This window comes from Mesoplodon densirostris, chromosome 19, assembly GCF_025265405.1.
Source record: "Mesoplodon densirostris isolate mMesDen1 chromosome 19, mMesDen1 primary haplotype, whole genome shotgun sequence".
In the NCBI taxonomy this organism is placed as follows: Eukaryota; Metazoa; Chordata; class Mammalia; order Artiodactyla; family Ziphiidae; genus Mesoplodon; species Mesoplodon densirostris.
In genome coordinates, this window is record NC_082679.1 from 32425121 (window position 1) to 32565993 (window position 140873).

At 52.1% G+C, this 140873-nt stretch overlaps 2 protein-coding genes across 4 annotated transcripts; one reads left to right on the forward strand and one right to left on the reverse strand.

The window, feature by feature from the left end:
- The first annotated feature begins 15249 nt into the window (after nucleotides 1–15249).
- Nucleotides 15250–101955, forward strand: NKD1 (NKD inhibitor of WNT signaling pathway 1). 2 transcript variants are annotated; one of them, XM_060084241.1, is made up of 10 exons: nucleotides 15250–15426; nucleotides 15549–15581; nucleotides 16263–16396; nucleotides 71987–72053; nucleotides 86905–87011; nucleotides 90695–90790; nucleotides 97166–97313; nucleotides 97827–97911; nucleotides 99244–99371; nucleotides 100410–101955. In XM_060084241.1, exons 1-10 carry the CDS (start codon nucleotides 15402–15404, stop codon nucleotides 101000–101002), a joined length of 1416 nt encoding a protein of 471 aa, XP_059940224.1. In that variant the 5' UTR covers nucleotides 15250–15401; the 3' UTR covers nucleotides 101003–101955. The 2 variants fall into 2 exon arrangements, with proteins under 2 accessions (XP_059940224.1, XP_059940225.1); XM_060084242.1 differs by lacking the exon at nucleotides 15549–15581.
- Nucleotides 101956–133788: 31833 nt separating this feature from the next.
- On the reverse strand, nucleotides 133789–137855 carry SNX20 (sorting nexin 20). Of its 2 annotated transcripts, XM_060085428.1 has the most exons (4): nucleotides 137726–137855; nucleotides 135949–136100; nucleotides 134387–134457; nucleotides 133789–133894 (listed from the first exon to the last, which is right to left on the reverse strand). In XM_060085428.1, exons 1-4 carry the CDS (start codon nucleotides 137853–137855, stop codon nucleotides 133789–133791), a joined length of 459 nt encoding a protein of 152 aa, XP_059941411.1. The 2 variants fall into 2 exon arrangements, with proteins under 2 accessions (XP_059941411.1, XP_059941410.1); XM_060085427.1 differs by having other exon boundaries at nucleotides 133789–134457.
- Between the last annotated feature and the right edge of the window lie 3018 nt (nucleotides 137856–140873).

Consider the following 140873-nt stretch of genomic DNA (forward strand, 5'->3'; position numbering starts at 1 on the left):
AGTGGTTGAGAGTCCGCCTGCCGATGCAGGGGACATGGGTTCGTGCCCCGGTCCGGGAAGATCCCACATGCCGTAGAGCGGCTGGGCCCGTGAGCCATGGCCACTGAGCCTGCGCGTCCAGAGCTTGTGCTCCGCAACGGGAGAGGCCACAGCAGTGAGAGGCCCGCATACTGCAAAAAAAAAAAAAAAAAAAAAAAAAAAAACACCTTATTTAGCCCATGGCCTAGAAGTTATATCTTTCAATATTTATTTGAGAAACATTCATATGGCACTTACTGTATGCTAGAAAAATTCAAGAGCTTTGCAAATGTGAATTCATATCTTATTTGCAGGGAGTGTGGAGGTTCAGGGGATGTTTGTGTGGATTTGGATGCCTAGAACCTGACCTTGTCCTCTTTAGGTGTCCCACCTGTTCTTTCTCTAGTAGCAGCTAGGGTGTGGCTGCACCAGTGGGGTGCTTCCCTCTCCAAAGAAGCAGGAGAGTCAAAGATTCCCCCTCTGCAAGCAGTGGCTTAAAGAACTAGTGCCCAGAGTCCAGGTAACCAGTGGTGCTCCCATTTTGACTATGCCTCTTCTGGCCTTGGCCCAAGCTGCCTGATTTTCTTGCTTTCTGCCCATTTTCTCAATCTGATTTTACAGGTACCTCTGAGTCCCTTTACTGTTAGGGTTCATCAGGGTTGGATTCCATTTTGGCACCCAGAGTCTTGACTGGTTCAGAAGAGGAAGCTGGGAGATGAGACCAGAGAGATAATTGGGAGTCAGACCAAGGAAGGTCTTGAATACCAGGCTAAACATTTGTGACTTCATCCTTCTGGCCAGTGGTTCTTAACTAGGGGTGTACTTCAGAATCACCTGATGTATTAGTTAGCTATTACTGCAATAATACTGTGTAACAAGTGACTCCTGAGGCATACAACAATAAAGATTTATTTTTCTCAGTACAGGTTGGCAAGTCAGCTGGGGTGACTCTGATGAACTTGACTAGAATTCGCTGAGCTTGAGTCCACACTGGGGGTTGGATTCAGGTCTGTTCCGTATGTCTCTCATTTGGGGACCCAGGCTGAAAGGGTAGCAGCTACCTGGGGCATACTCTTTCATGGGGAATGGCAGGAGTGCAAGAGGGAGGAGTGGAAGTATGCAGTGCCTCTCAAGGCCTTGTCTTGGAACTGGCAGAGTGTTGCTTCTGTCCATATTCAATTGGGCAAAATAAAAAACATGGTCAAGTCCACTGGTGTGGGAGCATTCCCTCTGCTCACTGGGACTCATGGTACAGGTAGGCAAGGAAGAATCATTGGCAAATAATTTAATCTACCACACCAGGGGTGTTTTTTCACCATCTGATACCCTGATTCCAAGCCTTTGAATGAAATATCTGTATTTTGATAAAGATGCCCTGGTAATTCTGACGTGCACTCCCAAGGGCTAAGTACTATTGTTATGGCCAGTGAGAAGCCGTTGAAGGCTTCTGAGCATAAGAATGACACCCTCAGTCCTGGGTCTGGAAAATAGCCTTGGGAAATAGATGGGTGTGGAGGCTGGGAGATCAGGTAGTTAACAAATAATTCCAACAGGAAAGATGAAAGCTTGATGCTGGTATTCAGGTACTTATTGCTGTGAAACAAACCACCAGAAAACTCAGCGACTTAAAACAACCATTTTATTACCTCTTGTGGTTTTGAGGGTTGAATGGGCTCAGTGGGGTAGCTCTTCTGCTCATGTGACGTCGACGGGCACTGCTGCCATCTGGGGACTCTTTCATGCTAGGCGTCCAAGGTGGCGCCCTCCCATGGCTGGCAGTTGTTGCTGGCTGTCCGCTCGAAGCTGAGCTGGTGCTGCTGACTTGCAGACATACGTGACCTCTCCATATGGCTTGGGCTTCCAGCATTGCAAATGGGTTCTGAGAGGGAATGTTCCAGAAGTGAGCATTCCAAGTGGGAGAAAACGAAAGCTGCCTGTCCTCTTAAAGTCTAGGCCCAGCACTTGCAAGGCTCACTTCTCCCACACTCCGTTGGTTCAAGAGTCACAGGGTCAGCCCAGACTCAAGGAGGAAAATAAACACCTCTGTTCCATAGGGAGAGTGACAAATCATGTGTGGCCATCTTTAGTCAGTCACACCCGGACAGTGGCAGTGTGGAGGGAGAGGATGCAGATCTAAGGGGGATTTCAAGAGAATGGACAGGAGCTAGCACATTGGTCATGGAAGGAAGACTTGGGATGCCCAGAAATCCTGGCAATGGGGATTTATTGGGGTGGCCACTTCAAACCCTAGGGCCAGTCTAGGGAACAATCGCTCTGTCATGTGTTAAGTGTGTCCCCTGGGAAGGAAAGGTGATTGGCACTTTTACCCAGGACAACTACAATCATTCCAGTGGCATCAGATAGATTAGCCGGGCTCCTCGTAGAGCAGTAAATGAAGAGGCCACAGGAGACGTAAGTTTGGATAGCAAAAACGTAGGAAAGGAAAAATACTGGATGCTCCTGGGAGAAGAGGGTTGCAGAAACCAGACTAAGATGTAGTGTGAGCAGGTCAGGAAGAGGGACAGAGACTGGCCTCTGATTATTCTGAAAAGTAAATTTCTTGCCTATATCATCAGAGACTGAATTATTTGCCCTCAAGGGTGGCACCTGGCTTCCTCCCAGTGGTGTCAGTTGACCCAGGTGATCAGTCTTGATGGCAACGTCCACTTCATCATTTTCCTCCATCTTTGGAGGCCCACGCTCATCTGGAGAGGGAGGGCTCATGGTTCTACTCCACAGGAGAGAATCCCAAAATCCTCTTTCTCAACATCGAGACCAGGTCTCAGAGGGCAGCCCTGGGTCATGTATGATACATATTTTTCTACCCTTTTTTCACTAAAGTATTTTTTTCCCCTCTGGTTCCCTCACCAAACCAGCTTTCCTTTAGACCTGAGGATTCTGGTCTCCAAGTCACCTGTTTCAAGGTCAAGGACAGCTGCTAACCTGCTCCTCAGTTTGCTCGGTCTCTCATTCCTGTGTCTCTACTGTCTTCCCTCTTGCTTTCCCAGGGGTCAATTTCAAGAGGTTGAGTCCACCCATTTAAAAACATTTCCAAAGATCAAGCTTGGCTCTGGATGCAGCTGGACTAGCCCAGACAGGCAGCCAACTAAGTTGGGGAAACGTGAGTGCCTGTGCATGGTCAATCTTTCTCTTCTTTCTGAAGAAAGAAAGGGATTAGATGTGAGGAAAACTATGGAGGCAGAAGTTCCTAGACTGAGTCCCTGGGCCACCACTTACAGATCATGTGACCTTGGGCAAGGTATTTCATAGATTTGAGACTCACCTTCCCCATCCATAAAGTGAGGATAATACCTCTTTGACAGGCCCTGAGTTCATGTATTGGAAGGGTGGAATTCTGAGGACATTCTGACTTCCTCAGGTAAGATAATGTCCCCTTTTCCCCCTTCCTTTAGGGGACTTGCTCCTTCTCATCCACTATTGTCACTGAGATGGGGCTGCCTATCAACTCCATCTGGTCAAGAAGTTGGCCATCGGACTCAGGTTTGACCCACCAAACTCCTCTAGTGATTGGTCCAGGAACATGTACATGACCCAAGCTAGACCAATCAGGGTCCTTCCCCAGGATTTTTCTCATCTGAGGGGGTGGAGAATAATTCTTTTTTTTACTCTCAACCCAAGGTTGTCAGGTTCTAACTTGAAGCTGCCCATGATCTGTCCTCCCAGAACCTGGGTTATGTGAACCCATAAAGTTCCTTTTTGCTTGGATTAGTTTTAGTGCGTTTCTGTCCCTGTCACTTACAACCAAAAAGTCCTAAAGAAAACATTATTTTTTGGTGTTCTTATAATAATAAGGATGAGCTCCCTTTTACCGCATGTCTGCTATTTACCAGGCTCTGTGCTAAGCCTTCCCATACCTTAGCTCATGATTCACCTCCATCGATGCAATTGTGTGCTCATCTCCCAAGGTTGGGTTTGTCTCAGCACTGCCTAGAGCACCCAGCATGGTGCCTGTCCTGCACTGGGTGTAGGGCAGCCTAATGACAGCCCCCTCAGTGGATCACCTTGAACTTAGCATCCAGTGTATGGTGGATGGGGTGGTCAGTGCAGACAGTCTGTCACCCCACGGGTTCCACAGGCTACATGGAGTTGGTCCTCTGGCCAGGGGTTGGTTTGGGCCTGATCTTCAGAGGGTAGCCACTTAAACGTGGGATGGATCCCCATTCTTGCTCATCCTGTGAGCCCCAGCCTCGGCACTTCCTTTCTGATTAGTGTGTTAACAGCTGGCCCCAGAATTCCATCTGGGGGCTGTGAGAGTTGGGGATGAGTAAGTGTGTTATTAAGTCACTTGGGTTGAAGGAACGAACTCCCCAGGGCTCCAGCTGGGGACTAAGACAGGAGAAGGACTGCTGGGTTATAGAGGAAGAGGTGACATCCAGGCTGGGCCGGAGTGGGGAGAGCAGTGAGTGGAGCAGCAGCGAGAGGACAGAGGCAGGAGGCCACCTGTGTGTCTGAGGATCTGGCCAGAGGCTGGAGCTCGAGGAGGCCTGGGCCGATGAGAGGGAGAGTGGGCATCCCAACACTTGCTTCTGACGTGCCGGCACATACTGCTAATTTTTAAGAACAGAAAAGCTGGCATTTTTCTTGGCATTTGAAATTGTTTGAAATCTGAATGATTTTCATCTGAAGTTAGAGATATTCAGAATATTACATGTGCATTAAAATGTTGACTTGTATAAAGGGGGCACTGGGTTTGAGAAGGACTACAGCTCTCCTCTGTTCAAATCTCTTTCAAGATATTTTATTGTGGGCTTCCCTGGTGATGCAGTGGTTGAGAGTCCGTCTGCCGATGCAGGGGACATGGGTTCGTGCCCCGGTCCTGGAAGATCCCACATGCCGCGGAGCTGCTGGGCCCGTGAGCCATGGCCGCTGAGCCTGTGCGTCCAGAGCCTGTGCTCCGCAATGGGAGAGGACACAACAGTGAGAGGCCCGCGTACCGCAAAAAAAAAAAAAGATATTTTATTGCTGTTTAACTCCCATTCTCCGGGATTTTAGTGAGGCTGAGGAGCTTTTTAAAGGTTTACTAGTCCTCTGCATGTTCCCTGAACCATTTGGGCCCCTGAGAGCATCTCCTACAAAGAGGGAGGTTAAGGGTTTAGGGGAGGAACAGGGAGCAGAGGGTGAGGGGTTTCTGGGCCCAATTTTCAGCCTTTCCCTCCTCTCTCCTTTTCTTTCTGAGGCCAGTGGCCTGACCTGCCAACCTTGGATAATGGGTTTTGACCAGCCCTCCTCCCCAGCGTCCTCCCTGGAGAAATCCAAGGCAATGGATGGAGGAGCCTCAGCCCTCGCCCCAGCCCCCCTGCTCAGGGGAAGAGCACCCCAGGACGGAGGGCAGCTGACACGGCGGGCCCACTCCCACTTCACCCTGTCTGGGGGCTCCGTCACATGACTCCTCTGTTGCAAACGTGAAAGGTCAGCTGTGCTGTGCAGCCCAGTGAATTCCTTGGAAAGAGTTGGTCTGATGCCTGATGGGAGCAGGAACCATGGGATGCTTTTATGCAGGAGGGGGGCATGGCCCCTCCGGAGCATGGTCCCGGTGGTGGAGGGTCACAGAGGTGATGATGATGACAACAGTTAGGCAACATTAATGATGGCTGATGCTTACCGAGAACCCACCCTGAGCCGGGTGCCGTCTGCCATTTTTAGATGGAGGAAGTAAGGGTAAGTAGCAGGTCACGGTTACCCACCTGGCAAGTGAAGAAGGCAGAGTTACCTTGTTTAGCCTAGAATCCCTCTCCAGTTGTTCCAGGGATGTTAGAATTACTTCCTAGCTATAACCTCCATTTACAGATGAGAAAACTGAGGGCAAATATTGGAGCCAGGAAGTGCTAATGTTCTGCTTTGCTTCTTTCAGGTACCCATGGAAGGTGGAAAGTCTGGGCAAAGGGGGACATTTTTTCTTCTCCAGGAGCAAGATTTGTGCTGGAAAGAGGTTCTCAGGGGAGGCCCCAGCCTCAGCATTCTTGAACTTTATATATACTTTGATGAACATTTAATTTGTTGTAATTTGTCTGTTCTACCACAGGGTTGGCATGTACAGTTGCACAGGTTACACACTGCACAACACCAAGAGTTATGTGGCATAAACCTGGGTCATCCATCTTGCAGGTCAGTGTATAGTAGTGGCCACAGGCAAGGGCTCAGCTGGCAGGCAGTGGGGAACCTAGTCTCTGTCACTTTGTTGAGAAGTTCTGTTATTCTTCTTGAGCTCATTTCCTCATCTATAAAGCAGGGATGGTAATCATAGGTCCCTCCTCCCCAGGGGGTTGTAAGGATTCTGTGAGGTAACAAAATGCATACAACCCTTCACACAGAGCCTAGCAATAGTGAGCCCTCAGCACAGCCTAGCTTGCCATACTTCTGTCTGCTTGCCTGGACTTATAGAGTCCTTTCTGATTCGTTCCTGTATCCCCTGCACCCAGCCCAGTCCTGGCATATTGGAGGGACTTGATACCCATTTGACGAGAGATTGGAGGGAAAATGCTGATGGCAGAGAGGGTGTTTGGGGGACACTGGGGCAGGAGGCACCACTCTGCCATCATCTCCCCTCTTTTCCCCTTTTGGAGAGAGCCTGGGCCTGGTCTGAATTATTGCCTTCCCCCCATCTTGCCCGTCTCCAATGTACATTTTCTCTGGATGAATTTACCTAAGCAGAAGGTGAAACTGGTGCCCAGGGGCTGGATCCTAGGAGGAACACATGTTTCATGTGTTCCTACACTATGACTTAAAAAATTTTAAGTTAGCTGCCAATATTTTAAAATTTGGAGATTTCACTTAGAAACCTGGATTTGCAGCAACTCCTGAAAAATCAAAAGATCCAGCAACTATGGGCCCTTGGGCTGGCGTTGAGCTGCAGCTGGCCCTTTAGACTAGGCAGATGCCACCAGCTCTACCTGTCCAAACCCCTCTTTTGTGTTTTCTGACCTTCCCCTGGTGTACCCGTGGCCGCTAGCTCTGTGGAGCTCCTGGGCAGTCCCGGTGACCTCTCAGGTCTGCGTTTGGCAAATCATGGCCATGCCAGGGCTTTTGTCCGCGTAACAAGTGTACCTCACCAGACAGACTCAGCAGAGGTTCTCTCCAGATGTGCCAGCCAGCGTGCTGATGCTCACGGCCAAGCCTCCACTGTAACCATCCTGCTGACTTTCTCTTCCTCTGCTCCCTGCACCCCCCCCCGCACCCCGCCCCGGCTCCATCCATCCAGCGAGGCTGCTGCATTGTTTTGGGACACAAACATACACACGTTATTAGAACCCCAGATCAAAGGCGGCGTCCCATGGCCTGCCTCTCAATGGTCCCTTTGTGCAGACGGAAGCCAGTGAGAAAGAATCAGAACCCAGGGAGAGAGGGAGGGGCCGAGGAGGGGGGCTCAGTACAAAGATACTTGTCACCCAGAGAGGTCCCCAGACAATGATGTTAAAAGAGACGCCAGGTGGAGGATGTACCCCCGCTCTCTGTTGCAAGATGCAAATGGAGAATTCTCCGTTCTGTGGAGAAGAAAACACTCATCCCAGTGGTTTCAGAGAGATGGGATGATGGTGGCGGGGTGTCTGAGCACCTCCGTCTGCCTTTCTGCCTTGGCTGGGGGTTGGTGTGATGCGGGTAAAAGCTGCTTGGAGCAATAGGAAGGCAGCGACCTTCTCTTGGGCACCGAGTCCGAAGAAACAAAAGTGACGTGGGAGGGGGTTTTGGAGAACTCCGGGAGATGCTGTGGGAGACAGCGTCACCCCTGGCCAGACGGGCCCATTTGCTCAGTCATTCTTGCCTACGGCGAACATTTCTAAAGCCCCAACTGTGGGCCAAGCCCGCGGTGGTGTGAGGCAGGCGCAGGCATGGCTAACTTGGGGAGGGCAGGGTTCTCTGCTCTCAGCGCCTCATCAGAGACAGCTGGCGTCCACCGGTCCCGAGCTGGACGCCCGGAGCGCTTCATGCACGTTGTCTCGTTTATCTTTAGGGCTGGTTTGAACAAAGAACTGCTTTGAGACTTGAGATGCTGAGCCAGGAATCCTGCCTGCTCTGGGGAGTGGGGGTGGGGGTAGGGTGGGGGGGATGGGTTAGGGCTTCAGGGGTGGGGTGAGCAGGTGTGAGAAGGATTTACTGAGCAGGGGGTTCTCTAGGAGGGCAGCCCGTGTACACTGGATGGGGGTCATGAGGTCGCGGAGTCACTGAGATTCCGAGGAGATGGGCAGATTCTTGCCAGTCCGTAAATTTGCTCTGTCCTTGGCCCTCTTCTGTTCTCTGTCTGCACTCATTCTCCTCACTGGATCTCATCCAATGTCAGGCTTTAAATTCCCTCTCGAGGTTTAGGACACCCAGGTGTAGCTCTCCGGCCTGCAGCTTCTGAACTCCAGGCGCATGGATCCAACTGCCTACTTGATCTGGCTGCTTGGATACCCAAAAGGCCTCTCAAAATGACGTGTTCCAACTGAGCCCTGAGCTTCCCTGCTCTGCAGACAGCTCCTCGCGCAGGCTTCATCATCTCAGTTAATGGCAGCTTCTTTCTCCCAGTGGCTCAGGCCAATGATTTTGGCAACTTCCTGAACTCTGCTCTTTCTCTCCCACCCCATGCCAGTGTATTAGCTACTTGTCGCCACTAACTTCCAAATGCATTCGGCCTCCGACCTCTCACCTCCTCCACTGCCATCACCCTGGTCTAAGCCACCATCATGTCTTGCCAAGGCTGCTGCCATCTCCTCTTGGCTGGTCTCTTGCCTCTACCTGGTCTCCTGCCACCAGCCCCGCATCCACACTCTGCTCTCAACCCAGCAGCCCCTTCACTCCCGGTCACAATCCTCTAATGGCGCCTATCTCCCTCCAGCAAAGCTGAAGCCCTTGCCAAGGCCCACAGGGTTCTTATGATCTACGCTTGTCACCTCCCAACCTCATCATCCCCTCCCCCCCACTTTCTCTGCTTCAGAGCCACTAGCCTCCTTGTTCCCAAAATATTCGTGGCATGTCCCCACCTCAGGACCTTTGCACTTGCTGCTCCCCCTGCCTGGACCTGCTTTCCCCTGGCGTCCTTATGGTTGCTTTCCTCATTTTCACATTTTTGCTCAGAGTCTACCCTCTGACCCCTCTACCTAAAATTGCAACCCCTCCCCTGGTGTTTCATTTGCCTCTTTCTTATGTGATGTTTCCCATAGACACACCGTATATTTCACTAACTTATTTTTGTCTGTTTTGTTAACATAACAGCCTAGTGTAAATTAGGCCCTCAACAAATCTTTGTTGAATGACTTAATTAATAAAAGAGAACACCTTTATTTCTCAGGTCCCTCCTCCCTGACGTCTGTCTCTCCTTCTCCTGCCCAGTACTGCTACTTACTCAATGAAGAAGCAAGTTCTATAACCCTAGTAGCTGCTGAGAAGCCTTCACTTTCTAGAGCCTCGAATGCAGTCTACAGACCAGGAGCTTCATTCTAATCTGGGAAGTTGTTAGAAATGCAGAATCTCAGGTCCCACCCCAGACTGCATTTTAACAGGATCCCAGGGGATTCATATGCATATTAAATTCCAGGAAACCTTCATCTTGGTTCTTTGACCCCAGCCTAAAACAGAGGGACCAGGGGTCTCTCAGGGACCCAAGATCAGAACAGAACATACAGGCAGAACTAACAAGGCTAGGAGCTGGGAACAGATAGTATCAGGGACCAAGACAGTCTGTGTGTCTGTCTGTCTGTCTGTGCATCTCTCTCCACCTGGTTTACTGTCTCTGCCTGTCTCTGACTGCTTCTACTCCTGCTTCTTTCTGTTTGTTCATCAGCCCACATGGACTCCCAAGCAGCTGCTCCAGCCTCTGGGATTATGGAGCCCTTCAGCTTCAGAGACCACCAGCAAACAGACCCCAGGCCCTAGGTCTTGCTCTTCAAATTCTGCAAAAAGATCCTGATTGGTCAGGCTCATGGGTCAGGCATCCAATCAGCTGTGGCCAGGGAATGAAGAGGTCATGTGGTACCAACATGGCAGCAGGGCCACCCTGAAGCTGTGCTCTGGGGGCTGGAAGGAGACGGTCGTGGTGGTGGGGACCGGGGTGGGGGAGGGGAGGCTAAGCTTGAAGGGAAAGCAGGTGAGGCAGGCAAACTGACCATGAGCTTTGTAACAGTGATGCTTCTCCTTCTTGCCTTGAGCTTTGGCCTTAAGAAGCCCCACATGGAGCCTCATGCATGGGAGGTGTCTGATTGCTCAGAGGCCTGGAGCTGGATGTACGCATTCTGAGACATGTTAAATGCACATCATAAACACGTGGGTGTACTCCTTCAGGGAGCCTCCCCGCACTGGCTTTGTCCCCAGTGAACTTTCCTTCCTGTCACCATCCTAGGCTAGGTCCCTGGATTTAGTACTTGGAATTTCAGATTAGAAGGCGTCTTAGAAGCCACCTAGTCCAGCATTTTCCAAAGTATGTTCCATGAACATTTGTTTTCACTTGCACCTCTTATAAAGGATTCCCCAGTCCAGTGAGTTTGAAAAACACTCCTTAGGATGCCCTCCTCTTGGAGAATCACAAAGCTTCGCTACTCACTGAAGATTCTGACAAGTCCTGCAGAAAAGGAACCTGTCTCCCTTTGCTAGGCCAGGGCTGCCCAAAGTTTCCTACGGAGCCCTTTCTTTCACACAATAAGAGCATCTCACAATTCTGGTGTTCACTGGAACCCGTTTCAGCAAATAGTGAATAGTGCTGGACGCTTCCTTCTATTTTGTGGATGTGCAGACTGTGTGCATCTGGGTGATTAGGCCCAGATGGTAACTGAAAAACAAAGCCTTAAAAAGATGGGAGTTTCTTTCTTCCTTTTGTGAAAGAAGTTGGGAAGTAGACAGAGTGGTGCTGTGACTGGAAGGGCTTCTCAGAGGAGCCTGGAGAGGAGCAGAGGGGCAGGGACTGGAGGAGAGCAGGGGCAGGATAAGGCCAGGCTCGCTGTCTCCCTCCTCAGAGGTCACCTGGGAAGCCTGCATTCTGAACTTGCTGAGACACCCTTGACCTGGGACGTGTCGGCGGCACAAAAATTCAATTCACTGAGGCTCAAGTAGTTGCCTCTGGGGAGTCTTTCCTCTAACACCTGAACAGAGTGGCTTGAGGACCCTACCCCTTGTCCTGGGGGAAGCCCAGCCTCCCCCCACCTCATCTCCAAGGACTGATGCTGGGGCTGGCGTTCCTCCCGGCTGCCTCTTGCTCCCATCTTTTCCTGCTGATGAACATGTCCGCTCGGAAGACTGTCTGTGACCCGTTGCCCTATGAAGGGTTTGTGCTGGGCTGTCTTTCTGGTTCCTTCCTTCTGTCCTCCGCCACTACCCCAAAGACGTGGTTAGGATTTTGCCAAGGTTTGGAGGGATGAAGGGCGATTACAGAACAAAGCAGAGCAAGTGACAACTGTCAACCACATTTTAGACTTCACTGTCCTGAAAATGAATGGGCTGCCCCTACCTCACTGGATTGCCCCTTCTTAGGCACTTAGATTCGTCACTCGCTTCTCATATTCTTTCCCTTGCTACTCTTTTCTTCCCTTTCCTGGTTGCCATCTTGAAAGTTCCTGTGACTTTTTCATGCAGGATAGTTTAACTCTCCTCTTCTCACCCAAACCCGGTTTGGCACTTAGCAATGCCAAAACTCACCAGGGACCTGTGGAATGAAGCAGCGCCCGGGACCTAGGGGGAACCGGCAAAACTGGGGCATTCATTATTTCTTCAGTATACCCCAGATCATATTCTTGGGAGCCCTCCCACCCTCTTACCGATCACAACGCGTCACTGGGTAGAGACGGGACTGGGCCAGTTCCTCTCGTTTCATATAGAGCACCTCCTATGGGCAATGCTGGGTACTGCATCTAGAGATGTGAGTCAGACAAGAGCCCACCTCAAGGAGCCCAAACTCTAGGAGGGAAATTTAGCTCCATCCTTAAAAATTAAGGAGCGCCAAGTGGAGAGAGAGAGGAGGGGACCTTGGCTCTTTCAGAGTGGTCAGAGTTCTTCAGATGGGAAGGTCAAGGAGGGCTTCCTCTAGGAAGTGGCATTTGAAGGGGGCCAGAGCAGATGGCTTATCTTGGGGACGAGCGTGGGGCAGCCAACCAGGGTGATTTTTTTTTTTTAAACCTCCCAACTCCACGTCTAACAGATTTCACCTAAACCAGCCTTGCTAAATCTCAAGCCCCATGAAACCCGTTTCTGTTATAATCTCTCTCTTATCTCTTCCTTGCCTTCCTTCCCCATTCTCCTCCCCTACAGGATGGGAAATCTTCAAAGAAAAAGATGTGTCACTGTAAGTATACAGCCCAAGAAGTGGGCCAGATAAATTATTAAAACACATAAAAAGACAGTGAGTTGTGCGGCAGGAAACCAGCAAAGGCCGAATAGCCACCCCAGGTGGACAGTGGGCTGGTGGCCCCTGGGGAGCCCCTCCTCAGAGGCCTGGACAGGCTGAGGTTTTACCACCAGGCCCACCTCTCCTGTGTCTCCCCCCAGGGCCAGGTTGGTGGGGGTGGGCGTGTCACTATTCCAATAGCAGTGAAGTCCCAGGCGCCTGCTGGGCTGGGAAGGGTCAGGCTGAAGGTGGAGGGGGGCCTTTGCGTCTGGGCTGGACATTTGGGATTTACTTCCCCCAAGACTTAAAATGGTAACTGCAGAGTTTTAGTTCTTGCTTTTATCTCTTTTTGAACTGTAAAAAGAAATTCCCAAGGGGAAGAGGGGTTACTTTTTTCTCATGCAAGAAGAAAGCCATGACCGGTTTAAGGAAGTAACCAACTTTCTGAGCACTGTGAGAAAGACCGCTCAGAGTTTTGCTTTGATTTAGATGCTCCCTGGCGCTGGCGGGGGGCGGGGGTGAGAGAGACAGAGAGCACCCCCCAACCGAATTCCATTTCCTTTGGAGGGGTCTGCAGGAAAGCTCCTACTGGAACTCAGACACACAGAGCCCCCCACCTCCCTCCTACTTCTGATTCCTACCATCCTGCTCTGCTTTTCCATTTTCCTGCAGCTCAGGGGTTCTCACTTTGGCATTATTGACACTTGGGGCTGGATCACTCTTTGTTTTGGGTGGCTGTCCTGTGCATTGTAGGATGTTTAGCAGCAACCCTAGCCTCTACTTGCTAGATGCCTTCAGACATTGCCAAATGTCCCCCACAGTGCAAAACTGCCCACAGTTGAGAACCACTGGTATAGCTGGTGATGCCTTCTAACTTACCATACTGTTTGCCCGTTCAGTTATGTTTATTGTTTTTTCTCTGTCTTCCTCCCAGTAGAGTGCAAGATCCATGAGAGTGGGGATTGTTTGTTTTGTTCACTGATATATCTTAAGTGCCTAAAACAGTGCTTGGCACACAGCTGGCACTGAATCAGCATTTGTTTCCAGATGGGTGAGTCTCTCTCTAATGGTGGAATGTTAAGTTTGGACAGTGTTGGGACAGCCTGGTGTAGTAAAAACAACATGGGCAATGGAATCAAGGGGCTTGGGTTCAGTTCCTAACCAGGTCATTGCCTAGCTGTGTGACCTTGGGCATGTGACTTCACCTCTCTGAGCCTAGTAGTTCCCTCCTTTGTAGAATAAGTACGAGCCTGCATCAAACAGTGGTTGTAAGAGTTATACGTGACTTAGGACAATGGCTGACACACAGTAGGTACTGAATAGAGAACTGCAATATAAAATGGACAATAATAATGTTCTGGGGGGTCCCAGCACTCCTCAAATGAAACCAGCCTGCTATGAGCGTTAATGTACCTGCTTATAAGATTAGCCTTCATTTCCACACAAATGGGTGTGTAGAAAGCAAGTTTGGAGAATGGAAGTAAGACACTGTTGGTTGAAGGGATTTATGACTCTGGAGGCCCACGCAGTTCCCAATATACTTTTGAGACACGTAGATGCTCCAGAGTTATGATGTCCAATACAGTAGCCACCAATCACCCATAGCTATTGGTCACTTGCAATGTGGCTCGTCTGTGTTGAGATGTGCTCTAAATGTAAAATACACACCAGATTTCAAACAGTGCAAAACAAAGAATGTACAATATTTCATTATAAGTTGAAATTAAAGCATTTTTGATATATCAAGTTAAAGAAAATATATTAAAATAAGTTTAATGTTTCCTTTTGACTTTTTTTAAAAAATGTGGCTACTAGGAAATTTGGAAATTACATATGCTGCTCACATTATCTTCCTTTTCGGCAGTGCCCCTCTAAGGAGTTGGCAAGAAGCGCAGAATTGAGCCTCCATTTTACAGACCATAAAACTGAGGCTCACACAGAGAATTCAGTCCTAGCACAGAGTTTTCTTTTCCCACGCCTAGGCTACCGAGTACCAGGACGAACTTAACAGGCCCGCAGCGTCCCTAGAAGAGCAGGCGTTCTCTCTGAGAACCACAAAGGTGGAGTGGAACCCCTTGATGTCGCCCTCCCCTCCGCAGAGACCTCCCCAGACAAAACAAACAAGCCCTTGGTCTGGCGAACTGCAGCGGGGAGCGGAAACCAAGGAAGATCAAAGACCCAGCGGTTACCCCCTTCCGGGCTGCACAGCTGGCAGCGCGCCCCGACCCCCGGCGGGCACCCACGGGCCCCGGGATGCGGGGACAGCGATTGGCTGGCAACTCGTGGCTTTCGGACACTTGTAGCCACCGGGAGTTGGCTGGGTCCGCAGCTGGCCGGAGGCGCAGTGGGGGCTTCTCCTGCACAACCAAATCAAAACGTCGAGAGTCGGAGGAGAAGGTGGGCGGGCACGGGGCGGATAATAAGCGAACACTTTCTGCAAAAGTCCGATCGTGCAACGGAAGGGGCAACGCTGTGGGCGCTCCAAGCAGCGTCTCTTCTCCGACCTCAGTTTCATCACCTGTAAAGTGGAGCCGCTGAGTCCTCCTGTCCGCTGCCAGGAAAAATAGAGCGGAGGGAACGCACAGCCCCGTGAGCCAGAGGAGCGGTTATTGTAGAGCGGGCAGGACCCAACAGGGTGTCTGTTCCAATACTCCTCCTGGCCAGAGCTCCTCTGCCTCCCATCACCGTCCCCAGCCCCCGGCCCGGGTCAGAGACCGCAGCCTGGAGCGGGGGCGCTGTGTCCAGCCCTGCAGCGCCTCTCCACGCCCCGCCCCCAGCCTGCCGGCCCCGCCCCCAGCCTTCTCCCTCCGCGGCCCGCCTCGCCTTTGATGCGCCGCGCCCGGCCAATGGGCGCGCGGGGAGGCGCAGGCTGCGGCGGCGGGCTAGGGGTTCGGCGCGCCCGGGCGTCAGTCCGGCCGCGGCGACGGCGGCAGGATCGTGTCGCGGCGACTCTTCACGATCCGCTCGGCTTCGGGGCTGTTTCAGGAGGAGGAGAGCGAGGCGCGGCGCGGCGAGCCGCAGGGCCCGCGGGCCGGGCGCATGGCTTAGGGACGCCCCCTCCCGCAGCGCCCCCAGCATGGGGAAACTTCACTCCAAGCCGGGTCAGTGTCCCCGCCCGCGTGCCGGCCCCCTGGTCCCCGCCGCCCTCGCCTCCGCGATTGCTAACTCTCTGCCTCTCCTTTCTTTCCGGCTCCCGCCGCCGCCGCGCGCGATGTGCCTGCAGCCGCCGTGTGCAAGCGCAGGGAGAGCCCGGAAGGTAGGGGCGCGCGGGGCACGGACCGGGGGGGATAGACTGGGAAGCACCGCGGACGGCGGCGGAATGGCCTAGCCCGCGGATCTTATTACCAGGGCCACCCCCACCCGCTACTCCAGTCACCAGTCCCACAAACCCTCTCCTTGGAGCAGACTTTGTGTCCCCTCCTCTGTCCATCCTACTCGCTCCCCGCTATCCTGTGCTCTCTCTTCTGACTCTCAACCCCTCCTGTTGCGGTACCCCGACCCCGCACTCACTGCACCCCCTTTTCAGGCTCCTAAGCCCCTTCTCCAAGAGCCTGCGCCCTCTCTTTCTGGCCCTCAGCCCCCTCTCCCGAGATCTGGGCTCCTGCGCCCCCTCTCCCGACGCTCAGTTCCCCTCTTCCCCTCACCCCGTGTTCATCCCTCCCCTCCTCAGTCCTGGCCTCTGGCGCTCGCTCTTCTGATCCCCAGACGCGTCTTCCTGGGGTCCTGCTTCCCCCTTGGCTCCGCTCTCGATCCCCGCTCTTGGGGCTTCGCTGAACTCCCTTCTCCTGACTACCTGCGTCCTTCTCTCGGATTGTGCGCGGCTCCCAACACCCTCCGGGTCCCTGCTGCCCCTGCCTCGCCCACTCTCTCTCTCCTCTCTCGGGTAACTTTCAGCCTAGGGGCCAGACTCAGGGGCTTCGTGTCGTCCCCGCCTCAGGTGACAGCTTCGCTGCGAGCGCCGCCTGGGCTCGGAAAGGCATTGAGGAGTGGATCGGGAGGCAGCGCTGCCCGGGTGGCAGCTCCGGATCCCGACAGCTGCGGGCGGCTGGCACGGTTGGCAGAGGAACGCGGGTACGATCCCCACCTACGTCCCTTTCAACCTCCGAGATGCGTCTCCATACCTACCCGCCGACCCCCAACTTTTAGCACCCGCTCGGTGCAGCTTCTAAGTCCAGAAATCCCTTCTCAGCTGCCCCTGACCCACCAATATGACCCTGTACACCCCCTGCCTTGGGGAACCTTATTGGTGACACAGGTGGCAGTCCCCTGTTCGGTTGGGGGCAGAGGGCTGCCGGGGGGGAGATGTCCTGGGTCATGTGGTGGTGCAGGTCCAGTTGATGGGGAAGCTTGTCTGCGCTGGAAGGATCCGGGGCCCTGCTCTGACTTCTACCTTGTTTCTCTGGCCGGCATTCAAAGGTGGATTTGCAGTTGGGGCTAGGGAAGTGGGAAGGCATCTGGGGGTGTCTGGGTGGGAGGCAGGACTGTGCCGGCCTCCGAATGTGTTCCAAGTGTGTGCCATTCATCAGTACCATCTGCCCTTCAGCCCCAGTAGAGCCGGCTGTGATCTGCTGGCGGGCAGAGCTTGGGGGGTACTGAGATCTGGGAGACCCCTTGGCTTGGCCCACAAGGAGAGAGAGAGGGCCTCATCCTGCTGTAGCCTAGGCCTACCCATAGCCTTCCCCCAGTGGGTCCCTGAGGTTAGAGTTGTTCCTAGGGGAGCAGTAGATGTGACAGGGGAGTGAGTGAGTCCAGCCTCAGCTCCTGGCCTGGCACTGGTGTTCACAGATGTCCTATGGGCTCCAGAACTCTGCACAGGGCTTTCAGATGGTCTGCGTGGAACTCGAGCAAGCCAAGGATCAAAGGATGAATCAACTTTTTGATGTGACATTTAATTTTTTTTTTTTTAACTTAGAGGAGAACAGACTGAGTCTAAGGTCTGGTTAGTTCTTTGGTCTTGTCCATGGGCTGGAGAGGGGCCAGTGGGCTTTTCAGATGTGTGTGTGTGTGTGTGTGTGTGTGTGTGTGTGTGTGTGTGTATTTGGTGGTGGGACCTGGACTGGGTGCAGCCAGTTGGAGGAGGTGAGCCTGTGGATAAAGTTGACTCTTGTGCACGTATGAAATAACCCCTGCATCTGGAAGAAGCTCCCATCTCCTCCTCCACTGCCACTGCTGAGCTGGGGGCCTTCTCTTCATCTGTTGGCTGGGTTAGAATTGGAGCTGCTGTCCCCTGGGAAAAGCCGAAACTTGGTGGGCGGGGGCACTGCAGTTGGGGCCCTTTAAAAACAGAACTACAAACTTCCCTTTCTTCCCCCACCATTTCTAGTTTTTGATCTCCTTATTTATTTAAAGACCAATGAAAATGATCCGATTTAGCCATATGAACAAATGCATTTGCAGCTGAAGACAGAGGCCAACTGAGTGGATTTCCATTAATCAAGTTTTGGGTTTTTTCAGCCTGTTTATTTTTACAAAGTATTCCTGCAGAATGACATTTATTTGCAGTCCCCCCTGCTTTTTTTTTTTTTTTTCTTTCCTAAACTGCCAGGCAGCTTGCTCCATGCTTTAGGGGAAACTTGAAATACAGCGAGGGCTTACTTCAATTGACTTTTATCTTCAAAGCCATAACAAATGTTACCCGCATGTTTTTGGTAGGTCTCCTTGGCATCCAGTCCTGGAGGATGGGAGGGAGGAGGAAGGAAGGAGAGGAAAACAAAAGTCTGTCGTTTTTAATTAAATAGTAGTGTTCCCAGCAAGAGGAATGTGAGCCAGTAAAAGTTGCCATTGGGGGAAATGAGGGAGGGTAGGGAGGGGGCCCCAGCTTAAGACTGTGGCTTTGGTAAAGTCACGGAATTTTGTTGCCTGGTTTCTTCCCCCAGCTGAGGACAGCATGGGATGGTGTTTGCCCCCTCCTTTCCCAGCCCCCTCTCTCAGAGAAATGCTGAGGGGTCATTAGTGTTTGTTCAAAGCACTTTTGAAGATGTGAGACACAGAGCCGTCAGCATGACATATGTTGGGCGGTGGAGCGTGGGACCTGCCATCCAAGATATTAAGGGAAGGGAATCTCTGCTGCCTTGAGAGTTGTGCTTGGTGACTGGGACCTGGATGCCTGGGTTCCCACCACCGCTGGCCTCGCTCCTGAGCCTGCAGAGGTGGCGATGGCCCAGGGAGAAGTCAGGGTGAGCCCAGGGTGTGGGGCTGCACTGTGGAGGCCTGTGAGGTGATTTCACGTGGTACCTGGAGGACTATTTCTTATCTTAAGAGTTACTTTTTTTTTTACCAGAAAAAAATAAATAACTGGGACATAAAACCCTTGAATTCGCACATATTATTGCTTAGGAGGAAGCTAAGTGGAAAGAGATAGTCTAAAGTCAATTCTGAGAAAAATATTAAGTACAACTGGTCAAAATTGTGAATGAGAACGGAATGCCCCAAATTTGGGAAATGTTGAGATACTGAACAGGATAGCAGTAGGCAACCCTCGGTTCTGTTTAATTTCTGTGATTTCCAGTGGCACGGAAAGGGTGGCTCCAGGTTCTTCCATTATCTCATCAGGATGTAGGAGGGCGTGGGCTCCAAAGTGTGCTGCGTTCTAAGGGCTGGCAGAGGTCCCCTCACCAGCCCCAGACCTGTCCTGGGGTTGGCCTCTGTGTCCACTTGGTCACCCAGCCTTTCACCAAAATGGCGGGGGGCAATTCGTGGCTCATCCAACCAGCATTTTTACTGCAACAATAACTACTATTTATTAAGCGCCTGTGTGTGTCAAGCACTTTGCTTACATTATCTTAATCCTCCTCATAACCCTGTAAAGTTGCCAGCCGGCTGGTGTGGACTCTGGTTTTCTCCCATTCTGGAGTACTTTCTAGGACAGTGGAAGCCATGTGTGGTAAAGTTCCACACCAGAACATCTGCCTGGAGGGGGGTCGCACTTATTCATTCCTGAGAGGTGGCACCCTGGCCGGCTGCCGAGTACTTTGGGATGAGGCAGGTTGCGGGGCAGGCAGAAGCATGAGGGGCCCCTGCTTGCCCTCTTCCTCTCTGAGGGAGCCTGAGTAGCTTAGTAAATGTCTAAGTTGGGTCTGAGTTTCATGCAAGATCCTGGGATATGAGAGGGTGACCTCACCGGCAATTAACCCATGCCTGCCCTCCCAAATACAAAAGTAAATGAGGTCAGTCTCGGCCACAATAGCTTGTCACCTTGTATAAGCCATTTTACCTTTGTCTACCTTACTTAGCTCATCTGCAAAATGGGTGTAATAACATGCTCATCCCTGGCAGGGTTCTGGCAGATAACTCTTCACTGAAAGTAGAACGTGGGGAGAAAGGTACTGGCAGGGTCCTGAGGCCCTGGGAGAGGTGGAGATGGGGGCCCATATTATGAAACCAGAGGCTCCCCCTCCCCCATACTCTGTAGCCTCACTTGGAGGGACACAGGCTAGGGCTTCTGCCCTTTCAGTGGGTACATGCTGAACTTCAAGGGAATATGAGCTTGGAAGAGAAAAATAATGAGAAATGTGAGCTGTACAAGTACTGCAGAAGATGACTGATATGTGAACAATTTGTATGCCAGACAACAATGTGCTAAACAATTAGAAATTAAAATAAGCATAATAATCTCAGAGATAAAGGGTGATATTAGAAACATGAAGCAGCAACAGGCAGTTACAAAAGAAAACCAACTGGAAATGTTGGCTCTGGAAAATATAATGGATGAAATTAACAAGTTTAGTAGATGGATGGAGTAGCGTAATGGGCGCAGACATGTTGATAGGAGAACACTCAGAGAAGCAGAATCTGCGTGTCTGTGTACGCTCCTGCAGCGTGTGCACACGTGTGCATATATGAATGTGTACAACTGGATTTAAGACCATCCCCTCCCCCACCCCCCAGTTTGGTCCTTTTGTTCTTTTATGGCAGAGCCGCCTGAAGAAACAGGCTGAGAGCTTCGGTGCAGGCAAGTCTGCCTCTGGATCAAAGGTGGCTGCCAGGCAGTTTGGTAATTTGATTAGGGGGCACCTAGTGCATTTTGATGTTTGGGGAAGATTGGGAGGGTGCAGGCCCTGTTGGAGCCCGTGGGGATGTATGGAGCTGGGTTATGAGATTGGAGGCTGGCCCAGCTGCTGCCTGAGTGCCGGATTCCAGGGGAATTACCCTTGAATGATACCAGTTGGCACAATTAAAAGGCCCCATGTCTTCACCATATGGAAAGTGTTAGGCCTCCTTACGTGGTTTCAAAGCTATGTGCCGGGAGGTGGACTTGACATTTGAGGTAAAGCATAAATTAAATATTTGGTGTTTCAGAATTAAAAGATGATTTGCTTTGAGGCTAGTGGAGGCGTTTGGACCTCCTCTCACTGGCTTCTTTGAGTTCTCTGCGGAGGGTGCCCTCTGCTCCTGGCACCCAGGCCAGCTTCATAGCCCCACCTGGCAGCTTTCTGGACCCCTGGGGAGTGGGGAGGAGAGCTGGGGCAAGCTGGAGCTGGGCAGAGTGCCAGGTGGAGCTTCTGGTTTCTGGTAGGTCTGGATCCCTCAGGAAGGTGGGAGGTGGGCAAGGGTGTCATTCTGGGTACTTTAATGCCTCTCTGTGATGGGGTCTCTGGTAGAGGTTTCGAGGAGTGCCTTATCCTCCCTTCGAAGCTTTTCTTCTTTGAGAAGGACACTGGTTCCCCAAGTCAGGCTGTGTGTGTGTGTTGTGTCCCTCGAACTCAGGAACAGACCCTCTACATTCATATCTTGTACAAACTGTCACAAACTCAGGGGGAAGCTAAACCAGGAGACAACCTCGGCATGTCCCACAAGCTCCTAGCCTTGGGGAATGTTCCATCCCCTCACCCAGTGGGAGTGTCAGAAGTGAGGAGAGAAGGTGGGTGATACACAGACAGAGTGAATTCCTCCTCATAACAGGAAGCTTGGGCCCCTGGGCTCAGGGACCATATTGTCCCTTTGAGGGCTTAAAGCAGCAAGGCTGAGCTGTCAGCAATAGAAGAATCACTTTCTGAGGAGTCCGTCTTCCTTGTGGCAGCCCTGGGGCACATGGTGGGCTCTCATGATATATTTGCTGAATGAATGAATGAATGCATGAATGGAGATAGATTAAGTCACCATCCCTGCCTCTTCCTCCCCCAGGTTCTCTTCCCCAGCCAGGTGGAGCTGGAAGTAGGAATACAGGGAAGAGTGGAATTAGGCCTTTTCTTTCAGACACTCAGCTATTAATTAATTATGATCAATAATGAATTGTTATGAACTATGGATTCCCTAGCTCTGCCGGGTGTTGGGGCTACAGTGGCAAATCACAGAGCCGTGGTGCCTGCCCTCCTGTAGCTTCCAGTCTAGTAAAGGAGACAAAGAATAAGCCTGGCCACAGGCACACTGGCAGACAGTAACACTCATGAGAAGCTGAGGCAGTGAGGAAGAAAGTGTGGGAAGAGGGGATGGGTTTGTGCAGTGGGAGCTGGGGGAGACGCCTTGCTCGCTAGTGTCCATGGACAATGCGTGGTGCTTGGGTTGGGCCCTTGAGAAGGGACTGTGGGCTCCAAGTGGCTCTGCAGCCTGTAGGGTCTGGAACTCTCTCTGGTGCTCATTCTTTCTGCAAAGCCCCCCATGTTAGTGGCTCTTGGCACGTCGTGTGAGCTACCTTCCCCTCTGGACAGGTGGGTGGGGCGGAGCCAGGCGGGCAGCCACCAGCGCACTCTGTAGAGCTGATTCGCCTGCAGCATCCTGCACAGGGACTTGGGGCATTACTCCAGCTGTTTGGGTGGAGGGGCGGCCCCTGCTGCCCTGTGGGGGAGGAGGGTCAGAAGCGCAGCCATGGTAGGATTGGCAGAGGGAGGCACCCCAAGAGCCAGGGGGCAAGAGGCAGTGACAAGCCAATCCCAGAGAGAGCCCATCCTGCCCCAGAACTGCTGTGAGCCTGTGCCTGAGGGAGGAGGGTCTCCTGCCTCAGTTTACCAGATGTGTCTGAGGAAGGGGCATGCAGCCTGACTCTCTGGGCAAGAGGCAGGGGCCCACGAAGAGATCTGCACGCACGGGGGAGTCAGGGACCCCTCAGTCCTCCTTGCTCGGGGGGTTCTCGCAGCCTCACTCACTGGCTGTAGGTTCACAACTTTGGAATTTTTAGGTCGCTCGTTGGATTCCAAAGCAGGCACTTCCGGCTGCCTCCCTGACTTACCGCTCTCTTTTCTACTCACGCATGTTCTTTTTGTGGCTCTTGTCTCTCACAGACATTCTTTCTCTTCCTCTCGCTCTCTCTCCCCCATCCCTTCCCCACCCCCTCCCAGAGGAAGGAAAAAATTCAGACTCTCACAAACAAAATATCTGCCATTCCATCCGAGGGAGAACTGAGGCAGAAGCCCAGAATATCCTGGAAGAAACGCCAGAGAGAGCTGAAGGCCTCAGTTGTTTAATCTGGAAGGCAGTCTTTGATGTCACCGTGCTCCGTTTATCCTGGGAAGCTGCCTGCTTCTTTATGGCTGGCTTCAGACTCTGTGCATGAAAAATGGCCGAGTCCCTTCACGAGCCGGAGGGAAAGCCTGATCCCTCCCCAGAGGGCAGGCCTGGTGTTGCTGCTGCTCCTGCCAAGCCCAGGTGGGCTGGAGAACCTTTTCCAAACAAGCATTTCCAGAGACATAAGTAATTCTTTGATAACTTCCCGGGAAAGCAGAGGAGGCTCTTTATCCATGTGGGTACCCGTCACGGGGCTTCGCGAGGGAAGCCTCAGGTCCCTCCACTGAAGTCATCCTTAACCCCAGAAGGGCGGCACACAGGAGCTCTCACCAGACGGCTCTGCCCTCCGGGGTGCGTCCTGGATGTGTGTTTGTTTAGAGGGCTCCGAGGAATTGCTCTGGGCTTCACTTTCCTTACTTGTTGAGCCATATGGGCTGCGGTTTGTGTGTGGCTGACGCCTTTCAGAGGATCCCAGGGTAGTGGGTGGGCTTCACAGTGGTGTGGCATCAGCTGAAGGATCCCCCCACCCCTTCTCTGGGCCTCGGATCTTCTGGCTGAGAAGTAGGATAAAATCATTTATTATAACTTAGGAACTATGTATTAAATGCATTCTATTCAAGTCATTCATGCATCTGTGCAATAGAAATTGAGTACTTACTTTAGGCCAGGTATACATTTGCTCTGTCAGTAGAGCATGGTCCTGGTTTTTCATGGACCTTACGCTCTAGTAGGAAAAGATAAGTATTTTTAAAAACACATTACACAACCTAAGCTGTGATTTATGCCTCAAAGGAGAAGTGCTGGGTGCTTTGAGAACATTTAATAGGAATCAGACCTAATCTGGGTGGCTGTTCATTCTGCAGATATTTGAGCATGGGTAGGATGTTGTAGAAACTATGAGGAATAGAACATAGTTCCTGCCTCATAGAACTTGGAGTTTAGTGGAACTAAACTTTCATCTTTGCCTCTCATCTATTTTTCTTATCTTATTGCATTGGTTAGAATCTCCTCAACTGATTAATAACTATTAAGTATGATGTTCATTGTTTATCTAGTTAAGAAAGCTTTCTTCATCTCCTGGATTGCTAGGATTTTTAAAACCAGGAATAATTATTGAATTTTATCAAATGCTGTTGGGGTGTTGATGGAGCTGGTGATTCTTTGCTAATATAATGTATGATTTGTATGCATGATTTACATAACTAGATTTCCTAGTGTTCAACTTTCTTTGCACTCCTAAATTAAATCCCTCTTTGCCATGATAGACTGCTGCTTTAAATGTTGCTGTATTTGATTGGCTAATATTTTACTTTGCCTTGATATTCGTGTTTGATTGGCTCATGGTTTGGGAAGGTAGCTCTTGAATAATGAAGACAATGTTCAGGGAATGTTAAGAGGATGCTCTGGAGGTTCTAGAGCAGGAAGTACCAACTGGTCCAGGGTCAGAGGTAGTCTCAGAGGAGCTGTGATTTAAGGCCAAAGGTGCATGGGGGCGGTGGGTGGTGAGCAAGGCAAGGGGAGAGGACATGTAACAGCCATGAGTGTTTGCCGGACCGACCGGCCACATGTGAGAAAGCCCTGTAGAGAGGAGGGTGGTTCATTTGAGATGCTGGTTGAAGTTCAGTTGGCTGAAGAGAGGTCACAGCCTGGACCTGGGGGCCTTCTCAGCCATGTTATGGAGCGTGGTCTTTGTCCAGAGGGGAGACAAGTGTGTGAAGGGCCTGTGTGAGGGGCCAGCAGGAAAGAGGTGAGCCCTGTGATCTGGGGGGAGAAGGAATGTGGGGTTGGGCTCTCCCTTGTAAAAATACTTTGGAGGATAAAGAGGAATCAAGTGACTGTATTCTGTGGGCTCAGTGAGAGATTCTGGAAGGTCTGCATTGGTCCAGGCACAGTGCTTGGTTCTCGAGTGTCACCCAGGGGACTCTTGAGAAGGCCATAAGCAGGTGAAGGACCAGGAGAAGTAGATTAGGACATCAGGCGGTGTAGGGTGGTGCTTAAAGAACGAGAACTTTGGAGCCCGGTGTCTTGGGTTCAGATCCTGCTGCACCATTTTCTAACTGTGTGACCTTGGGCATAGTGTCAAACCTCTGTCAGCCAGGGGTCTAGTGGGAAACAGATGCACTCCAGAGAGTTTAAATGAAACTAGCTTCCAGAGGTATGGGCAGGGTTCAGGGATACTTTATGGGGCGTTGAGGTACCCAGGGACTGATGGTCCCTGGCAACAGTGGGAAGCTGTTACCACCCCTAGGGCAGAAAGGGCCAGGGGAGGAAATGTTGGATATTTTGGATTGGATCCCTGTAGGAACCACAGCTGACGATGGGTGGAGACCAGGCAGAAGCTATAAAGATGGAGGATTAACCACAGTCAGAGACATGGTACAGAAGTAGTGAGGGAGTGGAGAAGAAATACCCTAACTCCCATCTCCTCGCATCCTCCCGTTTCCTGCCGGGGCTTCGCATTGGCTGAATTCAGAAGCCAGAGGCCAGAAAGCTCCAGTGAATTGGTCCACGGGGTCAGCTTCCTGAAGGCACAGGGCAGTACAGAGAGGGTGGGGAATGGATGGGGGTGGGGATGGCAATAGAATAATCAACTCTGCTTGTGTTTCCTCATCTGTAAAGCTGGGATGATAATAGTACCTGCATCACAGGGCAGTTGTGAGGACTCAAATTGTAAAACAGTTGTAATGTCAGGCGCACCGTAAGTGCTCAACACAAGTTCGCTCTTACAGTTATAAGACCAGGAAGAGACACAGGGTTATGGAGATTCGGGGGGGTGTTTCTGAAGGAGGTGGCATGTCAGTATGGCTCTAAGGATGGTAAGACTGGGACCAGGGGTCAGAATCTAAAGGCCAGAGAAGTCATATTCATGAACGCAGCAGGCTGGGAGGGAGACACCTGGGAGGTGGGGGGACTAGGGTGCCCTGGGGAGCACATGTCCTGAGTCAAGAGAACAGTGTCCCTCAGCCCCAGCCAATTGTTGTCATGTGGGAATGTGGCCCTGGTATTGCCACATCTTCTGATCGTTAAGAGAATCCAGCCATCTGGATTTTTATGTGAAATTTTTCTAATTTGAAAAATTATCATCAACTACATAAAAATTTTCAAAAACACTTTTTTGGGTGGACCCAGATAGCTGGATTTGGCCTGGCTTGTGATTGTTGATTTAGACCTACAAGATTTTGGTGGGGTATGAATATGTTAGTGATAATAGTATATACAAGGGAATATTAAAAGTGCCTAATGCTTTACGTGCATTCTTTACATGTATTATTCCCCTGTGTACAGGTGAGGAGACCAGCTCAGCAAGTTAAGTCCTGAGCCCAGCCAAGGGAGAGCGGATTCAGGCTGCCTCCAAGGCAGAGGGTACAGACCAAGCCAAGGCTGGGTGCTGGGGAGTCATGGATAATATGTTTCAGTTGCCGGGGAACAGGATGGGAGGGCAGGTGGGGTAAATACAGTATAGATGTGGTTTGGGCCACTTTATACTGAGGCCCAGCATGTGCATGTAGTAGGTGTCAGGAGTGTGTTTAGAGCTTTCAGAATCAGACTTCTTGGGTCCAATTTCCAGTTGCACCTCTCCCCAGCCGAGTGGCCTTGGGCCATGTGACGGCTCATTGCTGATCCTCAGCTTTCACATCTGGTGGAATGGGTAGTCATGGTTCCTTCCTCATGGAGTTGTTCAAGGATTGAAATGAGTTCACGCTGGCAAACCAGGGAGAATAAAGCAAACGTCACCCCTCCTCTTGAAGCTTTCTCGTGTGGTTAACTGATGATCACCCAGATGTGCGCTAAATGTGATGAAGGGAAAGAACAGGGCGTGGTGAGAGAGAATGAGGAGAGTTCTACTTTGCACTGGAGAGTTAAGTTGTTGAGACCCAAAGGATAAATAGCCAGGTGATGAAAGGTTTAGTAAAAACATCTCAAAGGGTTTGGGAAGTGCAAAGGCCAGGAGGCACGACTGGCAAATGGAGAGTCCTCAACCCACTTCTGGGTGTCTGGCTTAGGACAGAATCCAGTCCCTGAGATGTTCAGGCAGAAATACGCGGTCCAGCACCTGGGGTGGGTAGCTCTTGGGGGTTGCGGGATGCGATGCTATATGTTGCAACCTGTTTTGGTTCTTTGTCCACCTGCTGCAAATCTTCTTCCACAGTTTTATTTTTATCGATGTCCGATCACTCCAGCGTCTCTCCTTTCTGGCTGGGTGGGAGGTTGGGGAGAACCTCCTGGTCCCACGAAGTAGTGTCAGCCGGGAGCTGATTGGCTGGTCTGCCATGTGCTGCCCAAGCCCCTGGCCTTGAGCTTGAGTACAGAGCTGGGGCCCTGGAGAGGGTAGGGCAGAGCATAAAAGTCCCTGTCAGCAGGATGGGCCTGGCCACCCTCAGGCTACAGGTGAGGCTGGGGAAGACCAGGACCTCCCTAATGGGCTCAGGCCCAGGGTGTATCTCTAACTGCAGAAGTCTGCGCAGGCTGGTGGGCCCCTCTCATGGAGGCTTTGGCTGACGGCGGCTCCACTGTGTAGGTTTGGGGGTGCTACCTTGGGGTACTGAGGCCACTCCAGGCCTGACTTCCAGAGGTAACCTTGTTACAGGGCAGTTTTTGACCTTGACCTTGTTTTACCCTTCTTTCCCCTAGGGATCTAGATAGACTTCAAAAGCAAAAAGATGATGTCAGAAAACTACTACAAACCAGGAACGAGGTTGCCTTTTCAGTGCATGGTGGGAGCACTTATCTTGCTCCCCTGCCCTGGAAATCCCAAGGAGCCCACTGCCCCGGTCAGTCTTGGGTATGTGCCTCCTTTCTCAGTGTTCTGTGGCGACAGCCTCAGTGTGACTATTAAGTGCTCATGTATGCTGAGCCCTGTGCTGAACCATAGGTGCAGCATTAAGTATCTGCTATATGTCAGGCCCTGGGCCAAGAGCTGTCCCTACCACTCAGTTCTCACAACACCATTATGAGGCAGGTACTATTATTATCCCCATTTTACTGCTGGGGAAACCGAGGCTTTTAAAAAATTATTTATTTATTTATTTATTTATTTTTGGCTGCGTTGGGTCTTCGTTGTGGTGCACGGGCTTTCTCTAGTTGTGGCGAGCAGGGGCTACTCTTCATTGAGGTGCGTGGGCTTCTCATTGCAGTGGCTCTTCATTGCAGAGCATGGGCTCTTGGCGCATGGACTTCAGTGGTTGTGGCACATGGGCTCAGTAGTTGCGGCTCGCAGGCTCTAGAGCGCAGGCTCAGTAGTTGTGGCACGTGGGCTCAGTAGTTGCGGCTCGCAGGCTCTAGAGCGCAGGCTCAGTAGTTGTGGCACATGGGCTTAGTTGCTCCGCGGCATGTGGGATCTTCCCAGACCAGGGATTGAACCCATGTCCCCTGCACTGGCAGATGGATTCTTAACCACTGGGCCACCAGGGAAGTCCTGGAAACTGAGGTTTTAAAGAAATCTACCGTCTTGCCCAAAGTCACTTGACTTGGAAGTGGAATCTTGCTCTAGGAAGATTCAAATTCAGATCAGTCTGATTTTAGAGCTATCTTAAATCATTATAGGTGAGCTTTTTTTCCCTTAAACTGTACGTTATAACCCCATTCATGGCTCATGAAATCCATGTAGTGACCAGCATTAAAAAAAAATGAAATAGACAAAAATAAAAATGTAAGAGAATAACCTATATAGTAATAGTAAATATTGCTTTGTGTAACTTTCTGTTTAGTTTATAGGTGTGGATAGACATGTCTATAGATGATTGATAGATAGATATGGACATATAGACATAGGTATCCATACCGATAAATAGATAGATGTATTTATAGATAGATATGTGTATATCTAAATGCACATCTATACCCAAACCCATATATACAGAGGCCCATTATAAAACATAATTCTTATTGTGGGTCACTATCAAAGTGTTAGAAAACACTGGTGTTTGGTCACTGGTCTAGACTCTGAGTCTGAATACCTGGTTTCAGGATCTAGCTCTGCTTCTCACTAGCTGTGTGACCTTGGGTAAGTTCCCTAACCTCTCTGTGCCAAAGTTTTCTTTCTTGGCTTCAGAGCCTTTTGATTTGTTGACTTTTTGGCCAGAACAGATTCTCCCAGGATTGCCATGGTTGCTGTCTTGTTCATCAACGCCATTTGCTTAGGGCATGAAGAGGGCTCTTGGGGACCCCCATGTCCTCTCACTTTAGAAAGCAGCCTCTGAACATGACAAGCAGCAGCTGCACCCTGGCAACTAAATCTTTCTGGACAGAACATTGTTTTGGGAATCCTGAGCCTGGGGGTGGCTGCAGCTTAGCTATTAGGTATCTATTGTGATCTCTCCTGGCCTTTGCTTCCTCCTCTCAGAATGTAGTAAAGAAAAGGTGGATGTCTAGGTTATCTTTTGCTGTGTGACAAATTATTCCAAAACTCACTGACTTGATATTTTATGATCTGCTTAAGATTATGCAATTTGAGCAGGGCTCAACTTATCTCCAACTCCATGTGCATAGCTGGGTTGGCTCAAACAGCGAGGAGGGGCCACCTGCCACAGATCCTCTTGGCTTACATGTCTGGGGCCTCAGTTCTCTTCCAGGTGCCTCATCACTGGTTAGCTTGGGCTTCCTCGTAGTATGGTGATCTCAGGGATCAGACTTCTTACACTGTGGCTGGCTTCCCACGAGGGCAAAAGTGAAAACTGCCAGGTTCTTTAGGTTTAGGCCTGGAATTGGCAGTGCCACATTCTCTTTGTTAAAGCAAGTCACAGGTCCAGCCCAGGTTTAGGGGAAGAGATTACACAGGGGCATACATACTGGGAGGTGTGATTGACTGGGGGCTATCAAAGTAGTGTACCAGAGAGGATGTGGTCTCCCTGAGAGAAGCGGCTGAGAGACTGAGTAAGGAAAAGGACCAAAAGGTGTCCACTGGATTTAGGGTCCTGGTGGTCACAGTCCAGTTTGACAGGAGCTGTCGTGGTGGAATGGCAGCTGAGGTGAGATTGGCATGGGTCCTGAAGGGACTGGGGAACACTAACATGGGAGCAGATGCACATACTTGTAAGAACATCCATGGCTACATTATTTGGAAGAAGGAAAATTTGTAACAACTCAAATATTCATCACCAGGAGACAGGCTAATAAACAGTGGTCTAGCCATTCCATGGATCTCTCTGCAACTGGTAAAACCAGGTTGAGTGAGGGCCACAGGCTGATAGGAAGGAGGCCCTGAGATGCTGTTGAATGAGCAAAGCAAGAGCAAAACATCAGTATAATGTGGCCCCGTTTTCTGCACTATACAAAGGTCTGTTCAGGCCTATGTCTCTATATATTTGCAGGTGCACATGGAAAGATCTGGAATAATACACTGTCAAAGTCTGTTTCCCTGAGGAGTGAAGTGGTGGGAGGTGGTAAGGAGAGAAGGAATTTCACTTTTCACATTATATATTTCTACATTGTTTGACTTTTTTTTCTCAGAGAGCCTGTACTACTTTTGTATTTTTCAAAGAGACAATACATTTTATTTTTATTTTTATTTTTTTAACATCTTTGTTGGAGTATAATTGCTTTACATTGTTGTGTTCGTTGCTGCTGTATAACAAAGTGAATCAGCTATACGTCTCAGGACAAGCTTTGGTGGAAGGGGTGGAGAGAGAAGCCGGTAGCTGGAAGAGGACGTGGGGCTGGGATGGACTCAGGGTACGGCCGGAGGACCACCTACATCTGAAGTTCTGAGTGCTGTTTAAAATGCTGAGACCTAGAGGCCCCTCCCGCCGCAAGCCCTCTGAATCAGAGCCTCTCTGTGTTGGGCGACTGGACCCTGTAGGAAAGGTGTTGGTGGGAGGGAGCTGGAGGGGTTAGGGCGGAGGGAGGGAGGGTGCTCCCCATCTGTAGAAGGGTGGGGATCGAGTGTGTGGCCCAGAGGAGAAGCCGGCACAGTTCCTGACTCATGACATGCTTTCAGTCAGTGATTCTGTCTCCTGTGCAGTTCCCTATGGCTGTGGATCCTTACCCCCTATAAGTGGATTTAGAACTTTGCTGACATTTATTGATACCTGGCCTCTTTTTCAAGACCGGCCAGGCCCCTCCTTTTATAACTGGAAGGGGGGAGATGTTAAAGGGATATCTAGTTTAGTGATAGAACTTTCTGTGATGATGGAAATGCTCTATGTCTGCACTGTCCAGTATGGGAACCATTAACCACCTGTGGCTACTGAGTGCTCTGGATGTAGCTACTGGGACTGAGGAGTTGAATTTTAAGTACATTGTATTTGAGTTAATTTAAATGTAAATTTAAATAGCCACATGGGGCTAGTGGCTTCTGCCTGGATAGCACAGCTCTGGACCAGTGGAGGAGATGCAGCACTGCCGTGCATCATCAGGCTAACCCCCATCCCGAGGCGGGTGGGAGGGGCTATTTGCAGCAGGTGATGGTGGAAGGTGAGCTCTGCCCCCAGGAGGCACTGGTGAAACCCTCCCTGGGGCCTCTCCAGACCCTGCTCCTGGGAGGCACAGCTTCCCTTGAGCTTGGAGGGAGGAGGCCCAGGCTGGCCACTGCTGTGGTCAGTGATGGGAAGGATGGTGGGTCTCCCATGTAGGTGGATTGGTGCACCTTCTCCTGGTGTCATAAATTGGGGCCTTCTTAGCCTTCTCAACCTTGGAGGGCCTGCTTGGCATCTGCTTCTGGGGTTCGTGGGTGAGGACTTGTCCCCTTGGCTCTGGTCTGAGGAGCTGGAAGGCAGAACCCGTTCGTGGGGCTGGGGCTCAGCATTGAGTGGGACCAGCTTTTCCCCAGGAGTCAGAGGCAGCATTCATCTCAAGCTTTATGGTTGGCAAAGCCTTACTCGCAGTGATTTGTCAGGCATTTACTATTTGCAGAAACCTGGCCAGGGTCAGTATTAATACTATGGGGAAACTGAGACCAGACTGCAGAGTCCATGGGGCAGGCTCTGTGTGTCTCACTGCTGCGTCCTCAGGGCCTTTTGCACTGCTTGGCACGTGGTGGGTGCTCAAGAAACATTTGCCTGGTGGATGAGGCTCAGGGAGGCCTAGCAGCTTGGCCAGAGGGCACATAGCCTCTGGAGGTCCTGTCCCTCCAAATTCCACCTCCTTTTGGCCTTTGATGAGAGCCTCCACTTGCATGTCCCCTGCCTTTCAGAAAGGGGCCTCGCCAGTTTTCTTCTGGTAAATGAAATCATGCACACGGTGAAAAACAAAAGGAAAAGAAAATTCAAAGCAGTACTAAAGGGTATGTGATAAAAAGGAAGCCTTCTTCCCACCTCTGCCAATACCATTGGTCTCCCAGCACCCCTCTCCCAAGGCATCTGCTTTTTCTGGTCCCTGGAGATGCTTCTAGCCGTGCTCTGTGAGTATGGGCCCTTATCTCTGCACAGACAGTAAGCAGTCCTCTTGGCCAATAAGACTGGGAAGCATTGGTATTTGTAGGTTAATTGAAAAATTCATTTAAGGTGGGGATGCATAAAAAAGTGATAGAGACTTTCTTTCCTTTTAACCTAAGTTGCCTGTTATAATCTCGTTCTGTACCTTGCCTTTTTAACTTAACAGTGTATCTTGGAAATCATTCCATATCAGTGCATATAATCTAATTGCCCGTCAATCTTATTGCTCTTCATGGCTCTCAAGGCCTTCCATTGTAGGGATGGACCATACTTCATTGCACTGATTCCCTGTTGCTGGGCATCTAGGTTGTTTATGGGCTTGTGCCTATAGTCTAAAGTAGACTATTAGATCAATGTGGTGCATTTCTGCAGCTGTGCTTCTGCACACACCCCTGCTGCCCCAGCACACACACTGCACACCCGATGTGAGCTCCAGGCATGGTTCTACTTCTTTTCTGGCGAAGCCAGAGTTTCTCCCGCAGGCCGGGGTCTTCAAAATCCAGGAGGGCAGCAGCTTCACGGGGGTTTGTGGTTAAGTACGTGCGACCTTCCTCTGTGTGGATGAGTCAGAATCCTTTGGTTTTTAAGCCCATCTCAGCTGTTCCGTACAGCCGCACATTATTGGCCTGTGTAAAGGGGAAGTTGGGAGGGTGAATTGAATTCAGGGACAGCTGGGTCCCAGCTCCAACTCTGCCCTCAGCTCTGGTTTCTTTTGGGTCGGCTTCATTCTTGGGCAGACTCTCCCCAGGTAGTGGCAGTTCGGCTCCCAGCGGTCTGGGCTTCCATCTCCAACTAGAAGAGAGAGTTTCAGCCAAAGCTTAGTCCGGCTCCCATTGTTTTGACTTGAGTCACATGTCCATCCCAGAACCAAACCCTCTGCCTCTGCCGGTTCTGGGTCATGTGGCTACCCTCGAGTGGGGGCTGGGATCGACTCCCCCAAACCTCAAGGGCTGGGAGTGCGGGGGTGGTTCCCTAAAGAAAAACCACCTGTGAGGAAAAGGCTGCAGAATGCACACGGGGTGGACAGAAGCAACATCTGTGCATTGTGTAAGACTCACCGACCACAGCTCCAGTCAGCAGCTGGCAAGCGTGGGTGGGAACGAGGCAGTCTGACAATTAGCTGACTGTCCGGGGAGAACCACCCCTCGCCATTGGATCTTGGAAGAGCCTGGGTGATTTGCTGTCACCTCCGTGCAGCCCACATGGGTCACAGCTTTCCTTTCAAGCCCCTAGCCTCTCCATTATGACCATAGGTGATTCTTAGCCCTTAGGGGGTAGGTAAAAAGACCCTTTTGGGAATCTGCTGTATTGGATGGTGTCTTTCTCCTCACATAAGTGCTCTTACACCTTTACCCCCAATTTCAGGGCCCCCAGGTTAAGAACCTCTGCCTCAGTTTGCATGGATATTTTTAAAACCTCATTATTTAACTTTTTTTTTTCCTATATGGGTCTTATCTACTCCAGGGGGCACAGAGCTTTGGACCTGGTCTTCAGATCGGGGTTTGTACTGAACTGTATTCACTGTGGGCTTTAATTTTTTTACCTGTAAAATGAAGGAAAAAAGTATCCATCTCTTGGAGTCATTTCAAGGATTAAGTGAAACAACTTATGTTGTGATTTAAGGCTTAACATGCAGTAAGCACTCAGTAAACATACTCAGTAGTCCCATAAGGCCTCTGGAGCTGCTGATAGGTTCTGGAAGATTCCCAGTGAACCTACGCCATCTCTCTGGGGCCCATGACAGTCTCTGGAAGGGGCTTGGTTGCTGTTTGATGGATGAAGAGGTTCAGAGAGATCATCTTTGTTCACTCAAGAGTTCCCTGGAGTGATTGTTTGCCATTTCCAGGTGGGCAAACTGGGGCCAAGGAGGTTTCAGTGACTTATCCAGGCGTCTTGGGGTTAGTTTGGGTTAGTAGTGAGCACTTCTACATCCTGATCTTAGGACACCCCTCACTTATTTTATAAACTGTGCCTCCTGCATGGCCATGGACAGGCCACAGGTGACAGCTCACCTGTGCATGATGCCTGCCTGCAGGAGTTCCCTGATCTCAGCAGCATCCTTTCCGGCCCCTGAGCCCCAGCCAGTGGCTCCTCTGCCCGCCTGGCTGGACACCAGGTCTCGGGTGGTGGGTATTGTTCTGTAGAAATGCAGACTGGTGCTTTGAGAGTATGAAGACACAAAGTCCCTGTGGTTAACAGCAAATCAATCACAGCATTAAGGAGGGAATGTCTGGGTAGACGTGACTTCATGAGCCTGTCATAAAGTCTGTCCCTGCCGTGTTTCACTCTCCAAGATTTTTGACTTTCAGAAAAGGAACCACAGATAGAGTTACCAAGTTTTACAGAAATATTTTTACTGGGCAGAAGATTGCTTTCTGGTGAGAGCCAGTTATTTCAGGAGACAAGCAAAGAGCCCTTTATTCTCACGTTCTGTGGGAGGAAAATATTATGCTAGGAAGCCCGCTTCTTGGACGGGCTGTTTGAGAGGCCGGGCTGCATTTCTGCAGTTGGGAGTGGGTGACATGAATGGTGTGGGTGCCTGGGGGGCTGCTGGGTGTGCCTCCCTGGGGATTGATTTGGGGCTCGTTGTATGGGCATAAGGGAGCCTAAGCTACAGAGCAGGGAAGGGAGGTGATCAGAACTGGGCTTTGACCTGGGAATGCATGGCAGAGAAAGGAAGAAACAGGGTTGTATGCCAGCGTGGGAGCCCCCCAGCTGGAGAGCAAGCCTGGGGTCAGCTGGCTATGCCATTTACCGGCTGTGTGACTCTGGGTCCTCACCCCTCTGAGCCTCCATTTCCACATGTAAATTGGGGATAACAAAGTTATCCACCACATGGGCTTGTGTGAGTGTTAAATGAGATCATCTATGTCAAGCATTTTCTCATTTACTCAATCTGTGATATCCAGTGGTGACTGTCAGAGGGAGGGGGATGGGCCTTCTTCCTCCACATTCTGGAACCAACTTATCCTGCAGCGCATCCTTTGCTGGTGCCTTGGAGTGCAGCGGGCATATTTCCTGGTCCCAAATGTGACTTCCGGTTGGATACTGTGGTGGGTGATTGGAAATCTGGGTCCCTCCAGCAAACTGGAGATTTATGAGCCTCATTCCTTGAGCTCTAGTCTGTACTTCAGCTCATGGAAGGGACTGTTTTCTCCTGGAAATTAGGGGAAAACAATATGGGCTTGATTGTATTCAAGGAGGATGGGTTTGACCTTTGAGGATTAAGAGTTTTTTCCCGGGCTTCCCTGGTGGCGCAGTGGTTGAGAGTCCGCCTGCCGATGCAGGGGACACGGGTTCGTGCCCCGGTCCGGGAAGATCCCACATGCCGCGGAGTGGCTGGGCCCGTGAGCCATGGCTGCTGAGCCTGTGCGTCCAGAGCCTGTGCCCCGCAACGGGAGAGCACACAACAGGGAGAGGCCCGCGTACCTCAAAAAAAAACCCCAAAAACAAAAAAAAAGACTTTGTTCCCCCCTCCCCCCATGACGTGGAAGAAGGATGCCTGCCAAGAGTTTTGTTTGTGTCTGGAGCAGCCATGTGTCTGATAAGGAGACGGCATCCTTGCCCTCTTCTTGCTTCTGAGCATAATCCCTTTTAAGTTGGGCAGTTGGAGAGGGTTGATTTATTTCGTTCTCTTCCTCACCTCCCTGTCGTTATTTAGAATGTGAGGGAGAGTTTATCTTGTTCTCCAGGAGATCTATCGTTTCAGCTTTGGGATGGTACCCAAGTTTATAGAATGGAGTCTGGTGCCCAGAACCTTCTGGTAAATATTTTGGGAAGTGGGATTCCTCTGGCATTATAGCCCATGAGTTGGGCAATGGGTGCTTTTCCACGACTCGAAGATTGAACTTGACCTCTTCTCATACAATGCCCTGCACATGGGCTACTTGGGGCTACTTGCTAAGGCATCTCAGCGCCCAGAATTCCTGCCTCTTAGGGGTTCTCTTGTGCTGTGCCTTCCGCCAGGAATCCATGCATCGCTTCTTCATTCCTTGCAAGTGCACGTGCCCCTTCTTTATCCTCAGAACCTGGCTTCCTTCTTCCTTCTCATGTAGCCTCCATCGTTCATTCATACCCCCCCAAAGCCTTCCCTCAAGGCTGCCCTCCTTGTTGCTAAAAGCCTTTCCATTGCTTTGCTGATGCCTCCTGTGTTCTGCCCTGGGTTGGCCAAGTCAGATAGGATGGCCCTGGACAAGATCCATGTTCTTTCAATCTGTTTCCTCATCAATAAAATGGGATGGTAATATCGAACCCCCCCACCAGGATGAGTGGAAGGATGAAAAGATAACGAGTGGGAAGACTCAGGGCCTGGTGTGCAGTAGGGTTTGGTAACTATTTCGCTCCCCCTCTTAAATTATAAACTGCTCGAGGGCAAATGCCAGTTCTTAGTCATCTTCATATCTCCTTGAGAGCATCTTAGCCTGGTGTCTTGTTCATAGTGGGCCTAAGAACACAGTAAGTAGGACCCACTGGTTAGGAGTGGTGGTGACTCTCCAAAGGGTTCCTTGGTTGAGAAAGTCTCTCAGAGCATCATTTTCAAGGCTTTGGGGAAGATAAACAATATTGCTTTAGCTGAGGGGTTAGGGCATGGGGGTCACTGTCTGCTATGTGGCCACTAGCCTCACATGGCTGTTGAGCATTTGAAATAGGGCCGGGCTGGGTTGTAAATAGCCAGCAGATTTCAAAGGCTTCGTGTTAAATCAGAGAATGTAAATTTCCCCTTAATAATTTTTACATTGATAACAAAGAATGATGATATTTTGAAATGGCAAGATTTTTGATATTTTGGCTTAAATAACATTATTAAAATTAATTTCACCTGTTTCTTTCTCTCTCTTTTTTTTAATGTGGCTACTAGGAAATTTAAAATTACACATAGGGCTTGCATTCTATTCCTATTGGGCAGCACTGGTCTAGATTCTAGTCCATTCTCAATGGTGATGATATTGCCCCCAATATGTGTGTGTGTATATACACACACACATACATACACGCAAATAGACAAAACAGTATACCTATGGTATACCCAAATTTCATGTTGGGGTGATTAGGAAAAAAAAGTGTAAATAGGCTCAGTATGGGGTAGGGGCAGATAATAAAGAACGAGAAGTGCTCCAGAGACAGCCAGACCTGATGCAGTTGCTGACTTTGCCACTTACTAGCTGTGTGACCTTGAGCAAGTTCCTTAACCTCTCTGTGCCCCGTTTCCTCATCCGTAAAATGGGAGGAGAAATGATACGTACCCCACAGAGCTGTTGTGTTGATTGAGAATGCCCGTGAAACACTTAGGACCTGACACACACAGAGCAGGCCATCAATAGGGCATTTATTACCGTGGTTCATATTGATATGTAGTAAGCGAGCCCTCTGGAGGCAGAACGCAGTAGGACTTCCACTTCCAGAATTTATAGTGACCGTAATGTTTGTTAGCCTCGGTTTTTCCATCTGGAAAATGTGTCGCTGCTGGGGGGACTGTAACATCTGTGCAGCACTTCGTGCTGAGCGAGGAACATGGCTGCAGAGTATTTGAATGATGTGTTCCCCCTACTCCCAACCGTACCAGCACCGTGCCAGGCACTGAGGGATTTCACACCGAGGGCTGGTCACCGGTGGTCTTCTCTGGGCTCCCGGCAGACCCTTCTGGCTGTGAGGGTGTGCAGCTGTCAGGGCTGGGCCACGGCTATGCTGGGCAGCTCCTCCCTGGGGCTGCCTTCAAAGGGAGAGCTGGAAGGAAGGTGGAGGGGGGAGGAGGGGCTGCCCATTGACTGCCTGACACAGACAATTGGATTAAAGGTCCCTTTCAAGGCCTTGGAAATTGTCAGTGACACGGGCCCTGGCTTGGGGACTGCAGATGGCAGCCTTCCAATAACTAAACCAAGTTCCCTCTTCTGAGATCATGATTTGAGAGACACAGTTGCTGAGGCTCTGCCTTCTGTGGGAGGAGGTGATGGAGAGAGGCCAGTCAGCAAGGCAGCTAGGATGAGGATGACCAGCTGGCTGCACGGCTGGGAGGACCCAGGCTGTATGTACATGGCGGCTTTGGGGGTTGCACGGGGGCCTTGGGAGTTTCAGGTGGACTGAGACCTGGGTTCCACTGCTTGGTACCTCCTCTCAATGTCACTCACACATCCAGACATAAGCTGTCTGAAACTACCCTCTTCATCTTCCTAGGGAACCTGTGAAGGTTCCTAGGGACCTCCCTGGCTCAGTGACTGGCCCTCTGTTCACCTGTTGTTCAGGTCAGAACCTGGAGGTCATTCCCAACTCCTCCTCCCCTCCCTCAACTGAATAGCCACCAAGTGGACAACTTTTGTCAATTAACCAGTGCTTTTTCTTCCACTGTACATGTTATGTGGGGGTTGGAGGTTGGGTGTTGCAGGGTCATGTGCCCCACCCCCTTCCTTAGTGCTCTAGCAGGGCAGGGGCTCAGGGAGTCTGCAGTGGGACCGTGGAAACAAAGAAATCCTCTGTGCACAGCTAGCCCATCCCTAAAAATGGGTGCTCACCAGCCCCCCAGTTCCTCTTAACCAGCTTAGCTCCAGCATGGTGTTGGGGCCCAAGTGTGCCTCTGAGTCAGGCAGAGCTGGATCCAAAGCCAGTCTCTGCTGAGCCCAGAGGATGTGGAGGTTAGAAGGGGTGCTGACGTGCCCATGCAGAAGAGGGTAGGAGAGTGGGCTCTGGAATTGCATGAGTTTGATTCTGGGACCTGTTACCTACTAGTTGTGTGACCTTAGGCAACTTTCCTAATCTTTCCTAATCCTCAGTTTCCCCACCTGTAAAATGGGACTACCAGTTCACCCACCTTCTTGTGATTGGTGTATGAATTCAGCAAGGTCGTGAACCCCCGGGGTCTGGCATAGATGGTGCTCAGTAAAGCTGCTCTTATTATAACTACTAACTATTCCCTTCAAGATTTCTTATGAGGGAGAAGGAGATAGAAGAAGGAAAAGTCTTTCTGGAAGTTTTTTTCCCCTCTGGACAAATGTTTGTTATTTCCGTCCTTTCTGGAAAAGCCCCAGCCCTATCCTTCAGTACCACCCTATCCCTGTCCTGCCACTGTCCCCCTGCACCCTGTCTGGTCACCAGGTAACTCAGTTTCTCCAGCTGGAGGGTTGCTATGGAGACTTTCTTATGCTGAAATTGCCCTGTGGCAGGGTGGATGTCCCCAGTTTCCCCTCTCAGGCCTAGGGACTATGGTCAAAGGTTAAGGGGACAAGGGAAGGCTCAGTTTGGAGACTCTGGACATCCATCCTCCCCTTGATCTGCTCTGCGGGGTGAAGGCAGATCATGGGGGGAAGAGCCAGCAAGTACTTTCTCGGGTCAGATCAGAATTCTGCCTGGTCTCTGCCCCGCCGGAGCTCCCCTCGGGGACTCTCATCTTGGCTCAGGTCTGGGAGAGGGTCCCGTCCTGACAGCCCTTTGGAATCTGAGACCCTTTGCAGATGTGCGGCTTCCTGGGGGGATTAACACCCTCTATGAGCACAGCCTCTGGGCCGTCTTGAGTTTTTCTGGCAGCTGTTCCTAAGACTGCCTCTTGCGCACCTGGGGAAATGAAACAAATAAGTCACTTCTGGGTTCAACCCCTGGCAATTCTGATTCAGTAGGTGTCCGAGAACCCTTGTGGAAACAGGTCAGGCCCATAGCCACAGGGATTGAGAGAGAGGAGGCGGCAGCCCAAGGCGTGTCAGGGTGCTGTTACCCCAGATGGGGGAGGGGTATCTGGCCATGGGCAGGACAGCTGTCTTCTATATCTGTCTTCTGTATCTATATAGACATCCTCTATATCTGGGGTGTGGCGCAGGAGTCACTTTTTAACACATATGTACATAGATGTGTATGTATATACATATACCTCTCCACATTTTATTTGTGCCTTATCACAACTTTTTGAGGGAAACATTCTCACTCCCATTTTACAGATGGTAGAACTGAGGCTCTGAGTGACAAGGTGCCTTCTTCCAGGTCACATGGGTCCAGTGTGCTGGGACTGTGTGTTGGATCCAGCCTCAGGGCTGCCCATGTTCATTCTGCCTCACCACTGCCTCTCTTGGGACTCAGTGTTCCTGCCTGTCAAATGGGTATCCTACACTGACCTTGACCACCTCCTGGGCAGGCAGCGCTTGGAGAGTGGGGCTGGGGATTGGAAACTGGCGTGTGTGAGTCAGCCCTCCCGGCTGAGGGTGAGCCTCTTGAAGTCAGGGCTTGGGGCTGAGGTGTCCAGGGAGGGCCTGTTTGGTTTGGTTGACATTTCTGAGGGATGCTGGGCCTCACTGGTGCTCTGGCTGAGCAGACACAGCCGTCTCCCTCCAGGGACTAAAATTAGGATTCCTCGGCACTTGGCTGGGCCTCCTCTTGTTTTTGGAAAGACTCCATTTTGTTCCTTCTGCTGCCGGCGGCCGAAGCCCAGCCATGGCCAAATGACTGTCCTGCCTGGTCTCCACTCACACGCTCTGGGCTGCATTGATCTTGTTGGAGTTAATTAGCAGCTGGCCCCGCAGGCCTGGCCTCCAGCGGGCAGGAGGCGGCGGCAGGGGTATGCCAGGACCAGGGGGTCCCCTCCCCACACCCCTGCCTCGCAGCCGCCTCAGGCAGAGGCCCTCTGAGGGAGGCTCCGGGGTTTTCTTTGGCACTCAGGGAGCTAATGGCTCCCTCTCCCTTTTCTTTGGAGCCCTGTAAAAATAAAAAGTTAAAAGACCCTCAAGTTTGAACAGGAAAACCAAATACATGAAACCAAGCTGTTTCCACGTGGGGGCCACGGACTGTGAACACCCAAGTTTGAAACTTCCTCTCGTCGGAATTTATGGAAGCCTTGGAAGCCTTGGAAACTTTTCCTTTTCCCTTTAAACATCAGAATTGGCTCAGGGCATTCTTTAAAAGCATAACCCCGGTGCTGCTCACAGCTTGATTTAATACAGCTTGAATACAATAGTAACTTCTGAACCCGCTCTCTTCAGAGAGAGCTGGAAAGTTGTTTCATGACACCAGTAAGTAGGGTTTTTTTTTTCTTTTAGCCAAAAAGTGTATTCTAAGATTTATTAGATTCTCCACTTCCCTCCCCCTAGTAACCCAGATTTTCACTCGAAGTAAAGGAAACTTGCTTAGAACAAGTTCTTTAACTAGGGGCTACAGAGCCCAGTCCTCTGGGGGAATGTTGGCACTAAAAGATTCACCAGTGCCCAGAGGCTGGTTGTTGTTATAGGTGGGTGGTTCACAAGTATCTGCTTCATAGACCAGAACCACACAGGGCCTGGGCTCTAGAAACATCAGCAGGAGGGTAATTGTGTTTTGGGGAGAGGGGGCTAAGTCGGGGTAGGGATGTGCATGAGGAAATTCTCTCAGTTTTTCTGCAAAGGGAAACTGTTCTTCTGGGGATGGTTTGTCAGTCTGCGTTCCTGGGAGAGGGTGTTTGCAAAGTGGGTGAGGTGGTGACATTATTCCCCCAGAAATAACTCGATTCCTTGTCCGTCTCCACCCTTGGAGGAGGAGGAGGGCTCTTCCAGGCTGTGGGGTCTGAGCTTGGCTTGTCGGGAGCTCAGGGCCTCCAGTGTTGGGAAGTGGGTTATGTCCTTTCTCGCTGTCCTTCTAGACTTAGCAGAGGCTCGGCCGGTGACCTGCACACACGTTTTTTGGCTCTGGCAGCGTAAGCAGATTCTTTTTAATTAGTTAGTTGCCAAAATTTAAACACTGGGACATTTCACGTAAGAATCCAGGTATGAGAAGATGGAAGATCTGAAAGCATGAGGCTTACATTTTGGCCTGGCCACCACTGGTCACAGCCTAATTTAGAGCAGCATTTCTCAATGGGATCGCGGACATTGGCAATGTGTGGAGGCGTTCTTGATTGTCACAGCTTGGGTGGGTGTTGCTACTGGCCTCTGGTACGTAGAGGCCAGGGGTGCTGCTCGACCTCCTACAGTGCACAGGATGGTCCCACAGCAAAGAATGATCTGGCCTCCATAGTGCCATCCTGCTGTAGGGGGCATGTGGGCTCCACTTGGCTGCAGAGTTTCCACCAAACCCACCTCTGGCTTCTAGACAATTCTGAGTTCCTGAGATTGGTCACTAGCTTCTGGGCTTATTCCTGCCTTTTGTTCAAAGTTGGAACTGTGTGATAATTTGCCCTCACCCCCCCCCCCCCCCCCGCCACAGGGCCCTGCTCCGGCCCTGGATAAATGGCTGCTTGGTAGCTGGCAGATGTGTGTACTGCTAAGCATGCCCCAGAACTGCTGGGAGAAGCAGCTTTCCCTACCCCGCACGTCAGATCACATGAAGACAGCTGGCCACTCACCCCTCCTCCCCTCCCCCAGGCTGCAGAGAAGATGCAGACCCCCCCACCCCAGTGATAATAATGCCTGGTTTAAATATTGATAACTAGTGACTAATAAGATTGTTGGGAGAGCTGGGTTAGAGAGCTAGATTTGGATGTGAGCCTCCCAGGTCGGCTCAGGAGACACCAGAATTTGGCCCGAGAGACTGTGGGTTGGCACATGACTCCCAGCAGTGACTATTGAGGGCCCCCCTGAGCACAATGAGGCTGCATGAGGCACGGCCTCAGCATCCCCTTTAGGAGGTACCAAGTGTGGTGGGAGGTGCACAGAGTGATTTGTGGGAAAAGGTGTGGAATACAGGAGGGCTGGATGGAAGGAACAGGGGCTGAGGTCAAGCCCAGCTCTACCTCTCCCAGCTGCTTGACCTTGGACCTGTCATTGCATCTCTTGACCCCATGGCCCTCACTTGTCGATGGAGATGGTGGGAATACCCTTCCAGCAGGTCACTGGGTGGGTGGGCTGAATACACTCGGAAAATAGCTATTGTTTTTTTCCAAAATAAGTTTTCATAAGGCATTCTTGATCAAGGTAGTAGGTGTAATTAAGCACCCAGGGGTCTTAAAGTTGACCTTTATTTGGGGGCTTTCAGGAGGGCTGCATGTAGGAGGAGGTGGCTGATCTGACTTAGCAAGGTGAGGTTTTTCTGTCTTGCGGTATTTGTATTGTATTTGGCCTTGAGCTGCTCACCCTGGTGAGGATCTCTTTTCTTAATCCATGGCATTTTCCTTTCTTTCTTCCTCCTGGTTTAGATGGGGTAACCTTTGTTGTAGCAAAAATGTAAACCTTGATATTTCAGTGGCTTAACACATAAGAATTTTATTTAACACTCATGTACCAGTCAAAAACAGGTATCTTAGTTAGAAGTTGACTGTCACCCATGTGGTGATTCAGTGGCCCAGGCTCCTTCCATCTTCTGGCTCATTCATCTGCTTTTCTGGTCCTCTGCCTCCAGCTAGTGACAGGGAATGAGAAAGTGGAAAACTGTACGCACTACTTAAGATCCCTGGCTGTGAGATGGCGTGTCATCACGTGGTCCCATGATGCAAGGGGTGCTGGGAAATGTAGTCCTGTCTGGGCAGCCACCTCCCACTGACAACCCCACACTGTGGAAGGGGGAGCATGACTCTTTGGGCACAGGTGTCCATCTCTGCCACCACCCCAGCTTGAGTCCTGTGCCCTTTGCTGGGGCTGTTGGTGCCTGGGCCTCCTTTTCTGCCGATTTCCTCACCTGGCTGTATCTAGCTCTGTGCTCCAGAATTGTCTGCCTCTTTTCCCATGTGGAGTGGTATTGCCCCTGGGGAGCTGCTAGTGCTTTGCTGAGAGACTCGTACTCAGGTTCCAACTGGACGCCCACTCTGCATGCATTCCTTTCACTGCTGTGGTTGTCCGTCTGATTCTGAGAAAGGTATGAGACAAATATACCTTCCCTCATGGTTCAGAAAATGCCCAGGAGGCCTCCTGCAGGCCTGGGTCCTCCTGGGCAACTTGGAGAACCAGCCTCATTGCAGCACTGGCTGTGTCTGGTCGCTGCTTTCGTGACGCCTCCACCCGTTGGGAACGCAAGAGTTGCCATGTCCCTAGGGAAAAGTCATTTTACATCCATGGGCCTCATCTGTGAAAATAAGTAAATAAGCATTCAAAGAAAGCCCTGACTGTGTTATCACATGGGCCGTTCTGAGGATCCAGCAAGCTCATGGCTGTGCACGTACTCCTGTAGTCTGACCTGTTACATCCAGGTTTTCTGTCTGTCCCCTGAGCTAAGCCTTCCTTTGTTAAGTATCTCCAGGTGGGCTTTTTGTTTTTATTTTTGGTTTGAGAATAGATCCCATTTCTGGAAGGGACCTTAGCGTTATGATGCCATGAAGGGTCCTCTTGATGGCCCGGCCACTCTGGGCTCCCACTGTGTGCTGGGCTCATAGCTCACCCTTGCCGCATATGCCAGGGTGAGCCCAGGCAGAGGAGAGGGCCCAGGGCTTGGGGTGGAGCCTTCACAAAGGCAAAGCCCACATCTTTGGGAGGCCTTCACTGCATCTGGCATAAGAGCAGGTACACATAGGGAATGCAGTACACGTGCTGCATGCAAGGGACAGCACCCAAGATGGCAAGGACACTCAAACCCTACAGCTCTGCTTCCCAAGTGTGCCTTAGCCAGAGAAGCTTGGGAAACAGGTGATAGCACCAGGTTAATGAACATTTTACTCTCTTCCTTTTGGCAGAGATTGCAAATTGGTGGCCCAAATCTAGCCCCCAGGAATGTTGTATTTGACCCACTCAATTAAAACAAGAAAAAACAGAACCAACATCTAAAAATGGGGGATCTCACTTAGAAGTCCAGATTTCTGACTTTTGTTATTTTTCTCACTCTTTAAAGGTTGAAGTATAGTTGATGGACAGTATTGCATAAGTTACAGGTGCACAACACTGTGATGTGGTGACACTAACATCGACTTCTTAGCCTGGCAACACGCAGCTGGAGCCGAGAGTGGCCGGGGCTCTGGGGGGCGCACGCCAGAGCCCAGTAGCGCCCACCAATCCTGTTTCTCTCCCTCTCGCCCTTTGTCGCTGCTCTTGCATATGTTTTCCTGTAGAGATACGTTTCTTTTCAATAAATATTTCTATTTCTCTCATAGAAAACACATTTCTATCAGAGATGGGAGGAAAAGATGAACCAAGATGGTTCTTTGTTTTAAGAAAAATGAGAGAGAACATATTTCACCTTTTCATGGAGATGAAAGTTTCTGTATGTCTCCCAGGCAAATATTAAACCTGGCCCACTTCACTTATTTGGATAACTGAATTCCTATAGGATTGAGACTAAGACATCTGCCCTATGCTGATGCCCTATGCTTCCTGTAGGACAGTATTTCCCAAATCCAGTATCCCACTAGGGTTTCTGGGGGTAAAAAGATCCTGTGTTAAATAGGTTTGGGAAACAATCGATACAACAACCAGTTAAATGAGTTTCTTTACTGCAGGACTTTTCAGAGCCTTTGTTGTGCTAAGGTGCATTGTGAATCTGGAGTATGGGGTTTTAGTATAACTCAGTGCTCCTTCCATTTGGGGACCAGTTTCCCAAGCTCCCCGCTGAGATTTCGAGTCCTCCTTGCTATGTGCGTCCCCAGCCACTTGCTCAGAAGCAACTTGGATTGAGCAAGCTGGCTGAACAGCCAGGGCCCGCTCTCTGTGGTGGGTCTGTGGCTCTGTGTACTTTGTGGGCTTCCACAGAGCTGGTGACTTGTTTTTCTGATCCACGATGATGTTGGGCAATTTTGCAACAGCTCTCGGTCTCTGTGAGCCTACAGGGCTGGAGGAGTGCTTTCTGGGGAGGGTGGAATCGTGGGGGTAGGGAGATTGCCTCGTTGACCTCCCTGAGCTATGCATGCTGTAAGGTGTATTTCTTGCCCAGTAATGCATTTGTCTCTTTGCCCAGCCATAGTAAGGCAGCTCATGGACCAGATGCCAGCCTTGATCTGCTGAGTTCCCTGGGATGTTTCCGAGAAGGCCAGAGTGCGTTGCCTGCCCAAGGATGTCTCAACTAATTAGTCCATTTGTGCCGATGGGCCTCAGATCATGAATTTGGAGCTGTCTGCTAATTATGCCTCAAATGTGATTTTAGTTAAACGATTAAGGACTCTCCCGGGGCGGCCCTCCCTACAGCAGTCCCTCAGGCCTCTGCCTAGAGCTCTTGCCAAGATGAGATTCTTTTCTGTCCCAGGGCTCGAGGGAGGCTAGGTCTTGTAGGTACCCGCTTCCAGACTGAGGTCTTTGCAAAGAACGTGGTGGCCTCACACCTTCCAGATGTCCCTGTGTGTACGCAGGGATGGGAACAGCCCCATTCACGGGTCATCTCACTCATTCATTCTGGACAGAGCCTCAGGGGCCTCCGGTGACCCGGCAGGGATTCTGGGGTCCACAGCCCGCTGCCTTTGCCTTGGTGTTCTTTCCAGACCTGCCTGTGGTTCTGGTGGGAATGCCCATTTGCTTATTCAGTGTATCTGCTGCAGACCCATCCCAGGCTTGCTGCCTCATGTGGATGAAGGTATAAGACCTGTGACCGCTGCACTTCAGGATGTGGACTGCTGCTGACCTGGGTGTGGGGTTGAGTGGGCTGCGTGTAGGAGGTTGTGATGGATGAAAGTGGCTGCAACTTCTTTGTTACCTGCCCCCCGCACCCCGCCAGTTTATTCTCCTACCTGAATCTGCACAGGCCCTGTAACTGCTTTACTGTGTAGAAGGCACTGGAAGGAACACCTAAGAAGGCCTGGCAGCTTCTGCTCTTGTGCTTTAGAGAGCTCCAGGCTGCCCTGTGAGAAGTCCAGCAGCCTGGCTGGAGAAACCACGTGCAGAGGTCACACAAACAGAGTGAGGCTCGGAGGCAGAATGGAGCAAGAGAGAAGGCCAGTGTCTCAGCTGAGCCTGGCCCTGCAGCCATGCCTGCCAAGGGGCCAGACACGGACTCACGGACTGAACCCTTTTACGTGCTCCAGCCCAGTTGATCTCCCAGTGACGGCAGCCGCAGCCTCCATCTGCCAGCAGCCACGTGAGAGGCGTAGATACAATCAGCAGAGCCGCCTGGCTGAGGGCTGTCAACCTACAGCATCACGAGAGATAAGGAACTGGCAGTTTTAAGCTGCTACGTTTTCAGCAGTTTGTTACACAACAGAGAACCAAAACAGTTGTAGCTTAACATCAGCTTGCATGGGAGAAAGCTGATGTGTCCCCTGGCACGTGCTAGAGCATTGCCTCATGAGTGTGGAAGAGAGCAGGGGCGGAGCAATAAATGGTTCCACCTAGGGGACAGGTGTGATGGAGTGACGAGGGTCACGGCTGCAGATGTGGCCTGATCCTTTCATGGGTGTTGTCCAGAGTTCTAGACTCATCTAAGAACAGAAACTCATTGACAGTCCCTCATTTAGCATCAACCCCTTGATTTAAACGGGTTTCTCATTCACAATAGCGTCACTATTCACTTTGTTAATCTCAGGAGGTTTTTTCCCTTTGTCAACGAGAATAAGCAGTAAGAGAGAATATGTATGTGTGCATATATATATATATATATATATATATATATATATATATATAGTGAGCTATTGCTGTGTAACAAATCACCCTAAGACTTAGTGACTTAAAACAACCATTAGTTATTCCTCACACATCTATGGATTGGTTGGAGCAGTTTTATTGATCTGGGCTGGACTGGGCTGGGCTGATCTGGATTGGGCTTACTTGTGCTCCTGAGGGCAGTTGGCCGGTTGACTGGCAGCTGCCTGGTCTAGAAAAGAACTGTATGGGACAAGTTGACTCTCCTTCACGTGCATGTCACATTCCTCCAGCAGGTAAGCCCAGACATTTCTCATTATAGTGACCGGCATCTAAGAATGGAAGTGGAAACCCCAAGGGCCTAATCAAGTCTTTGCTTACATCATGTTTGCTACAGTCCGCTTGGCCAGAGCAAGTCACATGGCTAAACTTAGAGTCAGTGTGGAGAACACTGCCAGAGGGGGTACATGCAGGGGGCTGTGAACAAATCGGGCCATTAATGCAATCAGCCTGCCACAGCTGGGCTGAGGGGTCTTTTCCCTGCCTACAGGCCCTGGAGTTGCCACTTTCTAAATGTATGTGTAACGTTCGTCATTATTCAGCCCGTGTCTCAGTTTTTTCATCTATAAAATGGGCATAATAACAGAAGGGATGTTGCAAGGGTTTAAAAAGAAGGTAAGTAGAAAGCATGTAGCACAATGCCTGGCACACAGAGTAAGCACTTAGTGAATGTCAGCAATTATCATAATTATCAGGCAACTTAGAAGTAACCCTAGGTCACAGGCACATTGTAATTGGTAGCGACTGGGGCTGGTCGATTTCTCATCTTTGACGTCCATGAATGAACGAGTGGTCTGTTCCACCTAGGGTGGCCCCCGCTGAGCCCATCTGTCCCTGACTGTGGGTGGCAGGGGCCTTGTGACACCCTAGCCCCCATCCTGCAGCACCTGTATCCCTGAGGGCTCTGGATTGTCATCTGTAGATGGTAACAAGTCCCAGACACCCAGACTGAGCTCCCAGACATGGGCCTGGGTGCACACGGGCTGGCTGCACAGAGCCTCCTGATGAATGGACCTGCGGTGGGACCAGGTGGTGGCAGTTTCTTTGGCTCCCTTAAAGAATCACAGACAGTGGTAGATTCAGGCTCCTGCTCTGGATAACAGAGAGGGTTCTTTTTTGTTTCTTTTTCCTTAAAACTTGGTCTTTCATGGGATTTTATTCCAGGGTGGGGATACCTGTCTTTAGATACCGATTTTGACCACATGGTGTCTGCCACTGTAAAGGCACTGAGGGCTCAGGAGGGGTGGCCTAAGCCCCTCGCTGGCATTTGTACCAAATATGTGGCTGAAGCGGGGCCTGGGGACACTGGCGGTTCCAGTTCGTCCACTCAGCAGCTGGCAGGACCTTGGTGGGAGTGCAGGAGAAGGCGCCCTAGCAGCTGGGCTATGTCAGCCTCGTGGAGACGAGGTCCCTGCCGGCCAAAGAATTCTGGGCCTAAGTCTGAGATGAGGCTGCTTTGGAAGCACATCCCGGGCCCTGGAAGAATCTGAGCGCCCTGGGCAGTGGGCCTGACTGGGGACTTAGGGCCGGAATGCCGGGAACTGAAAGCTGGCCTGACTTCTGAGGCCTGAGGAGCTGGCTCTGTGGACGCCTCACTGCCTCCAAGATGCAACCGCTCAGCTCTTACCCAGGCAGGGCCTTCCCCTCCTCCCCGCGCTGCCCTCCTCAGCTGTCAGGGTCTCCCATCCTTCCTCTCTGTAACCCAGCCCCCTGGGCTGGGCACCGTGATCTGTGTCGATTTTTTTCTCTTCTCTCCTTCGAATCTGGTAATAGTAATAAAAATGACAGCAGCAGGATCTGCAGTGATAACAGCCACTGTTTACGCAGAGACTTCTGTGTGCTGACATGCCAAGTGTTTTTGTTCGTATTTCACTGAGTGCACTATTTCATGAACATACCCAGTAAAGCTCACCCTTCCTTTGTGTTACAGGGATGTTTTGGTCCACTTTTTTGTGTTTGTGTTTCAACGCAGTGCTTACTGTGTGCCTGGCACTGTTCTAAGTGTGTTTCATGTGATAGATGCTGTTACTATCCTCATGTCCCAGACAAGAATCTGAGGCCCAGAGGGGTCCATTCACACGGGGAACTGTGGCTTCAGCTCCAGCAGTCAGGCTCTGAGCCTCGGCCGTGCTGCCTCCAGGCCAGGGCTGTGTCCCTCTGAAAGATTTCCATGGTCTGACATTTTTAGAAGATAAGTTCCCATCCGGGTTTAACATTTTCACCATGTTCTGTGAGCAAAGTCCAAATTGCAGTTACTTGAAGATGCCAGCGAGTGGGGTCTGCTTACCTATGGCCCTGGCCTAAGGGTGAGGGAATGGGGTCTTCTTTCCCAGGGTGAAAGCTCGAATCACTGAGCCACAGAGGTATCGCCTTGCTTCAGAGTAGGGGTAGGGTGTCTCCCCACGCCCCCTGCCATCCCCAGCCAGGGGTCAGTTAGCTCTACCTGCTCTCTGAGGACAACCAGTGCCACATGTCTGGGATCCAGGATGAGGAAGGTGCTTGGGCCAGAGGGGTAACAATAGGTCCCATCATCTGTTCGGACTCCTAAGGCCACAGAGACTTCCTAGGTTCCCACGGATCATTATCCACAGCCAGCTGTTAGTGGGGAAGGAGGGCATTCTCACCTTCCAGTCCTCCGGCAAATTTAGGAAACATCTTCCTGGACTTGGGATTAAAGAGGAAAGTCCAAGCCAACAAACTTGACTCCTTCATGAAGTAGGAATCCTCTCCAGTACACTTTGGACAGAAGGCCACCCAGCCTCTGCTTGAATGCCCCCCTGTGATGGGGAGCTCACCACCTCAAGTGGCCTCTTTCTTTGTTGGATGGCACCAGCTCCTAGAGGGATAGAATGTTTGAGTCCTTTCTGCCATGAGTTCTGCTTTGCCTTTAAGAGGCACCCAGAATTGACCTTCTCCCTCTACTGAAGGGAGGAAGCCAGACTCTCCCACCCTCTCCTGCAGGTCAGCTTGAGTTTCCACCTCTTCACCATTGTGCTGTCAGCTCTATCACTCTGAAGCTGTGTGCTCTGGAGTAGGTTACTTAGCCTCTCTGAATCTTAGTTTCTTTGTCTATAAAATGGGGATTGTGATTGTTCCTACGTCAGTTGCTTGTGAGGATTACTTGAGTTAATATTGTAAAATACTTAAAACAGGGCTTGGTACCTGCTAAGTAAATAAATATCAGCTCTAACTATGCAGTCATCTTTCTGGTTATCATTAGACTAGGGCTTCCTGAACTTGAAGGTGCATATGAATTGCATAAAGATCATGAAAAAAAAATGCAGATTCTGATTTAGTAGGTGAGGTGGGGCCTGAGACTCTGCATGTCTAACAACTTCCCAAACTATGTGGAGACTGCTGGTCCTCAGGCCACCCTTTGACTAGCAAGGCTAGTGTACCCATTTCTTCACATATGAAATTTCATTTTCCAGGCAGGGCCTATACTATTCTAGTGATAGTAGAATCATCACCTCCAATGATCCAGAGGTAATAGTTTTATTAATGCAACCTAACATTGTATTATGTAGGGGGAGAAAAGTATTATCTTGAATATCAAGATAGCTTTAGTCCTCTGGCTTCTGAATCTGAACTAGTGATTTATGGAAAAATTGTCCTGCAGTTTGCATGTATCTTGATGGATCTGAAAGAACCTGAGGATCTCTGAGAGACATGACTTGCTTCTGGACATCCTTCTGCTCCTGGGATGTGTCATGTGACTAAGCCCAAAGGGAGTCCCAGAGGGTCCAATAGAGCAGATTTCCTCAGGTCAGGGTTGGCCAACTCAGGCAGGTAGTGAGTGAAGCGGGCCCGGTGTGGGCGATGGGGCAGCACCCTGGTGCTGATGGGGTTCCCTAATGTGTCCATGACTTGCGTGCGTGGAGAGGCGGCACCTACGCCCATTCATACTTTTACTGCTCAGTTCATTCAACTTACACGTCTAAGCAAAGAGCCAATTTTTCTTAAAGATTTAAATGCTAATTTCAAGTTGAATTCCCATAAACAAGTGGGGCTGAGAGCAGACAGTAGAATGACCGATCAGATACCCTAAGAGTGGATATCATAGTTACCAAATTTTCTCTGCACTTAAAATGAAATCCGTTCCAAAGCTATGGTGATGCTACAGCTTTCACCCATTGTTGTTTCTATATCTGACCTTGCTGGACCATGATCTGCTCTGGGCTGACATGGAACAGCAGTTCAGTATGGTGGTTAGAGCACAGCCTCGTGCACCACGTGGCCTGGGCTGACACTTCTTAGCCACTTGCTCAAGTTTCTTAACCACTTCAGGCCTCAGTTTCCTCACCAGTAGAAAGGGGGAAGTAGCAATGTCTACCTCACGGTTGTTGTGATGGTTAAATGAGTTCGTAGTGTGAAGCTCTTAGGTTGGTGGCTGGCTCACAGTCAGTGCCTCACAACATCTAGCCCCTCCTGTTTTGCTGTGATCTCGCTGTGCCTAAAAGAAATCTAGCATCTTCTCAGAACCCAGCATCACAGGACCTTGGTTGTTGACTCACTGTTGCCTGGTGAGCCTTGGGCCTGGCTTCTTCTCCCAAGAGGATTCAAAGTCATGCTCTTAGTCTTCAGGCTAAGCTGCCCTTCCTCCCAACCTCTCAAAAAGTGTTCATTACAGGGCTTCCCTGGTGGTGCAGTGGTTGAGAGTCCGCCTGCCGATGCAGGGGACACGGGTTCACGCCCCGGTCCGGGAAGATCCCACATGCCGCGGAGCGGCTGGGCCCGTGAGCCATGGCTGCTGAGCCTGCGCGTCCGGAGCCTGTGCTCCACAACGGGAGAGGCCACAACAGTGAGAGGCCCGCGTACTGAAAAAAAAAAAAAAAAAGTATTCATTACAGAAAATTTCAATACACAAAGTAGAGAGAATATGGAAATGAGTCTCCTTGAACCAGTCACCCAGGTATACCAAACAGTTAACTTTATTGACTTCCTTTTTAAATGTTAAACTTTACCTGTGGCTTAATAGGGCTTTTAAAGGGGTTTTCTTATTTATTTATTTATTTACACCTTAGACAAATTTTTAAATTTTTATTTTATTTTGGTAAGAACACAACAAGAGATCTACCCTCTTAACACATTTTCAAGTGTCCAATCATACATTTCTGTTGACTGTAGGTACAGTGTTGTACAGCAAATCTCTAGAGCTTATTCATCTTGCTTTACCAAAACCTTATGGCCATTGATTAGCAGCTCCCCCTTTCCCCCTGCCCCAGCCCCTGGCAATACCATTCCACTCTTTGATTCTATGAATTTGCCTGCTTTAAGTACCTCATATAAATGGAAGCATGCAGTATGTGTCCTTCTGTGACTGACGTTTGACTTATCATAATGTTCCTATGTGCAGCTCATCTGTGTTGTTGCATATTGCAGAATATCCTTCTTTTTAAAGGTTGAATAATATTCAGTTGTATGTATATACTACATTTTCTTTATCTAGTCATCTACTGAAGGAAATTTAGGTTGTTTCTGCATCTTGACTACTGTGAATAGTCCTGTGATGAACATGGGTTTGCTAATATATCTTTGAGATCTTGATATATTTAAAGTGCTGAAGGAAAAAAAAAACCCTGTCAACCAAGAATGCTATATCCAGCAAAACTGTTCATCAGAAATGATGGAGAGATAAAGTCCTTCCCAGACAAACAGTAGCTGAGGGAGGCCAGTAGACTTGCCTTATAAGAAATGCTAAAAGGAGTCCTTCAACAGTGACACCATAGTATAAGAAAGTATAAAACTCGTTGGGAAAGATAAATACATAGCCAAATACAGAATACTGTAATGACAGTGGGTAAGTCACTTTAAATTCCAGTACAGAGGGCTTCCCTGGTGGCGCAGTGGTTGAGAGTCCACCTGCCGATGCAAGGGATGCGGGTTTGTGCCCCGGTCCAGGAAGATCCCACATGCCGCGGAGTGGCTGGGCCTGTGAGCCATGGCCGCTGAGCCTGCGCATCCGGAGCCTGTGCTCCGCAATGGGAGAGGCCACAACAGTGAGAGGCCCGTGTACCGCAAAAAAAAAAAAAAAAAAATTCCAGTACAGAAGTTATAAGACAAAATATTAAAAATACCTATCACTAGAAAATATATTAATAGATACACAATATAAATAGATGTAAATTGTGACAACCACAGTGTTAAATGTGGTGGTGGTGGTGGGGGAAGTGTTGAGTTTTTGTATGCTTGAGTTTTCAGCAACTTAAAATAAACTGTTATAACCGAGATATTCTGTGTAAGCCCTCTGGTAACCACAAAGAAAATACCCAGAGGAGCTACACAAAAGGAAAAGACAAAGGAGTACAAGCATAACAATACAAAGATTCACACAAAAATTCACCAAAACAGGAAAGAGGACAGAAAGAGGGGAAAAGATGGGCAAAAGAACTGTAAGACTAACAGAAAACAGGGAAGAAAATGGCAATAGTGAATCCTTCCCTTTTGATAGTTACTTTAAATGTAACTGGCTTAAACTCCTCAGTTGAAAGACTCAGAGCAGCTGAATGGATTAAACAAACAAACAAACAAACAAAAACAAAGGAACTATGTGCTGTCTACAAGAAACTCCTGGGGTTTTGTTTGATTTTGCGTTTCTGCAGTCCAGTGTGCCCAGTAGTGCTGTGTGGCAGAAGCCCCTTGTGACCGGGGCTTGCAGGCTCCTCCCCTAGTCAGGGGCGCTATGAAGGCAGGGCTCTGCCTTGCTAGCACCATCTTGTAATTAGTGAAGCTACCTTGAGGGTTCATCTGGGAGGTGGTGGCTGCAGTCCGGGCCATCCCTGCTCCCCTGTAAAGGGACTGTGCAGATGGCTCACGTGGGATCCCTCTTTTGACCCTGGCGTTATGAGTAACCTCTCCTGCCAGTCTAGCCTTCCTGTTTCTGGAAGAGGCCCAACCTTTTCCAGGACTGTTGGGCCCAACCTCATCACCCCATATCGATCCTTTTGTGCTTGTACAGATAATACAAGAACATATCAGTACCTCATGTAAGACTGGCATACACCCAATGGAAGAAGCAAAATTATCCACGGAAATTTATACCTTCCTATACGTCAAAGCCAACCAATGCTAAAGATATTCACAAACAGTCATCCTTTTTGGTGGGGAGGGGAATCATCCTTCTTTTCTATGACGAGTACCTCTTTATATATTTTATTGTAATCTTTGGTTTTATTTATTGAACAGACCTTTATATAAGAGCTCCTGACGAGCCAGGCAAGGTTTTAAGTACTTTACAAATGTTACTGAATTTAATCACCACAATGACTGCATGAGGTAGGTATTATTATTTCCCTATAATTCAAAGGTGATAACGGAGGCACAGAGAAGGTAACAACTTGCCCAGCATCACACAGCTGGTAGGTGACAGAGCCAAGACCCAAACCTGGGGAAGACTGGGCCAGAATCTGAGCCCCACCCCACTCGGCGATGCTGCTGGTACCTGTGGCCCCATCCAAGCTCGTGGCCATTAGGACTCAACCTATTGTGAGATTAACCTTGATAAGTATTATTTTTTGAGGTGCACGTAGGCTGAGCTGCTGGGGTCCTGCCTTGGGTGTTTCATGTGTTTGCTGTTTCTCAGTCTGTGAGCTGTCCGTTTCTCACTCCTGGGGCAGGATGTGTGGGGCTGGGGGAGCTACGTGCTGGGCCGATCCAGAATCTGATTGAGGGAAGCATTCAGATCTCACAGATCTCCTTCCTTCTCCTCAAGGCACTTTTGCTCCTGAGAGAGGCGGTCCTGAGAGCTGACCAGTGGCTTTGCAAGTGGACAGTAGCCCTTCATGGTGGCCTGAAGAGCAGAGGAAGGACGGAGGTCAGGGCCTGGCTGGTTGGGCCCTATCATGAGCCCATGGAATCATGGATTGTTGGAGCCCCCTTTGTACAGATGCGGAAACTGAGGCAGAATGCGCAGCTCCCAGGCTAGTATCCCCCCACGCCCATAACCACTTGTCTCCCAGTGAGCAGGACTGGGAAGGTAGGGCAAGACTACAGCAGGATTTGGGTTGGTCAGGAATAGGGAGCCGTTGAGGGCTGTAGAGCAGGGAGAGGGAACCTGTGAAAATAAAGCAGTGGTGTGCCATCTGAACGGGCTGTGAGTCAAGGAGCTAGTGTGGCAGTGTTCTCCAGGTAGCTGACCTCAGGCTGGGAGCCTGGCTGGACCAGGAAATCAAGTGAGGAGGCTGCCCCAGGGTAGGTCAGGATTGCTGTGTGGGAAGGGGCTGAGCAACCCAAGGGGACGCTGTCTGCTCATGAGTGGAACAGTGCGGGCTGTGTGTGGGATGTCACGGCCTTGGTCTCTGGTTGGAGAGGCCCTTTGCACCTGCCCAGTTTGCATTCTGGGCAGTGACTTGGCTGCCGCTGCTGAGGACAGAGCTGGCCGGGGCTGCGGGGAGATGCCGGGCCTGTGTTTTGAACAGGAGCCAGGGCTGGATTTCTGGAATAGGCAACCGGCCTAGGTCCAGTCCATGTTGGCCCCAGATCAGTGAAAGCTGTCGCAGGGCCAGTGAGCTGCCGCCGCCACCGCCTAGGGGCTGCCGAGCTGGGTGGGGCCTTCTGGGACTGCTGTCCCCAGAGTCCCTGGCTCTGAGATCATTATTAGCACGTCCTGGCTGGCCGGGGGCAGGCCGTGCCCCTACCCCACACCCTCCCTACTCCGTCATCCTAGTCCCATTTGGCCCTGCTTGACATCTCACCCAGGATGGTTTTATCAACGCGGAGAAAATACAGGATCCGCAGAGAGGAGGAAAAGGAGGGGGTTAGCTGTTTACCTTTTTGGCTGTCGTTTTATGTGTTCCGGGCACTGTGCCAGGTCCGTAGGGCCTTCAGTAATGAGGAAGAAATGTACAGTCCCTGTCCTTGATGGGTTTAGCCACGAGGGGAGACTGGCCATCCACGAGTAGTAGTCATACAGACCACTAAGGACAACGAGGGTGTCCCAGGCGGCCGGGGGACACAGAGTGGGGGACCATACTGAGTCTGGAGGCCTCAGGGTGGCTTCTCCAAGAGGGGACGTTAAAGATGAGGCAGAAGTAGCTAGAAGGAGAGAGTGGGGGGAGTGTCCTGGGCAGAGGGGAGGGTGGACAGGATGGAAGGCATTGACCGCGGGTCAGGTGGAGGTGGGTAAGGTCAGCTGTAGGTCAGGCTACCACTGGCCTGTTTACCCAAGACATTTCCAACCACTCCTATTGTCCTGGCCTGGTTCTTAAAATTGCCCCCTTTCACTCTCAAAAGTGTCCTGGTTTGGGCAGTGAAATTATAGGGACATGGCAGGTATAGGTACTAGTATCTTTGCTTTACAGATGAGGAAACTGAGGCTCACGAGACTTGCGTTATTTGTGCAAGGTCCTGGGATGAGGATGGGACAGAGCTGGGATGGGAAGTGAGCCTGCCTGACTTGAAAGCCCAGGCTTTCCCATAATCCCACACGACCTTGCACAGTAAGGTGTAACGTTACAGACACATGCAACTGAAATACTCTCTGATCATGGGCTCTGTGCCCAGCGTTGTGCCAGGGGTGGGTAGGGTGAGAGGAGGCTGAATTGAGCAGGACTCGTTCATGACAGAAAACAAGCTCAAACTGGCTTAAGCAAAAAGGGGACATTTAGTGGCTCATGTAACTGAAAGTCTAGGGGAAGCATTAGCTTCAGGCATAGTTTGATCCAGGTGCTCAGACAACGTTGTCAGGACACGTTTTCTTTTGTTTCACCTCCTGGTTCTCTTTTCCTCTGTGATGGCTTTTTTCTTAGACAGACTCTCCCTGTGAGGAGGTAAAATGTTTTCCTCAGTGTCAGATCCCTACCCTCACATCTCATTAATGTCACCAGAAAGAGAGCAAATGTTCTGGGCAATCCCAGAACATCTCTCTGGCCTTCTTGGGTCATGTGCCCAGCCTTGGCCAATCCCTGTGGCCAGGGATGTGCAGAGTTCTCATTGGTCAGGCCTGGGACATGTGTTCATCCTTGTTGGGTTAGGGGGAGAAATCAGCCCTGTCCACACCTCTTGGATGAAAATGGTGGAGGGGTAGGGTTTCCAGATAACATATAGGGTGCCCAGTTCAGTTTGAATTTCAGATAAATAACACATTTTTTAAAATATAAGTATATCCCCAATACTGCATGGTACATACTTATAGGAAACAATTATTGAATTCGATATTCGAGTTTCACTGAGTGTCATGTGTTTTTATCTGTGAAATCTGGCGAGCCTATGGAGGCGTGCCTCACCAAGGAAAATCAGAGTGTTGCCAGAAGAAAGAGGAGTGGATGCTGAGGGGAGCGGGAGAGGTGGTTCAAGTCACAGGTGCCCAGTGCAGAGGTGATGAAAGGGATGAAAAGCTTTCCTTCAGCCTTGGACTCCCCCTGAAGGCACCGTCTGTGAAGGCTGCCCTGAGAGCTGTGGGTAGTCAGCAAGAGAAGTCCTGGGGGGCGTGAGGTGCTCAGAGAGGGCTTCCTGTACTTGAATTAGGCCTCAAAGAAGGGGAGGCTTTCTTGAAGTGGGGGTGGGGTGGGTGGTGGGTGGGAAAAAATGTCTGTCCTCACCTGCCTGCCACTCAAGCCTGAACCCTGACATTAGGGCCCCTGGTACTTGACCTTGCTGGCCATGGGATGATGCCTTTATCCGAGACTAACGGGCCTGTCTGCTCTGTGTGAATTCGCCAAATGTGTCAGGATTCCTCCAACTACCCAGGTAGTTCAGTGGAGAGATGGCTTAGGTCCACAGGTACCACGGAGGCAGAGCCTGAGACGAGGATTGTGTGCCAGTGATTCATGGAGGTCTGTTCTCTGTCTCTCCCAGGACAGACCAGTACGGGAGGGGAGGAGACAGGACAGAGAAGGGGAGGAAGGCAAGCAAGGTGCAATTGCAGGCAAAGTCTTGGTTTTATCCTGACCCTGTGGGGAGCTCTGGACTATAAACTGTGGCTCAGAGTCAGCCCCCACTGGAGGCGTGGAAGCTGGGCTTTCATTCTGCTCCAGGCGGTCACTGGCGCAGGGCTACCTGGTGGGGGCGGGCTGTGGGGTTTGGGCTTCTTTGACCCCACAGACAAAGCCCTAAGGCTGTTCTCTGAAGAAACCTCCCAGGTGTGGGCTGATGGCGGGGACTGCACACTGGAGGAGAGGGTTGGGGGGTAAAAGAGACTGAGAGGTGAGCCTACATCAAAGGATCTAGAGGAGTCAGGGAAATCCCGCATGTGGTGGACACCTTGAGGGGGTTCCTAATGCAAATAGTCTATAAAGGCTTGAGAAGTTCCCCAGCCGATCCCAGGATCTTCCCCAAACTACATGGACCACAGAACCCGGCTCACAGAAATGCTCACTTCCCGGTCTCCGGTGGAGTTGAGGGGCTCTGGTCTTTATTTCCGGCCCGTGTGGGGGCTGATCTTTTGCTGCCTCTTTTGCTGCTGGTTTTGGAGGCTCTGGATCTGATCACGGCTCTGCCATTCTTCAGCTTTGTGACTCTGGGCAAATCCTGTCACTTTTTTGAGGCCTCAGTTTCTCCATCTGTACTCTGAGAGTCCTTAACCTAAAGTTCACAAAAAGGTTCAATGTGCAATTTTATCTGTATGGAGTTTTTCTGGGGGGACATTCTTAGAGGGGTTTGGACCTTTCTGAATGAGAGTTCCAGTCTGGCTCCAACACCTGTGGTCCAGGAGGCTGTGTGTGTGCGTGTGTTGCAGGCTTCTCTCCTGCTACGCACAGGCACACACCAGGTGTCCTGTCCCGAGAGCCCTCCTCCCAGGAGGTCCTGTACCTCCCAACTGCTCACATTCTCACCTCCTCTCTGAGAGCCTCAGTCTACTCATCTGTAAAAGGGGGTGATAACTCCCTTACTGACCTCCCAGGGTTGTTGTGTGAGTCAGATGACCCAAAGGCTGCAGAGGAACAAGGTACAGGTGTGATGGATGAAGTCACTGCCATGGATGCCTTCTTGCCCCCAGGCCCAAAAACATCCTCAGACCTTGGATGCTGGCCACATAGCATCTTCCAGACCTCCATGGACTTCCCAGAGGACCACTCTGTAGCAACAGTAGTCCTAGACGTGGGTTGCTGACCAGACCAGCAGGGGCTGCCTTCCTGATCCCCCAAACCTACATTTTCCCCTCCCTCCCTCCCTCCCTCCCTCCCTTCCTTGCCTGAGAATGGAAACACAGAATTTGGTGTGCAGTGGTTGGGTTGAGAGGAGGGAGCTGCCACCCTCCCCCACTCCCAGTGACAGCCCAGTTTGACATGCTCAGCTGGCCTCATGCCATTTCTGGAATCAAGGCCTTGTCTGCATTACATGACCACAAAGAGGGGTCTTGCCAGCCCCTCGACTTCCTATGCGTGTGCTGCCTAAGGCAGTGGGAAGTGGCGGTTTTCTGGCAATGGTCTCTTCATGGTCGGTGAGCATGGCGTGGCTGGGGGAGGGAGCAGTGGGGTCTGGGGTGCAGAGAAGCCCAGTGCCTCCACCTTCACTCCCAGCGAGGAGCAGGAAACCACCCAGTTCACTGGAGAGTTGCAAACCTCACCATCTGCTGGGGCCAGGATGCTGCTGGCACACTTCCATGTGCCAGTCCTTCTAGAACCGGCTCGTGGGCCCATTTTTGTTTGCTTTCATGTGCTTTCTTACAAATGCCTGCTATTACTTATGATCATAGAAGTCCTCATGCACATTGATGGCAAACAACTGACGACCTTGAATCCGGCGCCCAGGAACAAACCTCTGGGAACCTCCTGGTGCCAGTCTCTCCAGATGGGTCTCTCTGACTGCACTGCATGGAACACATGCAGATAATTTTAGCAGATGCAGTCGGATTCTCTCTGCTCTTTGGCAACTGCTTTTCTCTTTCAAGAAAATGCGGGGAATGTCTTTCTGAGTCAGTAAATATAGAGCCGCGTTCAGTCGTCAACACGTATTCGTTGCATGCCTCCTCTGTCAGGCACTGATGTGTGTGTCAGATGGTGGTAAGTGCCCCAGAGAAAACCGAGGCAGGGAAGAGGGTGAGGGGGTGGAGGGGGCGCTGCAATTTTAAATAGGGGGGTTTGGGACTTCCCTGGTGGCGCAGCGGTTAAGAACCCGCCTGCCAATGCAGGGGACATGGGTTTGAGCCCTGGTCCAGGAAGATCCCTCATGCCGCGGTGCAACTAAGCCCACGCGCCACAGCTACTGAGCCTGCGTGCCACAACTACTGAGCCCACGTGCCACAACCACTGAAGCCCGTGTGCCTAGAGCCAGTGCTCTGCAACAAAGAGAAGCCACGGCCCTGAGAAGCCCGCACACTGCAATGAAGAGTAGCCCCTGCTCGCCACAATTAGAGGAAGCCCACACGCAGCAACAAAGACCCAATGCAGCCAAAAACAAACAAACAAACAAATAAATAAATAGGGGGATTTGGAAGACCTCACCCAGGTGATGAGGTGATGGTGACGAAAACGCGAAGGAGGGGTGGGAGGAGGGGATATTTGGCAAAAGAATTCCAGGCAGAGGGAACAGCAAGTACAAAGGCCCTGAGGAGGTGCCAGGCATGTCTGAGCAACAGCAAGGGGGCCTGGGTGGCTGGGGCAGAGTGACAGGAGAAGTAACAGACGAGGCTCGGGAGGTGATGCAACAGGTTAGGTGGGGCTTCGCGGGGCGTTAGGAGGACTTGGAGAACGGGGTGGGAGGTGGGTGCAGAGAATGGAAAATGATCGTCATCATCCTGGCGAGGGAGGACGGCCTGTCTGCATGGCCTGAAGCACAGGGTGGATGTGGAGGAGGTGAGGACCTGGTGTCAGGGTACCTTTTTTGGGGGGGCGGTTACGCAGGTCTCTCATTGCGGAGCACAGGCTCCGGACGCGCAGGCTCAGCGGCCATGGCTCACGGGCCCAGCCGCTCCGCGGCATGTGGGATCTTCCCGGACCGGGGCACGAACCCACGTCCCCTGCATCGGCAGGCAGACTCTCAACCACTGCGCCACCAGGGAAGCCCCAGGGTACCTTTTGAAGGCAGAGCCAACAGGATGTGTGGTGGATTGAACAGAAGGGTTGGAAGAGACGTGGCAGGATGACTCCCAGATTTCTGGCCTGAGCAACAGGAAGGAGGAAGCTGCCCCAGGTGGACACAGGGAAGAAATCGGGAGGAGGGCTGGGACACGTGAGGTCTGAGATTCCGGCCCAGCGGCTTGATGGAGCTGTCAAGTAGGCAGGGGAGCCGTGTCATTCTTCTTCATGGATCAAGTTTAATTTCAAAATTTAATTTCTTTCTAATAGAAAAACGTCGCATGTAGGGAATTCCCTGACGGTTCAGTGGTTAGGACTCTGAGCTTCCTCCGTAGGGGGCACGGGTTTGATCCCTTGTCAGGGAACTAAGATTCCGCAAGCCGTGTAGCGTGGCCAAAAAACGGGAAAAAACCCCAAAACAAAAGCAACAGCAAAAAAACATTGCCTGTTCTCGGTTTAAGAAAGAGAAAGAAGAGAGACAATACAAAATCCAAACAGTCTAGAAAGCTGGACAGCTGGAGGGACAGCTCCTCAGCTCCCCAAGAGTAGCCACTACTATTGCGTGTCCTTCCGGAAGCATTCCGGAGAATGTACCTCTTTTCTTTATAAAGACAACGGGATCAGACTCTAGGCTGTTCCTCACCTGCCCACCCACCTGACAGCACTATGGACCCTGGGACCCCTCACTCCCAGTGTCTTTAACTCTTCTGTTCTTTCATGGCAACCTCTTGTGTGACCCTCAGGACACTCCTGGGTCACAGGCCCATTTTACAGATGTGGACACTGAGGCACAGATTGGGCGACACATCATCAACTAAGATCCTGAATGAACTGAGTCCTCTGGGAGTCCAGAGGGGTGACCCTTGATTCTGCCCCAGTTCGGTGGAGTGGGGATGTTGGGAAGCAGCAGTCACACCAGAGCAGGGCAGGGGTAAGATTTCACCCGGCAGTCAAAGGAAGAGGGCTCTCCCTGCAGAGGAAAGAGCACAGGCAAGGTTTGGCGGCCCTGAGGCAGGCGGTCCAGCCTGTGAGAGTGATGGTGAGGGGTCGTCACAGCTGGGGTATGGGGGTGTGGTGAGGGACCAGGAGAGAGGAAGGCAGGCCTGGTGTCAGCTAGGATCAGAGGGGCAGGAAGATGACTCCTGCAAGAACTTCAGGGCCAGATGGGGTGGGCTCTGTGTGTGTGTGTGTGTGTGTGTGTGTGTGTGAGAGAGAGAGAGAGAGAGAGAGAGAGAGACAGCCTGTGTGTGTGTAGCAGGATGGTCCCAGAGTCTGGCCCAAACCATTGTTCCCTGGTTCTCTCATGAAAATGACGAGGACTCTGGATATTCGAAACAGGAGGATCTTATTCCATCTATTTAAATTAGCAGAAGCTAGAGCCTAAGCGTCTCACTCTCAAGGCTGAGACAAATACCACACTTCCCTGGGTACCCTGGCCGCACGGGGCCCCCGACTGGGCTGGCCCTGGCCCCGGGCAAGGGCACACGACCTTTCCCCACAACGAGTGGCCCGGGGTCTGGGGAGGCCCCATTTTCTGCTCAACAGACGACAGCGCCGTCTGTCATAAGCAGCCTGGCTCACGGCCACCCTGCTCAGCAGGGCACACGCGCTGGACCCTGGCATCAGACCTGGGGCCTGTCCCAAGGCCAGGAGCTGCTGGCAGAGGCAGGCCCAGCTGCTCCATCAGAGGCGCACCCCAGCCCCTTTGGCCTCTCCTGTTATCAGCACTCGGCTGCGGGGCACGGCAGGCCAGCGGTGTGGCAGGCCAGTGGTGTGATGACCAGTGGCATGGCAGACCAGTCGCGTGGCAGGGTCAGCTGGTGGTGGCACGGCTGGCCAGTGGCCAGGCAGGAGGCAGAGACTCTGAGAGGTGCTGAGTGCAGGCAGCCTGCCGGGGATGCTGCTTGAGGCCTCGTAGGATGATTGAGACCCTGCTGGGTCCGGCTTTGATCAGCTGTACGGCGTCCCGAAGACAGCGGGGGTGGAAGAGGATGGGAGGGCAGAGAATGAAAGAGGGGGCCCAGAGAGAGAAGGAACAGCTGTGTTGACGACATGCTGACTGCCTGGCGTGTGCTGCACGCTTCCGTCCGTGCTCCCATTTCCCCTCTGCAGCTGCCCTGCCAGGCGGGGGGCCGTCATTTCCATGTTCAGATGGGGAAACTGAGGCACAGACAGGTGAAATCATTTGTACACAGTCACTCAGTACACAGCAGAGGAGCCAGGGTCCAAATCAGACCGTCCAGTGAGCCACTTAACCTCTCTAAGCCTCAGTTTCCTCGTGGCTGAAGTCGGGCGACCATGGCACCCAGCTCGTGGGGCAGTTTGGAGCATTTAGCAGCGCACCTAACGTGCTGAGCAGAGCGCTGGCACATGCCGGGCCCGAACCAAAGAAACGCTGGTTATGATTATCACTGAGCCCTTTATATTCGTGACCTCAGTTACTCCCACGCCCCGACAAGCCCGTTGGATCCTGGTTTCCATTGTAGAAGCTCCTTTGAACGCTGACTTGTAGGAAAATTCCAGTCACGCAGCAGCAAGCCCCGTTCTCCGCCCAGCCTGGACACTCTGCCTTGCGTTGGGTCATCTCCTCCGAAGAGCTCTGAAATCCCGGGGGCTGGAGCTTAGGGCGCGTTCTGGGTCATGCTAAACTTTGCCATTTTCTGCTGGCATCAGCCATTTTCTGCATGTCCAGAGATCACATTCCAAAAGCATGAGCTCTAGAAGGAGGGCCTGTGGTTGCCGGGGGGTGGGGAGGTGGGTGGAGGAGCATCTGTTGGGCCGTGAGAACCTTCTTTCATCCAACCTCACCAGCTGCTTGCCTCGCCCGCCCGGTGCCTCCCCTCTTCCCACCTGTCAGAAAGAGCCTGATCGCTCAGAGTGGAGGTGGGCAGACACTTCAGCTTTGGGCTCCTTAAACCTTGTGGTTCCCGGAGCACGTTCCACGTTCTGCTGGAGGGATGGCACTTGAGGTCAGTGGTGGACATCTTGTACTTCGATGGTCCTGTATTTGTTTCATATGCATGATATTTTTTAAAACCCCAACTCTAACTAGGACATCACACCCACGATTTATTGATCTTCTTGCTTATGGCAAGACTAGTTTTTTTAAAAAAAGAGAGCGAGCCAATTCAAAGAAACATATGAAGTACTCGTGGTAGCCCAAGTGGGACCCAGTTCCGGGGGAAGTTGGGACGATGGCTGATGGATGCTGACAGCTCGCGGGGGTGACAGCCCAGGGAGTGGACTTTGCTGGCTCTTTGCTGCCTGGGGCCGGCCGTATCGCCAGGATGGGACAAACCCATCTTTGGGGATTATTTGTACCTTGTAGGGTCTAGGACCTGGGGCTCAGAGGAAGGGGATGTGGTGGCTCCAGAGTCTGGCACCAAGGGTCAGAAACCCTCCCTGCCATCCCACTCCCTGCCCACTGTCCACCTTCCTGAGAAGCAATCCTTCAAGTCCAGGAAGCAAGCTCAGGCTGGAGTCCCTGGGATGTGGGCCCAGGGATTACACCTCGAGCAGATTAAAAGCAGCCAGGGAGAAATCTGAGGAATTTTAATTACTGCCACACATCCCTGGAGTCCTGCAGTCCTGGTCCTGGCAGACCAAACACGCCAGCCAGCTCTGTGGGCCCGCCTTCCCCTCCTCCACACAGCTCGCTGGGCTCCCACAGTGCGGCTGGGCTTGGGGACACTCGTGGAGGTGCTGCAGCAAAGCAGGCGGTGGCAGCTTCCTCCCTCTGGCTTCCAAGCTTGGCTGGGGATCTTGGGCTCGGGTTTTAGGAGACTGTGGCTTCGCGCTGGGGGTTTTGGGGGTCGGAGCTTCCGGCTGTAAGTAACCTGAATTGGTGTGAACAAGGAGGGCAGTTTAGTGGCTTCTGTAACTGTCCTTCCCCAGGAAAGGCCGGTGAGGGTGGGCCTGACTCAGGATTCATCCAACAGATATTTATTGTCTACTATGCATCAGGCGCTGTCCTAGAGCAAAACAGACCCGGATCCCTGCCCTTGGGGAGCCTACTTGTTACAGAAGGCTGGGCCTGAGGCCGTAAGCGAGCTCCCTCTCCCAGCCTTGGCCTCTCTCTGTCCCTGTGGGAGCTCTCTCCTGGGGTGGGCCTTCTCCCGCAGCTGGAGAGGAGATTAGATGCAGCCTCGGCACCAGAGAAGACGTCTTTCCCGCCAGCTCCCGTGAGAAAGATCCCGGGGATGACTCCACTTGGCTTAGCGGATGCTGGGGGACAGGTGCTGGGCCTGTAGTGCCCACGGGTGACCTGCGACCGCGGGAGGCTACGGTGTCCTCAGGGGAGTGGCTGAGGGCTCTGCCCCATTTTGCTCATTTGGGAGGAGGTACCATTTCTCTTTGGAAGCTGCCCCTTGAGATCTGGGTTCTGCTGAAATCAGGTCCAGGAAGAGTGAGTCTGTTTCCCTTCCATTCCTGGGGAGGAGGGAATCCCCAGCCCCTGACACTGGAGCCAGGGCCCCCAGAAGCCCCCCCTAATGCTGCTGCCAGCGCTCTCTATCCCTTCCCCCCGCCCTTGTGGGTAGAGCAGACTTGGGAGGCCAGAGAAAGCTCTCAGCGGCAGCAGTGTGAAAGGTCCACAAGTTAGAGGCATATGTTGGAGTTGGGGGCATTGAAGCCCAGAAAGTGGACGGCCCTGGTTTTCCTCTCACTCTTGATTCCTGAGTGTAGCCCAAGAGAAGGAGCCGGCTCCCTGCTGGGGGAGGGGGCTGGAGCCCCAGAAGGTCTGTGCTCAAGGGGACCACGAGCATCATCGTGGCCTGTTGCCCCATTCTCAAGACAAGGAGCCCGGGGCCTGGGGGCCCTAACCCAGCCCTGCCACTTTCTCTCTTTAAGTGACCTTGGACCAGCCACTTAATCTCCTGGCTGATCCTCAGTCCCCTTTTTTGTCAAGTGGGTTATTGTGTGCGGTTTTGTTAAAGTAGGTTTTAATGACCCAGGTGACACATGAATATACTTATCTTAAACATTAGAACAATTCTGATAAAGTTGAAGTTTGTGACTCCTATTTCCCTCCATCTCGTCTCCTTCCCCTCCTTGGGGGTAGCCATGGATGTTGGGGTACCATGGGATATTGGGATGTGGGTGATCTCATGGTACATGTGTGTGTTTGGTGTTTTCTTGGGTATGCAAATAGCATCGTACCCTGTGTGTCTTCCATGTGGTGCGGGCTCTGTGTGTCAGTGTGTACAGGTCTGCCTGGCTCTTTTGAGCCACTACGTGGTTTTCCACTGCGTAGATCTAGCACACTTTCCTCTGATGGGTGTTCAGCGTGTTTCTGACTGTGGGTTAATAGGAACAACGTTGCCCTCAACATGACTGAACTTGAACATGCCTCCCTGGTGCACACGCGTGAGTGTTGTCCCAGGGTGGACACTGAGGCATTGAATCACTGGGTATTAGGGTTTGGCAAAGATAAAATACGAGACTCTTCTGAGCACGTGGCAGGAGTAGGGTGCTACAGAAGGAGGAGAGAAGTTCATGCTTGTGTTCCCACCTTTGCATCAGACACCGTCCTAGATATTTTGTCTGCATTTTCTTATGGAGTTCTCTTTGACATCGAAATCCCCGTTTTACAGAAGAGCAAAATGGGGCCCAGAGGGGTTAAGTAAAGCATCTGCTATCACTCAAGCTCCCAAGGGCGGGCAGGCAGGCGCCTGCCTCCCAGGTCCGGCTGGGTTCTGGGAATGGAGCATCCCTGCCCTGACCGGCCAGAGCTTGCTCTCCAAGGGGCCTGCCCACAGCAGCGCCAGTTCCCCAGGAACGCTGCCTCTATGCAGTGTGCTGGGAAGAGGGAGCTCGCCAGGAATTTCCTGGATCAGGTCCAGGGCAGACTGCTTGGATCTAAGGGTTACAGGGTGGCTGGGTCCTGCCTCCCACCCTTCTCTTCCCCCGGCATGTCCCAGCCCTGTGCATTCTTGGAATCTATAAGTTGTGCCGTGTTCTGTGGGCACCAGGAGTTTCCTTTGAAACCCCGTGGCACCAACATCTGTTAGTTCTTAGAGAACAGAAAGATTGACAAAGAACTGCTGGGGCAGGCGATGGAGAGATATTAAGCTCAGGGGTATGAAGTCTCAAAGACAAAGAGGAAAAACCCCAACCGAACTCCAGCCCGCTCCCCAAGGCCCTGTTTTGATGTGGGTTCCCGTCTCCGGACGCCTTATAAGGCATTGTGCCTGCAGTTCTGGGCTCTGGGCTGGTGCTGGCTGCACTCTCGGCACCCAGAGGAGCTGCCCTCTCTTCCTGGGGCCCAGCGTGGGGCAGAGGAGGGCAGTGCTGGGACTTGGGAGGGAGGCAGGTCCAGATCCTGTGGCCTGAGAGGCCACCAAGCCCGGCCACTAGGCAGGAGTCAGCCTGGCCCCAGGCTGGGCGGGGCAGAAGGTCTGGGGATCCAGGAAGGTCTTTGATGAGAACTTGAAGCAGAGGCTGAGTCTGACTGTCCTGGAGGTCAGAGCAGAGGGGGCTGGCACCAGGGGGCCAGAGTGATGGCTGAGTGGACAAAGGGAACAGTAAGGGAGATCGCTGCATACCATGCCCCGAGTGTGGGCTTCCTGTAGGGCAGTGGCGAAGGGTAAGGGTTTTGGAGCCAGGCAGCCTGCCTTCAATCCTGGCTCTGACACTTACTAGCTGTGTGACCTTGGGCAAGTCACTTAACCTCTATGTGCCTCAGTTTTGTCATCTGTAAAGTGGGGATAATAGTGGTTCAACCTCAAAGGACTGCCCTGGGGATTAAATGCAAAGCACTAGAAATGTGCACCAGGCAGGAGAAGAGCGTGTTTCTCGGTGTCTGCAGGGGCACTTTGGGTCTGGTGAGCTTTGCCCAGCAATGTTCTGGTAGCCATTTGACAATAAGAGTCGGAGTAATAAACAGTAAATACTGTCTGTTGAGCCCCCATCATGGTATCAGCTGTAATGCTAAGTACTTTTCGTGCAATGGCTTGCTCGATCTTTACACACACCCTGAGACAGTGTGACTGCTCTCATCCCTGTGCACAGCTGGGGAGACTGAGGCACACTGGAGATAAAGCTCCTTCCCCCAGATGACCAGCTTGTGTGATGCAGAGCTGGAATTTGAACCAAGGTCTGAGCAACGCCAGTTCCATGCCCTGCACCCTCCGTGCTAGGGTTCCCACTGGGGCTCGTGGCTGTCGAGGGGTACAAGTGCCTTCCTGAAGGATGGTCCTGAGGGCCTGGCCCCAAACCTTGCATGCAGGGCTCCCGGCTGACTCTTGGCCCTGTCCCAAATCTAGTGGGGAAGAACCGTGGGGCTTTTGAGTCCTGCAGGACAGATGGGAGTACTTGGCCCCTGACCCACTGGAGCTGCTGGCTGGGCTGTTTTCTTGCACTTCTTTAAGTGTGATTCTTGGTCCCTGGCAAGTGCCAGGACTCTTGGCCACCTCTGTCCCCATGCCCACAGGAGCCCCGATTCCACTGTACAAGCTCAGGCCAGGCACTGGAAGGAGGTGGCTCAAGTCTTGGCTCTGCTGATGATCCAGAGCCAGTCTCCTGGCCTCTTGGAGGCTCCTGCTCATTTAAAGCCAGGGCTATTGGGAACCCTGTTCTCCGGAGGTTCTGGTGAAGATTCCAGTTGGTCGGTGCCTCATACACCATGAGTGCTTGGTGATGTAAGTGACTGTCATTGGCATCATTTTCCTGTCTCATTCCTTGCGGGTTGGGGCACTTTCTTTGTAGAAAAAAACAATAGCAATTATACCTCTCACTTTACAATTTGCAAATCATTTTTTTGAGCATCTGTTCCTTGAGAGATGGAAAGAGCAGGGCTGCTGTGATGATAAAGGGAGATAATATAAAGCGCCCGGCACATAGGAAATGCACAGTAAGTGTCAGTTGTCTTCTTCTTGTTGTGGTTTATCAACATGCCCATTTTACAGGTAAGTAGACTGAGGTTCGCAGAAGGCAGTGGCTGGCGCCACATCCAGGGCGAGGGCGGCCATGGACCCAGGATGTGATCCTGTGTCTGGCTCAACATTTTACGTTGCCTCTGGTGCAGTGATTCAAAGCTTGAGGACCACAGACACGGCACTCCTCAGGCCCCGGGCTGTCTGGGTCAGTGGAGGAAATGAATTGTTGCCAGAGTTGGGCACCTGCACTGCACTGTGTGTCAGTGGACCACGGTGCTGAGGAGCCTTCGATCTGTTATACAGAGCAGGGTAAGGTTTACCGGGAAGACACCAACCCCAGAACTTGCCAGAACTCTGCTTTAATATGCAGGGACATATCTTTAATATGTCAGAGAGCTGAGTCCTCTCAGCAGACAGTTCTTCTCAGAGAGCATTGAAACCGTCATCAGAGTGATGACTGTGGCTGTGTTATACATACTGCGAGGTATCGTTATAGGGCTTCTAGGCGGCTGCTTTGCTGCTGGTGACATTTGGAGTCTTTAAACTCCTCTGAGTGTGCCAGTAAAAAGATGCAGGTGCCCAAAAGTTTCCATCTCACGGGTCCTGTCGGCCTTGCCAGGGGTGGTCAGGGTGGCACAGAAGTCAGTGCCGGCTCCCAGCCTCCACAAGGCCCCAGTACAATCAGGTGTGTCGTTTCCCTTGAAGATGGTCGTCCGCTCCTGTGAGGAAGTGCTGCCTGCCAGCCTTTCCAGGGAAGCGGCATCCGTCTTCCTCTGGCATGAAAGATCGGCTTTAATTGGCTGCTGGGGCATCCCAGCCATCTAATGATGCCAGCCAAGTGCGGCCCTTTCCTGTCACCGTCTCCCAGTTCCCCTGTCAACTCCAGCTCTGTTAACACAAACAGCCAGTTTACAAGCCCGGGAAGTGTTCGGTGATTATAATAATTGGCAGAGGAGGAGAGAGAAGACATCCTGACTCGAGGAATAAAGTAGCCTGGTTTTGAAGTCCATGGGACACCAGGAGTCTGAATGACCACATTTGAACAACCTCTAAGAAAGAGTGTGTAATGCCCTAGAACGATTTGAAAGAAGAAAGAGAACAGAGAAAACCATCTCTAATCCATAAAACGTTAGCTGTTCATCTTTAAAAAACATGCATGCAAGAGACTTATCTCCAGCTGTGTCCAATTGATAAAGATCAGCTATACAAAGCATTGTTTTTCTTTTGTTAATCAAGGCGAGCTCTGGTTCTTCTTTCAAGCATCTCCAGTGCAGGATTTTTTTTCTTCTGATTTTTCAAGAAGAGGGTGTTTTTTCTTTTTCTTTATACTTTTTTTCTCTTTTTTTCAAAAGGAGAAGTTGGTGAGAGCTGCTGAGTTTGGGCTTTTTTATTGCTTGCCTTTTTGTGGTTCAAGAAGCACTGCCATAGCATCCTGTGGGCATTAAAAAAGATAAAGCAGTGTGACACCACCACCCCCCAACCTCATCTCTCCTCCCCCAAAGAGGAGCATTTCCCAACGTGGGTTCCTCAGAACACAAATCCCATGCGATGCTTTTGAAAAACAAAACTTCATGGTCTAAATAGGTTTGAGGGATGCAGCATAAGCTACTACTTAGATATCCACAGCATCCGTTACCATAGGAAGTCCTGCAGTAAGGGGTCTCGTTTACCTTTGTTTAAAACAGTCTTTTTTGATCACTTTACTCCTCCTGGCAGAATACCAATAAATACAGAAGACGGTTTGACAAGCGCTAGTCTGTTCTCCTCTGTACCTAGAGTTGTCCTACTGGGGTGGGGTCAGATAGATGGGACCTTTATTGCCATCCCAGAAAATTTCCCAGCCTCCCAGCCTGTGGACCAAACAAACTTCCCTTGCCAGCCTGACAACACCTGATGGCAGCCTCACCACTGATTGCGAGCAGCTCTGCTACGTGGGATGAGATACCGGACATTTTAAACTCATGCTTGGGGACCAAGGCAAGGCGTGTGCAGGCCGGTAGCTGGAAGGTGTGTGTGTTGGGGGAGATGCAGGAGGCGTGACTGAAGGTCAGTTGAAGGCAGAGCCTATAGCTTTCTAGATATTGTGCTGAAGAGTTCGGGTTTGTGTTAAGGGAGCCCGCCCTATAGCACACCAGGTCCTCTTTATAAACCCACCAAGACAGCCCACCTGGGACCCTCTGGTAGAGGAAGGATCCAAACTGAGGTCTCTTCTTGGGACCCACAGGGGTGGCTATGGTCCCGAGTCCATCAAGTTGGCTCAGAGGGATAGAGGAGGGACATTTTCTGATCTCATCTTTCTCTTTTTCCAGGGTGGAGGGTGGAACTCCCTTTCCGGGGGAGAAGTGTGGTCCTGTGTGATGTTTTGTGGCGGGCTATAAGCTGAGAATAACTTAGTTCCTAAAAAGCAGTGCAGTAATTAACTTTCCAAGTGTGATAGGATCTACATAGTTGACCTAAATTCCAATCAGAACAGGGTCCCTGCTTCTTTGCGACCAGCCACACACACGTTCACAATGCCACCTTGACTGTAATGATGCTAGGTTCCTACCTGCCCCCAATACCCCTTTAATATCCCTGCTTTTTCTTCCTATAGGAGCTCGTGGGCGAAGTTTTCAGAGAAACGCTCAGCGAGGAGGAAGAGGAAGACTTTCGGTTAGAAGGTATTGGAGTCCATTGCTTTCTTCCCAGAGGCAGTGAGGTGGGGAAGGGCCATCTGGTCTACCTCATGCCCCAAGTACCCTCCAGAAAACCTGCAGACCAGGTGGAGGAGGACAGAACTCTGACTCTCGGTGGGGGTGGGCTGGGAGTAGGTGGGGTGAGAAGCAAGAGGGAAGTGTAGCATCTCGTAGGTCCACTCCGGGAGTGGATTCAGACCACCCAGGCTCACATCCTGGCCCTGCTCCGTGTTAGCCGTGGGGTCTTGAACAGGTTGTTTGACCTCAGCTTCCCCATTGGGGGTGATCATAGTGACCACGCATAGGCCCCTCAAGCAGAGTTAGGTATGTAGTAAGCACTGCATGAAGTAGCCCTTGTGTTTCTGTTTGTGTCACTCACCTGGAGCACGGGTATGCGCGCACACACGGACACCCCCAGCCCCTCCCCGCTCTCCTCGGTAGCTCTCACTCCTTTCTTTCTTCAAGGAGAAGCACTGCATTGCAGAAAGAATTAGGACACTCGAGTAGAGGGCCGGCCAGCCACTGGCATGCTGATTTGACTTTGGGAAGCCATGTACCCTTTCGGAGCCCAAGTTTCCATGTTTGTAGAATGGGAATGAGGGCCTTTTCCTGCTTGATTCCCTGCGTTGGTGAAAGGACTGGATGGGATGGGAAAGCATTTGCTGAAAGGGACAGCGTTTCCCTTTTTTACTCTGAATCATCACCGAACTGGGGCAGCCTTATGACAGTAAAGCCCTCTCTGCTGGGACCAGGACAGGCCGCTGTTAGGAGAGCTGGGTGCCCAGGGGTCTCTGGGGGGGAATCTAGACCTTGGAGGGCTTGTAGGGCCTTGAGAGGAGAGGAGACTGTGCCAGGAAGTTCTGGAGCGGAGCCTGGGCCAGACCCGAGGACTGTGGCCACGTGGGGCCTGAGAGCTGTGATAAATGTAGAATCCCTGGCTCCACCCAGGCTACTGAATCCAGTCTGCCCTGCAGTAGGCTCCCCAGATAACTTGTATGCTCATTGTACTTTGAGAAGCGCTATTTTGAGAGATTCATTCAGTAGCCCGGGAGTTGGAGGCTGGCTGGAGACCCAGATATCTCTCAGACTTTGCTCAAATTCGAGCAGGTCCTGAATAGAAGGGTGTCAGACAGCTCTGTCCAGGCTCTGGGGTGTTTCCCTTGAGCATGTTTGCCTGTGGATCTGGTGGCTACACTCAGGGATTCAGTGGCTTTGATTCTCATTGTTCCCTGGGCTCCCCCAAGCCTCAGCTGTTATCCTCAGCTCCATGGAAAGATGCTGGGGCTTGGTACCTAGAGTAGATCTGGGGAGTCAGGTAAAGGTCTGCAGGATGTAGGGTCTGGAGGCTGAGGTGACCCCAGACATTGATTACACGGGCTTCAGCACTCATTCCATTTTCTATTCATTTGCTCATTCACCTGGTAACTTAGCAAGGTCATCCTCTTGTTCATCCATCCTTCTATCTATTCCATCCACCACCTATTCACTATCCATCCAAGCACCCACCTGTCCACCCATCTATCTATCCATTCATCTACGCATCACTCACTCATCACCCACCCAATAATCCATGACCCACCCTATCCAGCACTCATCCATCCGTTTGTTGCTCCCCCATCACCCAGCCATCACTGCCTATTCATTCATCTACATACTCTTTTGTCACCCATCCATCAGCTGGCCAGCCTTTATCTATCACCTAGCCACCCATAATCCATCCTCTGCCCATCTCTTCATCATCCGTCACTTATTCCTTAACTTGTTTAACCATCCTCCAGTTACCATCCATCTATCTCACCATCTGTCTATCTAGTCATCATTTATTGGGTCCCTGGTCACTACCCCAAATGAGGAACTTCTCTGGCCATTGAGGCTCAGTCTGAAATCATGTAATTGATTTCACATGAGGCATCTTTCCCTGCAGACATGAAATGGCCTGCCCACAGAATCCACCTCTCTCTGCTTTGTTTGATCTCTCTGTGCAGAGCATGCGCCCCGTTGTAATGAAGTAGGAAAAGCACTTGGCCTAGGAGCCCATAGACCTGGCTCCCCTGCCACCTCCTCCCGTGACTTGCTGTGGCTCTTGCCCAGGCCCCTCCATCATGGGGCCCCTTCGCCCTCTGTAACGTGATGCCTGGGGATGTGGACTCTGTGGATGCTCAGAGGACGTGGGCACCTTGTAAGGAGGATGAACTGCTGTGGGGTGGTACTTACAAACATTGGTTGAAGGATGGGGGATAAATAGGAGGTGCCCGAGGGTCCCAGCTCCCGTCGGGGAAAAGTGTGGAGATTGGTGGCACTTGGTCTATCCCTACGGCCCACCAGCTGCAGGTCGAGCTTTGAGGGCAGCCTGGGCACCTTGCCAGTCACTCATGGTGACCAGGCACATCAGTGCCACCCCTGACGAGGGGAGGGGTTGGGAGTCACTAGCCTGACTCAGTTTCCCAACTGAGGGGTTAGATCAGGTTGCTGGTGGTCAAGTTTCCAGCCCTTTTCTTCAAACAAAAGCTTACACCGAAGCACAAAAGGTAAGATAGACCAGGTTGCAGAGAGATGCGGTGTGTTATATTCAGTATGTTATCTTTTATGTAAAAAGGGGTACCAGACAATACTCTGTATTTCCTTGTATATATGAATGTATACCACATATGTATGTGTACTATTGTGTAGCTAGAGGTCTAGATGGACAGAAACAGTAGTTCCTTCTGGACAGGGGAGGAAGAGACTAAAATTGGAAAGCGTGGTCAGAGGATTGTCGTATTAACTGTAATTCATGCTGTAAGTTTTACGAGAAGAATGTGATCATATATTCCTTTGAAATGAAAGACTAATAACAGAATTAAAAAGTGAAAATCATAAGTAAATAAAGCAGTAGGGTGGGACTGCTCTGGGCCTGCCTGTGTGGCCCCTGAGACTCCTTGGAGGGGGTGCTGGCCCCAGTGACCGTCTGTGGTTCTCCGGCCACCGTTGGCGCCAGGTCCGAGGCGCCCCCTCCCGCCCCAGGATGAAGGACATGGCTGTGGACGGCAGGCCACCCCACGGCTAGGCCTGGTGAGAGTAGCTCTGCCGAGTCTGGCCACGGAGAAGCGTCCACCTGGCCTGGAGCTGGGGCTGCGGGCATCCCTCAGTGCCTCGGGCCAAGGGAGAACGAGCTGAATCCTGAATCTCTTCTTTGTCTTCCTGTCGGCCAAGTTCATTGCCTCTTGGCTGGCTGGAGGGCTGTTAAGGGGAAAAAAAAGGCCATCTGAGGCGTGAAGATAAAAAGAAGTCTTTTAGCCATCCCAGGAGAGGATGGCTTTAGCTCCTGCGTTGTTATGTAAAGCCGGCCCTAATCCAGCGTCTTAACTGCCTTAACTGGCCAGCTGGGAGCTCACGGGATGCGAGATTAAGGCTGGGCTTGGAGCTAGGGCTGGGGCTGTGAGCTCCTTTTGAACTGTGCAGAGAACAAAGTAAGCATGAAAAGTCCCGCGCTCCAGAGCTGGCCGGGTGTGGAGGGCGGGACCCGCGGCTTGGGGGCTGGGGGGGTGGCGGGGTGGCCAGAGGGACCTTCCTCTGCTGACCCAGCAGGGCGCTGAGGACTGGGGAGGGTCATCCCACACTTCACTCCAGTGCCCACCCGACGTCCCCACCTCCCCAGTTGGGCAGGACGACAGGTGGTGGCAGCCTGTAGCTTGTGGCCCGAGGTGGGTATTGGTGTCAGGCCTCCGGGAAGCACTGTGTCTGGGGGTGTCCTCCCGACCCAGCAAAGACTGAAGTACTGTTCCCGTCAGGAGGGAGAGACCTGTAAATGGTCGCAGGCCCCTTCTCTCCAGGTCCCCTCTGTCTCCCACTTCATGCTGTCCTCACCCCTGCCCAGCGTCTTAGCTCCCTCCCGCCTCTCACCCTCAGCCTCTGCCCTCTGAGTCTGAGTATCGTGGCTGTTTCTTGTCTTTTGACCTCTTTGCTTGGAGGTGACAGCGGGCAGAGTGCAACCAGCTTGGCATCTTCCATAGAAAGTTGACTCCACAGAACCCAGTCCTGCCTTCATTAAGGACCAAAAGCCCCTGAGTCAGGCGGCCCTTCCCACTGGGGCCAGGCCCTCCCTCCAGGCTCCCAGGGCTGCTGCCAGGCAGGCCTCCATTTGGCCCAAGGCGGGTTTCGCCTGGCAGAGTCCGTGGGGTCTCTGCTTCCCTGGCCCTGGTCCTGCCGAGCAGAGCAGTGGTGTTGGAACTGAGACCCGGACGGCTGAGCAGCCCCACTGTGAGTTCAGGGCCTGTCCCAGTCTGCGTGGCTCGAACTTTGTCTTCCTGCACCCCCGTCGGAGTGCATGAGAGGCACCCTTCTCCCTTTATTCTGAAGTCAGACCCCAGATCCAGCCTGGCTTTACCACCACTCACTGTGTGACCTTGGGAGAGTCACTTGACTTCTCTGTGCTTCAGTTTCTTGTTGGGGCCCGTCATAGTGTTCCTTCCTCAGAGTTCCTGTGCAGATGGCGAGGTTATATAAGCCCCGAGAACAGCCCTGGTTCAGAGTAGGCCCGTGTCTGTGAGCTGTCCTGACTCTTGTCTCGTGGATTCCTCTTTCTTGAGGAGGAGCCAACTGGTGTTTGTAATTATTTACTCGTCCAGATCAAAGAAGGCCTATTTTCAAAGCTTCTTTAATCCTATTAGACCCTCTGAGTGTCTCCTATCACTCTCAGTGCGCAGCATAGCCTGGCATGCCATAAGTGCTCAATAAATACAGCTCTTCCTTGACTTATGATGGGGTTACGCCCCAATAAACCCACTGTAAGTTGAAAATACCGTTAGTCAAAAATGCACTGCGTACAGCTGATCTACTGAACATCATAGCTTAGCCTTGCCCACTTTACATTAGCCTACACTTGGGCAAAATCATCTAACACAAAACCTATTTGTAATCAAGTCTTGAATAGCTCCTGTCCCTTATTGAATGCTGTACTGGAAGTGAAAAACAGAATGTCTGTCTGGGTACAGAATGGTTGTACGTGTATGGATCGTTGACCCTCGTGCTCGTGTGGCTGACTGGGAGCTGGGACCCACTGCTGCTGCCCAGCCTCACAAGAGGGGTCGTACCGCGCGTATCACCGGCGCGGGAAAAGATTCAGATTTGAAATTCGGCGTACAGTTTCTACTGATTGTGTATCATTTTTGCACCATTGTAAAGTTAAAAAATTGTCAGTGGAGGGGACTGACTGTGCTCACAAGAAGAATGAAGCCAACACCATGAAGTCACTGGAGTCAGGCCCCCAGGCAGGCCCCATGTGCCCCCCTCCAGTCCATCCAGGCTCCCAGGTACGAGATGTCAACCATTCACAGAGCAGAGGAGCCCTTGGGAGGCCGTTAGTCCCCTTCCTTTGCGGTAAGAAATCTGAGGCCCAGAGAGGGGATGTGACCTGTCCAAGGTCACACAGCAGACTGAGGACAGTCTCTTCCTCGCTCAGCAAGTATTTACTGAGTACCTGCTGCAGGTGTGGGGCCTTGCTGGGCTCTGGATTCGAGCCACCCATGAGGTTGGCAGACATTGCTGTCAGGGTGTCAACAGGGGGGAGGCAGGGTAGTGGATAAATAAGCCAGGGAGTGAGCACACAAGGCTCTGGGAGTGACGCTCTGGGAAGAGGTGACACCCAGGGAAGGGTGGAGTGTGACAGGCCTCTCTGAGGAGGTGACATTTCAGCGGACATGCAGGTACCAGGAACGAGCCGCCACAGGAGGATGTGAAGGGTGAGCCGAACCCCAGATGGGAGGAACGTGGGGTTTAGGGGAGCACAGAGGGGAGGCCCACGTGGCAGCAGGAGACCTGGGGGATGAGCATGGGGCCATGGGCTTGGGTTTCATGCTGCTTTTGGAGAGAAACTGGTGGAAAGTTTGAGGTAGGAGAGTGCCAGATTCTGACTTCCATTTTCACCAGTTAATTATGGCTCCTGGGAAGGATGGGTCATTCCGAGGAAGGAAGGAAGCAATGAAAACAGGAGGTGATTGCGATAGTGCAGGGGAGAGGTGATGGCCTTGGCCTAGCCTGGGGCTGAGGGACTGGAGAGAAGTGGATGGGTCTGGGGGAGAGGGGGGAGGGCTGGGAGACAGGAGGTGGGCGGTCAGGGGTGGGAGGGAAAGAAAGGGATACCGGGCACACCTTAGATTTTTGCCGTAAGGAACTAAGGAAACGGTGCTGGCACTTCTGTGGTGGAGGTATTGGCAGGTGACAGGCAAGGCTTTTGTTTTTGGATATGTCCGTTTCAAGATGCCTGTTTGACATGCAGGTAGAGATGCTGAGTAGACAGTTGGACACCGAGTCTAGAGTTCAGGGATCATTTGGAGAAAAGAGAGAGAGACAGAGAGACAGAGAGACAGAGGGAGAGAGTGAGGACTTCTCCGGAAGTGGCCACAGATAGCTCCATGGGAGTCCCGGGTGAGGCTTGTCAATCGGTGGGGCTGGCCGGTGGTTCCCATAAGTCTGGGAGGAAGGGGAGTTCACTGCAGAGCAGCAGGGACCCCCAGACAGAGGGGGCAGGCAGGCCACACCCCGCTGGCTTCTCTCCCTCAGTTCAGAGCCTGTCCTGCCTGTGAGTGTCAGTCGCCCAGACTCCACTCCAGTGCAGTCCCCCCAGAAGCCCGGGCTTCAGCCGCGACAGCAGTTTCTCTCAAGTCTGTTCTTCATAAAAGCTCAGCTTGAACAGTGGAAATTCTGACTGGTGTCAGATACCGAGGAGGCTTTCATAGTTTCAAGTAGCTCGGGGTTAGATTTTAAAAGTTGAATTTCATCACATGTTTTAACTTGGGCGGGGATGGGGGAGAGTGGAAGGGACATGATATTTTTAGCCCAAAGAAGGCTTTTTTCCCTTTCCCTCTCCCTCTCCCGGCGTTTCCCCCTCCTTCCCCCAACAGATGTTTCGTCTCAATCCTATTCAAACCTCAAAGCAGAGTGGCCATCAACCTTATGCTCTGATGAGAAAAAAAGGCCAGAATGCTATTTGTTGGGAAGGGTTTTTTTTTTTTTTCCCCCTTTCTTCTTTCCCCTCAGTCACAACTGGCCCTTAAATAAAATCTACTTACAGAAAAATGTAACCTGGGGAAGCAGGAGTGAGGAGAAAAAAACCCAGGAAGGGGTAGACACCTGCTGGTGGAAACTGCCAGAAGCCAGCTTCGGGAGTATCGCACTGGGTCAATTATATGTTGCTGTTGGTTTTGTTTTTTCCTGAAAAGCAAGGGCTCCAAGTGATGGATAGTTAAGTCAGGATTCTTTGGGTTCTTTTGGATATGCAACCCTAACTCGCTTACGATCTGGCTCATGAAATTGAAAAACTCTGGGGTAGATCTTGCCTAAGAAGGGCTGGTTGGATCCAGGAGCTCAAACCATGTCATCAAAACACACACACACACACACACACACACACACACACAGAGTTCATCCTGTCTCTCTCCATCATCTCTCCCTCTGCCCTCTGTTAGTCTCTCCCACTAAGGTGGCCAAGATGACTACCCTGCTCTGGGTGCTCACTTCCTACAAGCTAAGCTATCGCAGGTGAAAGAGAGCTCCCAAGTCCATTATTTCTTGCAAAAGTTTGATTCTTACTTTACTGGACAAAGTAGGTATAGATTTTGTGGGACCCAAGCTTATCCAGTTTGGTGGGGCCTTCTTTAAGAAAAAGAAGACATGCTTCTCTTTCATAACTACGAACCAGTTATATACAAATATATGTATTTATATATTACTATTTACAATATATTTCCCACTAAACCTAAATAAACATATCCCCAACTCACCCTCCCCTTAGCGTGATTCCAGAAATGCTCGTGTTCACTCCAATACCATGTGACACAAGGGGACGTGTGGGAAGTCAGAATGGGAAGAGAGCGTTCTTAACCGATTGAGGATAAAATCTCTAATTTTGAAAATGCCACAAAAACAACCAAACAACCAATGCCAACACATTCCAACTTGGAAGAGGCCCGTGCAAGCGAGAGGCCCAGAAGCTTTAGCTTCGTTAGCTTCACGATGAACTGCCCTTTGCCACTGAGCTAAGTTAGTCACAGGGCCATCAGGATGAAATAAGCTGGTCGGGTCTGGGTGCTGGGCGCGTCCCGGAAGCTTGGAGTGGGATCAACCCCTGGGAAACCACATGGATCGAGGTGGGGGAGGGGTGGCCCCCTAGAGAAAACCCAGATGCTATTATCAGAAGGGGAGAATGGTTGTGGGACAGGCAGGAACAGGTGTTAACTATTGTTGTGTGACAGAATGGAGAGAACAGTGGCTGGGGAGGCAGGAAACTGGGATTTTAGTTGTGTTCCTACACCGTCTGCGTTCACATCCTGATTTTGTGCTGCTTCCTGTTGTTTCATTTTGATGATGGTGATGATGAGACACTTCTCTGTAGGGTGGCAGGCACTGTGCTGTATGTTGGAGCTGCAGCAGGAGTGTTCAGTCAAATGAATAATGGTAATAACGGTGTAATCGGGGATCACTGAGCAGGGAAATCTAACCTAGCCCCTGAGGGCATGAGGGCATTTCTTCTCAGAGGTAGGGACGTTTACAGTGAAGACCTGAAAAATGAACAGGAGTTGGAGAGACAGAAAGAGTGCTCTTGGTGGGGAAAAGCAGCTCTGTGGAGAGATGGGACTGAGAGAAAGCAGCAGGGAAATGGCCAATCAAGTTTGCTTTTTACACTTAGTTCCCTCTTGTAAAATGCAAACGGTAACGCACCCTGCATGGTGCTATTAAGAGGACTTAATGGAATAATGTGTGCACCCACTAACTTTACCAGCTTCCATGTGCAGCCCGCTGCTGTGTGCAGGGACAAATAGATTTGTATATCTCTGGACCCTCGTTCCCCGAGGAGAGCCTCATGCAGATAATGCAAGAAACCATTTGGCCTGGAATGCACATATGATATCCTTCTCTTTTTACTGGCAGCAGATTTACCCTCCTAATTATATTTGGCATAAGCTAATATTAAAATTCATCTGCATTCCCTCTAACAGCTGCTTTTGGAGGGTTGGGGAGTCAGAAACATCCTGGCAAGCCACCCTGAGCCTAAAATATTTGTGGCAGATAATCTGGATGTGGACAATTGAGAAAGGCCTGTGGCTACATTAAGGCCAGGGTCCGAACTCCAGCCAGGAAGCTCTGGCTTGTGTTCAATCTTACTTACATTGTATCAACTGAGAAGAACTTGCCAGGTAACCAGGCTAAGAGAGGTGTGCACCTGGCATTTCAGCATTAGTAATTTCTGGTCTTTGGTGGGGCTGATTTAATCATACATGTTTCAAATTTGTCTCTTCTTCCAAAGTTTAATATCAACCAGGCCTTTCTGGATTATGTTCAAATAAGCTGGCATTTGCTGATATCATCCAGGGTTTGGATTTTAGCCGACGTCTGGCATTCAGGAAGACCTACCCCTTTTAAACCACCCCCTTTCCCATGCCAGTTCGCAGCCTCAATCACGCCAGAATGCATAGTGTTTGTTATGCAGCCGGCCTTCCGTCCACCTGTGGGGTTTGGTGCAGTGGACCTCGCTGGGATGGAGTATCTGCTCTGTGCACGTACGGTACGTGCTAGGCACTGTGGGCAGCCCCGGAGGCAGCAGCTAGCAGAGCCAGCTCTCTCGAGAAACTTGCATTCTGGCTGCGTGGATGTGACCTGCTCCCGTGAAGCCATCAGGAGATCCCAGATAGGACTGCAGACTGAATGGGTTTAGACAGCCCTCTGCTAGCAACAAATGCATTTGTACAAATTGGCAAAGGGGGCCCCTCCTCCAGACATCTTTCTGCCATCTGTCCGAAAACTGTCACAAGCAATACACAAATCTAGGATGTCCGGCATGTGAACAGCGCCCCCTAGAGTTCTACCGTGCACAGCCGGCTTCTCAGAGCCGGTCTCCCAATGACCCCAAATGACCCTGACCCCAAGGCCAGGGTGGGAAGAACCCTGGGGCGCTCCTCCTGCTCAGGAGGGTGGGGCCTCAGGAGGCTGGATCTGTTTCATTTCACAGCCCTTCTTCTTCTCATGCTTGGGCGGCGCCAGCTGTCAACAGCTCAGGCCGGGTGGGCTATGCCATCCTGCTCCCTGGGTCACTGCTAAACAGTCCCGAGAAAGTGACCGTGGCTCTCCCAGCGTGAGGTCCCAAATAAGCCTCAGATGCCTCCCATCAGGTCCCTGGGTGGGTGTCGGGGACCCATGATCAGAGTTGCGCCCATTCCGGCATTTCCTACTCTCCGCGGTGCTCAAGCACTCTCCTCTCTCTCTCTCTCTCTCTTCCACCCCACCCCCACCCCCTTTTTTTAAACTGGGGGAGGGGAGAGGGAAGAGACTGTCTTTGATCTCAGCGGAGGAAAAAAGTCTGTTCTGTTCAGGCTTTTGGCTAACACAACAAACAGTGTTTAAATTTTAACTTTGCTTAATTAATTAGTAATTCTGTTTAATGCTGTCTGATCTCCCTCCAAAAGGTATTTTGAAGCTTGAGAAGGGAACATCAAAGGGAGCCGGGTGAAGATGGTCAAGTAATGCATTTAATCTGGCAGTTGCTAGGGGTGGAGAGATGCCAGGTTGGGAGCTAATGTGGGACAGAGCCATCATCTGGTAAACACAGACGGCCGGCTGGCTCCTCGTGGCCGTGGCCGCGGTGAGAGGAGGGATAGGGAACAGCTTCCAAAGAGAAGGAGCTCCACACGCTGCCCCAGCCAGACTTGTCTGAGCTGAGACCTGGTTTTAAGAAAGCAGAGTTGACGCTTTCTTTCTTCCATGGCCACTGTGTATGGTTGGGCAGGTTGTGGACTGCACAAGGATTTCCAGTCAAGCAGGTGAGCAGCAGGTGAAGCCTGCACCCTGCCTGTCAAGGCTGTATCCTCGTAGGTGTGCAGAGCTGCACTTACCTAAGGCACAGTCCACATGCTTTACTGTAAAGGGCTGGGAAAGTCCATGTTTTAGGCTTTGTGGGCATTAGAGTCTCTGTTGCAGCCGCTCAACTCTGCTTCACCATAGACAATGGATGTGAGTGTCTCTGTGTCCCAGTAAAACTTTATTTACAAAAACGGGCGGTGGGTTGGCTTGCCTCTCGGGCTGTAGTTTGCCAACCCCTGCTGTAGGTCACCAAGGGTGCTTCATAGGCAAGTGAAAGGCTTTGCTTCCTCCCCTCTCTGTTCCTTCCCTTCCTTTTTCTCCTACCCCTTGCACGGCTTTCCTTTCTACTTTCAAATTAGCAGTGTTGTTATTGTTTCAATTGAAGAGTGATCAGAGTCCCCCTGAAACTATGCCCCGCAAAAGATCACCTCTGGGGTGGGTGAGGGGGGAAACTGCTGGGCTGAACAGGAGTAAGAGACAGGGAATGCGCTTGGACTCTGGTGCTAAAACCCATCTTGACAAAAATATCTCCAATTGATTGGACCCAGGCAGCCTGTGGCGAGCCCCATTCCCCCTTCTCCCACCTGCCCATGTGCCCGAGGACAGATGCACGGAGGGGGTGCGATTTGTTCTGCACAGGGGTGGCTGGGACAGGTGGCGGGTTTTCATTGTTTGGTTTCAGTGGGTTATGTGGATGGAGGAGCAGGGCCCCTGAGTCCCAGCCCAGGCCTCTGGCATTGGGGTCTGCATGGCTTGCTGATTGGTTATCTGCCACCTCTTCTGGCCGCTGGGCAGGGGAGAGTGAAAGGGAGAAAGACTTTCTTTGGTGGGGACAAAGGGGCGCTGACTGTTCCTGGCCCCCCAGACTCCAGGGCAGATGGCTCCCAGCCCTACGACCCGCCTGTACTTGTCCCCATGCTGGGAAGCGGCCCCGGGTGGGTGTCCAGGTGGTTTTCTGAGCTAGGGTGGGATGAGGGATCGGACCCGCTGGTGAAGAAAGGACAAAGCCCTGGTCCTTGGAGAAGACATACAATGAGGATAAGGGATGGAGGGGGATGTCCCCCTCCTCCCTGGGAGAGGAGAAAGGAAGGCAGGAGGGGAGGACCTGAGGAAGGACCGGGCTGTTTGGGTGTCGGGGCGGGGGTGCCCCGGAGAAGGAGAGAGCAGGGACAGAGGTTTCTTTTCTTTGGGTTTTATCAAGTGGAACTTGAAAGGCAACATTGAACCTGAGGGTGGTTTTCTGATAACTTCCCTTTGAACTTGAAGTTTGGTTTGGATAAGCCTGGCCGGCTTGCATCTCCAGCCAGGACCTCGGCAGAGGAAGGCAGCAGCTGTGAGGATGGAGCTGGCCTTTGTTTTTCTTCCTTCTTTTTCTTTTTCTTCTTCCCATGATGGTGTCAGCCCTGGCCCAGCAGTGCACCGATAGATTTGAGATGGAGGGGCCGGGGTGGCGCAGGCTGTGTGCTTGGCTGTCCTTGGGTCACTGGCCAATCTCCCACCTGACTTCCCTGGGGCTTGGAGTCACACCAGAGCGGGACACCTCCCGGCCCTGGAGGTGTTTGCTTTGGAGGAGCAGGGAGGGCTGGACTTGGTTTCATCCACTACCCCAGGAGCGGTCAGCACCAGTGACCTTCCCCTTACAACCACCCCAGTGATGAGGATGCCGAGTGCCCCCACCCCGGAGGAGCCAGATCTTTTAGGTTTATTCTCATCGGCCTCATTCTGTGAAACGACCAGGGAAGAGCCAGGGTCTGTGACTGAGACGGGATCTCTAGCCAGAGCCCCTGACAGCTCTAGGGAGTTGTTGCCTTGCTGCGGGGACATGCAGGGCTGGGGGCTCCCTGCATCCCACTGGGTGTGAAGAGAGGACGGGGACACCCGGCAGTGGCTGCCTCAGCCCCCAGGCCCAGCCACCAGGGGAGCTGTGATGGAGCCGGGTCAGTCACTGGCCGCCATGGCCTTCCTGTCCCCTCCTGTCTGGCCTGTGACTGGAGCATCCTTATCTTTACCTCCTTCCTCCCTGTCCTGCTCCCCACCCAGGCTGATATGACGCTTTGTGTCTGTTTGTATCCAAAAGCCTCAGTTTTCAAAAAACTTAACTGCCCATTTCATGATTCCTAAAAGATTAAATGTGCCGGGACATCATTCCCCAGACTATGACTGCTAATGCCTGGACCCCGTGTGCTGGTCCTGGCTGGGTCTTAGCCCTTTCAGTCATAGCTCCTTGAATCCACACAGGAATCCTCTGGGGAGGGGACTGTTATCATCCCCATTTTACAGTTGGGGAAACTGAGATGTCTAGAGAAGTATGTGACCTGCCCAGGGCCACACACAGTGTCAGGAGGATCAGAACCCAAGCAGAGACTAACCTCTCCCTGGGCTGGCACCAAGTCTCCTGAACCAAGCCAGGAATGGCATGGAGTGGTTGAGAGCATGAGCCAGGTTGCTTGGGTTCAAATCCCAGCCCTGTCAATTAGTAGCAAAGCACTTAACCTCTCTGTGCCTCAGTTTTCCCATCTGCAAAGTGGAGCTGATAGTAGTAACTGCCTCACAGGGTTGCTGTGAGGACCGAGCGAGTCGCTGAGCGGTGTAGTCAGCCCTGTGTGAGGTCACTGCCTCACCTTTATGCACGGAGGCCACCAAGCCGTGCGGGGCCCCACGGGAAGTGCTTTGGATAACTGCTGGGCCCACGGGGCAGAAGCGAAGCAGGAGAGCTGGGGAACTTCCCCAGCAGCCACTCCTGGGTCCTGGTGTGCAAGGGAGAGTGAGAGCGGTGTGAGGACAGGGGTGGGGGGGAGGCGAAGCCCCCCACCTAGTTTCCTGGCCTGGTGGCTGCATTTCTCCAGGCTCCTGACTTCCCAAGAAAGTCCACCCATGGTTGGGGCCACTGCCCAGTCCTCTCAGCTCCTTACATGGCCTTCCTGGGCCACCCTGAGTCAGGCATAAGGGGACAGTTCCTCACGTGGGAGCCAGGCTCCATTTGCTCCCCTGTAAAACAGGACAACAGAATCACTGCCCCAGGGCAGCTGAGGGAATCTAAAGAGAGGAGCTGTGAGGCTGTTTGGGAAAGCACATTTCTGAGCAAACTTGAGTCCCCTTTATCAGGCAGAGACAAAAGGGGCTGAAGGGGTCTTGTGGGGCTTTCAAGATTTGAGGGAACCTCGTGGCTGGGTCCTAGCTCCGAGATGATGGCTGCCCCCCTGCACTGTTCTTCTGACACCTCTTAGGGGTATTCACGGGAAAATGGTGTCCACAGGCCCCGGGCTTTCGTGCCCACCTTCCCACTGCTCCTGGGAGGACGCACAAGGACCATAGAACTCTCTGCTTAATACCTTTGGCAGAGGGAAGACCCTCTAGGTGAGCAGAGGCAGAATGCAAGGCCCAGGGCGAGCGGGCTCCTGAAGATACCATGGTGTGCGTGCCTGCGTGTCTGTGCGTGCGCGTGTGCTCGTGTATATGCCCTTCACCTACCCCAGTGAACTCCATTTCTATCCCTCTTCCTGACCACCCACCAGTGTGCCACGTGCAGGTAGCATGCAGTGTGCCCAGGCAGGTGGCATCTTCGAGGACACCACAATGTCCTCCTGGAAGGCAGAGTCTGCAGAAAGTGGCTGTGGTCCAGAGCTCCCCCTGGGGGGCTCCAAAAGCACCTCTCTGCCTTCATTCACTTGCCCTTTGGCCCAGCACTGCCCTGGGTGGCCTCAGGCTGCTTATCTGGGCTGCAGAGAACAGAGGCCTGAGAGGCCCACTGGGGTGACCTGAGCAGCGGGCAGAGAGGCACCCTGGGAAGAGGGTCTCCCAGGGTCAGCCCTGGGCATTAACGGGGCCAGAGGACAGAGCAGTTGGACTCCAGCAAACCGGCAGGGCAGAATGGGCCCCGCGCCATGGTGAGGACATCCTCGGGACGAAGCCACAGGGAGCTGGTGGCCCCGCAGCCCGGCACCTGGGCTTGGGAGGCTCGGGACCCACCTCCTCACGCTGTCTCCCTCGCCTCTGCCTGCAGTGGCCCTGCCTCCCGAGAAGACGGACGGGCTGGCCAGTGGAGATGAGGAGAGGATGGAGAAGACAGGCGCATCCTGCCCCGGCTCCAAGAAGCAGCTGAAATTCGAAGTAAGTTTCCTTTCCTGGTGCTGGGCCCTGGATGGAAGGGTTTTCTCTTCTCGGTGCTGCTTTTCGAGGAGGGAAGCTGAGGCCCATCCAGATGTGAAGGCCCCTCCCCTCCTGGGTGAAGAGCCACCCTCTGGGAGAAGTTTCTCCTGCTACCTCTGGGGCCGCCCCAGCTCAGCTCAGCCCTGGGGACTCACCTCTGCCCTCCCCTCTCAGCTTGGGGCCCCTCTCAACATGGAGGGGTGGCCAGAGGATGCCCCTGGGCTGTGGCCTGGTGGCCTGGGGGAAGGACAAGAGAGTGAACGGGGGAGAACGGCACCCTGGCCCTGGTGCTGCTGTTACTGCCTGGGTGACCACCCTCTTCTCTGGGCCTCAGTTTCCTCATTGGTGAAAGAAATCTTTGCTTCTAGCTCCCAAGGCTGTTCTGGGGAGCATGTGGGGACTCTCAGGTGGGGTGTGGACGACCAGGAGACCTGGGGCAGGTCCCTGACTCTGTCTGGGACTCAGGTGGTCAACACCACAGGGGACGTGCCCGCCCAGAGCCCACAGTCTGTCTGTCCTGCCTCCCCAAATGGAATATTAAGCTCCTTCTGTGTACCAAGCACGGGGCCAGGTGCTGAGAGCGAGACCTAGACCTGCCCTCAGGGAGCTTACCGGCTTCTCCCCGCCCTCCTTTACCCTCCCTCCTTCCTCCTCTGTCTCCTTCATGAGATCACTAGGGCATAGCTCTGGGGCCAGCAGGCGGGGGACAGTCCCCAGCTCTGCCCCTGCCTCACTTGCCCACCCACCCTGAAATGGTGATATCTATCTTATTGGGATGTCGGAAGCATGCTGAGTTAAGGCATCTCAAGTGCTTAAAAGGGGGTTCAATTCAGAATGAGTACTTTGTTTCCTCCCTCCAACCAGTGTTGATTGACAACTGCGGGTACCAGGGAACCCGGCAGTGAACTGGACATGGTTCCTGCCCTCATGGAGCACAGCATGGCAAGGGGGACAGATGAGTGACGCAGGCCCAGTAACTGCACAGTTGGTGACGTGATGGGGATCTGGGAGCATGGAGGGGGACAGGGAGGTCACCTAAGTGAGGCCGGAGGGCTGCGGGGTGATGGGCATTTTGGCAGTCCAGACACTCGGTGCAGTGCCCGGAGGAGGGAGCCGTGGCTGTAGGAAGAGGTTGGAGGGGGCGAGTGTCTATGCTGAGCCTCCGGGCATAGGAGCACGAGTTGAGAGAGGTGATGCACGGGGGTAGCCTTTGGGCTCAGGAGGACACTTCTGGTGGAGGGAAGAGCAGGGCAGAGTCCTGCAGGCGTGGCAGTGCCGGCGGGCTGTGCGGGACAGCAGGCTGCACTGTGCAGGGAGTCAGGGGGGATGACGCAGGAGTGTGGGTAAGACAGGTCGCCGAGGGCCCTGGATGCAGGAGCTGAGGGGTCAGCAGCATCTAGTTGAGGAGCTGTGGGTGCTAAGCTTCTTCCTGAGCTCCCTGACCCTGGGTCCCTGCAGGTCTTCTGGGGGTGCTTGGCAAAGCCAATGCCAAGCCCAGTGGCAGAGGGAAGGCCCAGACCCAGACGTCTTCCCAGGAAGCCCAAGTGGGTCCACTTCCGGAGTGGGGCCGGCTGTTGCCTGTGACTCATCCATGGTCCCAGAGGAAGACTCACCTGAGAGGTCCGGGGCTGGGGAGACAGGAAGGTGCACGTGATAGAGGTCACAGGAGGTGGGGGTAGTTACTTAACCCGTGTTTCTGAACTTCTAACCCGAGCTGTCTTTGGAGCCAAGTGGAGGGGCTGGGAGAGGGAAGCAGGTAAACACTGTGTGTGTGTGTGTATGCGTGTAGGTGTGTGTATGTGCGTGCATGTGTGTAAGAATGTGTATGCACGTGTATATGTATGTATGTGTATGTATGTGTGGGAGTGTATATGTATACGTATGTGTGTCCGTGTGTGTGTGCTCGCAAGCGTGCACCCGTGTACAGGCATGTGTGTGGGCCGATTGCTGTGCTGCACTGCGCGGTGCCTCAGAGAGCAGAGTGGGCACTTGGCAGGTATCAGACAGGCATGTCACAACTGAGGGAAGGCCGACTTTGAACTCAGCGTGGGCCGCCCAAGAACTGCTGGAGGAAGCCGGCTTGAGCTGTGGAAGCCAGGGGCAGGGATGCCGTGCTGGAGCTCACTCCCACCAGCCTTGGGAGGCTGGGCACCTCTGCTCTCTGGGGGCTGAGCCTGTCCTCATGCAGAAGGAGAGGTGGGCCGAGGCAAGACGTGGAACAGGATGGTCTGGGGGTGTCATTGCTTGTTTTCATAGAACTGTGGCTCTCAAAGGCCGTTTGTGGATTCTCTTTCCCCAAATGGCCATCCTTTCTGGATCTCTTTGGGGTTCCGCCAGCCCCCCATATGTGCTGCCTGTGATGGAACCCCCGCTTCCCAGCTCCAAGTCCCTGTGGTTGGACACCTCAGGTTGTGGGAGTGATGATGATGACGTCATCGCTATATTAATCATTCCAGCAAACACAATAGCAGCTACTACCATCAATTAGGCTTTTCTCTGTGCCAAGAGGCATACGCACTTGTTTCCAGTTCTCCTAAAGCCGACCCTGAGACAGGACTTGGGAGGTGATCCCAGGGAGTAGCAGGGAAGCAGGGGCGCCCGTGACGGGGGGCTGATGGGCGGGTCACAGGCAGCTGGGCTCTGTCCGCTGGGGCCCCTCGGAGAGCCACTCCGAATGCACTCAGGTGTGTCCCCCGGCCTGGCCCCTCCCTTGTTCAGGTTGTCGCTGGGCATTCAATCCTTGACTCCTTGGGGCTGCGTTTGGACAGGAAGCCGGGCACCTGAGGTGGGAGGTCAGGGACTGCCCACCGCAGCTACAGGGGAATGTGGAGGGGGCCGAGGGGACGTGGGACAGGGCAGTTAATGCTCCCAACAGCCTTCTGAGGTCGATACCATCATTTTCCATAATTTATGTGAGGGGAAACTGAGGCACAGAGAAGAGCAGGGCCATGTCCAAGGTCACGCAGCTGCGGAGGGCCAAGCCCAGGCTGGCACCCGGGGCAGACTCTTTAACTCTTAACGCCCCTCCTGTCCTACCTTCCAGGTCAGGTGGCCACCCTGGGTGTCCCGTCACGGCTCCCTGAGTCAGCCCTGCGTCTTCCACTAGCATCTAGCCCTGGGTCCAAGTGCATTCTTCCTGAGGCCCCACAGCCCCCCTTGTGTGTCCTTGGCCTTTGAAGACCCAGAGACTCTCTGCACCCGGCAGGCACCTCTCCCCAGACCCATGCTCCCCTGCCCGGCTTGGCCTCTCTCCCGGGCCCATCACGTCCTGGTCATCACGCTCTTCTTTTTTTTTTTTAACACATGTATTTATTTATTTAATAAATTTATTAACTTAAAAAAATTTTTGGGCTGCATTGGGTCTTCGTTGCTGTGCGCGGGCTTTTCTCTGGTTGCGGCGAGAGGGGGCTACTCTTCGTTGCGGTGCACGGGCTTCTCATTGCGGTGGCTTCTCTCGTTGCGGAGCACGGGCTCTAGACGTGCAGGCTTCAGTAGCTGTGGCGTGTGGGCTCAGTAGTCATCACGCTCTTCTTCACACAGAGCCTGGGGAGGACAGGGGGAGGTGGCAGCCCCATGACGTGGCCTACGGGTGTTCCAGCCTCCGCGTGAGCAACCACGTTCGTCTGTTGTCTGTTTGTGTCCAGGAGCTGCAGTGTGACGTGTCTGTGGAGGAGGACAGCCGGCAGGAGTGGACCTTCACTCTGTATGACTTTGACAACAATGGCAAGGTCACCCGTGAGGTGAGTGCACCCGCCTGGCCTCCCGCCAGGCCACGCCCTCAGGCGCAGGCCCGGTCCCATGAGCCCGCCGCCGCCGCTGCCCCTTCCCCTTCTCCTAAGGGTAGGTGGGAGGGCAGGAGCGAGGCTGCTGGGAGCTTCACGGAGACCCGTGAATGGGGAGAGGAAGGGCTGCCGGGCTGCTCTTGGCTGAGGCACCATTCCTGCTGCAGAAGGGGCAAGAGGCAGGCGCTGAGCCCAGGCCTCCCTAGAGGAGGACCCTGGGCCCCTGCCTCCTTCTCTCCCTGGTCCTGGAGCTCTGAGATCACCCCAGGCCACGTCCCACCTCGGCCAGTCTGCCCAGGAGCTGGGGTGGGCTGGGCAGACAGAGGCCAGGCAGTGCCTACCCGCACTGATGCAGGAATGAGCAGCCCCAAGGGCCCGGCCAGCGGCTCTGTTCACAAGCCCGTTCCTCCTCCCCCACTCCTCCGCCTACATGCCTGTGTCTCTCTCTGCCCTCAGATCTCCACACATCTCTTTCCTCTGTGGGTTCCTTGTGCCCTCTCTACCTACCCGAGTCTGCATATGGCGCACCTGCTGTGTGCATCTCCCATGTACTGGGTGCGCAGTGGGCAACAGCACAGACGTGGTTTCTAGCCGTGTAGCTCTGCCAGTCTGCTGAGGGAAGCAGGGCTCAAACAGTCACAGGGTCATCGTAAGCTGTGATGTGTTCAGTGACGGAAATAAACAGAGCGGTATGAGCGAGATGGGCAGGAGCGTCCAGGGAAGCCTCTTGGAGGAGGTGACGTGGGCGCTGAGCTGGGCCAGGGAGAGTGAGCGCGCTCAGGGCATTTAAGGAACCAGAGGAGACTGGTGCGGTGGCTGCTTATCCAGAGAGACAGGGCTGCCGCCGGGAGCCGGCAGGACAGCTCACGCAGGGCTTCGCAGGCTCCAGCCACATCCTGACTTTGATTCCAGGTGTTAAGGGAAGCCAGGGGGGCAGGTTTAAGCTGGTGAGTGTGAGCTGATCTGGGTTATTGCTGACTGTTGCTGCCTCTCTTTTGCCTGGGTCTTGGTATCGTCCCTTCTGCCTCCTTACTGCCTTTTCTGTCCTGTTTCTCTCTGACATCCTCACCCTCCCCAGGAGGCCCCGGTGTTCAGGTGCGCTACGTGTAACAGATCTGCATAGAGAGAGGTCTGAGATGAGCATGGCTGGCTCCACGCCCACCTCTTGCCCAGCACGTGAGGGCCTCGGGGTGTTCCCAGGGAGAATTGAAGCTTTGCTCACTTATCTCCCTGTCCCGGTTCAGGGCTCAGTATTTTCTTCTCTGTAGATAGTGCAGGAAAAGCTGCCAGAGGGGAGACCTGGGTGAAAAAAGCCCACCTCTTCCTCAGGCTGCGGTTTAGGGGATGTTAGAACAGGTCGGAGGAAGAAGCTGTGAGTGAATTTTAATCATTCAGGACTCTTTGGGGCATCAGAGACAGAATCCCAGCACAAACTACAGTGAGAAAAAAAAAAAAAGAGGACTATATTGGCTCCTGTAACTGAAACTTCAGTTCACAGGCACTGACTTCAGGCATGGCTGGATCCAGAGGCTCAATGCCTCCAAGACTAGCTGTTCCTCACAGTTCTCTTTCCTCTGTGTTCCTTTATTATCAGGCCGGCTCTCCCCTTGGCAGTAGCGAGATAATGGCTGATAGTTTCAGTCTGTATCCCATGCTGTTTGCAACCCTCCCAAATTCAGAACGTCAACTGGAGTTCCGGAACCGAATATGACTGGCTTTGATTGAGTCACATGTCTGCTCCTGACCCAGTCATTTTTGCCATAAGTTTGTGATGCTTTTAATGGCCAACTCTGGGTCCATGTGCTCATTCTGGAGTCAGGGGAAAGTTATTTGACCCGTGAGTCACATACACTGAAAATGGGAGGGGGGATGGATTTGGCTTACAAAATAAAATCAAGGTGCTGTTATTAGGGGAAGAGAGAATGGATTCTAGGGAGGCAAAGCCCCCAGAGGGACCTGGGTGTTTGGGAAGCAGCGGAGACCCTTCCTGGTTTGGGACCCTGGGGAGATGAGGGATGGTTTAGGTGACACTCCCAAGTGCCCTCCAGCTGTGATGCTTTTTGTTGGGGGTCATTGTTCTTCCATAGCGAGGAGCCCCTGTTTCCCACCCCCCTGCCGCCGCCTGTTAGGGAATGGAGTCATTATCTTCACAGGGGAACACATTACAGGCTTGAAGCCTGCGTAACAGAACTTAACTGGGGTGGCAATAGGGGGCAGCCAGGCTGGGCTTCTCAGAGGTGTGGTGGCCTCTCCCCTCTTCTAACACGTGCGGTGGCCCAGACGACTCAGCCTCTGGTAGCCGTCGTCTTCCTTTCTAGCTCAGAAAGGCCGAGGGAGCCTCAGGAGCTGACTGTAAAAGGGTTTGCCCCCCACCTTGGAGACCTTACAGACACCTTGCAGGCAGACACTGCTTTCTGATTCTTCATTCTGCTTTCCTTTACCCCTTGCTAACAAGTCGAATAGCAAGGAAGTGAGGCTTTCCAAGGAGGGTGCCCCAGCTCGGCCCCTGGGGAGAGCCTTCACTGGTTTCTTTCTCCTGCCCAGCAGCAAGGAGGTTGGCTTCCAGTCCAGGGAAGACCCAGCCTGGTGTTTCCCCTGATCTATTTTTAGCCCCAAAGCCACTCCTCAAATCTGGCTATAAATACAGTTCCCCTCCACACCCTCTGGCCATCAGCATGCACGTTCCTGTGTGCTGGGGCAGACGGGCTCCCGCCTCCCTGCAACCACAGCCTACAGCTTCCCAACTCAGAAGAAAGGACCTGTCCATCCTTCAGGTGTTCACTTGTACAGTATTTACAGGCACCTACTCCTCTCCGTTCCGGACCCTGTGCGGTCAACAGGGCTGATGTTCCAGCTTGGATAGACAAAGCACACATGTTCCTAGACCCTGAATCAGCTGGAACCCTTGGGGATCACACACCAGGGCCCCAGGCCTCGTATATGATGCTTAGGTGATGACGTTGGTAGACCTCACTTTCCTCACCTGTAAAATAATGACACCTCCTTACAGGCTTCCTAAGATGATGAGAAAGAGTGGGCAATCGCGGTGCAGAGCAGCTCAAGGGAAAGAGAAGGGGGAAGAGGGGTCCTCCGTGGGCCTTGCCAGAAGAGCTGGGATCCCCAGGGAGCCAGCAAGTGAGTAGCTGGAGCCCAAGTCTCAAACTGGCAGCCCCACCATCCCAGGATAGCCCTCAGATGTTCTGGCCCAGCACAGGCAACAAAAGCAAAAAGAGATGAATTGGACTACATCAAAATTAAAAACTTCTGTGCATCAAAGGACACAATCAGCAGAGTGAAAGGCAACCTATGGAATAGGAGAAAATATCTGCAAATCATGTGTCTGGGAAGGGATTAATGTCTAGCATATATAAAGAGCTCCTACAACTCAACAACAAAACAAACAACTCGATTAAAAAATGGGCAAAGACTAACTAGATATTTCTCCAAAGAAGATACACAGATAGGCAATAAGCACATGAAAAGATGTTCAACATCACTAATCATCAGGAAAATGCAGATCAAAACCACAATGAAAAAACAAAACAAAACAAACCATAATGAGATAGTACCTCACACTGTCAGAATGGCTGTTATCAAAAGGACAAAAAAATAATGAGTGCTGGTGAGGATGTGGAGAAAACAAAACCCTTGCACACTGTTGATGGGATTATAAATTTGTTCAACCACTTTGGAAAATAGTATGAAGGTTCCTCAAAAAATTAAATATAGAATTACCATCTGACCCAAAAATTCCACTTCTGGGAGTATACCCCAAGGAAGTGAAAGCAGATTCTTTTTTTTTTTTTTTTTTTTGCGGTATGCGGGCCTCTCACTGCTGTGGCCTCCCCCGTTGCGGAGCACAGGCTCCGGACGCGCAGGCTCCGGACGCGCAGGCTCAGCGGCCATGGCTCACGGGCCCAGCCGCTCCGCGGCATATGGGATCCTCCCAGACCGGGGCACGAACCCGTATCCCCTGCATCGGCAGGCGGACTCTCAACCACTTGCGCCACCAGGGAGGCCCGAAAGCAGATTCTTTAAGAGATACTTATACAGCCATGTTCATAGCAGCATTATTCACAATAGCCAAAAGGTGGAAGCAACCCAAGTGTCCACTGATGGGTGAATGGATAGGCAAAATGTGACATATCCATACAATGGAATATTATTTAGCCTTAAAAAGGAAGGAAATTCTGACACATGCTACAACATGGATGAACCTTGAGGGCATTACGCTACGTGAAAGAAGCCAGTTACAAAAAGACAAATGCTGTATGATTCCTAGAGGTTATCTATGAGGTTCCTAGAGGTAGTCAAATTCATAGAGACAGAAATAAAATGGGGGCTGCCTGGCTGGGGGCAGAGGGGAATGAGCTGAAAAAAATTCATTAGTTGCCAGTATCAAAGATTCTGAAGATTTAACAAGAGATTCTGGGTTTCTGGCTTCTCTGGAATGACCCTCAGCCTGCACTGCCACATTACAGGTCAGTTGAGCCGGGTGGCTGCCACCTCCTGTAGGTGGGAACAGTACCCCAGTTGGCCCCAGCATTCCTGGTCATCCATCCACCTACCTGCATGGCCATGGCAGTGCTTGGTGTCACCTCTGCCTAAGGCCTTATGGGTGAGGGGGCAAAAGGGGGCTGAGACTGTCTGTGTTCATGAAGAGTCTCTGGGCAGATAATCGACCATCTGTGAGCCTGACCTACAGAGGGCAAATACCCTTTCCAGAGGTTTCCAACATCATTCAAAGCAGGAAGCTTCCCCTCAGACCAAGGACCTTAGCAGATGCCCGGAACAAAGGGAGACCTAGTGAGGGGAACCTGCTTCCCCCTCCGTCACCCAATCAGGATTGGAGAGTGCTGTTCTGGTTAAGGCGGTAACTGAGGCCCAGAGAGAAGATGAGATTTGGTCAAGTTCTCACAGAATAGTTTATCTTTGTGGACACATCCACTTTTCCATTTCTCATGCAGGAGGTGCTCATCAGACCAGAAGTAGATGCTGTTGACGCCCACGCCCACAGTATCTGAGGCCCTCCTCCAAGTTTACCTGTTAGTGCCCAGCATAAGAGCTTTCTCTGGTGCCTGGGAGATGGCTTAGGCTTCTCAGCCTGGAAGTCTGGGGGGATGTAGCGTCCCTGGTGCAACTCTCCACCCATAGCATCCCTGGGGCAATTCTCTACCCGTGAGGGATGATAGTATTTTTTTTTAACATCTTTATTGGACTATAATTGCTTTACAGTGTTGTGTTAGTTTCTGCTGTATAACAAAGTGAATCAGCTGTATGCCTACGTATATCCCCATATCCCCTCCCTCTTGCGTCTCCCTCCCACCTTCCTTATCCCAACCCTCTAGGTGGTCACAAAGCACCGAGCTGATCTCCCTGTGCTATGCAGCTGCTTCCCGCTAGCTATCTATTTTACATTTCGTAGTGTATATATGTCAATGCTATTCTCTCACTTTGTCCCAGCTTACCCTTCCCCCTCCCCGGGAAGCTATCTATTTTACATTTCGTAGTGTATATATGTCAATGCTATTCTCTCACTTTGTCCCAGCTTACCCTTCCCCCTCCCCGTGTCCTCAAGTCCATTCTCTACGTCTGCGTCTTTATTCCTATCCTGCCCCTAGGTTCTTCAGAACCTTTTTTTTTTTTTTTTTAGATTCCTTATATATGTGTTAGCATACCGTATTTGTTTTTCTCTTTCTGACTTACTTCACTCTGTATGACAGACTCTAGGTCCATCCACCTCACTACAAATAACTCAGTTTCATTTCTTTTTATGGCTGAGTAATATTCCACTGTATATATGTGCCACATCTTCTTTATCCATTCATCTGTCAATGGATGCTTAGGTTGCTTCCATGTCCTGGCTATTGTAAATAGAGCTTCAATGAACATTGTGGTACATGACCCTTTTTGAATTATGGTTTTCTCTGGGTATATGCCCAGTAGTGGGACTGCTGTGTCATATGGTCGTTCTATTTTTAGTATTTTAAGGAACCTCCATACTGTTCTCCATAGTGGCTGCATCAATTTACATTCCCACCAACAGTGCAGGCGGCTTCCCTCTGGGATGAGAGTATTCTGAAGCAGCTTCCACACAGTCCCTCCGAGGTCCCCGGTGTCCCTGAAGCCCACTGCCCACGGCCCTTCCTGTGCACTCAGGTCATTCACTCTCCCTCACTCTTGCTTCCCCTTCCTGTGAACCCCTGACATCCTAGTGTTTGCCTGAGGCTGGGCTTTGGGGGAACCAGGGAGGTGTCGGCCTTTCAGATTCCGGAGGCCCTCCGATTCCTTTGTTTTAAATGCACGTGGGTCTCTGCTTCCCTTGCCATCCAGGACATCACCAGCCTGCTGCACACCATCTACGAGGTGGTCGATTCCTCCGTCAACCACTCCCCGACGTCGAGCAAGACGCTGCGGGTGAAGCTCACCGTGGCCCCCGACGGGAGCCAGAGCAAGAAGAGCATCCTTCTCAATCACCCCGGTGAGGGCTGGAGGGCCATGCTCGCCACGGGAGTCGGCCATTCCCAGCTCTCAGGGAGGGTCCGAGCCCCACCTGGGAGGAGTGGGAGGGAGTCCTGGGGCCTTTCCTGCGAGCTGCTCCGTGGACAGGTGGGATTTGAGTGGGTCCTTGAAGGTTGGATAGGGAAAGAATTCCAGATGGAAGGCCCTGCATAAGCAAAGCGCTGGAGGTGGGCCTGGGCGTGGCAGGCAGCCGCAGTAAAGGCTTCTGTGATGGGGAGTGTAGGTGGGCAGGGCCTCGAAGGCAGCTAAGGAGTCCGGGGAGGAGGTGAGTCTGGGGGAGGCATCAGGCAGGGCAGGTAGCTGCGAGACCCCTCTATTTAGTCCTGGCTGGGAGAGCCCTCCCCGCAGAACCATTGCGGAGCTGCTGTGGGCCAGTTTCAAGGGCTGTGTGCTAGGCAGCCTGGGCAGGGCCAGGAGGCCGATGGGTGCAGGAACAGGCTGCTCACCGGGCTATTTCTCTGGTGGGACTCAGACCTGCAGAGCACCAGACCCAGAGCGGAGACCAAGCCCGCCGAGGAGCTGCGAAGCTGGGAGAAGAAGCAGCGGGCCCTCCTCAGGTAGGGCGAGCGTGGGCAGAGCCGGCCCAGTGCCTCTGAGCACGGATTGAGCACTAGCAGTGGACCTGCCTCTAAAGGATTCCAGGCAGGAGGCTGAAGTCTACATTCTCCTCGGGGGCAGGGCGTAGGGTGGTGGGCAGTGATTTCAGAGGGCAGGTTCACAAATCAAACTCAGTTGTCCAAAGAGCTAAATGTAGGCCCACGTTGCTTCATCCAAAAGGCTTTGGGCCAGATTTGTTTTGGAATTTGGCATTTGTTGAGTTTTAGAAAGGTGCTCCCAGTGTATTTCTATCTGGGATCTGCACAGCACCCCAGGATTTAGCACATAGATATTTCTTCAGGGACACATAAATATTCATGCTAAGTGAGAGAAAGACTATAGCTACCTTCACATCTGTTTAGAGCAAGCTTGGCTGCCAAATGGGTTATGGAAAATCTTTGTTTTCAGGTGTTTTGGATTTCAGAATTGTGGCTAAGGGGTTGTAAAGCTGCAATTATCTTTCACCTGTTGTTATTTAACTGCAAGGACGGAAGTGAAGAGAGGGAGGGAAGAAAGGAGAGAGACTGGGTAAAGAAAAGTGCTGAGTAAACAGTAATATAAAGTAACAGTAATGTGGGACAGTATCTACTGTGAACATGGAGAGGTAATGACTGGGATTTGAGAATCAGTAGCATAGGAGAAAGAGAGAAGGTGGTCCAAACAGGGACACAGCATGGTGTGGGGAGAGGGCTAGGAATTGGGGGTGCCCAGGCTGGCTGCAGATGTGGGGGGCTGCCCCCGGGGAGCAGGCAAGCTAGTGTGGGCAGATCACAGAGGCCCTTGAAGGGGAGGGGCAGGGGGAGCCCAGAATCCCACAGTGGGAGAAAGGTCACCTCTCTCCCCCGCCCGCCCCTCCCTGCATCTCACACCACACTGGGAAGGCCCATTCTGAGCTTTGGGCAGGTTATGGAGTCTTCCAGCCTCAACTCCAATGGCTTGGGGGCTTCTGTTCTCCCCACCCCGTGGGGAGCCAGGTAGACATTTGGAACACATGGTTTGAAGCCTGGCTCTGGAGCATCCTTAAGTTTTGACCAGTTACCTTCTCCTTTGCTTTGGGCCTGTTCAAAGCATAGTCCGTATCCAGTCCTCCCGGAAGGCCCAAGGAGGCCAGGCAGGGGAGGAGAAGGAGGGAGAGTGCTGACGTGGTCACTCCCTCCCTCCCCTGCTCCCAAGACCCAGACAGAAATTAACAGAGGGTCCAGAAGGGTTTGTCCTGGTGGCTTCCCAGGAGCTCGTGGGACCGCTCCCACCGCGAGGCCAGGGCCCACCCTCTCGCTTGCCTTCCCTGATAGGTTCCAGGGTGACAGCCGTCTGGAGCAGTCCGGCTGCTACCACCATTGCGTGGATGAGAACATTGAGAGGAGAAACCACTACTTAGATCTCGCTGGGATAGAAAACTACACATCCCAGTTTGGGCCTGGTAAGGGAGCTCCTTCACCAGTGAGGGCGGCCAGGGCAGGGCATGGCGGGGCGGGCAGGTGGGCTGGTGGGGGAATGTGTGTTCGCTGGCTCCCTTGGGCTGGGGGAAGGCCTAGCTTTTACTGGACAGAGTATAGAGTCTTCTTGGAGGAGATGGCATGCAAAACATTTAAAACATTAAAGTAAAACATGCACAAAGTTGAACAAAATCAAGTAGCATCCGAGGGCTTATAATTCAATGAAAACAACAGTTCGGTGCTGCACCCCGACCCACCACTCTCTCCCAGTGACGACCTTGGGCTTCGTTAAGCAAAACAGTGCTCTGTCTTTTTTTTTTTTTTTTGCCATATGCGGGCCTCTCACTGCTATGGCCTCTCCCGTTGCGGAGCACAGGCTCCGGACGCGCAGGCTCAGTGGCCATGGCTCACGGGCCCAACCGCTCCGCGGCATGTGGGATCTTCCCGGACCGGGGCACAGACCCGTGTCCCCTGCATCGGCAGGCGGGCTCAACCACCGCGCCACCAGGGAAGCCCTGTGCTCTGTGTTTACCAGCCCTTGACATCTCAGCTCTTGCTAAGATAGATGAAGACACGGTCCACTTAATTTCACTCCCCACAACGCCCTTCTCCCCTTCCCGCCCCCCCCACCCCGTGTTTAATTCCCCTCTGAGTTACCTCTGTAAGTTAAGGAACATGCTTGCAGATTTCCTTTGTGCTCCAGTGACCTTAGACAGTTTTAACAATGTCCCTGTCTCCTCTCTTTCCAAGCTCTCAGAAGGAGAATTAATTATTTTTAAAGACCTAACACAGAAACACTTTTTCCCACTTAGCAGATGGCAAAGTTCCATTCCAGAAAAGTTTCCTCCAAGGCAGAGGGAGGAGCCGTCAGTGGGCGGGGAGTCGAGGTGTCGGGTTAGCTCTGATAAGGACCAGCTGCCTCTATCAGCCTGGGAGAACTGGGGGCGGAATGGTTTCCAGGGCACCGTGTGACACCAGCACACAGTAGGTGCTCATTAAACATGTGTTGAATTGGTCCCTAGGCTCCCCGTCAGTGGCCCAGAAGTCAGAACTGCCACCCCGCACCTCCAACCCCGCTCGATCTCGCTCCCACGAGCCAGAAGCCATCCACGTCCCACACCGAAAGCCCCCAGGCGTGGACCCCGGCTCCTTCCAGTTTCTTGACGCCCCATTCGCCAAGGTCTCGGAGGTCCAGCAGCGGCTCCGGGGTGGTACCCAGGACGGGAGCAAGCACTTTGTGAGGTCCCCCAAGGCCCAGGGCAAGAGCGTGGGTGTGGGCCACGTGGCCAGAGGGGCAAGAAGCAAACCCCCCGTGGGACCTGCTGTCCCTGCGGTGTCCCCATCCGCCCACCTGGCCACCAGCCCGGCCCTCCTCCCCACTCTGGCGCCCCTCGGGCACAAGAAGCACAAGCACCGTGCCAAGGAGAGCCATCAGGGGTGCCGGGGCCTGCAGGCGCCCCTAGCCGTGGGCGGCACCGTCGTGGGGCGGGACCACGTCAGGGAGCTGCCCGCGGTGGTGGTGTACGAGAGCCAGGCCGGCCAGGCGGTCCAGAGACACGAGCATCACCACCACCACGAACACCACCACCATTACCACCACTTCTACCAGACCTAGAGCCCCGCCCCTGCCCTTGCCCCACCCTATGAAGGACCCCCCTCCCCCTGCCCCCAAGGCATTATTATTCTATTAATTATTGTTATTATGACGATTATTGTTTATTAATAATTATTGTTACTCCACTAATATTCAGCTAGCCTCCATGTAGAAGATATATGGAAACACAGAACTAAACCTTTATTTATATGTCGTGGGGACTGCATAACTTACCCAAGGAATGACTCTGGGTTTGGAAGTGGCCTGTAGTGGCAGAGGCTCCCTGGGGCTCCGGAGCTGCGGTGTCCACGCAGGCCCTTCCACACGCTTCCCAGCCCCGGGCAAGCCCTTGGCCAGAGCTCTGCCCCATCCCAGTCTCTTCCAGGAGAACACCCTTCCCTGGCCCGGCTTCCAGAGACCCTTGAAATCTCCGAGAAGATAAACAGCTGCTACCTCTTAGTATGATTCTGATTTTATTTTGCCCTTAACTGACTGTAATGTGCTACAAGGGATTTCAGCGGACTGCGCCACCTTCCCAGCTGTTGTGTTTTTATGTCCCAGCCTAGAAAGCTTAGCTGTCCTTTCTGGAGTTATCTTTCACACCTTTCCAGTGGGATCACGCCCCTGCCCCAAACCAGTCCCATCTTTTCTGTCACGCGCAACATGAAAATCCATTTCTCTTTTTTCTCCTCCTCCTCTCTTCTTTAGAAAGATACACACCCATATTTAAAGACTGCCCCTGAAACCAGCCTTCTCATTTTGGAAACCTCCGGAGAGGGAACCAACCACACAAACAAGTGTGGTTTTCCAAGATCGGGCAATTGTGTGTTGTTGGTTGTGACCGAAGATGTGGAAACCTGGTGTCCTACCATTGGCAAATATATACATACCTACGTGGTTCTCTAACAGAGCTTTCTGTATCTGTAGATAGATGCCATCTGTCCAGTTCTATGTATCTTTCTATAAATATACACTCTCAGGTACCTTTTCTGGTGTGCAGAAGTCCGTGCTTTGCTTCTCGAGACACATCCAGAGCCCAGACGTGACCCTGTGTGCCTCCTGTTGGGGCGCTGTTCATTAGATGCCAGTGGCCACTTGCCTCTCATCAGGGATCCTGTCTCGAGGTTTGGGATCTGGCTGATTTTGGAGAGGACTGTTGGAGTACAGAAGCGTGGAGGGAAACGGGGACAGTGGCCAGAGTTGGGACCCTGGAGCAATGTCCTCTGTAGAGCAGAATTTTGTTTGATTGAGACCCGGGGAGGCCAGGAAAAGGACACCTGTCAACTAGTCAGGGACCCCGTGCAAAACTGATGACACTGATGAGACATACACACTCTAGCTGGGTAGTGGGTGGTTAATGAAGGGAATAGTTACATAGTGTGGGCAAAGCCTCCTCGAAGAGTAAATGATCCTGCACTGGCACTCTGCCCCTGGAGTGGAGGGCGTGGGAGAGGGTCATCCTCAGCAGACACAGAGGGGTGGGGGCACCTGAAGAAGCCGTGACCTTCACTGGAAGGATGCAGCCAGCCTGTGGGGACCCTCCAGGGAAATGACTTCCTGACCTCACCCTCTGCCCGCCTGTATCCTGCTGAGGCACAATTGGCTGAAGCCACCAGGAGCCAGAGAGTGAGGCAGCTACTGATGGGGGTCACACAGGCATTCTGCCGGGGAAGAGGAGAGTGGAGGGTGAATCTGGAGGGACACAGGAAGAAAAAGTGGCTCCAGGTGCCTGCCTTTCTGCTACTTGGTCTCCCAGCTGGCACCCCCTTTTCCAGAGCCTCTGGTGTTGGTTTACCGTGGTTGGTAAGGAGTTAGTTTTGAAGATAGTGTGCTGAGTTGTTGTCACTGGGTTAATTGTGTTAGTTACTGGTGTGTGCCTGGGACTGGATTAGTACAGTTAATCCTTAGGACAAGCCTGAGGCAGCCGGTGGAAGCTCAGGGAGCACAACAGGCTCAGGGAGGTTGAGTAACTCTCTTGAGACCACACAGCAGGTGGCAGAAGTGGGATTCTAGTCTTTCCCAGGATCCCTGAACCAGTGGATTTGGGCTTCCCTTGTTTAGGGCTATGGGCTTCTGTCAGTCAGGAACCAACTCAAACTGACAGGAATATAATTAACCCAGGGAAGGCAGGGAGGGAGCTGGCTTTGAGAGGACAGGATGTGAATGAAACTGAGACTCACTGGTTCTTATGGCTCCCTTTCTGGATTTCTACTTCTCCCTGGACATGCTTTGCGGTGGTGTGGGGACTGCTGGCACTTTGGGCTGCACAACCAGATGGAAAAGGATTTTCCACTAGGGCAAGCCCAGGGAAGGATTCTAATTGGCTGGGCTTGGATCTGGTACCCATCCCTGGACCAATCACCGTGGCTCCTCTGGAGGCACAGGTCCAGCCTGTGGGGAGGGGGAGGGGCCTGGGCCAGAAGAAGGAAGAGGAGGGGTGCTGAGCAGACCAGAGCAGATGGCACCCCAGGCCCAGAATTGCTGCAACCATGGAGACAAGCCAGGCATTGGGTCCACGCAGGGAGCCTCTCTGTGGCCTGTGGGCTGAGAGCGTTTCCTCAGCCTCTGAGAGGAGGTCCCTGCCATCTCTCCCAGCCCCACACCTGTCAGAGTTCTCTTATTTCTTGGTACCTGGAATTTACCTAACTTTAAAAAGTAGTAATGTGCACGTGTAGAATATTCAAATAGTACACAGAGGTGTACAGGAAGAAGTACACATCCCTCTGACTTCCCTGGCCTCAGCTTCCCGGGGCCTTTTGGATGTGGTGTGGTGGTGTGAGCACAGATGTTGGTGCCCAGCTGCCTGGTTCAAATCCTGACTCCTTCCCTTAGCAGCTCTGTGTACTTCTCAAGCCTCAGCTTCCCCTTTATAAAGGGGGTCAGAAGAGACCTACCCCACAGGGTTGTTGTGAGAATTCAGTGAGTTAAAACGGTGCCTGGCCCACAGGAGCACTATGAAAGTGTCACTGCCATTTTTTTTATAAGAATAAATACATTTAAATGAGATATCTCCCCATTTAAATTCTGTTGATTTTTTTTAAAGACTATTTTTTTCAGAGCAGGTTTGGATTTACAGCAGGATTGAGAGGAAGGTGCTGAGATTTCCCGCATACCCTCTGACCTCTGCATGCATTGCCTACCCCACTGTCAACATCACTCAACAGATAGTACGTTTTTTACCAAGGAAGGACCTATATCAACACATCATAATCACCCAAAGTCCACAGTTTACCTTGGGGCTCACACTTGCTGTCATACATTCAATGGGTTTGGACAAATGTCTAATGATGTATATCCATAACTATAATATCGTACAGAGTATTTTCACTGCCCTAAAAATGCTCCATGCTCTGCTTAGTCACCTCTCCCCCACCCCCAATTTTATTTCAAAAAGTATTTCAAAGTTTGAAACAGAAAACCGTGTAACCGTGAAACTCGCCACCCAGATTTCACAAATGCTGACATTTTGCAGTATTTATTTCAGATCTATTTTTAAGAAAGAAAACTCTGCAGTTACTGCTTAATCCTCTTCCCACCACACCCTTTTATTTTTACCCAAGGAGTAGCATAGTATTCATACTTAGGCCCCTTTTCTCTGCGACCTAATGTACTTGAAGAGCTCCCGCATCCATCACAGAGCTCTGACCCTTCCTCTCTAACAACGGCTCAGCCCTCTCTTGGTCCAAGGCGCTGTCGCGGGCTTGCGCATCCCCTCCTGCAGGCAGGTGGGTCTCATCCTAGGCCATGGCACATCCTTGTGCCCGGCTTGTCTCAGTGCCCACAAGCCGGAGCACTGGCAACAGACTGCCAACGCGGAACAGCTGAGTTCAAGAGCATGTGTGATTTCAACGTTGATCGGTTGTAAATGCTCTAAAAGAAGTTGTACCAAGTAATTGGAAGTTGAAGGAAGAAGAGAGAAAAGGAAGAGAAGGAAGGAGAGAGGGGGGCAAGAGGGAAGGAGGGAGGGAGGGAGGGAGGGAGGAGTGAACGAACGGTCAACCATGCTTCTTGGTGAGGTTTTGAGCACATTTTCCTGCGGGCTGGTGGGGGTGAGTATTGTCTTGTGTGCAAACCTGACACCCACTGCGCAGGAGCTGCCCCTGCTTCCCCAGGACCTGAGCTCTGAGCACCGGGGCTCCCTCACTTGCGGCTCTGCCGGCCTCACACACGCTTGCACAAAACACTGGCTGGTCGCTAGGATGCCCAGTTCCGCTGATCTGTCACTGGCACTGTGGACGTCTGGTTAAGGCAGCCAGTGGGGCCGAGGCTCTCATCACCCAGGGCGCGCTGGGGAGCCCGGGGGGCCTGTGTGCTTCACACCCAGCCATGCCAATTACACTTCTTGGCGAAGGAAACAGCTGGGAGCAGTTTCTTTTACTCTTCCCCACCCCACCCCCACATTTTATTCTCAGTGTTTAGATGTCACATCATTACTGGGCCAGAAGGAAGGCAACCTTGCAGGTGACAGGAGGAGGGGAAGACTGCCTGCCCTAATAACCCGGCTTCTGTGAGACCTGTCAGCGTTCCTGGGAATGAAAGGGGGCCCCGGAGCTGTGCTCGGTGCCAGCGGGCTGTGGCATCCCACCCCTACCGTCCTCACCTCCTCACTGAAGGTAGGGCTTCACCAGCACGTACAGGAGACTGACTGCAGGCCCCAAAGACCCCAAGGCGGCCTCACCCCTGGTCCAGCCAGCCCCAGAATCTGCCCTCCCAGCCCCTGCCTTTGCTCCCCAAGGCCTGTGGGTGTAGCCCCAGCCTCACCCCCGCTCCCTACGTGTGCATGGCTGTGTTTTGCAGAACCAATACAGGCGGTTCAGCCAAATGCCTTAAAGCCCCTAAAAGCTGTGTATTGACTCCTAACTGCTGTACAAGGGCACCCTTCTCCAATCATTAAGGCTTCATCACTTTCTACAGTTATGCCTCTTATTTGGGGGCTCTGATCTGGCTCTTGGTCTTGTCACCTTCTCCCAAACCAGCAGACCTCTGAACCTGACCCCTCTTCTCGGGGGCTCACACCCTTGAATAATTGTACTGGTTTATGCACGTGCCTGCCAAGGGCTTTCTGCACCCAGCATCCTCCTTTAGCATGAGAAGGGGGCATGGGAGTGAGGTCCATCTCCTAGCAGCAGAAGGTGACCTCAGAAGGGGAGGAAATAGCAGAGGCTGGCCGAGACTCCCCGTCTCCCACCGAGCAGCCCCCTGCCCCTGCAAGGGGTTTCCTCTCCCCTCCACATTCTCTCCATAAAGTAGAATTGTGATGTATCCAGTCCGTGAGCCTGACAGAGACAAGAGGATCTCCACCTCGGCCGAGACCCTCCAGACTTGACTTTGGCATAGGACAGCCTGTGGGTGGGAGCTGGGGGTAGGCAGGATGGAATGCGCACAACCAGTAATTCTCATCCTACGAGTACTTCAGAATCACCCGGGGAGATTTTTTTTTTTTTTTTTTTTTGCGGTACGCGGGCCTCTCACTGTTGTGGCCTCTCCCATTGCGGAGCGCAGGCACAGCGGCCATGGCTCACGGACCCAGCTGCTCTGCGGCATGTGGGATCTTCCCGGACCGGGGCACGAACCCGTGTCCCCTGCATCGGCAGGTGGACTCTCAACCACTGTGCCACCAGGGAAGCCCCCGGGGAGATTTTTAAATTACCGGTGCCCGGGTCTCACCTCTGATGGTGCTGATTCCCTGGCCTGGGCACCAAGATATTCCAAGCTCCCGTGTGGCCAGGCTGAGAAGCCAGATGACCTCAGAGGACTCCTTTGAGGGCAATACCTAACTTCAGGGCCCATAAGAATCTCCCAGGGAGCATGTTAAATGCAGAGACTCAGGCCCACCCCCAGAGACTGAGATTCCATGGGCCTGGGGGTGGGAGCAGGGATCAGTGCTTTGAACACGCTCTCATCCCAGGAAATGATGTTGCAGCTGGGCCCATAGAGCACAGTGTGAGAAACCCAGGGCCTTGTCACAACCAGGGTGGGACCCCAGTGGCCCGGCCTTAGGGAGTATGTGCACTGAGGTATAAGCGAGATAGAGAGAGCTCCCCAGGCCCCTGTCCCAATGCCCGGAAACCTCCAAAAAGCCTCACGATGTTGGGACAAGTAGCCATGACCATGCCAGAGGACAGGGTGGAGACTTCAGTAACAGCCGTCCCGGGGTGAGCCCAGTTCTTTTCCTAGCTGCCCTGCCCCCTGGGCCCTCAGTAATCTACCACCCTCCCCTCAAAGCTACAGGCGCCAAAGAGACGGATTTAGCAGGACTCAAGGCCTGTGCTCCAACGAGGGCGGGTCCATGGTGAGCCCTGGTGTGGGGATCACGTGCTGTCCTTCCTCCCTCGGCTCTTTAGGGAAACGCCAGTGGGCCCTTCCCAGTCTTCCTGCCTTGCTTGGAGGCCCTTGCTCCCTGGGGAGGTACTTGTGCAGCTGGTCAAAGCCAGCCTTGGGGAAGGGGGACCCCGTGCAACCACCTAGCCGTGCTGCTTTGCTGCGCTACAGACCAGCGCTTGGTTCGCAAGCCTACAGGCGTCCTGCCGAGCCCCTACTCAGGCCTGCTTTGGCTTGGTGGATGGAATTTGAGGAGGTGACCGGATCCAGTAGACAGACCGCAGAACGCAGGCTGGGGGCCTCGGCTCAGCAGGGCAAAACCGCCCATGGTTGAGAGTATGGACACTGGAATCAGGCAGACCTGAAGTGAGTCCTGGTCCTGCTACTTCCTAGCTGTGCCACCTTGGACAAATGACCCGGCCTCTCTGTGCCTCCGTTTCCTTCTCTGTAACATGGGACTAATCAGAGTATCCAGCTCACTGTCAGGCTGTTGTGAGGATGAGATTAAATGATCTCTTGGGCCTGAAGCGTTCAGCTCAGAGCCAGGCAGAGCAGGCCTTCAGGACGTGGCTGCTACCGTTATGAGAATCTGGCCCCACCGCGCTTGTGGGGAAGGAGGTAGAGTCCTGATGGACAAAAGGTGCAAAGCCCCTGTGGATCAGCGGCTGCAGCGTGCCACCTCCCCACCTGCCTTCTTGCTTTTCCCTTCCACATTCCATGAGTTCACTCCATTCCTTCCAGCCCCAACCTGCAGTGTGAACTTGGGCAAGCCCCAGCCCACTCTGGGCCTTAAATCCCGAATTTGCATAATGAGATTGCCTTTGGCTCTGACAAGCTGGGCCTTGGGGTGGCAGCTCTGTGCCCTAAAAGGATGGGGCAGTGAGTGGTGGGACTGGCAACCTAAAAGCCGGGCCCAGCAGCTCCTTCCCCCGGGTGGGGCGGAGCCCCAGCAACAGTCCTTTGGCTGTCCTGCATCTGGGCCTCTCCTTGTCCTCCAGGAATCTGGCCCAGCCCCTGGGACCAGGCCCTGAGCCCTAGGACTGCAGAGAAATCTAAATCGCCATATCCATCACTCACGGAGCCCTCATTGTACGTTCAGTCTGCATTTGCTGACATCCTTGGAATAGCCTTGTGAGGAAACGAAGGAGGAAACTGAGTTACAGTCCAGCTAAATGGCTTAGCAAGGTTACCGTTAATGTGTTAAACACAGTGTGACACCTGTCCCTGGGGACAAGCTGCTAGTCACTCAACCCTCCCTTGCCAGAAACCTGTGGGCGCTGACAAAGATTAGCAAAGACCAGTCCTACCCCTCCTCTGCCATCACCCCAGTCAAGTCCAGGGACATGTGAGTGCAAGGAAGGTCTGGGAGATAGGGCTGCTGGTCTGGCTCGAGGCCCCAGCTGCAGCCAAACGGTGCCCACGCTCTCAGGGTGCCCTGCCGGTCCCCTTCATTCACAGTGCTGATCCCGTTTGTAATTACAGCAGAACCTCGTTACTCACGGTATTTACTCTCCATAAAGTTATTGCCAGCACTGATTTAGCCAGGTCTTAGGGGAAATATAGGGTTAGGTTCCTGCGAGCCTCTGGTCACAATGTCTCCATCAACTTTTTATGTGTTTTTGTTGAAAGACACCTGGTTTATTCTACAATGTTGATTGGTTAACACTGAACTCAAGGCCATCAGCCACAGTAACCCATGCCTGAATGAAGCTTGTCTAGCACACATATTCGTATTTTCTCCGTAAGGCACACCACAGCCTTCTTGCTCGTAGGAACACTAGACAGTCCTTCAGCCATGGCTAACACAAAGCACAAAAAATGCAAAAAGCGCAGTGCTGAATCGGCCACGGTAAGAGCATGTTTATAGTATGAGAGCCGAAACGGAAAGGCAGTGCTGCCTTGTTTGATGTCAGCTGAGAACGCACACGCCTAGTGGCTCAAATTTTTTCGGTGCTCTGCGCGTGACCACGAATGACCATGAAAGCGCCATGAGTATTGACTTGGAGGTTACAAATAAATTGTAGTGAGTAGGCGAATTCACAAATAGCCTGTGAGTAATCAGGATCGACTGTATAAGCTTGCTTGTGCCTCTGATTATTTGGCTAACATCTGTTTCCACTAAAGTACTATCTTGTTCACCAAAGATTATTTTGTAATCCCAAAGGCCCAGCAAAGATAGGTGCTTGTTAAATATCTGCTGAGCTTCTGAACGATAGCACGTTCCTGGCCTGCCCACCCGGCCCCAAGCCAGATCTAGCATATGGCCGGCTCTCGGCACTCAGCACATCTCCGTTGATTGGATTCATGAGGACGACCAGGCAGGGGACACCCTCTCACAGGGTCCTGCTCAGGCTCCTTGACGTGCTGATTCAGCCTCCAGGAAGGGGTAGCAACCTTTGGACAGACTGAAGCCCAGGGATGTGCCAGGGATGCTCTGGCTGGCACAGAGCTGAGGGGCAGCATCCCTGGGCTTAGCCAGTGGGCTCCCAGCACAGACCAGGGACATGGGTCTCAGGTGACTTTGAGTGGCCCCGTCCCCGGGCCAGATCCTCTCCTGATGGAGAGTGTACTTGGCCATCTTAACAGAGGTCACCCGATTCCATTTCCTCTGGCTCTAGTCTCAGAAAGCAGCATCTGATTGTGATTTGTTCAGAAATTCCTAGCCAGAATGCCAGACTATTCTAGTGTGGTCCATCTGACCTTTTTTTTCCCTTCCTCTTGCCTCCCTCCCTCCCTCCTTCCTTCTTTTGTGGTGGAGAAAGGATCTGGCATTTGAGTACCCCACTCCGTCTTGCTTTGCAGTTTGGTGACTGCAAGTCAGTCTGGGGTCAGACCACCCCTGTGGTGACAAGGAGTGGCCAAAATCAAGACTGATCAGAGCAAAGGGTGACCCAAACTTGGTGCTCACGGCTCAGAGAGGTCCTTCTCAGGTCCAGGTGGCCTTTCCCTGGACCACACCTGTCTCAAGTTCATCACCAGACTCCCCTATCCATTCATACTCTCAGTTACTTACTGATCAACTGCTACGTGTCAAGACCATGCTCAGCACGAAATAAAACAGGTCTCCTTCCTCCCTCCCTTCAGAGCTTTCAGTCTCCTCAGGAGACAGCTGTCACACCCAAATTATATTGTTATCAACTGTGATAATTTTGGGGGAGACATGTGAGGGAATAACAGAGGGGGCCTGATTGAGATTGGGGCTTGGAGAGGGCCTCTCCAGGAAGCCACATTTAGGTGGAGACCTCAACAATGAGGAGGAATTAGTCTGGTGAAAGCTAGAGGAAACAGCTTGTGCAAAGGCCCTGAGGTGCAAGAGAGGGTAGGCCATTGGACACATGGATGGAGACCAGAGAGGCTGAGCACAGACAAGAGGGAAGCCCAGGGTGGGCAGGGTCTGGGGGCGCCGCGGTGGAGAGTTTGCTCATGACCCTGAAGAAACATCAAGAAGTAGGAGGGTCCACGATAGGTTGGAAGGTGGGCACAGAATATGGCTGCTTAGTGGAGAAGGAACTGGAAACAGTAGCCTGGAGAGGAAGCCCTCATCACAGGACACAGGCCAGCCTGGTGCATACAAGTTGCTTATGACATTCTCACCCATAAAAGTGCTAGGGATCCACTTTTTTGTCTATACCTGGGTTCAGCAATACCTTGCCTGCTGTTGAACAACGTCGTAAGGGTGAGAAGGAACAAAAAGTAAAGTTGGGAAGAACAAGAAGGCAAAGACAGAGAGAGACAGAGGCCTCAAACTGCTGAATTGGCGCTTGTGAAGGCAGAAAAGGAATGGCTGACTTATGTCCCTCTGCCAGGAGAGGGGAAAGAAGGGAGGCATGATATTGACTTAAACATGGGGGATTTAAAAGGCCCCTATGTTCCCACTTTGTGCTTTGCTTCTAACAGACAGCCTGGGACCTTTGAAGTCGGTCTGGCCCAGTGGGGAGCAGGCTTCTGTGGAGACAAGATGCTAACAGGGGCGGGGGAAGGGGGCCAGGGGGCGGCCGAAACTCTATTAGGCATGCTCTAGCAAAAAGAAAGGCAAATCCAATGATAATGTACATCTGTTTCAGGGAATTTATAAGCTTTGAACATTTTTTATGGGCAGATAAGTGGGTCCTTTTCTTACCATAACTTAGAACTTCAAAGCTGAGTGTGTGGATAATGCAAATTGCTGAAATATGAGATTTTCCCTACAAAGAGGTTTCCAAAAAAGACGAGGAAGCAAAAAAAGAGACCCAGAGAGAGAGAACGAAGGCTAATTGATGCCACAGTCTTTTATGTAGATGACAAAAATGGGACAGAAATTGATTTTTATGAAAAAAGAAATTGATGGGAAAGATAGGGCGAGGAGGAGGAGGCCACGAGGCAGGTATGGGGGCTGAGACGGGGACCAGGCAGTCTGGTCTAGGCTGTGGCTTGGCCCAGGCGACACACGTCCCCTCCCTCTAGGAGTCCTCACTCTTAATGGGGAAGACAAGACAAACGGACACAAGGACACTTCAGAGCCATCCAAGGCAGTGTCAGCCCAGGGCCTGATCCATCCCAAGTCCAAGGGGGCTTCGGTGCAGGGTAGCGCCTGGGGGCCTGGGGAAGTCAGGAAAGGCTTCCTGGAGGAGGCAGGCATGATGGGGCTGTGGGGGGGTTTGGGGGTGTGATTCTAGATGGCGAAGCAGCTGAATCAGGGGACCACTGGGTTATGCCTCGGCCACCCAGCCCCCATCACACTCAGGCCTCTGTGCCTTTCTTGTCTCCACACCTCTGCCCCCAGCAAGTAGCCTGTGCACTCCTTGAGGGCAGGGACGTAGTAAATAATACACGCTGGTTGAATGAACGAATCAGTGAATGAATGGCATTCCGAGTCAACCAACTCCATCTTTTCAGTACTTCACGTCTATGGTGGAAGACTCAGACTGGAAGGGAAGATGGGGGCGTGCTTTGGTCCTTGTGATTGACCCCAATATCCTTTCTGCCCCTAGGTGATTAGTCTAAGCCAGTCTTTTTGTTTTTTTTTTTTTTTTTTTTTTTTTTTTTGCGGTACGTGGGCCTCTCACCGTTACGGCCTCTCCTGTTGCGGAGCACAGGCTCCGGACACACAGGCTCAGCGGCCATGGCTCACGGGCCCAGCCACTCCACGGCATGTGGGATCTTCCTGGACCAGGGCACGAACCCGTGTCCCCTGCAACGGCAGGCGGACTCTCAACCACTGTGCCACCAGGGAAGCTCGCCAGTCTTTTTTTTTAAAACTACATTTTGGTTCTAATAATTAGGACATAACCAAATATGAATTTTTGAGCTTGTAAAGTTGTTCTCTTGGCATTATACATTTGAGTTCTTTTTCTTCTCTTTTCTGATCTTTTCTTCTCTCTCTACTGCCCCCCTCCCATTCCTCCTCTTCCTCTTCCTCTTCCTCCTTCTTCTTCTTCAACAAATTCACAGAAGTAGGAGGCCTTTTCAATTAATCGTACTGTTGGTCTCGGCCAGTCTTGGTAAAGCCTTCATCCCCTTTGCTAGTGATGGGGTCAGGAGAGGTCACGTGACCCTGTTCTGGCCAATGAGACCTGAAGGAAAGTCTGTTGAGGGGCCTGTAAGGCGTCATGATGACCGCCGTCTGGCCACCAGCCTGAGGACCACAGAGCAGGCACGGGGAGAACCCGGGCCCGAGAGGATGTCATTGAGTTACCACTTGTACAGTAACTGGTGGCTACTGAGCATCTGCACTCCAGTCGTTTGGCTTTTCTCAGGAGAAGATGGTGAGATGAGGATTTGAGAGCAAGTTGTTTATTTTGAGGCAATCCTGGGAAGTGCTGGTAGGGAAGTGAGGAAGGAGACAGGGCAGGAAAGATACCTAGAGCTTGATTCTGCTGGGAACCCACGTGAAACGCCCATGAGAGTTACCTACCCTCAGAGCCAGGAAGCTGCGGTATCTATCCACCCATTCCCACCAGTCATTAGTTGAGGGCTGCTCCCACCACAGGCAGGGGGAGCTCCGGTGGCCAGACGGAGCCTTCCACAAAACGCCACAGGCGTTGGCAGTTGGGGAGCAGACTAGCAGACACAGAAATGCTTCACGCAGGGGACTCAGGGCCAGGCACTGGCATTGTATGTTCCTTGGGGTTTCTGTTGCTGACAGCATCTTAATCAATGCCAGGTGATCATGGAGGGCCTCAAAGGAAAAGGTGAGGGGTTTGAACATTTTCCTGGGAATCCAAGGGCAAACGTTCAAGGTTTGGGGCCATGTCATGATGACCATGAGAACGTTAAAGATTTGGAGGGGTGGTGTGGAAGGTGCCTGGGTCTTCTCTAAGGGAGCTCAGCATCTGCCTTTACCTGACATCCAGCCAGCATCTTAGGGGATTTCAGCACTCACCTAGATCCAATCTCTAAATTTTGTAAACCAACCCCCTCCCGGAAACAACCTCCTTTTTTCTTGTCTTAAGCCACCCACTCCTGAGTCCCACTGTGGACCCAAAAGTACCCACCCTGGAAGCCAAAGAAACTGCTGCCTTCCTCTGTCCTCACACCTGTCCTTCTCACAGTGGTTCCCTCTCGGTTCTTCCCAACTAGCTCCCTTTCACGCCCTCATCTTCACTTCCTGCTTCCTCTCCCATAGCCTGTGGTCTGGATTTCCACCCCTCTCTGTCTAATACCCTCAACTCCATCACCTCTGTCTTTCTGCCCCATCCATCTGACAAAAGCCAACTCTGGAAAAAGTAAAGCACTCAGGATCAAGAGCTCTGGGGTCAGATGGACAATTATAATTATCCCCACCAAGTTGCCACTGATTTTTGTGTCCTAAATCCAATGGGAATTACAGTGGCTGCCTTTCTTGAGTTCTTGGCTGTGTTTCATGATGGTGACCATGCCCTTCATTTCAGAACATCCTCCACCCTTGGATTCTGTGCACAGGAGGCTAGCTGCTCCCCTGTATCCATTCTCCCTTTGTTCTTGGTAATAGGATCTCTGGTTTTGAGTTCAAGAATAAAGATGACAGTTTTCAGACTATTTTGTCACTAAATTTTGTGACTAAATTCTAGTCAGTTTTATGTGGCAGTTCCTGGAAATCTGCCTTAAGAGCTGGCTTGTTTATTCCTATCATCCCTTTTATTCTCCATTCCTTCTTCCATTCTGCTGCCTGGAAAGCAGGTGTGATGACTGTAATTCTAGCCACGATTTCGGACCATGAGGACAAGAACAACACCCCAGAGATGGTGGAGTGGCTGGCAGAAGCCTGTGTCCTTAAGGGTTTAGAGGAACAGGGCTTTTATTCCAGACCTGGAATCTACATTTAGACTATTAAATGAGGAAGAAATCAACTTCTCACTTGTTTAAACCACTCTCCCTTGTAATCAAACTGAATCCTAAGTGAAATTGCTTCCCTGACATCAAGCCCTTTTGGATTTTCTCCAGCCTCTCTGAGCTGCTTTTAGCAGTCGGCTTTGCCTAATCCTCCTTTAAAAATTGCAGCATTGAAACTGGGTACATGGGACCTCTCTGTACTATCTTTGCATAATCTGTAAGTATTTCAAAATAAAAAGTTTTAAAAATAGTGGCATTGCTTCAATCTCAGTTTGGGCTTCCTTGTCTTCTCCATGGACTCACTTTCTGGGACCTCATCCACTGCCATGGCCTTGATGACCATCTCTAGGCTGTTGACAAGGAGTTCCAGCTACATGCCCCTGAAGGAACTCATCATCCTACCTCAAAACTTTACTGTGGAGGTGGTGGACCTCTGGGAGGTGTACGGAGCGCTCCCGGCATGTCCACCTGCAGGACGAAAGGCTGGAGCATGTGTTCCCTGGTCCCAGACTGTGTCTTGGGGTGATGCCTCCTCACTTCCAGGCTGTGTGCTTGCGAGCAGACTCCTGGGGGACTGGAGGGGGCCCCAGGAATTTGCAGGGACGCAAGCCCGCCGGGGCAATGGGAGTCTGTGCTTGCTGGGCTGTCCCTCAGAGTTGCAGCTGAAGTTGTAGGTGGCCTTGGGTCTGTGGTGCATCTGCCCCACTCCCCCTTCGAGACCTAGCTCCTCTAGCAAGCCCCCCTTGACCCCCCAAGGCTGAGGCATGTGCCCCTCCTGAGCCATACATGCTCCCCCCACATCACAACTGCTTGTCTGTAAACTAAGGCATACATGAGATGTGGTGATAGGGTTTAAAAGCAGACTGTGGAAACAAAGTTGGAGCAGAGACAAGGAACTGTAGAGATCCTTTAAATTTATAGAACACTGTAATAGGGCTTTAACAGAATCTAGACGGGCTTGGGGACCCACGGAGTTGGGGTGAGGAAGCAGCCACTTCCTCTAGGCTCTCTGAGGTGCCATGGTATCCAAATCCCACTGGAGGTAAAGCACTGCCCATTTAATCCTCACTTTATAAGGTAGGTTTTCTATCATGTCCATTTTACAGATGGAAAAGGTAAGGCTATGAGGTTATACAATTTCTCTAGGGCATTTGACCTAATCATGTTGCAAAGCTTGTGTTCTGTGATATTCTCTCTCTCTCTTCCTTGCCCTCCCGCCTCCCTTTTTCCCCCTGAGCATCTCCTGACCATCCAAGATGCAGGGGCTGTGGTGGGCATCACATCTGCTCCCATCCCATTGGCCAAAGCAGGTCACAGGGCCAAGCCAAAGGCAACGGGGTAGGAGAGCACCCTCCACGCTAAGGGGGTGAGGGGGAGGGAAATCTGCTGGACAATAGCACCAGCTATCATGCCTGCAAATAGGGTGAGGCCACTCCTGGGGGGTTAGACAACTTGCGTCCGAGTCCCAGGCTGGCTGCCGACTTGCTCTGCAGTCTTGAGGAAATCATTTCCCTTTTGTGAGCCTTAGTTTTCCCACTCATGCAATGGGGTTAATAATACCATAAGTGGCTGGCTAGTGTGACCGGGAAGGGGGGCTCCACGGCTGCCATCAGTGAGGATGAGGACAACACACAGTGGTTCAGAAGGTGGTGACCCCAGTTTCCTCTCCACATCGCCTCCCACCCCGCCCCGCCCCCACGCTGATTTAAATCTGGTTCGATCTGACCTGGGGTCCAGCTTGACCAGGTGCCGGGGGGTGGCAGCCACCCCAGCCTCACTTCCACCACCATTCTCTGGACCCCACGCCTGCTCGGACAACCTGTAAGAATGCTCTGGAGGCCCACGGTAGCTTCCCGTCTCATGGTGGAGGGCGGGCCCGGGGCGGGGTCGAGATGGCCAGGGACAGGCAGGCAGGCTGTCCCATAAACAGTCGGCCAAGCGTCATGTGCCGCCGCCAACGGGTGGCTTCAGATGCGGGGATTATGAGAAGAGAGAATACAATTTCCTGATAAAATAGAAGAGGCGATTAAGTTAATGAAGGATCATTTTGCTGGTTTGAAAACTATAATTAATGGGCATTAATTGTATATTTAGAAGTTTAGTGTGGTGTGGGCTCGGGAGCCGTCGTCAAACACAATGACACTGTAAGCGCTGCATAATGAAGATAGGGCCCAGATGGTCCTCAAAGCCCCTAACGAGAGCTTTGCGAGGGGCTGCTGTAATGATAAAAGATGCCACTTGCTGTTCTGCTCTTCCTTTAACGACATCCTTTCCGAGATGATGCTTATCATTTGTACTTTCATCTTCAGTTAAATAGCATATGGCCCCGGCTGATTAAAACCCCCTCCTGGTTTTAATCAGCAACTGGGGATCAGGTTTCTAATGGTGGCAGTGGTAGCCTTGCTGGTCCTGTGGTAAGCTTTTCAATCGTATCTAAGTCTGGAGAAAGAGCAGTGGGGGTGAGGGGCTTGGAGCTGACCTTGTCCATGGCCCGGTGGGTGGGAGAGCTGCTATGGCCCTGCTGGAGTGACCTGAGCCAGCAGCCGGTTTCAGGGATGCCTCGGAGGTCAGGCTGGGTTGCCTCAGGTTATCTTTGGGGAACCAAGTTGGCTCGAGGCCAGGCATGGCCAACCTTGGCTTTGGCCAGGAGGCTGGGCTGTCAAATCCCCTCCTTATAGAAAGTTTAAAGTTTAAAGGTTGAGGGAAACTCTGCAGGGGCCATTCACTCAGGGAGGTCTGAAGAGACCAGAGCCACTGAAGAAGCTTGAACCATGGAATCAGACTGATGGTGTCTGAATCCCGGCTCCATGGCCCAGGGCTGTGAGGCTTCCCCAGTCTGTGACTTACTTTTCTCATGGTAATTGGATGACTTCTGTTACTCTCTTATTATCCCCATTATACAGATGAGAAAACCGAGGCTCAGTCAAGGGATGAAAGCTGACTAGTGCCAGGAAGGAGGGTGATGCTGTAACAAAGGGGGCACAGAAATGGGGTCCTGGGAAACTTCGATGAGGGTCTGCTTGATCTTCCCACCCCACCCCCCGTGAGCTCCTTAAGGACTGGGACCAAGTCTGTCCCAGTCATGGTGGTGGACCCCATGCTGTGTACGGGGCAGGTTCTAAGTCATTCCTCAATAGGCGTTTGGTGAAGGAATGAGTGATTCCAGGGAGGTGGCAGAGTGGACCACAGCTGGGGGTGTCTGAGAGGTTCCCCCATGTGTCCCAGCCCCCTCGCAGCTACCTGGGGCCACAGGCTGGTCCTGATGGATGGACTGCCAGTGGAAGTGACCCGGCTGGAAGGATTTAAGAGCTTGTGCCCATCCCCCCAGTCCTCCCTGCCCCTAGAGTCTTGTATTGAGATGGCAGAGCTGCAAGAGCAAAGCAGTCTGGTTTGCTAAGATGATGTTGCAGGAAGAAAACTATCCTTGAAAGTCACCTGACTTGCTCTGGACTTTGCAAGAGGAAGAAGGTAATATGCGATGTACAAAGCTACAGAGAGGTCAGGTTAGTGCGTTACTGCCAGGATAACCCAGGCTTATCTTAACTAATATGAGGTGGAGTTACTGAAAAGGAGTTGGGGACAGAGGGAGGACTGTGGTCAGGGATCTGGCTGGCATCTACTCCTAGCTAGTCTGGCTATGTGTCATCGGGTCTGGCTTTGGGTCATCTGGTCAACCATGGCCCAGTGCTCACACCCTTTGGGCCGTGCCCTCCTCTCCATATGCTGGGCCTGGCAGGATGCTTCATAGGGTTTCTTCAATGGAAGAGGGTCCCAGGGAGGAGGCTGGGGCAAATGGGCTTGGAGGGATTTGGAGGTGGTGGCCATCCCTTGCCTTGCCACCTTGCTTGGTGCAAGCCTGTAGGAGAGGCATGGGGCCACTGTACTGGCATCTATAACTGCTAAGTGTCCCCGAGATGCTTGTGAACCGGAAAACTCAATAGCTGGGCTCTGGGCTCCCCGTATCTCTTCTCAATAGTAACTAATTTACTCTCTTCACTGAGCACATTTAATTTATTGAAATGTCTAAACCAGTGGTGCTCAAGCTTTGTTCAGCATGAGAACCCATTGGAAGTCTTTTTGAAACACAGATTGCTGGCCTCAAACCCAGTCTCTGATTTAGTAGGTCTGAGGCGGGGCCTGAGAATTTGCATTTGTTATTCCCAGGTGATGATGATGTTGCTCGTCCGGAGACCACATTTTGAGAACCATTGGTCTGGGGCATCTATGGCCCCAGTTCTTGGAAGACCAGCCCCTCTCTCAGGGGCACCTTGCCCTGGCATTTGTGGTTTCCTATGCATCCTGGTCTCCATCATGTCCCCACACTGCCAGCCTTCCCTCCCACTGCTTCCAGGGGCTCTACCCCCACTAGATAACTAGGGAGGCCCATGAGAAGTGAGCTTCCTGTGACAGGTCTTCCTCCTGACCTCTGGGGCTGGCTGGATCTAGCTGTTCCCTTGGTCCCATGACACACAGCCCCTTAAATATTTGAAGGCAGCTATATAATCAGGACTCTTTTGGTTACAAGTGACCAAATCCCAACTTAACCTGCTTTAGCCTAAAAAGGATTTATTGGCCTTTGAAATATCCAAGAGGTAGATCTAGGGCCTTCAGGTATGGCTGAATCCAGGAGCACAATCGACGTCAGCTCTTATTCTCCCTTCCTCCTAGCTGCAAGGTGGAGGGTTAAGTGCTAAGTGTGTGTCAAGATGAAGAGATGAGGGTAGGAGTGTCAGATGTTCCTGTCCTGGCTGCCTCAGTCCCTGAACCTGGAAAATGGGACTGTCATGTTCAAGGAGCGTGAGTTGCAGGAGTCTCTAGGCTTTGATCCATTCCTCTGGGCTGTCTCTTGGGTGGGAAGATACCCAGGTAGCGACAACCCCGGAGGTGTGACCCATCCCAGGAACTCTCCATGTGGTATCCTACCTGAGTGAGTCTCAGTTTCCACATCTGGACTTGTGCCCGCTAACTGAGAGTCTTCCAGTGTTGGTGTGTGATGAGCCTGGAAGGGGCTGAAATTGTGTCTGGAAATGTAGGGAATGGAAGAAACTGGATTTATATCCTTGGGCATAGGGATTTGTATCCTCACTGTAGGGAGTGAGGTGCTTGAAGACACAGGTTCAGATGATAAAAGATGATCATGAAATGGCCATCTGTTGTCAGAATGGAAGAAAAACGTCAACAACTTAAGCAAAAAGGGAGTTTATTGCCTTCGTATTCAGGTACAGTTTGATCCAGGAGATTAAGATCATCAGGATTCAGTGTCTGTCCACTTCTCCCTCCACTTGGGGGCTCCATTTCCTTAGTCCCTCTTGGGCAAACTTCCTAGCAGCTCCAGGCTTACATCCCTACCCAACCAAGTCCAGCCGGAAAAGCTGTCCTCTCTCCCAGTAGTCAATCCAACTGGAGCCCCAGGATTGCTTCTGCACAGGTCTGATTGGCTGATATGCCCACCGCAATACCAATTGCCAGGGCCAGGAGAATACAAGGTCTAAGTCACGCACACAGCCCATGGCTGAGGCTGGAGCCAACATCTCCTGAAACAGTTGAGGGTGGAGTTATCCTTTAGTTATCCTAAAGCAAAATTGGGATGCTCTGCCCAGGAGAAGGGGAAATGCATGCTGGGAGGCCCACCCAACCGATGTTGGGTGGAGCCAAATTATCAGCCTGCCCGAGGTCCCCTCCTCCATCCCTGCCTGTAGCCTCTACCCTTCTCTCTGCACTCACCCCCCAAATCCTAAAGGCCACCCAGCCCCAGACGCCCTGCGAGCCTTCTTCCCCCAGGAGAAAGGAAGGGGGCGGCCACCACATTCTCTCATTAGTCTCTCTGACATCTTTTGTCACCTATCAGGGGAACAAGCAAGTGCTTTGATCACAGCAAAAGGAGAAAGAGTATTTAAAACACCGCCTGTGAAGATTTGCTGAGCATAAGGTGGGAAAGGCAGTCGGTGGCAGTTTTCAAAGCACAAACGTGATTTCCAGTCTTGCTTGTCTGAGGATTGTTAAGGAGGATTCGCCCACAGCTTGGGTTATTAAATGGGCCAGGAACCCTGAGGTTGCGGGGATAGGGGGGGTCCCCAAGGGACTTGGTGGGAGGGAGTTTCTGGGAGGAAAGCGGCAGCCCAGCCTTTGATTCATCATGAATCACAGACCTTTAGGGCTGACTGGTCAGCTGGAGGGGAGCACTGGGCAGGGAGTCCAGAGAACTGACCTCACCACTAGCCCTGCGTGGGACTCCAGACGCGTCCCGTCCCCAGTCTGAGCTTCCATGTCCATTCTGTATCAGGGCCTGGATCAGAATTCAGAACTCCCTCTTTCTTTTTCTCAGGACCCGCTGCCATATGGCATTTGCCAAATATGCCAATTTCTGCCATATCCACCATCACCTGGCCATTATTCACAAAGATTCCCTTTTCCTAACTTAAATGCATTTTATTTAATAAGGAACATTTATGTCACCAACATAAATGGGGAAAAAAGGAGACAGTATCAGGTCCATAATAAAAAAAAAAAAAACATGAAAATAAATACAGTGAAAAACAACGTCAGTAAGTTCTAGCCAGACAGTCTTGTCCACCGGAAGCAACAAGAGGAGAGCAGCCACCTCTTTGGGTTTTTTTTTGCGGTACGCGGGCCTCTCACTGTTGTGGCCTCTCCCGTTGTGGAGCACAGGCTCCGGACGCGCAGGCTCAGCGGCCATGGCTCACGGGCCCAGCCGCTCCGCGGCATGTGGGATCTTCCTGGACCAGGGCACGAACCCGTGTCCCCTGCATCGGTAGGCAGACTCTCAACCACTGTGCCACCAGGGAAGCCCAGCCACCTCTTTGTTAAAAGCAGAGATGGGCAAGAGTTGGGGAAGTGTCAGGGAGGCTTTCTCCTGGCCATAATTAGAGGACGAGAAAGGCGATTGATGTCTGACTCTGGGGTGCAGGTGGTTTAAAGGAGGGGGTCGCTGGGCTGGCCGCACCTCCACTCTGGGAGAGACTGGTCTGGATGAGCCAGAAGACCCTCCCCGGGCTCCAGGTGTGCACCTGGCCATCCAGGTGTGCCCTGCAGAGTGAGTGAGTTCATTGTGTTAGCTCTTGAGAGGGGGACAGCGGGAAGTTTCCCGCAGCCTGTCTCTCCCTTCCCCCCTACCCAGCTCCGCAGCCCTACAGCCCCTCCTGGCCCCAGCGCTCTGCTGCTGCTGTTTCTGAGGTGTCTTCAGGGACCCAGGGACAGAGGCAAGGGATTCAGGTTGGCCTTGCCTCCTTCCCCACTTCCTACCTCGCCCATCCCAGCAGTCTCCCCCTTTCTGCTTCTCTGCTTAAGCTCGGGTAGGGTCCTGGCCCAGCCTCTCAGAAGGAGATCTGCAGGGCATAGGGTCTGCCTCCCCCCAAGGGGTGCTGTGGCATCATTCGATAATTATTTATGGAGTGCTTTCTCTCTGCCGGACACCAGAACAGGTTGCATAATTTACCAGGCCGGTGCAAAATGAAAATGTGGGGCCTTTTTTCAAAAAGTATTAAGATTTTCAGGTCCGTGACAGCAGAACATTAAATCAAGTGTGTGGCCCTTGTAGGCATGGGGTCCCATGGGACTTCAGAGGTCACACGCCCATGATGCTGGCCTAGCCAGACACTCTTCTAGGCACCAAGGGCAGGGGCCTGGTGAGCTGGGCCGCAAAGGGACTCATACTCAAGGGGAAGAGGGGCAATGAGCAGACCCCAAGAGGAGTTTTCCTGGGAATGTGAGCTCTTAAAGAGATAAATGGGAGGAGGCAAAAGAGCAGCGGGTCACCAGGGAGGGTGTCCTGAAGAGCCATGGGAAGAGCACCCCAAGCTGGTGGGCCAGCAGGAGCAAAGGCCCGATACAGGAAAGACGCTGGTGTTTCTGAGGTTCAAGGGGGGCCCACGTGGTGGAGGGGGAAGGGCAGAAATGGACGAGGAAAGTGGTCTGGGGCCAGATGGGCCAGGTGTGTAAAGGAGGGGAGAAGATGGATCTCATAACACCTGGTACCTGCAAATTTGAGCTTATTTGGAAATAGGGTCTTTGCGGATGTGATCAAATGAAGATGAGGCCATACTGGATTGGGATGAGCCCTAATCCAATGACTGGTGTCCTTGTAAGAAGAGGGAAATTTGGACACAGACACATACAGAGGAAGGTCATGTGAAGAGGCAGGCGAAGACTGGAGTGATGTACCCACAAACCAAGGAATGGCAAGGATTGCCAGAAGCCGCCAGAAGCCAGGAGGCATGAAGTGGGTTCTTCGCCAGAACCTCAGAGGGAGCACGGCCCTGCTGCCGCCTTGATTTCAGACTTCTGGCCTCCAGAACGGTGAGACAATTAATTTCTGTTGCTTTAAGCACCCAGTTTGTGGTGACTTGTTACAGAATCCCTAGGAAACTAAGACAACTTACCAGCAGAAAAACTGAGGCCAATAAAGGGAGGCACTGGCCCAGGGGCAGCCAATGCTCCCCCCCAAACGACATGGATGGGAATCGGGGAGGGGTGGCTCCCAAAGGAGAATGACTAGATGTTGTTTCCAGAAAGAGCCAAGCAGGCAAAACCCAGAGACGCCCAGTGCACGATGCCCAGCTCCTTCCCTGGCCTCTCTGGCTCCTCCTGGACCTGGGGGATGCTCTGGAGCATCTTCTCACATCTGCAGACACCTGCAGCCTGATCATCACCCTAGCAAGTAGAAGAGGTTGGAAAAGCAGCAGGGAAAAGCTGCTCTAGGGGTAGCTGCTCCCTAGGGAGCTGGCTAAACAAGGGCTGTGCAGTGAGATGAGGGGAGAATAATCAAGGCAGGTGATCCCAGGGAAAAGGGTCCAGGGTCCCAGTGGACCCCAAGCTAAATATGACAAAGCAATGAAAAAAAAAGTTTTCCTGAAATTTGTTGACTGAGCGATTCTATCCAATGACTAAGGTGAGATGCCGAGTGCACCATTTTGAAAAATGGATGTTAAAAAAAATCAGGTGTATGCCTTCCCTTTGGAATGAGTGTTTTTATTCCTGAACACTTGGAATAGAAGAGCAAGCCCAGGGGTGGGAGGCAGGAGGTCTGAGTTCAAGTCTCGGTTCTCCTACTCTAGTGCTCTGTGACCTTGAGGACATTTCCCACCAGCAAAATGACCCGACGGGGCCACCAAGTGGTTCTCAAATAGTGCTCCACGAAGAGCCAGGGGTACCACCGATGGGCCTAAAGTAGAGCTCCCAGACCTCACAGCCGGAAAAGCTTGGCTTTGGTCTTTTTTCTGTGTTCAGTTTCTATATCAAATTTCATTTGAAGAAGACTCTGTGGCTTTAAAAAATGTCTGAAACTTGGACTGGATTAGCTCTGGAATTCCCTCCAACCCCAATATTCCAAGATTCCCCATCAGAATGACAAACTCTGTTCCAACACACTTCATCCTGTTTAGAAGTTGTTGCAAAGGATCCTTTCCATTGATTGTTTCCTGTAAACCGACCTCTTGTTTATCTACAGGAACCATCTTCTGCTAGGACGGGATTTCTACTCAGCACAGTCTTCATGCTGGGGACCTGGTGGCCCCGAGGGAGAGGAAAAGGCAAACGGGGGGGGGGGAGGGTGACTTTCTTTTGAGAGTCTAGGGGTTTGGCGTCCTGCAGTTGGGGAAGATGTTCCTGGGGGAGCTGGCTGGGATGGACAGGCAGGATGACACAGGTTCTGAGGTCAGATCCCAGCTCTAGTTCTTACAAGCCATGGCTCCTTGTGCTGCTCATCTAACCTCTTGTCCTCAGTCTCCTTATCTGTCAAATGGGGATGGTAATAGTGCCTACCTCATAGGGCTGTTGTAAGGGTTATGTGAGACAGGTGTGTAAAGTGCTGAACCAAGGGCCTGGTGTGATCGATTCTCTGTAGACAGGCATCAGTAGCCTCACAGGTAATGTTGACATGGAGGCTGCTCAGAGCCTCAAAGGGAATCCAGTGAAGGCGGGGGTGTTGGGCAGACTGGCATTGATCACCCCCCATCCTGGGCATCTCCTTTCTGGAACCTCTTCCAACAAGTTCCTGGACTCCACAGTTGTCTACAGACAATGTATCAGTTAGCTATTTCTACATAACCAACAGCCCCCAAAATTCATTAGCTTAAAACAATTTATTATTTGGGTTCACGAATCACATGGCTGAGAGGTGGCTGATCTTGATTGAGTTCTCCCTCATGTCTGGGAGTCGGCTCTCTATCAGTTACTCTTGGTTCTGCTCTATGAGTCTCTCATCCTCTGGTAGGAGACCATGGGCATGTTCTTCTCATGCCGATGGCAGAAACTCAAGAGTGCAAGCAAAACACAGAAGGTCTCTTCAGGCCAAGGCTTGGAACTGGTACACTGTCCCTTCTGCCACATCGTGTAGGACAAAGCAAGTGTCCAGAACAACCAGGACTCAAAGAGCAGGGAAATTGACGCTGCCTCTGTAGTGGAGGAACTGCAGTGTCACAGGGCAAATGGCATGGTGACAGGGAGGGATAGAGAACTGGGGTCATTCCTGCAATTCACCACACACTTTATTTAAATGAGGCATCTGTAAGGATTATTCCTGAATGTCTACCTTTCATGATTTCTTCCTGGGGTTTAAGGAAAGTGTGGATTTGAAGTCTGAGCACCACAGGTGCTGGGTGGGTGTGAAGTATCTTGGTCTGCATCGTTCACTAGTATGAGGGCTGAAGTTCAGGTAATCACATCCCCTGACTCCCACCCCCTCCCCATTGGTTTAGTGCTACAAGGCAGCACAGGCTTGGGGCAGAAGCCTTGGGTTCAAATTCCAGTCTTGAGCGCTGCATTACTTGGTGCACAGTAAATATTGATCCTGTATTGGCTGCATCCATTCATACTTTCAGAAAGTGCATAAATGCAATGGTACATCTTAACAAATTATTAGAGAGCAAATACCCTTGTAACCATCACCTAGGACTAAGAATAGAAATTCCCATACTGCCGAGATGCTCTCCGCTGCCTCCTATCAACTGACCCTTTGTCCCTCAGAAGTAATAGCCACTCTCTCAACTTTCATAGCAATGCTTTCTGCTTTTTTTTTTTTTTTTTTCCTTTTGGGAGTTTTGCCATCTCAGTAAGCATCCCTAACCTCTATCGTTTAGTTTCTCCTCTTGAACTTCATTCAATGGAATCACACAGGCTATATTCCTTTGTGTCTGACTTCATCCACTCAGTCTTGTTTGTGACATTCATCCACGTCCTTGTGTATAAGTGCAGTTTGTTTTCGTGGCTGTATAATATTCCAACATATGAATGTACCACCATCTACTTATCTGTTTGACTGTTGATGGAGATTTGGGTTGTTTCTAGCTGGGGAATATTTTGGGGAGTAGTCCTGCTCTGAAATTCTAGCTCATGTCTTTTGGTGAAGATGGTGTCTATCTATCTATAGGGTATATTCCTAAGAGTGGAATTGTGGGTCCTCAGAGAGCTGTTTATGTTCAGCTTCAGTAGATGGCGCCAGATGGTTTTCCCCAGAGTTGTACCAATTTACACTCTAACAAGCATGGTAGACTCTTCTTTATCCTCTCACTCTCTCCCCTCTTCCTTCCTTCCATTTACTTACTCATTCAACCCACGCTTTACCACCAGTCTCGAGACCGGGGGCCCAGGTATTTAATGGTAAAAAGAAGTCACGTTATGCTACCCCTCCCCCTCCTCCAGTTCCGCAGGCAGATGGATGGGAAGTCCCCAGCACCATCGGGGTCCTCAAGAGATGGGAGGTGGGGGCTTCCCTGGTGGCGCAGTGGTTGAGAGTCCGCCTGCCGATGCAGGGGACACAGGTTCGTGCCCCGGTCCGGGAAGATCCCACATGCTGCGGAGTGGCTGGGCCCGTGAGCCATGGCTGCTGAGCCTGCGCATCCAGAGCCTGTGCTCTGCAATGGGAGAGGCCACAACAGTGAGAGGCCCGTGTACCACAAAACAAACAAACGAACAAAACAAAAAACAAAAAAACGATACGAACAATTAACAATGAATAAATCATATTAAAAAAAAAAAAGAGATGGGAGGTGGGATCTGGGGAGAGGCGTGACACCCAAGGCCTCCCTCCTGGAAAGCCACGTGGCAGGGCTTTTGTGGGTGCCCACGCCCCCACCCCGATATTGGAGAAGGACCCTCCTCCCATACGGAGGGAGGCTTAGTCCAGCCCTCTCCCTCAGAAGCCAGCGGACCAAACGTCCGGCCACAGTGGGTGCGGTCCTGCTCCTGGAGGCTCTGCGCGCTGCTGCTATTTTCATGCGGCCCATTCTGTTAGGAGTTGCGGTTTCACTGCCTCCTGCTGATCGAGGAGGTGGAGGGGCGGCGGCGAGGAGGCTTCCTTCCGCCCCTCTGGGTTGTGAGCTGGAGGAAGAGGATGAGGGAGCAGAAATCGAGAAGTGACGTCCTGAACCGCAAGTGGGGGTCGCCCGGGTACCCCAAACAACACGAGCGGTGGGAAGTGCAGTGAAGAGGCAGCGAAGCATCAGAGCTTTCCCAGCAAAGCTCTTTCGTTTCAGCATTATTTCAAACCCCTTCCAACGGTTTTTCAGTCTTGTTTTTTCTCTGTTGAAAGAAACGCTCAATTTCCCTCCTATTTGTTTAAATGCCGTTTCGCCAGCGCAGCCCGCGAAGCTTTCGGTGCCGCCAGTGCGGCAGCGCCATCTGCTGGCCATTTTTTTTAAAATTGCGGAATAGATCCTCCCCAGGTCCCGCCTCCTTCCAGAAGTGGCTGATGGAAAGGGGAAAAGAAACATTTTTACAACTTTCAGCACCATAAAAACGACCAGGAATCCTATGAAAAATGCTCATACTCACCAGAAAGGAGGAAATGCACATTAAACCGTGGAAACCACTTCTCATGATCACATTGAAAATAGTTTAAAAATGCTAACATCCAGTGTTACGGAAGGTTCAGGGAAATGGCATCTCTCACACTTAGCTGCTGGAGGGGTGGGTTAGTACAGACTCTAAGGAGAGAGGGAAATTAGTATTATCAAAATCACTAACAGTGTTTATGATTCAGAAATACCACTGCTGGGCTTCCCTGGTGGCGCAGTGGTTGAGAGTCCGCCTGCCGACGCAGGGGACACGGATTCGTGCCCCGGTCTGGGAAGATCCCACATGCCGCGGAGCGGCTGGGCCCGTGAGCCATGGCCGCTGAGCCTGCGCGTCCGGAGCCTGTGCTCCGCAGCGGGAGAGGCCACAACAGGGAGAGGCCCGCGTACCGCAAAAAAAAAAAAAAAAAAAAAGAAATACCACTGCTGGAAATTGCCTTCAGAGAGCACAAATACGAAAAAGACACTGGATCGAGGCATTGGCTGCAATGCTGCCTGTAGTTAGGAAAATCTGGAACCTTACAAGACAGTTAAAACAGCGGTGGCACATACGTTAGAAATCAGTGTTATTAAAAATAGCATGGGAAAATATCATATATTCCAGGAAAATGCTCATGGTATACAGGAAAAATTTAATTCTTCTCTAATCATACTTTATCACACTCAGTATATTATAATGGTGCGTACATTTGTCCAAACTCATAGAATGTACAATACCAAGGGTGAACCCTAATGTAAACTGCGGACTCTGAGTGCCAATGATACGTCACCGTAGGTTCATCAGTTGTAACAAATGCCCCACTCTGGTGGGAAGGCGATGCATGTGCGGGGGCAGGGGTATGAGAACTATCTGCACCTTCCACTCCATCTTGCTGTGGAAACTAAGACTGCTCTAAAAAAAAATTAAGTTTAATAAAAAATTTTTTAAAGCAGATTACAAAACAGTATGTGGAGACCGATTTCTGGTGAAGGCCGGGGGAGTTCATTGTGGTCTGCCCTGCCTGGGCTCCTCAGGAAAGGGCATGTAGGTGGGCGATTCCTACACATCCTACAGACCCGGGCTTCACAGGAGCCCTGAAGGGGGCTCCTGTGGAGTTGCCGAGAAGGAGCCTATGAGGCTGGTGCTGCTACAGCCATCTTGTCACCAGGAGGAGTGCTTGTTGAGAGAGAAGGCTAAGCCGAGGAAAGAGAAATTTAGAGAGAAAGTGAAAGCGAGAAAGAAAGCAAGATGTAGAGGTCACGGTTTGAGTTTTGGGCTCCAACTTGACTTGAAGCTAATCTATTCCTGGGCTTTTCAGAGAATACATTTCTCTTTGTCAGATTATCCTGGCTTTCTGTCACTCGTAAACCCAAAGGATCCGAGTGCCCTAAACACGAGCTCCCAGCTCATTCACGTTGCAACGAGCCAGTTACTGGAGACGGGCCACGGCACAGATGCACTTGCCAGGCGGCTTTCTGTCAGCACCTGGAACCCTTCCTCTCAGCAGGCACAGCCAGAGGAAGGGATGTCCAGGGCCTCCCTGCCCCTCTCCTGGGCCCGGGCCTGGGCTGTTGCTCCCTGGGGACAGAGGAAGTTCCTGCCTCAGAGCTGTGCTTCCGCTTTCCCTCTGCTTAAAATTCTCCCCTCCCCACGCTGCGGTGGCTGCCTCCTCAGCCTCCCCTATGGCTCCCTTAAACACCTCCTCCTCCGAGAAGCCCTCCCTGACCATCTGGCTGAGGGAGACCATTCTGTCCCAGCTTCAGTTTGCTCTGCAAGTGTCTCCCTTCTGATGTTTCAGCTCCATGAGGACAGGGACCCAATCTGTCCTGTTCACCACTGTGTCCCCAGCTCTTCACAGGGTCTGGCATAGAGTAGGAACATCATCAATCGTTGTTTACTGAGAGAGGAGAATGTACATGGCGTATGGGTAAGGCTGGTGAGGGGCCCTATTCTGCTGACTGTGCTGGTAGGGCTTGTGCAAGGCCTTTTCCAGGGCCTTTTCCAGGGAGGGGCATTTTTTTGGCTCTTACCAGGGGACACAGTGACACCAAGTAGAGGACATGCTGCAGGTTCTGGCTTTGACCGAACCAGAACTCTCCTTCCATTTGTGGGTCTTACCTGATGTCAGGGTGTGAAGCCCAGAGCTGGAGCCTGGGTGCCACCTCCCAGGTGGGGTGAGGAAAACCAAGGATGTCAGCCAAAGCCGAAACCAGGCCCACGACTGATCAAGCAGGGCTGATACAGAGCATGGGATGGGGCCCAGGGCCATGGGGCCCAGGAGAGGGAGCAAGGCCCCAACTAGTCTGAGACAACGTACAGAGAACATCGGATGATCTAGGCCATGCGGTTAGAAGCTTATTTCCCTTTGCGGTATTTTCCATCCCTTCTGAGTAAATCAGAGAGCAGTCTCAACGTGGTGCTAACAGGTCTCTAAGGCTTGTCTCTGTCTCTTTTAACAGAGGACTTCTGACGGCCTCAGACTCAAGGCCTGTCTCAGACAAAGGCCGCAGAGGTGTAATAACAGCGAGAGGTTTCATTGTGCTTATTTTTATAGCTACCGTCTCATTATAGCAGGTGAATCTGATTTTCCATGGAGGGTTGTAATAGGAAGTTTCTTTTTCAAATGCATTTACATGAGTCAAAGGAGACTGCCAGAAGGAAGATGGCTAGTGTATGCTAGAACAGATGGCAGTGCTGTTGGGGCCCCCAGGGAGGATTCTGGGAAGGCAGCTGGAGGAGGACAGGAAGCTCTGGAGGAGCCCAGGAGGGTCTGGCTGGGGACACGGTGGGAGCTTCCTGTCCCTAGCAAGTGGAACTGGAGCTGGATTTGCTGCTCCAAAGCAGAGTTCCAGCTAGGAGACCATTGCTGAGCTAAGGGAATGTAGGCAGTGGGGCTGGAGCCCACCCTGAACAGAGCCTCCTGGCTAGCAGGCTAGCCGCCCTGGCTCAGGCCTCAGTACTGATCCTGCGCCCCCCAGGTCCAGCCGGGTGACCTCCAGTGGCCTCTTGGAATCCCAACCCGGGATTATTCTGTCTGCCCTGCCTGCCATACCATATCACTTTGATGTGGACACCCCAGTCCTGGAGCTGCCCCGTCTCACCATGTGACCTGGAGAAAGCCCCTTCTCCAGGTCTCAGTTTCCCCACCTGTAAGCAGAGGGGAGTGAAAGTCCCTTGAAGGGACATATCCCCAGGGACATATCGGCAACCTTCTCCTCCCAGTCCTCCAATGTGGGGCTCAGGGAGGAGAGCACAGGCTGGGGATGACACAGGCCTGCACTTAATTTCCTGCTTTACCTGTTGTTGGCTGTGTGACCTTGGGTAAGTCACTTAACCTCTCAGGGTGCCTGTATCCTTGTCTGTTAAATGGGATAAGAATATCTCTTGGGCAGAGCTGGACCGCCAGTAATCAGAGAAGCCCTAGACACACAGTAGGGCTCCAAAAATGCTGGGGAGCCCCTGGTAGTAACCGTTTCCCCATCCTGGCTTGGGGGTAAGAGACCTGCCAGCATCTCAGGCATGGGGTCTCATAAGGATGACAAATCCCATCCAAAGGGAGACCTTTGGCTCTGTGTCACATTCAGCAGGAGCAAGAGGCTGCTGGAGCAGACCTTCGTGTGAACCGGACCCCCTCAGGCTCCGGGGCCAAGTGCCCAGAGCAGGTTCCCGGGTGTGGGTGTGGCTGGCATGGTGATCCCACTAAGAGCTGCTCGGGCCCTGGGCTGGAGCATGTGTACCGGCGAGGGCCTGGGCTGGGAGGAGGTGGGGCAGGGAGGAACCCAGATGGCAGACTGCCCAGGCTCTGTGGATGGTTTTCCTCAAGGCCACCGTCAAGTCAATTGAACATGGGGCTTCTCAAATTTTAACCTGCGTACAGAGGAATCACCTTCGTGGGGCAGCAAGGAGAAGGTGGGTGAGGGAATCTTGTTAACATGCAGATTCTGGTTCAGAAGGTCTATGGTGGAGCCTGAAATCCTGCCTGTCTCATAAGCTCCAGGTGACACAGATGCTTCTGGTCCAGGGCTCCACCCTGAGCATTGAGGGCAAGTGCCCCTCACCTGTCCTGTGGGCTCAACTTTTGAGAAGTCAGGAGAAAAGGGTCCAATCCTAGCTGCCACCACCCCAGAGTTCCCTCAAAAGAAAGACTTAGCAATACTGTGGGGTGGGAGAGGGTCCAGGCAAACAGGGAAGTGGGGTACCCTTGTGGGGTCACAGTGGGCCACAAGGAAAACTTCCTAGAGGAGGGGGTTGAGGAATTCAAGGACTTGTTCCAGGAACCCAAGAAATGAGCGGGTCTCAGACTTCTGTGGCAAAGGGAGATGTCAGGAGGAGAGGCCGTCGGACACCCGGAGTGGATGAAGACACAGTGTGCGTGGCCTGAAGAAACACCAGTGGACCCACAGGCCAAGGCCGTCAGAAGAACTGGGAGGGCAGCATCTAGCATCACCAGGAGGAGACAACGTGGGAGGCCTGAAGCCGTGCTTTGTGGGTGGGCCCTTTTCAGAAGCCAGAGTAAGTCCTTTTCCTTATTCTGTGATACCCAGCCCTTCTTTAAGGATACTGATGGGAAACTCCCCCATATGATTTCTTAGGTCCCTTTTACCTCACGTAAGGTTTTTTCCTCTCTCTCGACACCACACACATGTATACCATATATATGTGATTTTCAGATGCACAGTCACCCTCCACCCCCTACACTTTAGCACCTCTGAAGTCAATGGCATCTTCCTCTCTATTGGCCTGGATCTATGCTGACTTCCTTCAGAGAGAATTTGCATCTGTGGTGCAAGGTACCTGAAACACCTGCATCTGAAACTTCTTTACCATGACTTCTCAGCTTGAGGATTTTGGACCACACTGTGTGTGTTTAGGCCCCAAACCTGGGTGAGTACCAGTTTGCAGTTCCAATTCTAGAGTCCACACTCTCCACTCAGTGTCAAATTTGATTCATGCCTTTCCTCACTGTCCCTTTCTACAAAGCAGGTTTATTTTACGTGGACCGTTACACTGGGAGCTAACTCTTTGCTCTCCAGCTTTTTGCTGGAAATTCCTACTGAACTCCCCATGTTGGGCATTTTTTTCTTTCTTAGTGAATATTTGGTGCATCTAAGAGTTGACAGTAGCATTTTATATTTGATGAAAGAACTTGTAAAATCAATATGATCTTCTTTACTATTACAAAAGAATTGCAGCTCTTTTTATTTTTCCATTTAACACTTTAATTATCCACCTGCCCAGATTTCCAAGAAATCCAATCTCTCCCACTTAAAGTGTCCTTCTCCTGGAGTAAATTGAGATACTTGAAAACTTTCTTTTTCTGAAGGTGTCAGTCTGTGTCTAACCTCCAGGAAGGAGCCTGGTTGGGCCACTCCAGTTGTTGCTGTTTAATACGTTCGGTGTACTTCAGTGAATGCTTGTCCGCTGCCCTTTGCTGAGCTAGATCTTGGCTCAGGCCAGTGTGGTGCCCCAGGTTAAGGTTCCCAAGTTACAGCCTCACCCTGATAATAACCTCAGCCACATGGTTTAGGTCTTCAGGAACTACTAGCCTGATAGGCATAGGGGGTCCAAACCAGTCTGTACCATCATCTCCTGCCCTGTGCTGAACCCAGGTCATTGGTCCAGAATCCACTTCACTTGGGGGCCTGACAGCAGACTTCGGTTAAGGGCATCCCAATCCATTGTCCTTCAGATGCGGAGGTGTCGAGCATTCAATCTCTTCTACCCAGAGGCCCCACCTCCTGTCACGGCTACGTCTACGTAATCCAGAAAGGCCATTCAAGGGACGGTTGCCTTACAAATGAAAACCAACCCCAGGCAATGATTGCTGGTTCTAGCCCAGGGTCCTCTCACCCTTCAAAGGATGACATATGGCTCATCCTGGGGACAAAGCTGGCTTTGAGGAGCAGTAGGTGACCTTTTGTTTGGCTGAGTTGGGCCTACACCTGACAGGGAAGAGCTAGAATACTTAGGATAATAGGTAGGAATATTTGCCAGCAAGGCTGAGGTGGGAGGAACAAAGAGGAAAGACTCAGGGCAGCTAAAGAGAGACGTGCCTGAGGAAACGGATTAAGCTTTGTCTGTGATGTGCAGTTTAAACCCCTCCTCCAGCTACCTACAGAAACACCAGTAAGGTTGATATGACTCTCCAGTGTTTTGGCAGCTGGGTTTGTGGTTTTGAGACGAAGTGGGCCTGGCATCAGGGGGACACAGGACACAAGCAGAGGCTTCCAAGGATGCCCGGAAGCATCTCCGCTCAACATAGATGGGGAAACGGAGGACCAGAGGAGGGGATTGTTCAAAGTCATCCCACAAGCTAGAGCCCAAAGTGGCTCTTCCCGCTCAGAATCAACCCCGAAAAGCCCACGAGCTATGGTGATCCCCAATTCTCAAGCTTCCCCGGGGAGTGGCTAGTATAGATACTCTTGGACAGTGAGTTCCTTCAGGGTGAAGCCCCGGGGGCCGGGCTTCCGGAGCTGGTTCTCCTCCAGTCTCTTCTGCAGGGACACAAAGTCCTTGCCCAGCGTGTAGGCCAGGCGGGCCATGGCGTCCAGCAGCGGGGCGTAGTAACGGTGGCCCTCCCGGGCCTGCAGGCACTGCAGAGCCCTCTCCCCGGCGGCGAAGGCCTCGGCGGGGCGCTCCAGGTCGCGGTGGCACACCAGCATGGCGCACAGGGACGGCACCACCATCACGGGGCAGTGGGACGTCAGCTTCTCCTGTAGCGGCACCGTGTGCACCAGGATGTCCAGGGCCTTGGTGTACTGCCCCGCGCGCAGGCAGCCGAAGGCCTCCTTCAGCTCGGGCCGCGTGAGGAAATCGATGAACTCGCGCGAGCGCCGCACGCAGCGGATGGCGTAGAGCAGGCCTAGGTACTCTTTGAGGGCCAGCTTGCGCTCGGAGATCATCTCTGGGGTGAAGTTCCCCATCAGGTGCTTTTTGGGGAAGACGACATCTTCGATCTCTTCCCGGAAGGTCTTTAGGAGTTTCTTCTGGAGCATCTCGAAGTCTGAATAACGCCGTTCCAGGATGGCTTTGTTGCTGTCAAAACTCCCCGTCTGGATGACGACGATTTGGTACATCTGCGGTGCAAAGAGAGAGGGCCTTTGACTACACCCTCACGGAGGGTTTGAACGGACAGAGAGAGCCCGGGAAATAAAATAATGATGACCATCGTTTAAAGCATACCCTGGAAATGGGTGATGGCTATCTGCAATTCTGTTTTAAATTGCCATCAGCATTGGCTGAGCTGTAACAGCGAATCGTGACAAGAGTCAACCGGAGAATAACAAACACAGCGACGTGGAGGCATCCTGGGGCCGAAAGGGCACACAGGAAACTGCCGTGCGGGGGGCCTGGGGTGTTCTTGGTTTTACGTGGTCAAAACTGGGCCTCGAGCTTCCCTGGTGGCGCAGTGGTTGAGACTCTGCCTGCCGATGCAGGGGACACGGGTTCGTGCCCCGGTCTGGGAGGATCCCACATACCACAGAGCGGCTGGGCCCGTGAGCCATGGCCGCTGAGCCTGCGTGTCCGGAGCCTGTGCTCCGCAACGGGAGAGGCCACAACAGTGACAGGCCCACGTACCGAAAAAAAAACAAAAACAAAAACAAAAACTGGGCCTCAGGTTCCTGAACTGGGAGGCTTGGATTAATAAGATCTGTGTTTTCCAGGTGTGGAACTCCTGGGAGATGGTTTTAGGTGATATACTGGCAGTGATGTTGTAAGTAAGGAAACTATTCTTTTCTCTTTCAAGAGAATGCTGATTAAGGACACAGACTGCCTCGGTTATAATTCCAGCCCACCACAGTCTAGCTGTGTGGTTTTAGGTAGGTACTTTAACCTCTCTGAGCCTCCGTTTTCTCATCCAGAGAATGAGGATAGTAGCCTGCCTCACTGAGTGAGGATTAAATGAATTAATGCACTGAAACCATGACGTGAAGTCAGCACTCAGGGTCAGCTATTATTATGACTCCACTCCCATTTGGGGAATGGTGGGGGGCAAAGAAAGGCTGTGTGGCTCTTCCATAGTCATTAACCTCTCCCCCAACATAGGCTGAAATTCCATTCCAAAGAAAACAGCCCCAAGCCCAGCTTTCCACCAGCCATGGTAACCAGCTAGAATTTAATAACAGCCCTGGGCTTTCCTTGTATTTACTTTTATAATGACCTTTTCTTATGCCGTGTGATACTGGTTTTCCATTTAAGGTATTTCCCTTCGAAATAAATCTATTCAGTGTTTTTAAAAAGTGATCCACTTTAAAGAAAAAATGAGGTACATAATAAAAATGATATGAGGATATCAAAAGCAATGAAGCAGGGACACAGATGCTAATACCGGGTAACATGGGATTAAACTGGGCAGTTTGCTTCTTAGGCTTAGGCACCTTGACTCTCCAATTCTCACGGTGCTGAGCATGAAATCTCACTTTTGGACCATTTTTTGCCAGAAGACTTCTGTGAGTTAAAGTGTGTCAATCCATTTCCTGGTCGGGGAGACTGAGGGGCCACCGGCCTTGCCCAGGGCCGGGAAGGAGGCCGTGAAGGTGCGCCATCACCTTTTGGTCTCTGCTTACCACAAACTTGGAGACTCTCCCCTCCTCGATGCGGGCGGAAGCGATCTCGAAGAGCAGTTTGACGTGCTTCCAGCAGCGTTTCTGGGTCCGCCAGTACTCCTGCAGCTCCCGCGTGGTCATGCTGGAGTTGGAGCTTTGGCTGCCGTGGGCATCTGGAAGGACCACGCGCTTAAGGACTAGCACAGGTCAGTGCGCTTTAGGGGCAAGGGCTTGGGGAGATGGCTGGGTCTGTCTGGGATGAGCCGTGGGAATCGAAATGCTGTGAATATCCCTCTCCTCCATCCCACCTTGGATAGGCCCAGTCGGGCATTAGTCAGACCCCTACACCCAACCTGGCTGAATCCATCTCACCATGGGCAACCTGGAACAGCCCAGCGTCCCCAAGAGCCTTCTTGGTTGTGAAATGCAGTGTGTCTGTGGTACATCGTCCACGTCTGGCTGTTGTGAAACCCAATGATCCGGAAGAGCAGGGATGTGGCTGGTGGGTTTCCACCCTCCCTACTGTCGGCTGAGCGCACACCAGCGGACGATGGGGGCAGCTTTGAGGATGCTGGGCTCCAGGTTCAGCTTGGTGGGCCCTTCCTCTCTCATCTCATTCCCCACACTCCCTGCTTTTTCTTGCACATGCCACTTCTTTGCGGTACACGGGCCTCTCACTGTTGTGGCCTCTCCCGTTGCGGAGCACAGGCTCCGGACGCGCAGGCTCAGCGGCCATGGCTCACGGGCCCAGCCGCTCCACGGCATGTGTGATCTTCCCGGACCAGGGCACGAACCCGTGTCCCCTGCATCGGCAGGCGGACTCTCAACCACTGAGCCACCCGGGGGGGAAGCCCCTAACAGTGTTTCTTAAACCTCACTTGAGCCCTAGGCCATTCTGAGAATCTTGGGAAAGCTTAGAATCCTTCCTCTCCCCAAATGCACAAACCACTGTACATTTTATTTCAAGGGACATGTGTCCCAGGAGCCCTTCTCCAATATGTCCTTCAGGACCCATCCCATGTATCATTTCAACTGCCCTTTGGTGTTAGAATAAGAGCCTCCCACCTTGTCCCTGTGCCTTTTCCATGGCATCTTACATTATTTTCTACAGATCCGTTTCCTTACTAAACTTGAAGGCCAGCACGGTGTTTGATTGTTCCTGCTTCCCCAGTGCCTGCATAGGGCCAGGAACAGAGCAGGCGGTCAGCCAGCACATCTTGAAGGGTTGCATGCATATGACAGACGTTTGCTCCAGGAGCTAGCGCTATAGCAGACACTGTCAGTGCCCGGCCATGCCCCCTCACTGACATTGACTGTTTTGGAACATCCCACTGGCTTCTATTGGAAGCACCTGGGACTCTCCCCCCGAGGGCTTTCTTGGGCCATTGCAGCATGCTGTGGAGCATACCTCTGCCAGTGGAGGATGGGACCAGGGGATAGCAGGCTGGCCTCCTCGCCGTTGGGTTGCGACAGCTCTAAGGTGTGATCCATACGGTCTCCCAGACAACCTCCATTGGGACTGAGCCCTAGTTGCCCACAGTGGTAATCTTTTCATCGACATCCCGTACTGGTTTCCTGCGCTTCCTTTCCTCGGTTTCCCACTCCCCTGCCATACCTCCTGGCATTGTCTCCTGGATAAACCACTTGCACCAAATCCCTGTCTCAGTGTCTACTTTGGGATAACACAAGTTAAGTGAGCTGCCCTGTTTCTCATGGCATCCACCGAAGTATGCACATTTGTATTTCAAATGTCTTCAAACCTCTATCCCCCCGACCAAGCCCCAAGCCTCAAACCCACCTAAGTGCTCTTCAGGTCCTGGACGTGGGAGGTCTGGGCCAGGGGCTGCTGCTTTCGGCTTGGTCCCTGCCATGCACTGGGCTAGGGGTCTTGTCCATCCAGGGCTCCTGGCGTGCTTGGGAGTTGCCATGCTCCAAGGCTGCCAGGAAAACAAGAGAGAACAGTGAGTGCCCACTTGTGCTGGGGTTCCTGGTGGGTCCTGGGGTCTCCACTGCTGAGCCCTCCACTGCTCACCTAGCCATCCGCCCAACTGCCATATGCTAAACCTGGGCCTGGCCCTTTGCTGGACTGATCAAGGCTGAGCAGAACCTTCTCTTAGAGTTAGGATCCTTATATTATCGAGTTGCTCTGAATTTTAAATGAGGTGACTTTAAGCAAAGGTAGTAGCTTAATGATTACTTGAGAGAAAGTTGCTGGCTTGTCCAGAAAAACCAATATTTCATTTCATATTACATGTGTAAATAAAATCTTAGTGTCCAAAGCAAGGAGGCTGGTATGTATCCTTCCCTTTTCTCTCTCTTTATCTTTAAGCAAACATTTACTAGCAACTTGTTATACCCACTTCATATACATGCAGGCTCTTCACACCCACCATCTGATTTGACACCCACGATAATCTATCGTGACTCGAATAACAGATAAGGAAACTGAGGTTTAGCCCGAGGTCATGTGGCTCATGAGCGTGACCCACCAGCAGAGCCAAATGCCTGTGGTGTGCAGGCTGCACACCCTGCACTCAACACCCACTCTCTCACTTCATCTGAATCAGTGCGTGGTAGGAGTTTTTCGTCTCCATTTTATGGTAAAAGAACTGAGACTTTGAGCTGCCCAGGATGAAGAGCTGGGGAATGGTGGGCAGGGCACAAACGCAGGCTGGTCTGACTTCAGAATCCTCTCCCTGGTACTCAGGGGAGGGTGGGCAGCGGGAGTCCTGGGGTTCATTTTATGCATAACTCTGTCTGTGACCCAGGTAAGTGAACAAGATGAGCTGGTGCCTGGAAGTTATTTAACTTCTCTGAGCCTCAGTTTCCTACAAAAGGGACACAATAACCTTCACGAGGCTGGTGTGAGTGTTAAGTCAGGCACACTGTGCGAAGTGCCAGATCAGGGCTGCGCACATACCAGATACTGTATTCGTCCCTTTTATTAGTACCTGACCCGTGATAGAGGCTCTAGGAAATACTTGCGAAATAAATGACTGAATGAAGATGTAAGTTGGAATACAAGTTAAAATGTCTGAGACAAATTAGAAAAAGGGCCAATTAAAACATCAGCTCAGATGGAGCGAGTAGCTGGGGTACCATTTAGACACAGAAATTCAAAATAAGAAGGATGCAAGTGACCTGACCTCTTTTTTTTTTTTTTTTTTTTTTTTTTTTTGCGGTACGCGGGCCTCTCACTGTTGTGGCCTCTCCCGTTGCGGAGCACAGGCTCCGGATGCGCAGGCTCAGCAGCCATGGCTCACGGGCCCAGCCGCTCCACGGCATGTGGGATCTTCCCGGACCGGGGCATGAACCCGTGTCCCCTGCATCGGCAGGTGGACTCTCAACCACTGCGCCACCAGGGAAGCCCCTGACCTCCTTCTTAATGTGCTCTTGCTGTGTCAGGTGAAAGGAACCCTGGGGCATTCTCCAGGGGGCTCTGTGCTGGTGTCCAGTGGGGGGCTCTCAGGGACTCTCTGTCCAGCCTCATCCTATACAGATGGGAAACCGAGGCACAGAGCAGGGCATGGCTGGACCAGGGCTGCACACGCTTGAGTACCCTATAGCTTTCTCCCCCTGAGGAGTCAGGCCTTCCGTCCTGACCAACTGTGGGTCCGTAGGCAAGTTATTTAATATCTCCAGTCCTCGGTTTCCCCACCTGAGAGGTGTGGCCACCAGCCCTGTCCTAGATGATGGATGGCTAGGAACAGGTTCCCTATATTCGGGTAGGTGCCTAGGCAAGATAGCAAGTGGTCCACACACTCTTATCCAACGGACTTTGGGTAGCCAGGACTCTTGGGGGCTCAGTGATTCCTGTGGGCACTCCTATGCACCTGCTTCAGTTAGCTCATCTGTAAAATGGGTGATGGCGAGTAGAATTGGCCTCAATGGTCCCAGCCCTTCCAGCTCTGCTGTCTTGATCAGGCAGCTGGTGCCAGGTCAGAAGCAGGGCACTGTTTGCCCAGAGACCCCATGAGACCCCAGGAATGATGGCCTTGGCTGGGCATTCCAGGAAAGACCTGGCAAAGCTGAGCATGAACCCAGAGCTTAGAATAAATACCAAATTCAGCAGCCAAAGCCAGCTCCCTTAGGTTCTCTTTTATGGGATCGGCTGAAACTGGAAAGTGGCAGGGAGAAAGTTGTCACTGGTGCATCTATGGAGTCTCTAGTCCTCAGTTTCCCCATCTGTGAAATGGGGAAAGCAATCCTGTGGCTCCAAGAGCTCTCTGGGGACAGCTGTACATGGTGTTCTGTGGGCCCTTCCCTCCCATCTCTACACCCCGCAGAGCAAAGATTTCTAGGCTTTACAACAAAATATGACGAGTGTTGGTCCTCCTGGCTTGGGGGCCTGTCCTTGGCCCAGTGGACAGCAGCTGCCCAGCCCCTCCACCATCCAGCTCCGGGAGCAGTCACCCTTGCTCCTTCCTTCCCAGGTGCCCTGAGCATCACTTCTCCCTCTAAGGGATGCCTGCCATGTCCAACCTTCTCGTGATGGGCACACAGGGCCCCCTTCAGAGCCCATGCTACCTCTCTGGTGGGGCAGGAGGGGACATTCCATCAGGGGTGAAACTCCAACAGAGTAAAGCACCCTGGTCCAACCTAGGAGACAGAAGATCCTAGACACTCCCAAATGTGAGCATATATCAGAACTTCCTCAGGGGCGAGGGTGGAAGTGGAGGTGCCGAGGGGCAGATTTCCTGCTCCCAACGTCAGAGAGTCCCATCTAGCAGGTCCTGGGGTGAGCCCTGGATTCTGCATTTTGCACCAGTCCCGAGGGCTCTGCTGATACAGGCGTTCCCTGGCACCACTTTTTGAGAAACACAGGTTTGGTGGATTATTCCCCAGGCTCAGGAGAGGTTGGAGAAGCATCTGGCACTTCAAAAGGCATTGAGGAGACGGAGGGTCGAGGAGCTGCTCCCTGCTCTGCCCCAGTGCGCTGAGGGGAG

What these genes read in the sequence shown, in the direction of transcription:
- SNX20 (XM_060085427.1), bottom strand. Translation starts at nt 137,855, where the DNA reads ATGGCAACTCCCAAGCACGCCAGGAGCCCTGGATGGACAAGACCCCTA. An exon ending in AGGACCTGAAGAGCACTTAG is followed by an intron (nt 136,101 to 137,725) that starts GTGGGTTTGAGG and finishes TGGTCCTTCCAG; the next exon opens with ATGCCCACGGCAGCCAAAGC. An exon ending in GGAGAGTCTCCAAGTTTGTG is followed by an intron (nt 134,458 to 135,948) that starts GTAAGCAGAGAC and finishes TTTGCACCGCAG; the next exon opens with ATGTACCAAATCGTCGTCAT.
- NKD1 (XM_060084241.1), top strand. Translation starts at nt 15,402, where the DNA reads ATGGGGAAACTTCACTCCAAGCCGG. An exon ending in AGAAGCAGCTGAAATTCGAA is followed by an intron (nt 87,012 to 90,694) that starts GTAAGTTTCCTT and finishes GTTTGTGTCCAG; the next exon opens with GAGCTGCAGTGTGACGTGTC. An exon ending in AAGCAGCGGGCCCTCCTCAG is followed by an intron (nt 97,912 to 99,243) that starts GTAGGGCGAGCG and finishes CTTCCCTGATAG; the next exon opens with GTTCCAGGGTGACAGCCGTC.